Genomic DNA, 144,179 nt, shown 5'->3' with positions numbered 1-144,179 from the left:
TTATTTGGTCAGTTCTGAGCGATTTGAGCTGTTGTGGGTGAATCAGACTGGTGTTGATCTGAAGACAGACTCCAGATATCAGATATCATCATCATATCCCTGTATCCTCACTCTGACTACAACACTCCTGAATGAAGATGACAACAGAGAGTGGAGATGTCAGGTTACTTACAGAAAGAAACTGGAGACCTCAGTCAGATACACTGTCAAGTATTCAGGTGAGAAAACACTCTTTTCTGACAGATTTGTCACAGAATATCTATGTATTGACGGCATCTAAAACATACAACGTTTCATGTATGAATACATTCAAATGCACCAATATTGATGAATTAATATTTCAATATTATAAAAAAAAAAAAAAAAAAAAACTGGTACTGCGTTAGATTAAACTGGAAAGGCTCATCATCGTACTTGCATATTGTTGTCCTATTGTTAGTTTAACTGCTTCTGTTGTTCTCATGTGTAAGTTGCGTTGGATAAAAGCGTCTGTAATGAATGTAAATGTAATGTAATAAATGAATCCTTTGAGGTTTCAATCCTGAATTGATGGAATTATCCGGCTGATTTTATTGTGGCGGGATCAAACCACTGAAGCGAGAGACTGATGATGTGTGACAGTGATCATGTGATCATGAACCGTGTGTCAGTGTTTCTGCAAACGTATAAATGCAAGTGTGCTAGAACCTCACTTAACCTGAATATCTATGAATGAATAAAGCATCAAATAGATTTATCTTTGGTCAAGGGTGATAGTCATTCTCCTCCTGACAGCTTGAGAGTGAAGTAAGAAGATAATAGATGACAGACTCGTGCACATATTCATCATTTCTGTGATGTGAAGCTCAAGTATTATGTGATGATGATGTTGTGTATATGTGGCATTATGTGTTGAACTGAACTAACAGACGTGATCCACAGATCCAGCTGATACAGCATCAGAAACTGGAGTCAGTGTGACTGCTGGATCATTATACAGAGGTACGACACGTTCATTTATACTGACAGCTTTATAACATTAAACTATCAGTCAGTCTGTAAATGCTTCATCAATAACTGTTGATAGTTGAATACCCTTGACTTCAGTCATGTACAGTTTCTCTTCTTCCTCTCATGTTTCCTGCAGCTCCTACCATGGAATATCTATGTATTGACGGCATCTAAAACATACAACGTTTCATGTATGAAAACATTCCAATGTACAAATATTGATTAATCAATATTTCAATATATAAAAAAAACTGGTACTGCGTTAGATTAAACTGGAAAGGGTCAGCACTTGCATATTGTTGTGCTATTGTAAGTTTAACTGCTTCTGTTGTTCTCATTTGTAAGTCACTTTAGGTACCCTTCCATTGGGGTTCCTAGCACAGTGGTACGGTACTAAAAGGTGGAGCTAGACTCACTGCAGGACGTTGATTGGTTGACAGAGAATCGTCACTTGCGCGTGCTACAAGAGGAATGACAACGTAAGAAGCGCCATTTTTTAATATACAGTTTAATATAATACTACTGTTACTGTATCACGAAATGTAATTTTAAGAGTTTTTCAGGCGAGAATGTAGTTGTTTAAAGCTCAAATCTGTGGTTTATTTATAAAGATGATTTTTTTTTTTCCCCGGTTGTGAGATCCATGTGTTCAGCGGGCGCTCGGCGCTCACGTTTCCCGGCTGGATGAGCCTTGCCTCGGCGTTCGTCGCTGACTCCGACGGTAGTGGTTAAACATAAGATATAATTCGTTTTGTGTAGACCTAACGGGCGATCTTTGGTCTCGTGAATATATAATGAGTTCCCTGTCAATCCTTTTGGCTGAGGGCTAAGTTTAGTTTCATATTAACGTTATTTGTGTTTAACTTTACTTGTAATGTTAGACTAGAGCGCTGCATTTGGATATTTGACTGAATTGTTTGCTTTATTTCTTATTGTATAGCTTCTTGTACTTTACCTAAACTTTTATATAGGCTATTATTGATAAAACTGAAATTATACAAAAAGAAATATGGTTTCTTGTCATTTTTATATTACAAGATTATCACTGATGTTTATTGCAACATTTGTACAAATGCATATATTGCCTGGAATATGTTTATTTTATTTATTTTTTTAAACGAAAAGAGGTAACGTTAGGGTTGTGTTTTAAATTTCGTTTCGTTATAACGTATAACGTGCTGTGAATAATCAATATGCGTTGCGCATGAACCACATTTGTGTCCCTATAATGTTTAATTTATTTAAACGAAAACGAAAAGAGGCAGAGTGGTGTTTTATAACATATTTCGTTTTATTGTTGCTTAAAATGTACATACAGAGTAACAGAGATAACCGGAGTAGCAGAGCGAGCTGAGTGACGCTTTTAAGAACGCGCTGTAGGCTACCATGTAGGAGTCGCATGGCAAGTAGGCCTACAAACTTTGCGTACTTGATATTGAGAAAAGCCTAATGTCGGCGCTTGTCTTCTTGTGACAAACATGTCGAGGAGCAAGAACAAGATCTGCTGTATGTCATCCATTGTAGTTTACTATGTTCTTCACGCGAAAATGACGTTGATCGAAACTCCACGCCTATCAAGTAAGGGTACTGTTGGCAGTGGAAACGCTAGCCAGATCATGGTTAACAGACCCGAACCGTACCGTACTGTCCCGTACCGTATTGTACTGCTCAGTGGAAACGAGGCATTAGGATAAAAGCGTCTGTAATGTATGTAGATGTAATCCATGTCTATTTTGTATATCTATCTTTTATATTAATCCTCTTACTTATGCATATTAATGTTGGTGTCTTGTAAGTCCATGCGGGCAGGGCGTAATCATACGCATGACACTCATTCATTCATTCATTCATTCATTCATTCCATAAAGTTTAGAAAGTGTTTTGTGTGCAAATAACAGCCAAGATTTATTTTCATTTATATGGATTTTATGGATATATTTGCCTACAGTGTTGAAAGTCATTCTCTTGCGCTTCATATGTAAACTGCTTTAAATATAATATTACTACAGTAATGGACAGACTCAGACTGTATAATCTCTCTCTGTTCTGTGTGATGGAGCTGATTTGAGGATTCTTGGATCTTGTCTGTTCATTCCTGTTTTTAGCATCTTTTTTCATTTTGAATGATTGCTATAATTTTCTTAATAAACCTCTGCAGTTGTGTTTAATAAGTCTCCTTTCCTGAGATGTTTGTTAGGAATATGTTAATTCCCCTTCATGAGCTGGTAATGTATCTGTAAGTCCACTGAAGCGAGTTGTAGTTGAGAAGCCGCTTCAATAACCGAGAGCTAGATATTGGGTCTTAAACACCTCACGACACCCTGAAGGACCCACTGAGAGGTCAGACTTGAAGCACTGTTCCTGAGATGCTCTTCTTGGTGGTTAACTGTAAGCAGCAGACAGATCCAGCAAGAGGAGAACTGAGGATTCGGAGGCTCCTCTTGCCAGTCTCAGAGCTTCAATAACCGAGAGCAGGGCCGTCTCAGTTTAGTGGCGCTTCTGAAGCCAGACTGGTTGTTGTCCAGGAGGATGTTCTGTGTGAGAAATGGAGATAGTTGGTGGAAAACGACTCGTTCAAGTGTTTTAGCAAAGTGGTCCAGAAGTTCAGGGAGGCGGAAGTTAAATCAGTGGTGCTTGAGAAATACATCCCAGATCTTCCAGAGCATTTGTAGTGTTGATAAAGGAGTCTGGATCTGATATATTTCTCAAGGCTGGAGAGAGTAAAGCAGAACGTTATAATCCATGTGTAGAAACTCCCTGAAGACAGTTAATATCTGCTTTACAGACGCTCATGTGCAAATGCTAATAATTACTTTACAATACTTTTAAAATCAGTTTTTTAATTCAGGAAACTGCTAAAATGAGGAAGGGAGACTAACAGTAATGCTCTCGTGTGCAAAAGAATATCTTATAAACTGTGTTCAGAGCAGATGTGTGTTGAGATAGTGCGGTTCACGATACGCGTGTAAAGCAACACTTCTCTGTGGCATCGTGTCTCTATACAGCAACTCTAGCAGGATTTAATCACTCGCTTGATCAGAACAGAGGAAGTTAATAACCACAGGAGGAGCTGATGATGTTTAAAGGAAGAGCTGTAAGTAGTGATGTGACGTTCAGCACCGAGGCTTCGAAGCTTGTATCAAAAAAACAAAACATCTCACACTGAAGCAGTGTATCGGAGCTTGATTCGTTTTGCCGTAACCACGTGATATGTCACGTCCGAAGCTTCATTTCCACACACAGTCACGTGACTGCTTCATATTCAGATTCAGAAATAGCGCGAAACCCTTGAGCCGGTTTCCAGTGTCATGCCCTTCGGCAGTAGAAAATAAAAAAAGAAATAGACTTAGCCCTCACACTGTTGAACAAGTCCTGTTCCTTAATAAAAAACTTTAATTTATGAAATTACCCACAAAATAAAATGTCAGCTCTCCAGTTCACAAGCACTTCACAATTTTCTTTTATTTTGATTATATATGCCTACATGAGCCTTGCCTGAACTCATAGGATTGGGACTGAGGCTGAAGTTTATGTGAATAAGGCTGCATTTGTAGATCAAAGCAGATTCATAAGAATTGTTTCTGTACAAGTGAATTAGTCCCTTTTATTATTTTTTTTTTTCATAAATTAATTCATATTGAGAGAACAAAGTGAATTATTAAATGAAACAAAAAAAAGAAAAACGGTCTACTGGGACAGAAAGGCTGCTTTTCCACCTTTTGACCACAAGAGTCCTGGTTTGTCTGAGTGTGCTCTCCTGTTCCTCATGTGCTCTGCTCTCTTTATAATGTGCTTCTTGTGCTACGCTACTGTTGTTGCTAATAGTCTGTTGTTCTTGTTAAAGGAACACGCCGACTTTTTGGGACTTTATCTGATTCACCGTATCCCCCAGAGTTAGATGAGTCCATACACACCCTTCTCATCTCCGTGCGTGCCGTAACTCTGTCTGACGCACCCACCGCTAGCCTAGCTTAGCACAAAGACTGGAGGTAAACGGCTCCAGCTAGCATACTGCTCCCAATAAGTGACAAAATAACGCCAACATGTTTATATTTACATGTTGTGTTTTGTATAGACAATATAAAAAGTGAAGCTGTACAAACAGAAACACAAAAGGTCACTCGCAAGATATACTGGAGATTAACAGATGAGTCACGAGATGACAGTCAGGTTGAGATCATTAATCTAATATGCAAATATGCTCCTGTCCACCTGAAGAGTAAATTCGCTACAAACCCTGGATTAATTCCTATATAAGAAGCAAAGTATATAATAATCAGGGTCATGCAGAAACTTGTGAAAGAGAGAATGTGTGTAATGCAGTGAGAAAAGTAATTCATGATCAAGTTCACTGCAACATTTGTCTTAAAAAAATGTCCTCTTGCAAGAAGAATTGTTTGAAATTCTATATCGTATCCCTGTTAAAAGAGTTGGATTAGTTTTATTGGCATACATTCTTTCAGAAAACTGCGCATAACACACAAGTGAGTTAGCCTGACTTCGTCATACTCATATTCTAGGCAGAATGTGAGTCTGATACTGCTCCATAGGGCTTTGATTATGAGGTGAAAAAATAGATTATGAAAACAGAAAAAAAAAACTCTGCACTCAATTGGATAGACCTACAACCAATCAGAGCAATGCAGTAAGTGACAAATGCTTTGATTGCGGTTCTCTGTTCGTCTTTTAAAATGACTGCGCTGTCGCTGTCGATAACAGATGCGATAGCGGAATCTAAACATCTCAATTCTCCAGCTGCAGTCGTCTTTGTTGAAAACCAATTCAACCTAAGCGCTCTTTGATGACGTGGGTGATTACGTAACCGCAGATCATCTGTCCATCATCGATTAAAGCCCGCCCTGGCAGTTTGATTGGCTCGGCCTTCTGGGAGCCGACCATAATTACTCCTCAACGGATCGAGTCCAGACCGAACTTCCCGACCAAAAAATGTTGTGGGCGAGGTTCAGGCTGGCACCCAGGCTACAAGTGAGTCAGACTAGTGCAAATATTACAGATAGGTCATTGTCTTTCCTCCACGCCACACTGGCGGACTTTTTCTCCCCGTAAAGAAATGCTCATTTTCAGACCACAATTAAAAAAATTGAGCTGTCTGCTCCTTGCTCCCTGAAACAATTATTAAACTAATATTAGCACAAGTTTTGCCTCAAACCACCTGAGAAATTTTATAAGAAAGAAAAACTTGTGGTCTTTTCTTTTCAGACTTTCTTTTTCAAACTTTTCCAAACTGGAGCAGCGCTTACTCGCTGTAGGAAGAAAATGCATGATTTGATAAACATGAAAAGGACTTATCCGTCTGGCATGGTCGCTCGCTCTAACGTTAATTTAGATAAATGTGTGCTATTATTAGGTGCATATCCAAGTGTTTGAGCTGAGTGTGGAGCGCGCACTGCATGACATGGAGGTGCCGACGCGATTACTTGCATTTTCCTATCAACAGTGGAAACAGCTCAAAATACTCCATCATTTCTGGCCAAACAGAAAAGAATAATACATCATTCGACTACATTTATTTGTGTAAACTCACAATAACAAGAAAACGTCTCGGGTTACAACTGTAACCCTTGTTCCCTGAGAGGGGAACGAGACGCTGCGTCGAGAATCAACACATTGGGGAACGCCTTCAGCGTGACGCGTCTGAAGTCTGTATAGAACTAGTCCAATCTTGATTGGTGTTGCGTCATGATGTCACTCGTGACGTCGCATGTGAAGGAGATGCGGAAGCTATAAAAGGACGCCGGCACATAACAGCGTTAGCTTCTGATTGGTCGAAGCAAGTCGTCCTCAGGAGCGCGTGAAGTGTGGCCGAGGGATGCAGCGTCTCGTTCCCTTCTCAGGGAACAAGGGTTAAAGTCGTAACACGAGACGTTCCCTTTCGAGGGAACTCGCGCTGCGTCGAGAATGGACACATTGGGGAACGAAATGCCCACTGCGCCACACTGAGAGATAAACGCCCTGGTGTGAAGCAATCTGGCACACTCAAGACGAGAGCACTTGTGAGCCCGGTGTAGAGGGCAGATCTAGACTGTAATGTCTTATGAAGGTGTGTGGGGAGGCCCAGCCTGCGGCATCACAGACCTCTTGAAGGGAAGCACCTACTAACAAAGCTTAAGAGGAAACCACTCCTCTGGTTGAGTGGGCTCTTATTAGAAGAGGCGAAGGCAAGTTGCGCGCCTCGTAAGCCGAAGAAATAGCTTCTACTATCCATCTGCTGATAGTTTGCTTAGAGGCAGGGGAACACTTCTTAAGTGACCCAAAACACACAAATAACTGATCCGACTTCTTCCAGCCTGAGGTTCTCAGAACATAGGCCTCAAGGGCTTAGACCGGACATGCGGTGGAGGATGAAATGCCTGAAGAATTACAGACCGTGCCACATTTGTAGGCATCTTAGGCACATAGCAAGGTCTAGGGTGGAGAATGACTCTTACTCTGCCGGGAGCGAACTCGAGGCAAGAGGGAGTAATGGACAGCGCCTGCAAATCGCCAACTCTTTTCAGGGAAGTAATAGCGAGCAGGAAGGCTATTTTCAAAGATAGAAATTTCTCAGACACCGTGTCCAGTGGTTAGAAGGGTGCCAGGGATAACCCCTCAAGAGCCACAGCCAGGTGGAAGACTGGTAGGTTGGAAGACTGGAAGGTTCAGAATGAAGGATGAAAATAATCATTATTGCTAATGTACCGTATAACTGTTGAGCTAGGTAGTGATGAAGGTAGTGATGGTGAGATGACGGTGGGTGAATGACGGATAAGGATTTTAAAAAACGGGCAAAAATAAAAAAATTAGGACTTTCTATATTCATTAGAGCAGTGGTTCCCAACCTTTTTCCTTGGGGCCCCCCCCCATGTACATATTTAACAATCCGTGGACCCCCCCCCCCCATATATATATATATATATATATATATATATATATATATATATATATATGTAAGGGATAATGTATAGAGAGGCGGTTGTTATAGCGAATAACAAGCCCGACAGGCTGAACGAGACCCCGACGCGAAGCGTTATTCGCTATAACGACCGCCTCTCTATACATTATCCCGCTTATTACATGGCTACCTACAAAATAAATAAATAATTTGACACGAATTATTGATTTAAAAAGGAGTTTATTGATTTAAAAACGATTGTATTGCTTCCGCCAAAGAAAATAGTCCGTTCCGCGTCCATAGCAACGCGCTGTTTTTCATGGCAACGGTCTGTTATACTCCGCAGCGGTCTGTTATAAAGAAATAACAGACTGCATTCTACATTGGAATTCAGCCAAGCCATGTAATAAATATATATATTAGGGGTGTAACGGTTCGGTTCGATATGATACACTTGTGTCACAGTTCGGTTCGGTACGTTTTTGATACAGCAAAAAGAAAGAAATGCCAGAGAAATTTCCTTGATTTAATTTTTTTTATTCTTTTTTTTTTATTAAAACTAACATCATAAAGTATGATTTATTTATTTTTTTTTACTTTGAGCAATTCTAGAGCTATAATTCACTCTTCTTATGAGCATATAAAACAAAACAGCTCCTTGGAAAAAATTAAAAGTAATATTGTAGTAGCCTAGTTATAAACAAAGGTTTATTTTATTTCAGATTAACATTTGAGGGCAGCAATTGTATTCATAATGTAAAAATAAAACCGATGTAATGTTACTTGAAGGCATTATAGCCTATTCCTGTCAAACTTCCATGGGTGCAGTTAGTGTTACTACAGTAAATCCATGGTGAATGTTGCTGATCTGTGGACACTGTTTCTTCCAGGTTTCCACGTCAGCGCTGTTTGATCCGTTAATAACAGAGAAATGTGAATGTTTCTCACTAGATCTCGCAGCGATGTTATTACTTCAGTGGCGATTTGAAATGCTTTATTTACCTGGATCTCTTATTAGCGCTGTGTAGTAACAGTGTCGCATGATCACGATCGGCTCGCGCTGCACTGGTCCAAACTGATAAACGGTCCTTCAACCACACAATAACTAGCAGTTTCGTTCCGCTTGCATTACGTTTGCCATTTGATGTTGGGCAATGTTGTGGTCTCGCCGTCGTCTCTTACATTATGAGCGCGCTTGCCACTTGAAATAACGAAATTGTAATTGAAATTCACCTCAAAACATATCCGCTCCCGCGCCCCCCCCTGTGAACTCTGGGGGCGCGGACCCCAGGTTGGGAACCAATGCATTAGAGAGTTGTGTATGTAACGCAATGATATTTACACATTTCAAGAATGTAATTAACCACTTTTTTGGTGAATCAGATCTTTTCCCCCATGAAAATGTCATTCCTGGGTAACGTAATGAATTTTTAAACTAATTACATTTCTACCATTGTTGGCATATACAAATGTACTGATCTCCATAACTGGAGCTCAACAAACAATAAGTGCTCGGAAAACTACATTTTAATCACAATTAATATAATCAGTTTGGGATTTCATATAGACATGAGCTTATTTTTGGCTGCTGATAACTCAAAGTTCAGAACCAAATAAAAAAAGAAAAGCTGTAAAATGTTTAAAAATGATTTCCAATTAAGTAAATAAGACTTCTTGTATCATTAACTTAACAAAAAAACTTGTGTAATCTAACACACAAATATGCGTTAAATTAATTGCCTGTGTCACTGTTAGACGGAAGAACATTCTGCAATATTTTTCAGGATTACCATAAAAACCATCCGCAGTATAATTTTTCTTTCCAACACTCAAACTTGAAACAAAGTAAGAGACACTGACAAGTTTTTAATAATTTAAAAATCTGTAAAAAATTACAGTAAATCTGTAAAATTATAATGCTTCATAAACAATGGCCAAGGGAATAGTCCAACACATTATACAGCTAAAACACTTAGTTTTATTGCAAATGAGCCAAGTCAAGTCACCTTCATTTATACAGTGCTTTTAACAATATAGATTGTTTCAAAGCAGCTTTACAGTGATAATAGGAGATTACAGTAACAGAGATTGTTTAGGCTTTACAGCAGCTCTAGAATAAAGTTATTGTCCAGCTAAAGTTAGTTTGATTGATTCACTTCCGTTGCAGAGATCATTAGTTATTAACTTAGGGCCCGCTAACACACACCGTTCTCACAGAAAACTCTTAAGTTCTTTCTGCGCAAACTTCAAAAAAGCTTCCAGAGCATTTGTAGTGTTGATAAAGGAGTCTGGATCTGATATATTTCTCAAGGCTGGAGAGAGTAAAGCAGAACGTTATAATCCATGTGTAGAAACTCCCTGAAGACAGTTAATATCTGCTTTACAGACGCTCATGTGCAAATGCAGGTTTATTTTACCAAGCTGACGCTAATAATTACTTTACAATACTTTTAAAATCTGTTTTATAATTCAGGAAACTGCTAAAATAAGGAAGGGAGACTAACAGTAATGCTCTTGTGTGCAAAAGAATATCTTATAAACTGTGTTCAGAGCAGATGTGTGTTGAGATAGTGCGGTTCACCATACGCATGTAAAGCAACACTTCACTGTGGCATCGTGTCTCTATACAGCAACTCTAGCAGGATTTAATCACTCGCTTGATCAGAACAGAGGAAGTTAATAACCACAGGAGGAGCTGATGATGTTTAAAGGAGGAGCTGTAACTATATATAATGAAGAGGAAGACTGACAGAAACAGAAAATGGCTGATAAGTGTGATCTGTGTCTGCTGGGACTGATCATTCTCTCTTCACTTCTCTCTGTCAAGGTTCTGTCAGTTGTGTCAGTCTAATCTGTCTATTTTAGTGGTGTTTTGTTCTTCCCGCTGTTCCAGAGGATCCTTGCTATTGTTTAGTATATTTCCCCCCTTAGTAGTCTCTGCTTATTATGGAGCAATGTAGCTGTTATCTGATTGGCTTGAGTAAACGGTGGGTGGAGTCCACTTATCTGTGGCTTTTTCTGCATGTTGACGCTAGAAGTGTTTCAAAATCCACAGATGCGTGCAGCGATTTACAAATGCACAGATAGCGGTTCACAAATATTGGAAATTTCAGTGAAACTCAAGGTGTGTGAAAACCCCGTACACGTCCATACACTTGAGATGCACAGAGATGATCAGATACAGGACATTTCTGATTACACACACTAGATGTGTTCAGAGATTTCAAGTATACCAGCAATTGCTGATGTTGTAATGTTTATTAAATCTTAAAGCAATCCAACAGTGCCAGATGTTACATAATGGTCAGCATGTACAACACACTTCAACTCTTACTCTACACCTTTTATAGGTGACAACATGTGGACTACAGAGCTGTTATCTGATTGGCTTGAGTAAACGGTGGGTGGAGTCCACTTATCTGTGGCTTTTTCTGCATGTTGACGCTAGAAGTGTTTCATAATCCACAGATGCGTGCAGCGATTTACAGATGCACAGATAGTATGGAGCTATTCTTGTGCCAATAAAAATGAACGTAGCTTTTCAAGAAACTAATGAAAATATAAATTGAAACTAAATAAATTATCTCTAAAACTGAAAAAGAATAAATCGCAGGCAAATTTTTTGACTTCGTTTTTAATACACTGCATGTTTTGCTAACTATTTCTCATATTTCAATCGCTGATCTGAACTTAAAAATGCGCTTCCAGAGTTTTCATTTAGGCTTCTGAAGTTTTCGTTTTCACTCCCAGAGTTTTCGTTCGCCGTTCTGACACATTTCTCTCGTGGGGGCGGGGCTAGTAGCAGTGTGTTCTCATTGGTTACTGAGCTTTTGATTGATAGCTTCGTGACCTGGAAGTGAAGACGTCAGTGGTGTGTTTATGTGTGGATGTGAGCGTCTGTAATCGCAGCTTTCTATTTCATTTTAGTGATAAGTTATGTTTGTTTTTTAATTTTATCTGTATTTACCTGCTGCTACTACTTAGTTACTACTACTTACTACTACTCACAAGAGATCTATTCAGTCTATTCAGGTGTAATTGCACATTAAAGTACTGTCTGTATATAATACTTAAAATATTGTAGTGTCCAATGTTTTCGGAGAATATTTGTTTATTCCTGATGATTATTTTGCATGTTAGGCTCTGATTAGGTTCAGCTGTTACAATTTAAAGAGAATATTAGCAAACGTGTGTGATATATTCAGCCGTCAAGAAAGTCAAACTTCAACCAGGTAATCAAGGTTGGCATTTGGCAACCATGGCCATCACACTACTCATTGTTAGCATGATATACGTTTACACCATCAAAATTAATGATCACTTAAATAAGAGGAATTTAAACAAAATGAAAATTACAGTCATGGCCTGCTGTCAGATACAGACCTCAAAGGGCATTTCATTACATATGCCACACAAAGAATGTTCTTATTGCCATTTTTTTAAATTGATAATTATATTTAGTTATTTCATTTAATTAACATTTTCATTTAATTTAAATATATTTTAACAATCATCAACCGTTTCAATCGTGACTTATACAACCAGTTAAATGAATGTAATTGAAAATATGAATTCAATTAAATGTACACTCTTTATTGTCACTAAAGCATATACACAAGTATCAGAGTGAAGGTCTTGGATGCAATTATGCTGTGACTGGAAAGACCAGAATCCACAAAACATTAACTGCATAATATACATGTAATGCACAGTATTCTCATGATATACATTACTATACAAAATGCACAATTACAAATACACATTTTAAAAATTAATATACATTTTAAATGTTGCAATGATTCTTTAAACAGTTCCTGTTGCAGTACAAGTAACAAAGCAGTGACTGGACACAAGCAGAACAAGGATTGTCCACCCAAAACATGAGCATTCTCTCATCATTTAGGCTACTCTCCTTCATGCCATCCCAGATGTATATGACTTTCTTCTTCATATAAACATAGACAAAGATATTTAAGGAAATAATCCATCTCTGTGAGTCCATAATACAAGTGGATTGTAACCCATGCACGTAAGATTTTTAATAGTTAAAAAAGTTTACATTATTATTATTTTATCTAGCGTATTGTTTGACTTCAGAAGGCATTGATTCATCCACTGAGGTCGCATCGCATGGATTACCGTCACGCTCACTGTGTGTGTTTTTAAAGCGTCTTTAGGACTCGCAGAGATGGATTACTTTCCTTACAATCTTAATTCGTGTTTATCTGTAGAAAGAAAGTAAAATGTATCTGGGACAGCATGAGGGTGAGTAAAATAAGAGAGAATTGTATTTTTGGGTGAACTATCCCCTCAACATTCATATGCTATTGGTATGCTAATCCAAGATTAGCATAGTTTAATAAGAATAAAGTGAAACCTCTTGTGTACTTGCGAACTATGTTTGTTTTAATCTAGAGGAAATTGAAATATTTGCTATATTAAAATAAATCAGGTGACTGAAGATCAAGATCCCAGTTATTCAAAGGTGATGTGTCTGAACAAAGTGAGATTATTGTCTGACAGGGACAGTGGATCTCTGGTACTATCACTCCATCAGCATCACTCTGTGTCAGCATCAGTTTTATGGAAAAGTTGCTCCACTCCCTGGAAAATGAGAGAAGAAATGTATTATAATCTAACAATACAAACTGCTTTGAACTCCCCATACAGTAACAATTTGCAGACTTAAAATATTTATTATATATACAGTATATTTAAGGGATTTTACAGTACTAAATATTTACCTCGGAGTTAAGCAGCATTTATCATCTGTAATACTGTTGTGTAACCAGTAGATGGCTGTATAGCCCTATATATAAACATATGGATGTGTATTCCCTATAGCTGGATGTTTTCAGTCATAATTACTTGCATGTATTAAGTTTTTAATGTGGACATATATTTATTATTAAAGACTATTAAAGATTTAACATTTCTCAAATAAATGTTCATTTGAAGTGCACTTTTTTTCATTATTATTAGTCAGATATGGACACAGAAAAAGCATTTTGTTACTCATACTAGCTACATATAATAGCTTTATTAGTCATCTTTATCACACAAAAGTAATCAGAATAAATACTGCAACCAGGGCGATACTTCAAAATAATTGAGTATTTACATATTACGAACAGAGACTTGGTCAAGTCGTGTCTCTCCTCTTTCAAAAACTCTGCATCGCAAATTAATCAGAAATTGAGGAATTCAGGTTTAAATAGCTTTATTGGCATGGTAAAAAAGGCTTTACATTGCCGAAGTTGAATCAGGCAGTGATTGACAGCACTCTGGTCCTATGGCATCGGTCATTGACTGATACAGTACAGATAGGCTACTGTACAGTACTCTAGCTCAATGTTGTTTGGGGTGGCTGGGGGAAAATATGATCTAATCGAAGCAAATATGATCTAATCGAAGACTGTAACCGAATGTAGATAAACAAGTCATGTAATGATTGGGCTAACAGTTAAATCAAGACAACACAGCTCAGCTGTATAATGTTATGGGCTCTCACTGAGCTCTAAAATGCCTCTCCACCTGAAAAAAGCCAGTACTGTATTATAAATAGTATTAGTATAGTATAAAAAAAAAAAAAAATCAGACTTACCACGAGTAGGCTTATCCAGTATCGTTATCCTCCTGATATAGCGACGATGACTAATGATAAATATCATTCGTCTGTACTATTCCTTCTATAAGAGATCATCTCAACAATATAGTGTAGCAGCAAATAAATACAGATATAAACTTAATATCGCTAAAATGAAATAGAAAGCTGCGATTACAGAGCTCACATCCACACATAAACACACCACTGACGTCTTCACTTCCAGGTCACGAAGCTATCAATCAAAAGCTCAGTAACCAATGAGAACACACTGCTACTAGCCCCGCCCCCACGAGAGAAATGTGTCAGAACGGCGAACGAAAACTCTGGGAGTGAAAACGAAAACTTCAGAAGCCTAAATGAAAACTCTGGAAGCGCATTTTTAAGTTCAGATCAGCGATTGAAATATGAGAAATAGTTAGCAAAACATGCAGTGTATTAAAAACGAAGTCAAAAAATTTGCCTGCGATTTATTCTTTTTCAGTTTTAGAGATAATTTATTTAGTTTCAATTTATATTTTCATTAGTTTCTTGAAAAGCTACGTTCATTTTTATTGGCACAAGAATAGCTCCATAAGATAGCGGTTCACAAATAAATGCCAGGCAGAGTTGTGTTTGTGATAAAACACATTTGTTTAATTTTTTATTCATTTGTAAATCTCATTTTATTTACTTGTGAGTTTTATACATTTTTGTGAAACTCTTACATTTATTTGTGGATCTTAATCTATTTATTTGTGAATTTGATCTTTTTTTTTGAATCTCAATCTATTTATTTGGAATAATGCATCAATCCTAACTAGGGTTGTGCCGATAGACGATATCGTATATCGACGGTAGACAGAGATATCGCCGATGGCAGATGCCTTTGACGATATCAATACGATAATTGGCTCGTTTTCCCATTAATGTATTAAATCATTATTATTATGAAGCTAGTATAGTTATTAAATATTAAATTAATTAGGAACTACAATTATATTTGCCTATAAATTCATAAGGACATCACCACACTTGCGACATCACCGGTGCGCGTATCAGGACTCCTCAAAGAAAATGTTTTTAAAACAGACTAAAAAAACTACATCCCACAACGAAATTTAATTGCAAGGTGATCCATTCACAAATTGTCAAGAGTGCTTGTTTTAACAGAGGCATCATTCTTATACAGAGCCAAGATGAAGACGCGGCATCGTTGTTCGTCAGTATTTTGTTTCCATAGCACATTAACAAAATATTTAATGACACTAATAACACTAAAAACAATACAATTACAAAATATTAATTATAATAATATCAATAAAATTATAGGCCGCCTAGGCCTAATAAAGTCTTTAGTTCACGAGGCATATCTGTGAAACTCTGCCATCTGTGAAAATCACAAGCAACTTCAAACTTGTTTAACACGAAATATTCTTCACATTTTTTCACTGTCAATAATGTAAGTCCACAAGAGAAATATTAAGCCAGTAAATTGATAGTTGCTGTACCGTTATATCCACCGTCGTCTCTGAGAGAACGCGCCGTTAATGCAGTGAAAGCTCAGTCCGTTTCTGCTTTCATTTTCAGGGAGTGAGTGCATCCAGACAGAGAGAGCACATATATCGCAGACTCCAACACTTTTTTCTGACCCAAGAAATTAAAACGTGTTCTCATCTCGTGCAGAAGTAGCCTACAGGCAAAATGCTGCATCTGTAATGGCATGAGAGGATAATGTGTGTCCGTAAAATTCCCGCTGACATGTTGAAATACTCTGAGTCAGATACAAGAATGATTAGGATCTTTTTTTACCTCACGGAAAATAACCTGATTTATCCTATTAATAAAACACTCCACCTTTGCTAGCAAAATAGAAAAAAAATCTCATATTTAAAACGAAGTAATAAAACAAGCAAATTGATGAGTAAATAAGTTAATAATCAAATAAGTAAGCCCCGCCCCCCTCACCATAATATCGTGTATCGCCGATCTCACAGGCTGACGATAAGACGATATGAAAATGGAGCATATCGCCCAAGCCTAATCCTAACCCCATACTTTTGCTTTGGGACTTTAAGGATATTGGAAATTCCTGTGAAACTTAAGGTGTGTGAAAACCCCGTACACGTCCACACACTTGAGATGCACAGAGATGATCAGATACAGGACATTTCTGATTACACACACTAGATGTGTTCAGAGATTTCCAGTATACCAGCAATTGCTGATGTTGTAATGTTTAAATCCTGGTAAGCATGAGGCCAAGAAAATGATCAGTTCATAAAGATTTATTAAAATCTTAAAGCAATCCAACAGTGCCAGATGTTACATAATGGTCAGCATGTACAACACACTTCAACTCTTACTCTACACCTTTTATAGGTGACAACATGTGGACTACAGCGCCATCTCCTGACTAATACACAAACACTACATTCCCCCATTACTTAAAGCTGTCAATCACACCCAGAGCCGGGTGGACTTTACAGTTTTTTTAAGTCTTTACAAATGGGACTTTACAAATGCTCACATAATATAATAATCATTTTAGAGCTTATAATATTAATAATGCTCAACGTTAAGTATGAAGTAAATGAATGATGATCATAAACAACTGCTAACAAATCTGGATAAACAGAATCACACAAGAATTAGACAAAATACAAATCGAGAAATAAAAGAGCAATGAACTAGACTCTTACCTGTCATCCCTCTTTATGAGCAAACACTGGAAGATTACAAAAGCTTGAATGATTGCAGCTCATGAATGCTTTAGACTACAGTCCTAGCCATGGTTTCTTTTAAAAGACACTTAGGAGGTTTTGGTCAAGTCAAAGCAAGTAGCAATATAACTGGAAAAAAGACTAACTAAAACGGCCCACAGTGTTAGTGTTTGCAGTAAAGAGCTATATTAGAATAACACACACACACCGGCCCACTTTTTCCATGGTCGAATTCCAAATTAGCACTTTTTCCAAATTGGATATATGAAGCAACAGTTCAGCTCTTACTATTGTGTGGTTTTTATTAATACCATGGTTCAACTAATAATGGTTAAATAATAATTCACTAAAGCTGAGAAGTTAACAAAAATATTCCTCATATTTTTTACTCTGGTATCCTCTCTAGCTGTCCCTGTAGTCATCAAGGCCTCCTCATTTTCAGCGGGGGACTGGCTTATCTGCTGCTCAGAAGCCACACAAAATTAATTAAGAGGTCATTTCACTGCATACACAAATCAAGCTTGAGTTTTGTTATCAATATTAAATTGCATTATATTTGCAAAGCCTATGAATCGCCATGAATTGGGTGATACAAAAAGGATAATATTTTAATTAAATTTTATATTTTGCTTGTGAATAGGTTGACAACTCTACAACGGTATTAGCCAAATAATTACGTTGCAGCGTTGATAATGCTAATCATTACTAGACCTATCTCTCTACCTGATGCCACTTGTGTTTGTCCTCTTGAAAATAAATCTGTAAGCACATTTGGCAGCATCCTCCTCCAATGCCTTTCTTTTTTTCAACCTGGCTTTTTCAGCCCCTCCTGGCCTCTTCCTCCCATCCATCCTCCCTGACGCGTACCGTTACAGTAGGGCCGGCCCAGCTATCGGTAGGCGCCGGCGGTGCCGCAGACGTGGTAGTCTACCTGAGAAAATGTTTTGGAAAAGATGGGCTATGGACCCAACCAACTCTATGGGAGGGGAGGGGAGAACTCACTCACATGGTACAACCCATGCAGAGGCTGCGCGCTGCGGTGTCAGAGTGCGGAACGTGTGTAGCCTAATGTAACTAACGTGAATAATGTGAAAATAAATTTATTAATTAATAATATTAATTTCTTCGACCGGCCCAAAAGTGAAACGGCCCACCGGGAATTCTTCCGATTCTCCCGATTACCCACCCAGGGCCTGCTGGCATTCATATAGAACATTACGTTTCTATTATTCAAATCAGTTAAATGGTTATTAGGCTGCATAGATTAGATCAGCCGGAACCGGGAACTCTTCCTATAACACCTGATGTACTCGCTACATCATAAGAAGAATGGCGTCTACACTAATGTTAGTCTTTCTGTTTATCCCATTATTCCATTTCTGTTTATTGTACATTTCATTTGCTCCACACTCTGGGGTCTGGTGTGGGTATGCCTTACTGCAGGCACCTTGATTACATACAGAAATCAGTTATTAAAACGCTTCAAACATTAATCTTGTTTTCAGAATAGACCATGCTCTGAATGCTATGTGCTAAGAGCTAACAACTTTTACATTTACAAAGAACAAACTTATTAACATTCCAAATAGTGAGATCTTGGGGACTGACACAGATGTACATTATTAGTCATTAGTGGCAAGTTTTGAAGCTGACGTATGATGACGTCATTAATTAGGAGCTGCTGAAATGTAAGCTTGCCCTTTCTCCCTCTGTAGCTGTAATGTTTCCATCAGGAGTTATCTCCAGTTATTTTAACATCCTCCTTATTCCATCTCCCGAGGTGAAGACACAGAGAACGAATCTACAAACAGCAACGATCAGCACTTAATCACAAGAGTGGATTGTGTTTAAAGTATTTCAGGTTAGTGATGTTCGCTACCAGTCAGAAATGTGTCAATTCAATCCTGAGGTCATAGTTAAATGTGGTATAACGTGTAAATGAATGTATAACAAATCTTGAACATTATAGAAAAGCTGAATTTATGGATGAGCTTTGTATATGCGGTATCATAATGCAATAAAAATAGAATTTGCTTAATTTGTTGGATGAGCTTCTTCAGGCCATCCGTAAAAATATTTTGATTTGCCGTAACAGCCAAAAAAAGGTCGTTCGGTCTATATATTTTTTCCGAGATTCAATAAAAAAATAAAAAATAAAAAAAGTACAATTTTGGTCATTTTGGTGATTACGTAGGTAAGAATTTAAACAAATTGGCATATCGGGACTTCACTGACAGTTTTACAGAACTTTGTGCCAAGTTATATATATATATTAAATAATTAGAATACCTGAATAAACTGAACACCAAAGAATAATATTATAGCGGTGGTGACGTGTTCATGTAACATGTAAGGGTGTGCTGCCAATAACGTGCCTAAAAGCTGTCAGAACTGGGAAAAGTAATGATTATTAGTATGTCAAATATATCAAGGAGACATTTCAATTGTTTATTAATAAACAAGTGTTTTCTGTGTCAGAGATGAAGTTGAGGATGCTGACTCGCGATCTTCGCAGTAGTGAACGCGCCAGAGAGAAATGCACATTTCATACGGATTACATAAGCAGAGAACAGTCTGTTATCTTTCATTTGAATTGTTTTGTTTAAAAGTAGACATTTCATGCTTTATATATATATATATATGTCTCAGGTCTGTGAGGCAAGTAGCTTATACGCTGAGTTTCGGTTCATTTAAGAGACCAGCTCCAGTTCACGCGCCGGCGACTCCGTGTCCTGATTATATAATTGCCTGCTATATTTAGCCTACCTCTTATTTATTAAATCCAGGCAATTGGTTGATGAAACATTGATTAAAATTAAAATACAATTAATACAAAACGAAATTCACTTTAAAGGCAGGCTTTCTACAAAAACAAACTTAATGAAGTGGTCAAAATCATGTCTGCCCACTCCATTTGTCTCCCGATATTTTCGGGATCATCTTATCTTATTCATGCTTATTCAATCATATAATATCATTATATCAATCATATTATTTTGCTTGATATGCCAATTCTTAATATTTGGTGTTTTAAATGCCTGTTTGGGATCTCTGTGAAAGTTTTAATTGTAGTGCCGCTTTCAGAGCGGTCACGTCCGTAACATTGTTTCATCCTCATAAATGCGAACACGAAAAATAAAATAAAATGAATATATTATGTTCTGTGGAGAGCCGACCCCTCTTCATCCGGTGGGTACACTGTAAAACTTTTCACTGTAAATTTACAGTAAAATACTGGCAGCTGGGTTGCCAGCCACATACTGTATTTTTACAGCACTAGTACAGTAAACAGCATTTACAGTACTCCACTGTAATTGCCAAATACATTATATACCACATACTTTTACAATATTAAACTTGTCAACAGCAATAAATTGTATTTTTTACAGGGAATACTGCTTTTATTATCACAAAATTAGAATATTATACTTTAATGTTTCAAAAGAGTAGTCACGCTAGGAAAAAGAAAACATTTTCTGGGTTTTAAAACATTTATTTTGGTTAAAAGCAAAGATCAGAAAATTGCCTTCTGTGAACATGTTGGCTGAATTATTTTTTAAACATAAAATGCAATTTTAACACGCTTTCTTGACATCAATCCTGAACGTGGATCAAAAACAAAGAAAGGACAAGTAACTTCAAAGAAAACTGGCCAAGTTGTGCAAAACAAGAACACCACTGTAAGCCTACAGGTTTCCTCACTTCTGCGAAAACTTGCACTTTTTTTTATGTCTAAAAGGCAGAAAAGAAAGAAGAAAAAAACAATGAAATAATAACAATGGAATAATTGCAGGCCTTGCAATGTTTATTGCATACACGACTACATGATAATGTTAAACATGACATTTACCAGACTAAAATGCATGTTTGCACCCAAAAATGAAAATTCTGTCATTATTACTCACCCTCAAGACTTTCGTTCATCTTCGGGACACAAATGAAGATATTTTTGATGAAATCTGAGAGGTTTCTGTCCCTCCATTGACATCAATGTCATTGCAACTGTCAAAGCCCAGAAAGGTGGTAAAAAAATCAGTAAATAGTACATAACTACAGTGGTTCAACCTAAATATTAAGTCAAGTCAAGTCATCTTCATTTATATAGCGCTTTTAACAATGTAGATTGTTTCAAAGCAGCTTTACAGAGATAAATGTATAATTTATGGTAACAGAGATTGTTTTGGCTTTATAGCGGTTCTTTAGTAAAGTTATTTTCCGGCTAAGGTTAGTTTTGATTGATTTGCTTCCGTCGCAACAATCATTTGTTATTAAATTAGGGGCCGCTAAGACGACACCATTCCCTCTACACAGACTTTAAACGCGAACCTGTGAGAAACGCTGATGGCGTTCACATGCGCATTAAGAATTGGTTCTATAGTTATGTGTATTTGAATATATGTATGCATGTTTGTTATTCCCTACAAACCAAGCCTAAACAAAGTACTGGTGTTTCCTTATAATTTTTTATACAGAATTTTATTTTATTTTATCAATTCGGGGTAGATACGCGAATTGAGTTTCCCGACAACACTTTATCTGTAGAGTGGTAAAGGGATCCTCCATAGGGACAGACTAGTTGGCACTTCAGCACTGCGTTGTCATCGGGTCCATTATGAAGTGACGAGAATACTTTTTGTGCGCAAAATAACCCCAAAATCTATGTTACTGTAATTTCCTATTATCACTGTAAAGCTGCTTTGAAACAATCTATATTGTTAAAAGCGCTATATAAATGAAGGTGACTTGACACTGTTAACACATCAACAGCGTAGGAGAATGACGTGAAAGAGAAGAGATTGTTGAATAATGTCATTATTTTGGGTTTTTTTTGTGCACAAAAAGGATTCTCGTCGCTTCATAATATTAAAGGGGACATATCATGCTAAATGCACTTTTTTAGCCCTTAAATGCATTTTGTTGTATATTTGGAGTGTTTAGAAGTACAGAAAAGATGAAATTATTCTCTTCAGGTGCTTCGTTGATATCTTTATATTCTGTTTTGGTCATATTTTTCAACCTGTTCCGATTTTTCTGTTATCTATGACGTTTTTTGAACTATAACGTCACAGTATTTGCAGCGGAACTGCCAAATAAGGACATTGACATTGGTTGTTGTCTTTGGAGCTCCATCGATTGATTTATAATTCTTGATTTCTCTTTAAACTCACTTACAACGAACATTTTCTACTTTCCCTCACCTCATAGTTATAACGCGGATTGTTGAGCAGACGCGTCTCAAGCCTAGTGATCCAACGCTGGATACTCTTATAGGTTACGTCCGTGGATCACGGCTGAACGCGTCTTCTCCGCACTCATTTAAGTTACAAACAAACATTTTTTCGCCTATCGTGCGTCTACTCTACACCCGTACCACTGAAAAGACGGATTATATCCAAGACTTAAGCCATAAATTAGTATTAATATTGATAGCACCACTGGTAGCGTCGTTGCTAACTTAACTTACTGTCCATCTGTTAAACTGGCGAATATATCAAATGTAAGTAGTCTACCTTTTGGTGCAGGTGAGGACACATTTGAGCTGCACGCGGTGCGGTCTGAGCTGGAAGCTGTTGAGAAACAGATCCACGACCTTTTAGTGAGAAAAGCCGAGCTGATAGACCGGCGGTTAGCTGAAACATCACGCGCCGAGGCACACAAATCAGAGATTAACGTTACTAACCCGCTGACTCCGACCTCGTCTACTCCGTGCGTTCCTCAACATCGGTCCCGAACGTCGAGGCCGCGATCAGCCATGGTCTCGTTCACTCCGGCTCCAACATGCCATCACGAAGCCTGGATTTTTCCGCAGCGGAAGTCGCGAGTCAGGTCTAGACCAAGAAAACTCTCTCCGACCCTCCCGGTTTTCGAGATATCCACACAAAACCGCTTCTCCCCTCTTCGCGAAACAGAACGCGATGCTGTGATCATCGGCGATTCCATCGTTCGACACGTACACGTTACGTTAAATAAAAGTAAGGTGCATAGTCACTGCTTTCCTGGTGCTCGTGTTTCTGAAATCGCTGCTCACGTTCCCGAGATTCTGAACGAGCGCGTCGGAACTGTTGTCCTGCACGCGGGAGGGGCCGACATCAGACTGCGCAAGACGGAGGTTCTGAAGAAAGACTTCAGGAATCTGATCGATACGGTACGCAGCACATCGCCTGATATAACGATTATTGTGTCAGGACTAGTGTTGTTTTTGGCAGCCTGTTTTAATTTTAGTTTTAGTCTAGTCTTTGTGTCAGGCTGTCATTTTAGTTTTTATTAGTTTTAGTCACATTCATACTCTTTTTAGTCTAGTCTAGTTTTAGTCAACGAAAACTGATGACATTTTAGTCTAGTTTTAGTCAACGAAAACTGATGACATTTTAGTCTAGTTTTAGTCAATGAAAATTGTATTTTAGTCTCTTTTTAGTAATGTGATTCTATTTAACCCAGTCAATATAGAATATCAAACAAGGCTATCTTTTTATAGGCTATTTAGTAGGCCTATATTTAGGGCTGTGACGGTGGCAGGTTTTTTTTTACCACCGCGGTAATGGACCAACTACCGGTGGTGGTTGGGGGGTTATTAAAAAAAAAACTCGTTTTATATTTCCACACAAAGACGCGTGATATACACTCTGCGCTTTGAGAGGGATGTGGGACACAGGCAGGAAAACACGAAGATATCGATCTCTTTATGATATCTTTGTGTTTTCTACTTGATGTAAATTGGTTTGAAGAGCTAATTTTATCCTCCACAAGGGCGAAATATTTAGGCTATGTTTGAGATTGCGCTGACAGAGAAAGTGAAACTAAAAATCACCCGCGCATGTGAAACGCGCTTTACAACTAAACTTGACGCGCCCTATGTCTAATATAACAAGCACAAACTGTGTTAAAAAGAATTTGACATGCAAGTACAAATGTAGGCCATCTGTCCTACAGCGTTTTTCTACTTTACCACAGTAAAGAATACGAATATAATAGGCCTAATTAAAAGCGAACCAAGAAACGTTTATAATACCTTTAGAAAATGGGTGAGACGTGACGTGAGTGAAGATTTGGGAAAAGAAACAAGAGATTCCATGCAGGGATGAGTCACGATTTTTGGATATTCGATTAGTTTATTTAATTATAGGATATCGAATAGATTGTGCGATTATTCTCTAAAATTATAGGCTTGTTCGACTTCATGCAGCTCTGCGCAGACCGATCGGCGGCTGACTTGAAGCAGTGCATGCCGGTTAGAAATTTTGTCCGACTTGATACAGCGCCGACGCCACGTGACTGTGACGTATGCCATCAAAGTACCGCGAGAGCAATACGAGAGTAGCCGGAGAACTCAGCCAGCGCAGCTTCTCAAGAGCGGCTGCACGAGGGCTGATGACGACACAGCTGTTCCACGATTGGCCGGATTCACCGCATGACAACGATCACGTGTGTTTCGTGTTTATTTCGAACACCTTTAGTTCCTCTAAAGCTCTCAAATCAGTTTATTATAACAGTGAACACTCTTTTCATGTCGTTGTCATGCTATATTGTGTCATGTTTATCAAATTAAAACTGCTTAAAAAACGTAGACTCCACTTCATTGATAGTTGCTTATGTTGAACTTTATTCTTGTTCAAACAGACGCTGTATGAAGCAGTACATAAAGTATTGAATGAAAATGTCTCTGAAACATCTGTGCATTATTAGGCAAATATTGCATTTATTTCACTGCAGCTGTGGTAAAGTATGCAAACACCACGTGAGCGGTCACTACGGGAACCAGAAAGTGTCCGACTTCACGTCTCCGTTTGCAGCCCCTCGACCGCCTGCACTCGGCTACTCTCGCAGATCGGGTGCATCCAGCCGCAGCCGATGTCGAACACACCTAAAATCTCCATGTTCTGGCGCTGATGCGGTGACGTGTTCATGTAACCAAAGACGCTGCCAATAACATGCAGCTGTCACAAAGAACCGGCAAAAGTAATGATTATGAATGTGTCAAATACATCAATGAGACATTTTTATAGAATCTAATGGAGTAATATATTGTTAAATTCGCTGATAATCGGGTGACCAGATCGCAATCCAGAATTTAAAGCCGACAAAGCTATGGGTTGGGTTCACGCACAACTCTCTCATTCGTCGTGACGTTATAACATTTCGTCTCGTCTCGTTTTGGTCAACGAAAATGAAGAGACATTTTAGCATAGTTTTTATTTTTTTAAACCACATTTAGTCTCGTTTTTATTCGTCAACGATATTGCATTATACATGTATTTTAGTCATCGTCACATGACCATGCATTTACGTCTAGTCTCGTCTCGTTTTCGTCAGGTGATAACGGTTCGTTGACGACAATATTTCGTCATAATTTTCGTTGACGAAAGCAACACTAGTCAGGACCGCTTCCCACGTACCGACTAGGTCATGAAAAGTTTAGTAGATTATTTGCGCTTAATGAATGGTTAATGTCATGGTGCAATGAGCAGAAACTACTCTTTGTAAATAATTGGAATCTGTTTTGGGAGCGTCCTAGGCTTTACCATGCTGATGGCTTACACCCAAGCAGATTCGGATCGGATCTTCTGTCAGATAACATCTCCAAAATGTTAAATACCTTTTGACTAGTAAACAAAAGTCCAAATCATAGTCTCTGCTGCACCAATTTAACTGATATAAATAGTGTAGAACATTGCATAGAAACTGTGTCTATTCCTCGTTTAGTGAGATCAAATCATAAATCTACTGCAGGATCTAGAAAAAATCTAATTGTTATTAAACCAGAAAATGTTGCTATTGGTAATCAAAAACAATTTTTAAAGCTAGGTCTTCTAAACATTAGATCACTCACACCTAAGGCAGTTATTGTAAATGAAATAGTCACAGATAATAGCTTCGATGTACTTTGCCTTACTGAAACCTGGCTTAAACCAAATGATTATTTCGGTTTAAATGAGTCTACTCCAGCAGGATACTCCTATAAGCACGAGCCCCGTCTGAATGGTCGTGGCGGCGGTGTTGCAACAATCTATAGAGATTTTCTCAATGTTACTCAGAAAACGGGTTATAAGTTTATTTCATTTTAAGTACTTGTACTAAATGTTACGCTCTTAGATGTTCGAAAAACATCCCTATTATCTCTAGCCTTGGCTACCGTATATAGACCGCCTGGGCCTTACGCTGATTTCCTAAAAGAGTTTGCAGATTTTCTCTCAGACCTATTAGTTAACTTCGATAAAGCATTAATTGTTGGAGACTTTAATATCCATGTAGATAATCAAAATGATGCGTTAGGGGCTGCGTTTACAGATTTATTAAACTCCTTTGGGGTCAAGCAAAACGTTACCGGACCGACTCATCGATTTAATCATACACTCGATTTAATTATATCACATGGAACCGATCCAACCGATATAGATATCATTCCACAAAGTGACGATGTCACTGACCATTACATGGTAACTTGCATATTACGTACTCCTGTAATATATCATGCTGTGCCGCGTTATCGATTTGGCAGAACAATCCTTCCATCCACCATAGATAATTTTTCAAACAGCTTATCGGATCTGTCTCAGCTGCTCAGTGAACCCAAACAAACAGATGAACTTGAGGAATTAACTAGCACTATGAGCACCATTCTCTCTGGATCATTGGATATTGTTGCGCCCATTAGATTAAAAAAGGTCAGAGAGAAAAGTAAAGCACCATGGTACAACAATACTACGCGTGTTCTAAAGAGAGAAACCCGTAATTTAGAGCGTAAATGGAAACAAACCAACTTAGAGGTCTTTAGAATCGCATGGAAAGACAGTATGTCACGTTATAAAAAGGCCCTAAAAGCGGCCAGGGCTGAGCATCTATGCAAACTAATAGAAAACAACCATAACAATCCTAAGTTCTTATTTAACACCGTGGCGAGACTAACAAATAAACAGATGTCTCCTGAACAAAGTATTCCATTACAGTTTAGTAGTAATGATTTCATGAAGTTCTTCACTGAGAAAATAGAAAACATCAGAACCACAATTGTAAACGTTCAATCCTCAATCGCGCCTTATAATTCAGCCTCAATTATCACCCCGCAAGAACAATTACAGTGCTTCACAACTATAGAACAAAAAGAGTTAAATAAACTTTTTACTTCATCTAAAACAACAACATGTTTACTAGATCCTATACCAACTAAGCTATTGAAAGAAGTGTTACCTGTAGTGGAAGAGCCTCTCCTCAATATTATTAACTCGTCTTTATCTTTAGGTTATGTTCCAAAAACATTTAAACTGGCAGTTATAAAACCTCTCATTAAGAAACCACAATTAGATCCGAATAATCTAGTAAATTATAGACCCATTTCAAATCTACCTTTTATGTCTAAAATACTAGAAAAAGTTGTGTCCGCTCAACTGGGCTCTTTCTTACAAGAAAATGACACCTATGAAAAGTTTCAGTCTGGGTTCAGGCCGCATCATAGCACTGAAACTGCACTCGTTAAAATCACAAATGATTTACTTTTAGCTTCTGACCAAGGCTGTATCTCAATATTAGTTTTACTTGATCTTAGTGCTGCGTTCGATACTATAGATCATACAATACTCTTAGATCGACTACAAAATTATACTGGTGTTCAAGGACAAGCATTAAGCTGGTTTAGATCGTATTTATCTGACCGCTACCATTTTGTTTATTTAAATGGAGAAAAATCTATCATAACTCCAGTAAACTATGGAGTGCCGCAGGGATCTGTGTTAGGCCCTCTATTATTCTCAATATATATGCTGCCACTTGGAAATATTATAAGGAAACATGGAATTAGTTTCCATTGTTATGCTGATGACACTCAAATTTATATTTCATCACGGCCAGATGAAAACGCTAAATTATCCAAATTGACCGAGTGTGTTAAAGATATAAAAGATTGGATGACGCATAATTTTCTTTTATTAAATCCAGACAAGACAGAGGTACTACTTATCGGCAGAGGTGGAAAGTAACGAATTACATTTACTCGCGTTACTGTAATTGAGTAGTTTTTTTGTGTATTTCTACTTTTTTAAGTAGTTTTTAAAATCTGTAATTTTACTTTTACTTAAGTATGTTTTGTTTAAAGTATTGTAATTCGCTACATTTTAAAACATATCCGTTACTGAGTAAAAAAAAAAAAAAAAAAAACCACATTATTAAAAAAATGAACTAGCCTACTATGGGTAAAACAGCGCGCGCGCTCGTGCTCAGCATTGATTGATTGAAGGGCGGGAGAACAGACACGCAAAAACCACAAAAAATATGGAGACGGACAACACAGATTCTTTACACACACACGTGAGGCAAACCCCTGGTAAGTATGGGGATACTTTGGATATAGAAAAACGAACGCGTGGTTGTCCTCGAGGCTCGAGCATAGCCTATTCATTTTGCAAAAATTGTGGACGCAAATTGGCTGCAAAAGAAGGAAACACATAGAACGTGTTCGGGAACACCATCCCTCCGTGCAGATTAAGATATGTCCCGTAACCGTTTATAAGTTAAGGCCGAATGATTTCTGTGATGCAGAGGGAATCCCGGAGTTTCATTATCATGAAAATGGAATTTAGCCTACAGTAACGCAGACGTCACGTAAAACACATGAAAGCAGGGTTGCCAACTCTCACGCATCTGGCGTGACAGTCACGCATTCAGCCTCAATCTCACGCTCTCACGCTTAACAAAGAAATCTCACGCTAAATTAGACATTCTTCTGTGCTGTATTTTTTTTTTTTTTTTTTTTTTTCACTCGTGTGCACTAAATTTCAGAATTACTATAAACAATTCAGGCTCTTAACTACTGGATGGACCACTATTTATGGCGCAAATTAGTTAAAATCTCCCGGAATCTAGAGCGAGCACGCATGCGAGACAGAGAATAACCGTAGCGCACGCACGGCGTACGGCAGCGTTGAGCATTGTAGCCAATCACTGACATGTCTGTTGAACGCATTGGCCAATCAGAGGCGTTTAAATGAGTCGCTGTCCTGAAGATGTGTTTTGCGCGAGCTCACCGAGTTCTACACTTTCGCAAACCTGTCATTATTATTGCCTATAAACTTAAGATGCAAATAAAAAATTCACTGCAATGTATTTGATACTCTTGATGCTGTTCTGATGCGCTCCATTACGCACCGCTCTGTTTGGTGTTAGGATGACTAAAAGTTCAGCGGTCTAGCTCTTCAATGTCAGAATGATTAAAGAAGTGAACGAATGCCTGGCAAAATGTAAGTGGAAAACATTTAATATTTGACTGTTTTACAATAGAAATGTTCAACTACCGACAGTATCCGGTGACGCGAATTACTCAACTTTTTTTTATTTATTTACTAAATTTATCCTTTTTGAATTGAAAATATGCTATAATTTCTTTGATTAATTTAGAGAGAATGCATGCATAATTAAAAATAAAATATTATTTGCAAATAGTTACAATTATTTCACTAATACAATAAGCTTTTTTTTCTTTATTCCCTTAAATCGCTTTTATAATTAATTCCTTTAAATAAAAATACCCCCCCCCCCCCCATGGCGTCATTTTTAAGTCAAATGTCATGAGCGTGTAAGACATGCTCACGAGCACATTATGTTATTTCACGCGCGCAAAAATGAACCTTCAGCTGGCATGATAAAAGTACTCGCGCACAAATTCAACAACCGAGAGGTGTACAGGTAGCTGCGAGCGAGCGCCTGGCATACTCTCATGCTTGTACAGTGGAATCCTGCTCGCGCGCAGTGGATTTCTGCTCGCGGAGTGCTGTTTTGCTCGCGCAGTGGATTTCTGCTCGCTCAGCTGATTTCTGCTCGCTCAAGTCTACACGACTTTTGACAATTTGGGGGCGGAAACCAAGGAGGGCACTGACCCTCTTATGATTGGTCACTTTCATCATGGAAAATCTTGGGAAATCCTAACCCCGCCCACCTTCTGACGCAGCGCGCGTAACTCAGCTCGCTCTGCTACTCCGGCTATCTCTGTATATTTTAGACAACGAAATATGTGATAAAACACCATATTAACTATTTTCGTTTTCATTTAAAGAAATCTTAAACATGATAGCCACACACATGTGGTTCAGGCAACGCGTATTGATTATATTCACTGCACATAACGTTTGCCTATTAAAAACAAAACTAAATATAAAACACAAACCTGCCTCTTTTCGTTTTAAATATAATATAAAAACATTAAACATTTTAATATGGTCCAGGCAATATGTGCATTTGTACTAAACAACAGATTTTGCAGTAAACAACATTACAGTTTTTAAATTTTTAAATACAATTATTACAATTTAAAATGACAAAACTCAACCCAGTCTCTTTTTGTTAAATTTCAGTTTTATCAATATTAGCCATGATAAAAGTATAAGTAAAAGGTATAAGAAGCTATAAGCTACAAATAAAGCAAACAATTCAGTCAAACATACAAAGTCAGCGCTCTTGTCTAACCATACAACGATGACCGGGCGCTCGGCACTCATGTACCCCGCCTGGAACAGCCTTTCCTCGGTTATAGTCTTTCTGACGTTCGCCGCTTTCGCTGGCGTCTCTGTAGTGGTTAAACATGAGATATAATTCGTCTTGTGTATATCTAACGGGCGATTTTTGGTCTCGTGAATCTATAATTTATTCCCTGGCCATTGTGGCCAATCGTTTTGGCTGAGGGGAAGTTTCATAACTTTATAAGCTATTTAACTTTACCGTTGTATGGTTTTACTAGAGCGCTGACTTTGTGTGTTTGACTGAATTGTTTGCTTTATTTGTATAGCTTCTTATACCTTTTACTTATACTTTTATAATGGCTAATATTGATAAAACTGAAATTTAACAAAAAGAGACTGGGTTGAGTTTTGTCATTTTAAATTGTAATAATTGTATTTAAAAATTTAAAAACTGTAATGTTGTTTACTGCAAAATCTGTTGTTTAGTACAAATGCACATATTGCCTGGACCATATTAAAATGTTTAATGTTTTTATATTATATTTAAAACGAAAAGAGGCAGGTTTGTGTTTTATATTTAGTTTTGTTTTTAATAGGCAAACGTTATGTGCAGTGAATATAATCAATACGCGTTGCATGAACCACATGTGTGTGGCTATCATGTTTAAGATTTCTTTAAATGAAAACGAAAATAGTTAGTAAGGTGTTTTATCACATATTTCGTTGTCTAAAATATACAGAGATAGCCGGAGTACCAGAGCGAGCTGAGTTACGCGCGCTGCGTCAGAAGGTGGGCGGGGTTAGGATTTCCCAAGATTTTCCATGATGAAAGTGACCAATCATAAGAGGGTCAGTGCCCTCCTTGGTTTCCGCCCCCAAATTGTCAAAAGTCGTGTAGACTCGAGCGAGCAGAAATCAGCTGAGCGAGCAGAAATCCACTGCGCGAGCAAAACAGCACTCCGCGAGCAGAAATCCACTGCGCGCGAGCAGGATTCCACTGTACAAGCATGAGAGTATGCCAGGCGCTCGCTCGCAGCTACCTGTACACCTCTCGGTTGTTGAATTTGTGCGCGAGTACTTTTATCATGCCAGCTGAAGGTTCATTTTTGCGCGCGTGAAATAACATAATGTGCTCGTGAGCATGTCTTACACGCTCATGACATTTGACTTAAAAATGATGCCATACCCCCCCCCCGTTGAAATATCTCTTCCTCTAACCCCCCCCCCCCCCGTTGGAGAAGTCTCACTCCGAGCTAAACTCAAAAGTTGGCAACCCTGTGAAAGTAAAGCTGTACAATAAATAAATCAAATTGCGACATGGTCTGTAGTCTATATATTAAAGCACAAGAGACTGCTATATAAATGTATAATCTGCGTGTCTGTGTGAATCAGTGCGAATGAGACGAGCCGTTTCGTCTACTACATACTCAAGTACGCGACGTGCTAAGTGTTTTCAGCATCTCACAAACAATATGAGAACATGAAAACATTAACATCTCCAGAGCTGCTCTGAGAGAATGACCTTTGAGAAAAACCTTGTCAAATAGCCTACACTCTGAAACAGGACTTCATTACAACCCATCAAAATTTTGGTTTAACTACGAAGAAATGATGACATAGCCTAACTGTTGTGGGCCTACAATAGAATGTACTTCTCATAATAATATTAACAACAACAATAATAATACAGATTATTTAAACATTATTTAAGGATTTTTGTCCATGGTTTAATTGAGTAAATCTGTTTTGCAGCACTTTGCCAAAAAATAAAAGGATAAAAAAATGTGTTAAACTTTTATTTGATTACCACCGTTTTGGATAATATATTTGTTTTAAATCATAAAAACAAAAAGGATTTTTCTGAATTAAATACATTTCATAGAAGTCTATTGTTTTTAAACATTTTAATAAATTATTAATGATAAAAAATAAGTTGTTAAATGAGTAGTTAAAATGAAAATGAAAATTACCCCATGATTTATCAGCCCTGAAATCATCCTAGGTGTAGGCTATATTTCTTTCAGACGAATACAATCGGAGTTATATTATTAATAAACACTCTGATGCTTCTGAGCTTTATAATGGCAGTGGATTGCAACCATCAGTTTAAAGCTCAAAAAAGTACACCATACGCAGTCTACTTACACCTTAAACGCAACTTATGCAACTCATGACGTCAGAAGTAGTGTAGTGCGTCCTGGCGTAGCGTAAATATCAGCAGTACGTCGCATTACTCGCATAAGTTGCGCTTTAGATTTAAGTCGAATACATATGTTCGTTTGGCCGGAAGCTAGTTATTTTACTTTAGAAAGTTTTAAATATGAATATCTTTCTTCACAAACTCAACGTTTTGTTTCAGAAGGCCTTTATTAACCCCCCGTTGCCGTGTGGAGCACTTTTATGATGGATGGATGCACTTTTATGATGGATAGATGCACTTTTATGAGCTTCAAACTGATGGTTGCAATCCACACCCCCGCTGTTAAAAAAGTAACTCAGTTACTTTTACTCTGAGTACATTTTAAATGAGCTACTTTTTACTTTTACTTGAGTAGATTTTTCGACCGGTACTTTTACTTGTACTTAAGTAAAAACAAATTGTAGTAATAGTACTTTTACTTGAGTAGAATATTTTATTACTCTTTCCACCTCTGCTTATCGGTTCAAAAAACCACCCACAAAACCTCTCACAATACAACTTTAACATAGTAGGATGTCCTGTTACTTCATCCTCTACAGTAAAAGACCTGGGTGTTATATTAGACTGCAACCTGTCTTTTGAAAATCATATTTCATATGTTACAAGAACAGCCTTTTTCCACCTTAGAAACATTGCTAAGCTACGTAATATGCTATCTGTTTCTGATGCAGAAAAGTTAGTTCATGCATTCATGACCTCGAGACTAGATTACTGTAATGCGTTATTAGCCGGTTGTCCTGCATCCTCAATAAACAAGCTACAGTTAGTCCAAAATGCCGCCGCTAGAGTTCTAACTAGATCAAGAAAATATGATCATATAACACCGATTTTATCATCCCTACATTGGTTACCTATAAAGTCCCGTATTAACTACAAGGTATTGCTACTGACTTATAAAGCCCTAAACGGCTTAGCTCCAGTCTATTTAACGGATCTTCTATCGCCCTATAATCCATCGCGCTCTTTAAGGTCACTAAATTCGAGGCTTTTGGTCATACCTAGGATATCTAGGTCCACCAAAGGAGGGAAAGCATTTTCACATTTAGCACCAAAACTCTGGAATAGTCTTCCGGATACTGTTCGTTGCTCAGACTCGCTCTCCCAGTTTAAAACTAGATTAAAGACGCATCTCTTCAGCCAGGCATTCACATAATACTTTTAATCCTACAGTTAAATCCAACCTCTAGTTCATAAACGCCAGAGGAGAACTGGCCCCCGACTGAGCCCGGGTTCTCCCAAGGTTTTTTTTTTCTCCATTAGGTCACCTGATGGAGTTTTTCGGTTCCTTGCCACTGTTGCCTTTGGCTTGCTCAGTTGGGGATATTTGGGGATATTTGGGGATATTTAATTTAATTAATCAATCAACGATACTATTGATCAGCATTACCAAACGTAGACGTTCCACTAGAAACAAACATTGATGTATTGTTCTAATTTATTACTGTGAAGCTGCTTTGATACAACCTGTGTTGTGAAAAGCGCTATATAAATAAACTTGACTTGACTTGACTGACTTCCGGCCCAACACTTCGAGCAATCCGCCATTATTATTTCTCGCTGCAATTTTGTAGTCCAAGCTAAAGGATGCAGAAGTTACGAGAGGGTAAGTTAAAACGTTCGGTTGTTGGATGTAGTAACCCACACGCTTTATTACACCGTCTAATGTAGATGAACTGCCGCGCTTGTGGCGCATGTTTGACTGAAAGAACGAGCAGAGAGAGAGACCCGGTCGCGCGCGCGCGCGCTCACTCTCTCTCTTCAGAGAGGCAAAAGTGTAAACAAGACATCACCGTCTCCAAACTAGATGCTGTCTTGCTCTCTCTCCCTCGCAAATACTAATCAAAATAAATCGACACGGTGGTAAAAGGTCGGAAGACCAAAGTTTCATGTGTAACAGTTAAATACAGTAACACACCATTGCGATACATCCATATGAAGACGTTGTTCTGCAGGTTCGTCGTCTTCATTTTTATCTCGCTCCGGCTCGAACATGTAAGGCTGGCTGGACAAGTCTTCCGTTGTTGACATTTTGTGAATAACGTGTGAAAAAAAGTTTATGTGCCGCTAGATAATCCTATCTCTGCTATCAGACTACAAAAATGGCCGAACGGGGTGGAGTTGAACCTCTGCAACCTGGAGAGGGGGCGGGGTATGAAGTGTCTCAATTGTATTTAAAGAGGCCGCACCAAAACGAGTTGATCTCAGACGCACGTCAGAAAAGGGGTAGAAAGGGGGCTTGTGGAGCTATAATAATGAGGAATTCAGACCCAAGCATTGCAGTTCCGCTTTATATAGACTACAAATGTATGATTTATATGAAAAAAGGAACAATTTAAAAGCATGATATGTCTCCTTTAAGGTTGCACCACTGTAGTTACATGGATTATTTAATGTTTTTACTACCTTTCTGGGCCTTGAAAGTTGCAAAGACGTTGCTGTCTATGGGTGGTTCAGAAACCTCTCAGATTTCATCAAAAATATCTTAATTTGTGTTCTGAAGATGAACGAAGGTCTTACAGGTTTGGAACGACATGAGGGTGAGTAAATACTGATAGAATTCTCATTAATCCTTTAACTGAAAACAACTTGCACTTATATAATTTACAATATGTGACTGCCACTGTTTTGTCTCAAGATGCACACCAGTAATGTTTTTTTTTTTTTATGATACATTTTTATAAAAGCTGCTTAAATACGCTAATTTTATTAAGGCCTCGATCTGGCTTAAGCTAAGACCTGTATGGAAACCAGGGCCGTATTGTTCATACCAGTAGTCAGCTTAATAAATACTGTCAAGACAAGGCTAGTGACACAATTCAGTCTAATATATTTATGAATGGCAAATATGCTAATGACTAACCTCTGAACAAACTCAAGGTGCTGCCTCTTCCTGTACTGCAAGCTGAACTCATAGGAGGCAAACAGCGCTGCCAGGCCAGTGATGAAGAGGCTGTGATCCTCTCACACACACCTTGACCCTCCAAACGTAATGTCCAGCACTGGTTGCTTAGACATTGACCTGTAATGGGATAATAAAAAAAAGAATAAATAAATAATATTAATAATTAAAATAACTACTGTGGGTTCCACTGTGGTTCGATGTAGTTGTCTATTCATAGTTCTATGAATTTAAATTTTCAACTAAAAATTTAAATTATTTAGGGTTAGAATGCTAAAATGCACTGGCATATAATTTTGCTTGTTTTAAGCATAAACTCACTTAATTTTGACTTATTCTTTCAGAAAACAAGACAATTTTTACTTGTCTATTAAATGCTTCTTCATGTAAGAATTTTAGATATCTGGACTGGAAACAAGATAAAAACACTAATTAAGAAAAACATATTTTGCAGTGGGTTGAGTAAATGATGGCTTTTCATTTTTGGTTAAAACTACCCCTTTAATGTTTACATACCAGGAAATAAGGCGTGGACTCTCTGGCAAATGTAGATTGCTGGACATCAGCGTTGCAAATTCCTGAAACAATTTTTAAAAAGGACAGCACAACCATGATCAACAGAACCAAAACATAAAACATATTACAAATTAATGAGATTTGCTGAATAATCTCTACCTATCTGCTTGAAGGATAACACCGTCTAACTTCTTTGAATTGTGGGAGTAGTTGTAGGACCATGGGATGGCAATCAGGAATACTACATTTGAAAACAGCATTAGGAACATGGATTTTCATGTGCTAGCAAAATTCTGACAACGATTCAAAAGCACGATCACAGAACTGACAGCATTTGATAGCATTTTTTTGTTACCACATACACTATAACTGTAACACTACTTAAAAGCACTTTCATTAACACTGGCCATGAGATTACAAAGCCTGAAACGAAAAAAATATATATCAAAAGCAGGTCAAGCAAATAACATGGTAAATTTTGCCTATTATGTGAAACGTCGAAGTTACTTGCTGGTAAACAGGTGAGCAGAGTCAGTGAATTGCTTGCGTGGCCACGTATAGTAAACCGTGTTTGCAAAATCAAACCAAATACGTGGAAACAATGTAGAGAAAAAAAAAAAAAAAAACTTATATATTGGCTTACCGTATCACTCAGTTGAACAATTCTCCATCTTCTCAAACTCTAAATCCCACTTATCGTCACGCGCAGGTTAGATTATTCAGATGACAAATTCTTCCAACCGTCTTCACGTTAACGTTGTCCATTTTCACAGGCAACTAATGTTTGAAACACGAACCGAAGAAGATCACAAAAGCTTAAAAATTGCTCACAGATTCGCAGACACTGTTTATCTTCATAACAGGAATGATGATTCTGTTCAGTTGAATCCCGCTGACAAAACAAGTTTGCCTGTAGTAGCTGTCTGCTCGCGTGACGCGTCACATTTGAACTGAATTGAGCGCAAAATAAAGAAATCAATCCCACAATGCAATGCCTTGTATACAGTCAGTATGATACTGTATTACGAATTTATCAGGATGAAAACAGAAATGTGCTGTTTATTTACAGCTGTTCTATAAAAGATACAGCTTAATACTGTGTTATGGAAATACAGTACAATTTTGTAAGAAATTCGCTGTAAATTTACAGTAAATGAATGAATCACGTTTAGATGAAGTATTACGAAAACTGACCTTATAATAAGAATAAAATAATAAAGAATTTTATCAGCAATCTAATTTGAAACACCTCAACTTGTGTCTGATTTGCAATACAATTTGCTAATTGGAACATGGTTAGAACACCCTCCCGTGGACCCACCACCTGCAGGAGGGACCGTAAGGGGCCGGTGCAAAGTGGATCGGGCGGCAGTCGAAGGCGGGGGCCTAGACAACCCGATCCCTGGATGCGGAATCTAGCTCTAGGGACATGGAACGTCACCTCTCTGGCGGGGAAGGAGCCTGAGATTGTGCGTGAGGTTGAGAGATTCCAACTAGAGATAGTTGGGATCACCTCTACGCACGGCTTGGGCTCTGGAACCACACTCCTCGAGAGAGGATGGACTCTTCACCACTCTGGAGTTGCCCATGGTGTGAGGCGGCGGGCTGGGGTGGGTTTGCTTATAGCCCCCCAGCTCAGCCGCCATGTGTTGGAGTTCACCCCGGTGAACGAGAGGGTCGCTTCCCTGCGCCTTCGGGTCGGGGATAGGTCTCTCACTGTCGTTTGTGCCTACGGGCCGAACGGCAGTGCAGAGTACCCGGCCTTCTTGGAGTCTCTGGGAGGGGTGCTGGAAAGTGCTCCGACTGGGGACTCCGTCGTTCTACTGGGGGACTTCAACGCCCACGTGGGCAGCGACAGTGACACCTGGAGGGGCGTGATTGGGAGGAACGGCCCCCCTGATCTGAACCCGAGTGGTGTTCTGTTATTGGACTTCTGTGCTAGTTACAGTTTGTCCATAACGAACACCATGTTCAAGCATAAGGGTGTCCATCAGTGCACATGGCACCAGGACACCCTAGGCCGGAGGTCGATGATCGACTTTGTGGTCGTCTCATCTGACCTCCGGCCGTAAGTCTTGGACACTCGGGTGAAGAGAGGGGTGGAGCTGTCAACTGATCACCACCTGGTGGTGAGTTGGATCCGATGGCGGGGGAGGAAGCTGGACAGACTCGGCAGACCCAAACGTACTGTGAGGGTCTGTTGGGAACGTTTGGCCGAATCTCCTGTCAGAGAGATCTTCAACTCCCACCTCCGGCAGAGCTTCGACCAGATCCCGAGGGAGTCTGGAGATATTGAGTCCGAGTGGGCCATGTTCTCCACCTCCATTGTCAACGCGGCCACTCGGAGCTGTGGCCGTAAGGTCTCCGGTGCCTGTCGAGGCGGCAATCCCCGAACCCAGTGGTGGACACCGGAAGTAAGGGATGCTGTCAAGCTGAAGAAGGAGTCCTATCGGGCCTGGCTGGCTTGTGGGACTCCTGAGGCAGCTGATGGGTACCGACGGGCCAAGCGGACTGCAGCCCGGGTGGTTGTGGAGGCAAAAACTCGGGCCTGGGAGGAGTTCGGTGAGGCCATGGAGAAGGACTATCGGCTGGCCTCGAAGAGATTCTGGCAAACCGTCCGGCGCCTCAGGAAAGGGAAGCAGTGCCCTACCAACGCTGTTTACAGTGGAGGAGGGCAGCTGTTGACCTCGACTGGGGATATCACCGGACGGTGGAAGGAATACTTCGAGGATCTCCTCAATCCCGCCGTCACGTCTTCCATTGAGGAAGCAGAGGCTGAGGGCTTGGAGGCGGACCCGTCCATCACCCAAGCTGAAGTCACCGAGGTAGTCAAGAAACTCCTCGGTGGCAAGGCACCGGGGGTGGATGAGATCCGCCCTGAGTACCTCAAGTCTCTGGATGTTGTGGGGCTGTCTTGGCTGACACGCCTCTGCAGCATCGCGTGGCGGTCGGGGACAGTGCCCTTGGATTGGCAGACCGGGGTGGTGGTCCCTCTTTTCAAGAAGGGGGATCGGAGGGTGTGTTCCAACTACAGGGGGATCACACTCCTCAGCCTCCCCGGGAAAGTCTATGCCAGGGTACTGGAGAGGAGAATCCGGCCGATAGTAGAACCTCGGATTCAGGAGGAACAGTGTGGTTTTCGTCCCGGTCGTGGAACACTGGACCAGCTCTATACCCTCTACAGGGTGCTGGAGGGCTCATGGGAGTTTGCCCAACCAATCCACATGTGTTTTGTGGATTTGGAGAAGGCATTCGACTGTGTCCCTCGTGGCATCTTGTGGAGGGTGCTCTGGGAGTATGGGGTCCGGGGCCCTTTGCTAAGGGCTATCCGGTCCCTGTACGACCGGAGTAGGAGGAGGTGGAGTTTGGTTCGTATTGCCAGCAGTAAGTCAGACTTGTTCCCGGTGCGTGTTGGACTCCGGCAGGGCTGCCCTTTGTCGCCGGTTCTGTTCATAATTTTTATGGACAGAATTTCTAGGCGCAGCCAGGGGCCGGAGGGGGTCAGGTTTGGGGACCACACGATTTCATCTCTGCTCTTTGCGGATGATGTGGTCGTGTTGGCCTCATCAAACCAGGACCTCCAGCATGCACTGGGACGGTTTGCAGCCGAGTGTGAAGCGGCTGGGATGAGAATCAGCACCTCCAAATCCGAGGCCATGGTCCTCAGTCGGAAAAGGGTGGCTTGCCCGCTTCAGGTTGGTGGAGAGTTCCTGCCTCAAGTGGAGGAGTTCAAGTATCTCGGGGTCTTGTTCACGAGTGAGGGAAGGATGGAACGGGAGATTGACAGACGGATCGGTGCAGCTTCTGCAGTAATGCGGTCGCTGTACCGGTCTGTCGTGGTGAAGAAGGAGCTGAGCCGCAAGGCGAAGCTCTCGATTTACCGGTCAATCTACGTTCCTACTCTCACCTATGGTCATGAGCTTTGGGTCATGACCGAAAGGACAAGATCCCGGATACAAGCGGCCGAAATGAGCTTTCTCCGCAGGGTGGCTGGGCGCTCCCTCAGAGATAGGGTGAGAAGCTCGGTCACTCGGGAGGAGCTCAGAGTAGAGCCGCTGCTCCTCCACATTGAGAGGGGTCAGTTGAGGTGGCTCGGGCATCTTTTCCGGATGCCTCCTGGACGCCTTCCTGGGAAGGTGTTCCGGGCATGTCCCACCGGGAGGAGACCCCGGGGAAGACCTAGGACACGCTGGAGAGACTACGTCTCCCGGCTGGCCTGGGAACGCCTCGGTGTCCCCCCGGAAGAGCTGGAGGAAGTGTCGAGGGAGAGGGAAGTCTGGGCATCCCTGCTTAGACTGCTGCCCCCGCGACCCGGCCCCGGATAAGCGGTAGAAGATGGATGGATGGATGGAACATGGTTAGAATTAAATGTCTAACAATGTTATTGAGGAAAAAAAAGAGAAAAAGCACTACAAAAGCCAAAATTCACATCAATCAACTGTGATTCAACAAAGTTACCAAGTAACAAATTTGAAGCATGAGCAGATCAAAAAGATCAAACAAAGCCACACAAGATCAATCTTGGACGAGCGCCAAATATGTTATGGCCCAAAACCAACTTTAGCTCGTTTAAACCATACAAAAAGGTAAGGACAGAACATATATATAAAAAATAAAAAAAATCACAGATGAAATTAGACTTTTCTGACGTGTAATCCCGTCATACGGTTTTAATAGGAATGTCCAACAAACAACCATTACTACAAATTCACACACAAAAGATAATAAACTATATAAAAGATTAACGGAAATAATAATAGTATACAGGTAGGAGGAGAGGTAACAAAGGAAAAGAAAGTATGATAACGTAGAGATGTAAAAATATGTGCAGAACACACTTCAGCCTCAGTCTCAGAGTGAAAACAACACAACTTTAAAGTAAAATTATTTATTTCCTTCATATATCAAAAAGGCTTAACAAAAGATTGGAATAAATCTTCAGGAGAGAGTAAGGCCTAAAATAATAACAGAAAAGAAGCAACAACACATTTCCCAGATAACCATAATCAAATGAACAGAGCTAATAAGAAGTTATACAATACATTTTAATTACCAACAGAAAATGAAGTAAATGCCTGCTTTCACAATATCTTTTAGTTATCCACAGGTAAAGAGTCAACACTAAAATTATATAATATGTTCCAGGTCCCTCACAAGGATGAACTGGCAAGCCAACTAACCGTTGTTGGCACACAGCAAATGAGCGTAGGTCACACACTCAACACACACTTTTTTTTGCAACATTGACAAAAACAGAATTAAAGACAATTATGACAAAAATCTGTCAAGGCAAATCAAACAAAGATCTTCTTTATCAGATCTACTGTGTCCATCTCCTCTCCTGTAAATCTTCCCAAACTCAGCACAATGATGAACACATGAGGTCCAGGTGACAACATGGAAATACATTTCATTATTTATTTTAATGCTTGATCATTTGTCAGTGTCGTGTCAAAGAGACCTAGAGTATCAACAACAGTTACTGGTCGACCTTCAACTTCACCAACTCTCTTTTCACAAGCTGTGGTGACTGAATCTAGTCTTAATTCACCGACAAACTCATCTCTTCCCAGAATACTGTTTCCTGTTGCACTCTTCCCATTTCCTGTCTTCCCGATCAGAGCAATCCTCAGACACTCCTGATCATCTTGTTCATCTTCAGCACCTGAAAATCACAGCGGTAGAAAGAAAACTTAGTGAAATGAAGCTCAGAACTTTAATATTGTTATGTTGGATTGTAGAAGTTGCAGCTGAATGCTAATTATGAACTGAAAAAAAAAAAATAAAAAATCAAGTCACTTGCACTAAAACAGCTTGTAAACAATGTCATGTAACGTCACATTTACCTCAGAAAAACCATATCCAGTGGCCATAAACACGTAGGTCATCTACAAAAATTAACTCTAGAGGGGAACATTTTGCTAAATAAATGCACCATATTACATACTCATTATAATTTTTTACTGTTCTTCCATAAGCTATTTAATGGATGTTTGAATAAAGCTGGCAAGTTTTTACAACAGCCACCATTTAAATGTTTATATTTCATGTTACTTTATTATTATAAAAATAAATAAGTGTAATTTAAGTGTTTGTATACAAATAAGTTCAATTTTACCTTCAATATTATAGTAGGCTAATGAAGCCTAGTAGGCTACATCTGACTCCATAGTTTACAGCATTAGTTAAGCATCTCAGCATCCCAGATAGCTTAGAACTAAATATTGCGACAGAAACTTTTAACTCTCTCTTTTCCAGCACTTTAGACAGTTGCTAAAAAAAATAAAAATAGTCCAACGCCATGGTACAATGAGCACACTCAGGCCCTTAAGACAGACATACTCAGGCCCTTAGATCTGCTTATTTTTCAAACCTATTAGAAGAAAATAAACATAACCCTAGGTATTTATTTGAAATAGTGGCTAAACTAACGAGAAATAAATCTTCAACCCCAGAAGTTTCCAAGCAGCACAGCAGTAATGACTTTATGAACTTCTTCACTTATAAGATTGATAATATCAGGGAGAAAATTATAACTATGCAACCGCCCACTACAGTATCGCATCAGGCAGTGCATTGTAGTCTCCCTGAGGAAAAATTTGATTCATTTGTTGCTATAGAAGAGGAAGAATTGTCTAAACTCATTAAATCATCTAAATCGACAACATGTATGTTAGACCCTATACCGACTAAGCTACTGAAAGCTCCCAGAGGTCACAGATCCTCTTCTTAATATCATTAACTCATCTTTGTCACTTGTCACTTGTACCGAAAAATTAAGCTGACTATGAATAAACCATTTGTTAAAAAAAACACAACTTGATCCTACAGAATAAAAAAAGCCACTCTTTCGGGGAACACGACAGGGGTGCCTGCTATCCCCTTTATTATTTGCGCTAGCGATTGAACCATTTTCAGCTGCTCTAAAAATTGAGGAGGGAATTGGGGGGATTGAAAGATGGGGCATAAAAAAAATCAATTTACGTTATATGCAGATGATCTCCTTCTCTATGTAAGTGACCCTTTGGCAAGCATCCCACGTATCCTGACTTTGTTGAATTCTTTTGGTCGTCTGTCGGGATAGAAGCTAAATATCTCTAAAAGCGAATACTTCCCAATCAACCAATTAGCTGTAGCCATATCGCCATCAGCTATGCCCTTTAAAATAGCCAACACAGGATTTAAATACCTTGGCATTACAGTTACACGATCCTTGCGAACAATGCAAGAACAAAATCTTACTTCATTAACATTTGATGATAATTGTAGTAGATGCTCACAGGCTCCATGCAATCTCACCCACATGTTTTGGGCATGCCCCAAGTTGTCTGAATTCTGGCGACTATTCTTTAAAACAATATTAGACATATTAGGCATAACTTTAACTCCAACCCCACATATCGCTATTTTTGGCAAGTCCCCAGACGGCCTCCGTACCACAACCATTCAAAATAACGTAATTGTCTTTGCCTCTTTTATTGCTCGCAAGAAAATTTTGTTATTGTTGAAGTCTCCTCAACCACCATTAATCAAAGTCTGGCTACACAACATTTTAGGTCTTCTGAAACTGGAGAAGATCAAATTCTCACTTAGGGGGTCATCTGGCAAGTTCTATACCCAGTGGAGACCACTACTTAACTATCTAGATAAGCTGCCAGCTCGGGAAGTCTCTTTGTTGAGTTCCACTGTATGGTTATATATGTAGTATTCCTTCTGATCCGGTCAGCCAGCGGCAGATAGATCTTAAGGCATTATAGTCCTTCATGTCTATTGCGATCTCAAAATTCCGGTCAGTTGATAATACCTAGATTATCAAAATCAACTGCTGGCGGTAGATCCTTCTTCTATTTAGCACCAAAACTTTGTAACAGTCTGTAGAGAACATAATCCAAAGGATAACATTTTAAAGTGTAAACACTTATTTCCAACATGGTCCTTGGTGTTAAAACATTTAGACCTATTACAAGCCGAAGACAAAAACATTTAAAACAAATCATTCAAAGTTCAAAAAACATTATAAAATCAGAGAATCTTAAAATCACATAAAATAATAAATTCTACTCTAATTAAAAGGTCGGCTACTCTATTCCACAAGAAAGCCTTAACCTGTTATCTAAAAGCCCATCTGGAATTTACAATTTTAATGGAAAAGCGGCAAACTATTCCACAATTTTATACCTGTATAAAAAAAAAGAACTTCTAGCTGCATTGTTGACTCTGGGCACTTTACAAGAACGGACACTAGCCCTAGTGTTATTATGATTATGTTGAGTATGAACCATTTTTATAAGGGTGTGTAAATATTTGGGAGCAGAGCCATTTATAACATTATACATGTGATTCAATTTTAACTGCTCCACTCTAACATGTACTAGCAGCAGTCCTACACTTGTGTAACACAAATGTAACACTTGACAACTTCCTTTTTGTTCCAAATAAAATGGACTCAGTTTTTCCCAGATGTATTGAAAGCCTGTTGTCTATAAGCCACTTGCTAACACTATTTAATTCATTACCTAGAGTCTTTTCAATTTCGCTGATATCATCCCCAGATACCAACAATGCAGAGTCATCAGCATATAAAAGCAGCTTACATTTCACTGCACCTGGCATGTCATTGATATAAACTAAAAATAAAAGGGGGCCAAGGACTGAACCTTGGGGCACCCCACAAGTAATATCTCGAGGATCTGATATGGTCCCCTCAACATCACAAACTTGAGTTCTTCCAGTGAGGTAAGAGGTGAACCATTTCACAGCAGTGTTTCTGAAGCCTATACTTTGTAGCTTTGATAGTAGTATTGCATGGTTTACAGTATCAAAGGCTTTTTGCAAATCAAGAAGAATCATGCCCACATACTTTCCTTCAAAGTTTTGTCAAACATAATCACATAAGTGAATAAGACAGGTTTCAGTAGAATATGCTGCTCTAAATCCAGACTGAAGTTCATACAGTAGATTTTGTTTGACAAGATACTCTTCCATCTGCTCATACACAAGATGCTCAAACACCTTTGATATGGCTGTCAGAATTGATACAGGCCTAGAATTACCAACATCTGATCTACTATTTTTCTTAAAAAGGGGGACTACCCTGGCCCTTTTCATATCGCTTGTAAATATACCCTGACATAAAGACAAATTTATTATATGGGTGAGTACCCCAGAAATAACATTGGCACTATCGCTCAAACATCTGGATGGAATAAGGTCCTGTCCAGTTGCTTTGTTAATTGGCAAAGTGGATAGACAGTTTGCTCTGAGACAGGGCCAATCTCACCCTATCCTCTGAGACAGGGCCAATCTCAAAAGCATCAGGAGTAACATGTTTGTTTTTATAAAAGGAGTTTACAAATGATGGGCCATATCTACCTGACACACTAGGCAACTTATCAACCAGACTGGCAGCAACTGTTGTAAAAAAGGTATTAAAAACGCAAGCAACCTGCTGTTTGTCAGAAATTATTTTGATTGGATATCTCTGGCGAGCAGTAGATGGATAATATTGTACCGAAAGCGTCAGCCTGTTGCCTTCCACGAGCTCTGTTCCTGACAGCGAAATGGGTCTGCGTGGTGATTAAAGCAACACTGCCATATCCAAAAAGTTTGTTATCTGCGTTCACAAAGGATCCGCAGAGTTTATAAGAGGTCTCCTGTACATATGCGTTATTTCCATTATACTCGCAACGATATTCAAATCTAAAACCTGAAATATTCAAAAACAACATATAAACAAAAATTGCTGCCAGAGCTCCACAAGCACCTGACGCCATCTTGATAATGTTGGGGCATAACCCTCTCTATGTATGCAATCTTGCAATTACAGAGAGTTATGAAGGAAGAGAACAGCATCGAGAGTTGATGGTTTCAGCGCTGCCCTCTGATTGCGGTGTTGTGTCTGAAATAGTGTGCGCAGGTGCGCAAAACAGTTTTGTAACAGGATATAGGCTATGATCAAATAAAAATGATTCATATATCATTTTACAAAACTTTTTTACACATGTGCTCCCTTACGCACTATTTCGGTCACAACACCGCAATCAGAGGAGTGTCAGGCAGTTTTGTCAGAATGACATTTCCTATGCAATGACTGTTTCTGGGCCAACGCAACAGAACAGGAAATCCCCTACCTTCGGTGAGCTGTCAGAGGCAGAACTGTTAGAGCTTGTGAAGCGGGTTAGCATCAGAGACTGTTGAGAAAGTCTGCTTAGAGCTATGCTGCAAAATATATGTGTGTGTAACAATCTTACTGCAGGACCTGAATTCGGTTGAATTCAAGACTATATAAGACGACAAAGGAAGATTTATTGCTCTTCCTTGCACTCCAATATAGTACGCCAGCTTTTACTAGATGCAAGAAGCAAGCCAGCTTTAGCTATTTTTTGCATCTGTTAGTTAGTACTCATTTATGATCTGTAACAAGTATTCGATTATTTGATTATTTTAATAAAGTTTGTTATAACTTTTACTATAATCATCTGACTGGACCTTGGATCAATTGAGTACGGTTTCTTCTGTCTGGATCAGGAAATCCTTTGTGGAGGAAACGCACGCGTGGTGAGAATTCTTTTTGATAAAAGAATAATTACCATGTATTTTGATTTGATCATATAGCCTAGCCAAAGAGGCAGCATGTAACAGTGTTGTTGTATTGCAATGAAGGTTTAAGAAGTACCACAAAAGACAGACTTAAAATACAACTAATACATCTATTATTTTATAATAGAATATTAACTTGTATAGACTGATCGTCTAACTTCTTGAGGGCACGACTAGAGGATAGGCTCTCTAGTTACCGCGTGATTATCTCTATAAACTTTAAGCAGGGTTTTAGGATAATTGGGAACGGTATTAATCGTGATCCATCACAGGAGGATGGCTGAAACTGTGCACGCAACCTACTTTCTCTCTTGGGTGCTCATATAATTACGATAACAACACAGCAAGCAGCCAAGCACACGGCACGCAAGCTGTATACAGTGGGGAGAACAAGTATTTGATACATTGCCAATTTTGCAGGTTTTCCCACTTACAAAGCATGTAGAAGTCTGTAATCTTTATCATAGATACTCTTCAACTGTGAGTGACGGTATCTAAAACAAAAATTCAGAAAATCACATTGTATGATTAAGTAATTCATTTGCATTTTATTGCATGACATAAGTATTTGATACATCAGAAAAGCAGAACTTAATATTTGGTAAAGAAACCTTTGTTTGCAATTACAGAGATCACATGTTTCCTGTAGTTTCTTGACCAGGTTTGCACACACTGCAGGGATTCTGGCCCACTCCTCCATACAGATCTTCTCCAAATCCTTCAGGTTTCGGGGCTGTCGCTGGGCAATACGTACTTTCAGCTCCTCTAAAGATTTTCTATTGGGTTCAGGTCTGGAGACTGGCTAGGCCACTCCAGGACCTTGAGATGCTTCTTACGGAGCCACTCCTTAGTTGCCCTGGCTGTGTGTTTCGGTTCGTTGTCATGCTGGAAGACCCAGCAACGACCCATCTTCAATGCTCTTACTGAGGGAAGGTGGTTGTTGGCCAAGATCTGGCGATACATGGCCCCATCCATCCTCCCCTCAGTACGGTGCAGTCGTCCTGTCCCCTTTGCAGAAAAGCATCCCCAAAGAATGATGTTTCCACCTCCATGCTTCACGGTTGGGATGGTGTTCTTGGGGTTGTACTCATCCTTCTTCCTCCAAACACGGCGAGTGGAGTTTAGACTAAAAAGCTCTTTTTTTGTCTCATCAGACCACATGACCTTCTCCCATTCCTCCTCTGGATCATCCAGATGGTCATTGGCAAACTTCAGACGGGCTTGGACATGCGCTGACATGAGCAGGGGGACCTTGCGTGCACTGGAGCATTTTAATCCATGACGGTTTAGTGTGTTACTAATGGTTTTCTTTGAGACTGTGGTCCCAGCTCTCTTCAGGTCATTGACCAGGTCCTGCCGTGTAGTTCTGGGCTGATCCCTCACCTTCCTCATGATCATTGATGCCCCATGAGGTGAGATCTTGCATGGTGCCCCAGACCGAGGGAGATTGACCGTCATCTTGAACTTCTTCCGTTTTCTAATAATTGTGCCAACAGTTGTTGCCTTCTCACCAAGCTGCTTGCCTATTGTCCTGTAGCCCATCCCTGCCTTGTGCAGGTCTACAATTTTATCCCTGATGTCCTTACACAACTCTCTGGTCTGTTTGTTTGAGTGTGTGGACAGGTGTATTTTATACAGGTAACAAGTTCAAACAGGTGCGGTTAATACAGGTAATGAGTGGAGAACAGGAGGGCTTCTTAAAAAAAAAAAAATAACAGGTCTGTGATAGCCGGAATTCTCACTGGTTGGTAGGTGATCAAATACTTATGTCATGCAATACAATGCAAATTAATTATTTAAAAATCATACAATGTGATTTTCTGGATTTTTGTTTTAGACTCACAGTTGAAGAGTACCTATGATAAAAATTACAGACTTCTACATGCTTTGTAAGTGGGAAAACCTGCAAAATCGGCAGTGTATCAAATACTTGTTCTCCCCACTGTATATGTATAAGCCTATACAGTTTTTCTAAGTTAAAAACCCGAACTCGACCCAAACCCGAGGCTAGTCATTAAACATTGACCCGAACCCGACCCGAAACACGCAAGTTTTTCGGGACCCCTCGGGCTCGGGTTGGGTAGCAGACCTCTACTCTGGACACTTCTGCTGCACCAATGCTTGCACACCCTTGTGTATACACCTCATATTTGAGCCATTGTCATAGCTCTGCCCCTACAGTTAGCCAACTCCAACCCCGGTTATCCAGCACCCCAGTCAGTGTTTCTGTGAGGCCTTTACCAGTTGTGTCCTTCACGACTGTGAAGCCAACAAAAGACTTATAATGGTGGCATTCTTGTTGTCGTTTGTATGAACATACAGGATTATTACGGAGGCCAGCTCCTGCTTTGAAATATCAGGTATGCAATCCAACTCCACTGCAAAGTACTTGGAGGCTTTGACCTGGGCACAAATTTGACCTAGTACACATACAGAAATTGAATCTAAAAATTAATTTTGAGTGCACCAGGAAAGATATCCTGTGGTTTCTTTATAGGCTACCTTTCTAAGATGCTCTGCTAGTGTATTGTGCTATGACATCAAGGACACCCAGGAAATTTCCATTTTTAGGATCTCTTAACTTCGCATTATTCCCCTTCAGTGGCAAGTTCCTTTCTGCAAGGAAGAGTATGCAGTCGATCACTCTCGTTAACACTTCTCCAGTGTGCCTTTTCAGCATCTATGGCTCTTTGCAATGTTCTGTCAATAGTTTTACCAAGGCGTAAGCGTGATGCTAATTCTTTCCACAACAGATAAGCATTTATGTGATCAACACTGGTTTCATGATGCTGCAGCATTTTTTAAAAGACACTTAAAGTTATTGTACCCCACCACAAAGCGTGTCAACAACTCTAGCTCCACCAAAAAGCTTACATGCAAAACAATACACTTTATTTGTCCTTTTGGAGTACAGTAACTAATAGGGGTGGGAATTGGCAAAAATGTGACGATTCGATAGTATTGCGATATTTGGGTCACGATTCAATATTATTGCGATTCTTAACATATTGCGATACAGCAAGTATTGCGATTCGATTCTGCGATATATTGTGATTCATGTCCTCCATATTATTCAAAGGCATTACAAAAAATGAGGAAAATAAGACTGCTCAACTCACTTCAAATGTCACATTAATTCTGTGAACATTACCTTCTACACATGTAGGCCTACTTAAGTGCAGCTTAGGAGGGTAGTGCAAAAACTTTGTCCTTGAACATTCAGGACATAGGACCTTAGGCTATTACAGAACGTAATTATATGAACGCGTCACCACTGCATTAGCACCAAAAACATGGAGATTTTATTTTAGTGAATAATTGCACAACCTATTTGATATTCTATAGTAATTCTATAATTAAATAAACTAATCAAATATTCCAAAATCGTGACTCATCCCCGCATGTAATCTCTTGTTTTTTTCCCCAAAATCTTCACTCACGTCTCGATTTTCGAAGGGGATTTTATAAACGTTCTTCCTCGGTTCGCTTTTAGGCCTATTCATATTCTTTACTGTGGTAAAGTAGAAAAATGTCATAGGACAGATAGCCTACATTTTTACTTGCACGTCAGATTCATTCATTTTAACACAGTTTGTGCTTGTTATTAGACATGTAAGGTGCGTCAAGTTTATTTGTAAAGCGTGTTTCACACGCGCTGGTGATTTTTAGTTTTGCTCTCTCTGCATGGCAACGCAATATCAAACATAGCTTAAATGTCTTGCCCTTGTGGAAGATTAAATTCGCTCTTCATACATTTTACAAGTAGAAAACATGAAGATATCAGAAAATAGATCGATGGTCTCTTTCCTCCGTGTCCCACTCCCCTCTCAAAGCACAGTGCGGTAGGCTTCATGTGGAATCACACGTCTTTGTGTAGAAGTATTAAACGAACGATTTTTTTGTTTGTTTTTTTAAATAGATTTAACTTTATTATATTATTTAAGTTTCCAATATTTACTGATATTTATTTCAATGCTTTACAGGCTTTAGTGTGTTGCTTATTTGACGGAATTGCTTAAATAAACACTTTTTTGCTCAAATAAACACTTTTTTGCTCAAATAAACTATTTTTTTTTTATTTTTTCAAAACATTCCCCCAACAACCACAGGTAGTTGGTCCATTACCACTGCGGTGGTAAAAAACTGCCACCGTCACAGCCCTATAACCCGAAAGTAAAACAGGTAATTTTATAATTAAATACTGCAATACGTTGCGCTACTGTATCGATATAATCGCAAAATATCGCGATACTGAACGGAATCGATTTTTCCCCCCACCATTAGTAACTAATCCCACTGCACTTTTTCTCCATTGGACATTGAACGAAAACAGTATGCTTTGGAAAAACACTGTCTACTCTTGTCTGATCTCGGATACGGCCTATCAGGACATTTCTGTGGGCCATTCTCAGCCATACACTGCCTAAATGAGTCCCCAATCTGGTGTGGTGGTGGCCAGTCAGATGGATCTTCTGACTAAGGCCTTGTCTCAGCCCTCTCCTCTTCACCTCTCTGTTCCACATTCTCTTCCACCTCATCCACATTCTCTTCCACCTCATCCACATTATCTTCTACCTACTCTGAGCAATGCCTGAACTTTGTATTTTGGAGCACTTCTTGCAGTGTTTAGTGTTTTGCTTCTTCACGATGACTCGCTTGCTTTAGTCCTCAGTTGTAAGTCACTTTGGATAAAAGTGTATGCTAAATGACTAAATGTAAATGTAAACCTCATCTTCACCTCTCTTTTCCATCTCTGTCTGCACTATTTTTTACCCAAAAAGGACACAGTGAATAGGTTGGTCAACAGAACTTCAGACCATACTGGACATTTAGTTTTGTGTGGTCTAACTAATAAAACTCCTACCTGATGTCTTCACTGGTCTCATCTGTACTTGATGCCATCGCCGACCTCCCCTACACTTCCATCTAATGTTAGACCTACCTGTTGCGTTCCCCTGTCTTTCCTGATCCACCATCCTCACACCTGAATGAAATGAACTCACTGTCAAATAAAGCAGCCTAAATTCAATTCTTAAATCAGCCTAGTGATGGCATCAGATCTGTCGAAAAAGTCCTGGCAGAAAGCGATGCATAAGGAAGGATGTAGTGTAACGACGCCCAGTTCCAGGAATGCACTAATATTTTGTTGGTTGTACCAGTTTGCAACAATTATTAGTTAACACTAAGTTGTCAACAATTCAGAAAAAATAATAATTCGTTGTTACACTACATCCTTACTGCCAGAACTTTTACATGCTTTTCCCACAAGTGGCGTGGTTTCATTCTGCTTTTGTTTGCCGTGTGCCAGGAAAAAAAAGGTCGCAAAATGTGACCATTTACTCGCAGTCTAGAGCCCCGTATAGTGTTGTGTTTCTGCGTTACATGAGCGTCACCTACTGTCAGAGTGAATTTGTGTTTTTTTTGCATTGATCTGACAAAATAGACATTCCTGTTGGTTGAACACAAGTTAATAGATATCAATCAACAATGTGTCCTTTGCTCACCACACACCGGCTATAGGTGTAGAGGAGAGATTTGGCTATAGGGTGATGTGTGGCTAACTTACACAGAGGAGACTTTGTTGCTCAGCACATGAAAATAAACTACTTACTGTGATCTCAGACTGTGTTTAAGTGGTTTCTCCACTGCATGGATCTTCATGTGTAGATTCAGACGACTTTTAATAGAGAAACTCGACTCGCACTGATCACACGCGTACAGCTTCTCTCCAGTGTGGATCCTCTCATGTGTTTTCAGATTTGCTGACAGACTGAATCTCTTGTCACAGTGTGAACACTTGTAAGGTTGTTCTCCAGTGTGGATCATCTCATGTGTTTTCAGATTTGCTGAATGACTAAATCTCTTGTCACAGTGTGAACACTTGTAAGGTTGTTCTCCAGTGTGGATCATCTCATGTGTTTTCAGAGTTGCTGACAGACTGAATCTCTTGTCACAGTGTGAACACTTGTAAGGTTGTTCTCCAGTGTGGATCATCTCGTGTGTTTTCAGATGTCCTGGCTGACTGAATCTCTTGTCACAGTGTGAACACTTGTAAGGTTGTTCTCCAGTGTGGATCATCTCATGTGTTTTCAGATGTCCTGGCTGACTGAATCTCTTGTCACAGTGTGAACACTTGTAAGGTTTCTCTCCAGTGTGGATCATCTCATGTGTTTTCAGAGTTGCTGACAGACTGAATCTCTTGTCACAGTGTGAACACTTGTAAGGTTTCTCTCCAGTGTGGATCATCTCATGTGTTTTCAGATTTGCTGACAGACTGAATCTCTTGTCACAGTGTGAACACTTGTAAGGTTTCTCTCCAGTGTGGATCATCTCATGTGTTTTCAGAGTTGCTGACAGACTGAATCTCTTGTCACAGTGTGAACACTTGTAAGGTTGTTCTCCAGTGTGGATCCTCTCATGTGTTTTCAGATTTGCTGACAGACTGAATCTCTTGTCACAGTGTGAACACTTGTAAGGTTTCTCTCCAGTGTGGATCCTCTCATGTGTTTTCAGATTTGCTGACAGACTGAATCTCTTGTCACAGTGTGAACACTTGTAAGGTTTCTCTCCAGTGTGGATCATCTCATGTGTTTTCAGAGTTGCTGACAGACTGAATCTCTTGTCACAGTGTGAACACTTGTAAGGTTTCTCTCCAGTGTGGATCATCTCATGTGTTTTCAGAGAGAATGACTGACTGAATCTCTTGTCACAGTGTGAACACTTGAAAGGTTGTTCTCCAGTGTGGATTCTCTGGTGCAGTTTTAAACTGTTTGCTGTAGTAAAAGTCTTCTCACACTCAAAGCACATGTACTCTCTCACACCAGTGTGAATTTTCTGATGTGCATGTAAATACAGCAGAAGTGAAAAACTCTTTCCACACACAGAACATGAATGTGGCTTCTCCTTCATATGAACTGTCAGGTGTGTCTTCAGGACTGATGAACTAGCAAATGTTTTGCCGCAATGATCACATGAGAACGGCTTCTCTCCGGTGTGGATCCTCATGTGACGTGCAAGATTAGGTTTGCATGTGAAACTCTTTCCACACTGAGTGCAGGTGTGGCAAGATTTCTTGGCTATTCTTTCCTTTAAAAATGTCAGTTCTTCACTCTCCTCCTTCACTTCACTCAGTTCTTCACTCTCCTCCTTCACTTCATTCAGTTCTTCACTCTCCTCCTTCACTTCCATCAGGTCTGACATAAAAGAAAAAAATCCTAAATTTAATTTTCAGTACATCAAAATAATTAATAACCGAGAGAAATATAAAGTGAAAGGACTTGAAAGTCAGCCCTGATGTAATGGTAGAAAGTAGACAACTGCTATAAAATATTATGATAATTTGATGCCTTTTTATAAATTGATTATATGTCCTTGAAACTTTCCATGATTGTCAAGAGGTGGAAAAGGTGGCGTCAAAAGGCAAGTGAATGGTGGTGAATTGATAATTTATATCTCCAGATGATAATAGGCAGATGCACAGTCCCCTCCAAAAGTATTGGAACAGTGGCAATTTCATTTTTCTGTAGACTGAAAATATTTGGTTTTGACATCAAAAGATGAATATGAGGGAAAAGATCAACATTTCAGCTTTTATTTCCAGGTATTTACATCTGGATCTGATACACAACTTAGAAGATATAACCTTTTGTTTGAACCCACCCATTGCTCATGTGACCAAAAGTATTAGGACATGTGACTGGCAGGTGTGTTATGTTGCCCTGGTGTGTCCTATTACATTGATTATTCAAACAATAAATAGCACTGAATGTCTGCGCTCAGTTTCAGATTTTGGTTTTGCCTGTGCAGACTGCATTTATAAATAGACGTGTAACCAACATTGGCGATAGCCAGTACAACCATTTGGAATGTCCTGAGGAAGAAAGAAACCTCTGGTATACTAAGTAACAGACCTCGAAAGCGTAGACCAAGGAAAACATCAGCGGTTGACAACAGAAACATTGTGAGAGCTGTAAAGAAAGACCCTAAAACAACTGTTAGTGACATCAGCAACAACCTCCAGAGGACAGGAGTGAAGGTATCACAATCTACTGTTCGCAGAAGACTTCATGAACAAAAGTACAGAGGCTACACCAGAAGATGCAAACCTCTCATTAGCAAGAAGAATATGAAGGCCAGGCTGGAATTTGCCCAAAAGAACAGAGACAAGCCTCAAACATTCTGAGGTAAAGTTGTATGGACTGATGAGACAAAGATTAACCTTTACCAAAGTGATGGAAAGGCTAAAATTTGGAGAAAAAAAAAAGATCTGCTCATGACCCCAAACACACAAGCTCATCTGTGAAACACGGTGGAGGTAATGTTATGGCTTGGGCTTGCATGGCTTCTTCTGGGACAGGCTCATAAATCTTCATTGATAATCAGAAACACTCAAGTGTACAGACACATTTTGTCTGCCAATTTACAGAAAGATGCAACCAAACTGATTGGGAGATCCTTCATCATGCAGCAAGATAATGACCCAAAACACAGTGCCAAAACAAAGGAGTTCATCAGGGGCAAGAAGTGGAAAGTTTTAGACTGGCCAAGTCAATCTCCAGACTTAACGCTCGAGCACCTGCCCCTTTGCCCCTTGGTGTGCCCAAAGTGCCCTTTTGTCAAGGCAAAATTTCCTCTCCTTTTTTTGTAATTAAAGGCCCTTTTGTGGATGCCTGCCCAATCTAACTATTAGTAAAATCAATTAATAATAATTTAGCTGTAAATGAAATGACCCACATGATGACCTTTCACCTGACGAACTCATCTGGGACGATTCCTCACGCTGCACACACATTTTTTAATTTCGCGCGGCTATGCGCACTACCAGAGGATATCATCAAATCTGCGGCTGCTGGTAAGTGGCGTTTCATTCTCAGCGAGGTGATTTTGATGTTTGTTTACTTATTATTATTATTTTACAAGGACGACGTGAAGAGAGCATGCAGAGATGTTGTTTATATTTCTGTGTGTAGGCTGTAGAAGTAACTGTTTTCCTGAATGCCATCAAGATTTAAACCGAGACTGATTTCATAACAGGTCAATAAACAAATAGTTAAAATTAAGTCACTTACATTTTAGACGCAATGACTGTTTTTGTCCTGTTTCAGCAGCGAAAATAGTTCCAAAACAAAGATCACCGCAGAACCATAGCACATCTCACAGCAACACTTGTTGCATTACTGAATGATTCAGCATTTTGAACGAATCGGTTGAGTCAAAGATTCAATTACCCATTCATAAACTGCCTCATTCTGAATAAATCAGCCGTTTTTTCGAATCGTTTGAATGAATAACTCAATGACTCACTCATTAAGACGGTCGCCTGCCGCCTCCTACTGGCGGTTTAGTTTCATAAAGTATCATTCTTTTCAACATTCCTTATTTTTGTATATTCAAAAATATTTAAAATAATCTAATTTAATACAGTTATAATTTTTCAATGTAAATTATTAAATTTGATTGGTAACAGCCTAGTGTCTTATTTTAATTGAATAAATTGATCAAATTTAAGAATTTGAAATGAAAGATGGAGCATACATTTAAAAAAATTAGGGGAAAAATGCCGTTTATAAAAGGTACAAAAAATTAGTGTACTGTTGCATTGACCACAGAGCTATCGTCTGAATACTGTTAAACTAATGTCTTATGGTCTTGCAAAGCCTCATTGATGTGGCCTAATATTTTTCTATTGCAATGTTTTATGTTGAATTTTTTTTCATACAATTTATTCAATTTAATTTCAGTAATTTCAGTATTGTGATTATGAATTCGTTCAATGTTTCATTTGAATTGATTTGCTACAAGCTTTCAATCGCTCTTAATGAGCCGCGGTGCGGCGGCAGATTACGCAATAGAGAATAAACTGACACTTTGCAAAGTCTGTGATTGTAGCGCCTCTTAGCGGTAAGAGGCTGCAAATACACACCCGCAATTTAATTTTAAAAAAGTATTATTCTGGTTGAGTACCATCTGTACGGCTCTGTGCAGTAAATGCCGCTCCATCTGAAAGCAGTTGATGGCGATTTACTACTAATCAAGGAACCGGCTTTACTGACGAGATGCGCATAATGTCACAGCCACATATACAACAATATATCGCCCAGCCCTAGTTGCTTATAAACATATTAATGGCAAAGGTGTAATTACACTATTTAGCACAAACAGGGCTACCATAATATGTGAGCAACATGTATGTACATGTTTGTATTTTTGAGAGAATAATGTTTATGCATGGTTATTGAAAAAAATAAAAATGAAAGTTTCTGAAATAAGGCCACAAAACACATACTAAACATGTGTCCACAAGACTTCTGAATAATGCATTTTGTCGCCTAGAGTTTTTACTTCAAAAAGATTTGGAAAGGCAATATGCGAGTGGGCGTGATTCACACCTGAGGAGACAACGACCCGCATAATGAGGTTGCATACATAATGAGCCTTTCAGGTGTGTGACTGAGCCACAAGAAAGAATGCAAGGACAAAATAAAAAAATTATACGATAATGCGTATTCGTATGGAACCGTTCGGTACGAGGCTTTCGGTTCGGTTTTCGGTACGCACTACGTACCATTTTTGGACCATTTTTTCTGCCGACCAAAATTTCGTTATTTCAAATGAAGGCGTGTCGCGGGTGGCAAGCGCACTCATAGAGGCTGGCGCGACCACAACATCAACTGGCAAATGCAATGTAAGGAACGAAACTGAGCTACTCATATTGTGTTTGTGTGGACCGTTTATCAGTTTTGACCTGTGAAGCGGGACTCGGGAGCCCTATGCGCGAGCCTGATCAAGCAACACCACACAGCGCTTAGAGATCCAGACCAGTAAAGAAAGCATTTGAATTTCAAATGCTTTTTGAATTCGCCACTGAAGTAATAACATCGCTGCGAGATCTAGTGAGAAACATGCACATTTCTCTGTAATTAACGGATCAAACAACGCTGACGTGGAAATCAGGAAGAAACATTGTGCCATGAATGAACTGGCCGGTGTCCACAGATCAGCAACATTCACCGTGGAATGGATTTGCTGAAGTAACATGCAAGGTATGGACGTTTGTCAGGAATAGTAGGCTATAATGCTTTCAAGTAACATTACGTCGGTTTTATTTTGACACTATGAATACAATTGCTGCCCTCAAATGTTAATCTGAACTAAAATAAACCTGTTTATAACTAGCCTACTACTACAATATTACATTTCCTTTTGTCCAAGGAGCTGTTTTGTTTTATATGCTCATAAGAAGAGTCAAGTATAGCTCCATTATTGCTCAGTAAAAAAAGCAAAAAAATAAAAAAATCATACTTTATGATGTTAGTTTCATTAAATAAAATAATAATAAAAAAAAATGAATTCAAGGAAATTTCTCTGGCATGTATTTATTTTTGCTGTATGGAAAACGTACCGAACCGAACCGTACCGTACTGAACCGTCACACAAGTGTATCGTATCGAACCGAACCGTGAATTTTGTGAACCGTTACACCCTTAATATATATATATATATATATACAAAATTGGTTCACAGTTGGAAACACAGTTGCTGTTTTTTTTTCACAAATTGTGCTTGAAAATTGTATTATGTCCAAGGTAAACATTTCTAGTAATTGTGCAGTTAATTCTCATACTGTTTTTTCAGAACGTTTTGGAATATATTCTCAAATGTGTCACTAATAAAACAATTAAAATTATTTAAATAGAGGGCTTATATTGACCTTTTAAGATTTTGTTTACATCTATCCTTGTATTTATATTTTTTTGCTATTTTATTAAAAAGGTTATACAATTACACAACAATTAAAAATTTTAACAATATTTCCAGTGTAATCTTTCTTTGTAAAAACTAAAGTATACATTATATAATAACATCTTAGTTGATCACTTTATTTTTGACAAAACATAGTATATACAGTGAGGAAAATAAGTATTTGAACACCCTGCTATTTTGCAAGTTCTCCCACTTAGAAATCATGGAGGGGTCTGAAATTGTCATTGTAGGTGCATGTCCACTGTGAGAGACATAATCTAAAAAAAAAAAAAAAAACAGAAATCACAATGTATGATTTTTTAACTATTTATTTGTATGATACAGCTGCAAATAAGTATTTGAACACCTGAGAAAATCAATGTTAATATTTGGTACAGTAGCCTTTGTTTGCAATTACAGAGGTCAAACGTTTCCTGTAGCTTTTCACCAGGTTTGCACACACCGCAGGAGGGATTTTGGCCCACTCCTCCACACAGATCTTCTCTAGATCAGTCAGGTTTCTGGGCTGTCGCTGAGAAACACGGAGTTTGAGCTCCCTCCAAAGATCCTCTATTGGGTTTAGGTCTGGAGACTGGCTAGGCCACGCCAGAACCTTGATATGCTTCTTACAGAGCCACTCCTTGGTTATCCTGGCTGTGTGCTTCGGGTCATTGTCATGTTGGAAGACCCAGCCTCGACCCATCTTCAATGCTCTAACTGAGGGAAGGAGGTTGTTCCCCAAAATCTCGCAATACATGGCCCCGGTCATCCTCTCCTTAATACAGTGCAGTCGCCCTGTCCCATGTGCAGAAAAACACCCCCAAAGCATGATGCTACCACCCCCATGCTTCACAGTAGGGATGGTGTTCTTGGGATGGTACTCGTCATTCTTCTTCCTCCGAACACGTTTAGTGGAATTATGACCAAAAAGTTCTATTTTGGTCTCATCTGACCACATGACTTTCTCCCATGACTCCTCTGGATCATCCAAATGGTCATTGGCAAACTTAAGACGGGCCTTGACATGTGCTGGTTTAAGCAGGGGAACCTTCCGTGCCATGCACGTCTTAGTGTATTACCAACAGTGACCTTGGAAACGGTGGTTCCAGCTCTTTTCAGGTCATTGACCAGCTCCTCCCATGTAGTTCTGGGCTGATTTCTCACCTTTCTTAGGATCATTGAGACCCCACGAGGTGAGATCTTACATGGAGCCCCAGTCCGAGGGAGATTGACAGTCATGTTTAGCTTCTTCCATTTTCTAATGATTGCTCCAACAGTGGACCTTTTTTCACCAAGCTGCTTGGCAATTTCCCCGTAGCCCTTTTCAGCCTTGTGGAGGTGTACAATTTTGTCTCTAGTGTCTTTGGACAGCTCTTTGGTCTTGGCCATGTTAGTAGTTGGATTCTTACTGATTGTATGGGGTGGACAGGTGTCTTTATGCAGCTAACGACCTCAAACAGGTGCATCTAATTTAGCATAATAAATGGAGTGGAGGTGGACATTTTAAAGGCAGACTAACAGGTCTTTGAGGGTCAGAATTCTAGCTGATAGACAGGTGATCAAATACTTATTTACAGCTGTATCATACAAATAAATAGTTAAAAAAATTATATATTGTGATTTCTGGATTTTTTTTTTTAGATTATGTCTCTCACAGTGGACATGCACCTACGATGACAATTTCAGACCCCTCCATGATTTCCAAGTGGGAGAACTTGCAAAATAGCAGGGTGTTCAAATACTAATTTTCCTCACTGTATATATTTAACATATAAGCAGAAATTGGCAACATTATAAGCTTATTTGATGTGGCAGTATTTTACAGTAAAAACTTTATAATTATCCGATTTTTGTAGTCGATTTTATTCATCTCAGTATAGCAATAGAGTTTGGTAAAAGCTGTTCATTCATTCACACACAGAAACGCGATTTATATTTAAACGGTCTTTTTGCGTGTACAGACACTATTGCAATTAGAACAAAGCAAATATAGAACTGACCTATTCCTCAGCCGGATCCGTTGCTCCTCGAAATGAAACTTCCAACACTTCTGAGGTAAATTTTCCAGGATTATCATCAAGATAGTATTATTCCTCACAGCGTCGTAAAGTACATGAGACTGAAAGTGAACTCGCGGTGTGTGTTATCCAGCTGATTGTGGGTGTTCACAGGTTTGCATGGATTTGCGTTTGAATAGCGCGCGCTCTCCGTGGGCGGGGTCACATTAAAACATAATGAGCTGAGATCGACTGACATCTCTCTCTTTTCATACATATTACATAAACTGAGAATATTTGTTTTTCATAAAAATTACTTCATTTAAAAGAAGAGAATTCAAGCTTCATGCCTGTGTGTCTGTATGCCTGATTGACTGATTATTCACTGAGTTATGGTTCATTTTCGGACTCGTTTCAGAATGGAATTCACTGACAGAGAGAAAGCAGAACTCGCATCATGTTTATTTTTCTTTATTTGGCAAAAAGCACAACACATTGTTTTTATAAAGGCCTTCTGAAGCGAAGCAATGAGTGTGTGTAAAGTAAACAAAGTAAAATTCTAGCTTCCGATAAACTGTTTGCGCTGCGCAGCTCAAACGAGTAGCATAGTTTCATTCTGCTTTCGTTTGTCGTGTGATGTTTCTCGTATGCAGCAGAAATGGCAGCTCTCTTTAAAAAAACATTGCAAAATGTGACCATTTACCCGCAGTAGAGCCCTCTATAGTGCTGTATTTCTGCTTTACATGAGCGCCACCAACTGTCAGAGAGCGAATATGTGTTTTTTTGCATTGATCTGAACTGACAAAATATACATTCCTGTTGGTTGAACACAAGTTAATAGATATCAATCAACAAAGTGTCCTGTGCTCACCACACACCGGCTATAGGTGGAAAGGAGAGATTTTGGCTATAGAGTGATGTGTGGCTAACTTACACAGAAGAGACTTTGTTGCTCAGCACATGAAAATAAACTACTTACCGTGATCTCAGACTGCGTTTAAGTGGTTTCTCCACTGCATGGATCTTCATGTGTAGATTCAGGCGACTTTTAATAGAGAAACTCTTCCCACACTGATCACACGTGTGTGGCTTCTCTCCAGTGTGGATCCTCTCATGTGTTTTCAGATGTGCTGATCGAATGAATCTCTTGTCACAGTGTGAACACTTGTAAGGTTGTTCTCCAGTGTGGATCCTCTCATGTGTTTTCAGATTTGCTGACTGACTGAATCTCTTGTCACAGTGTGAACACTTGTAAGGTTGTTCTCCAGTGTGGATCATCTCATGTGTTTTCAGAGTTGATGACTGACTGAATCTCTTGTCACAGTGTGAACACTTGTAAGGTTTCTCTCCAGTGTGGATAATCTCATGTCTTTTCAGATTTGCTGACAGACTGAATCTCTTGTCACAGTGTGAACACTTGAAAGGTTTCTCTCCAGTGTGGATAATCTCATGTCTTTTCAGATTTTCTGAATGACTGAATCTCTTGTCACAGTCTGAACACTTGTAAGGTTGTTCTCCAGTGTGGATCCTCTCATGTGTTTTCAGATTTCCTGACAGACTGAATCTCTTGTCACAGTGTGAACACTTGTAAGGTTGTTCTCCAGTGTGGATCCTCTCATGTGATCTCAGATGTACTGGCTGACTGAATCTCTTGTCACAGTGTGAACACTTGAAAGGTTTTTCTCCAGTGTGAATTCTCTGGTGCAGTTTTAAACTGCCTGCTGTAGTAAAAGTCTTCTCACACTCAAAGCACATGTACTCTCTTACACCAGTGTGAATTTTCTGATGTGCGTGTAAATACAGCAGAAGTGAAAAACTCTTTCCACACACAGAACATGAATGTGGCTTCTCCTTCATATGAACTGTCAGATGCGTCTTCAGGACTGATGCCCTAAGAAATGTTTTGCTGCAGTGATCACATGAGAACGGCTTCTCTCCGGTGTGGATCCTCATGTGAATCTCAAGATTTTGTTTGCTTGTGAAACTCTTCCCACACTGATTACATGAGAACGGCTTCTCTCCGGTGTGGATCCTCTCATGTGTTTTCAGATTTGCAGACAGACTGAATCTCTTGTCACAGTGTGAACACTTGTAAGGTTGTTCACCTGTGTGGATCCTCTCATGTGTTTTCAGATTTCCTGACAGACTGAATCTCTTGTCACAGTGTGAACACTTGTAAGGTTGTTCTCCAGTGTGGATTCTCTGGTGCAGTTTTAAACTGTTTGCTGTAGTAAAAGTCTTCTCACACTCAAAGCACATGTACTCTCTCACACCAGTGTGAATTTTCTGATGTGCGTGTAAATACAGCAGAAGTGAAAAACTCTTTCCACACACAGAACATGAATGTGGCTTCTCCTTCATATGAACTGTCAGGTGTGTCTTCAGGACTGATGTACTAGGAAATGTTTTGCCGCAGTGATCACATGAGAACGGCTTCTCTCCGGTGTGAATCCTCATGTGTTGATTCCGATTTGCTATGTGTGTGAAACTCTTCCCGCATTGATCACATGAGAACGGCTTCTCTCCACTGTGGATCCTCGTGTGACACTCAAGACTTTGATTGGTTGTGAAACTCTTTCCGCACTGAGTGCAGGTGAAAGATTTCTTGGCTCTTCTTTCCTTTAAAAATGTCAGTTCTTCACTCTCCTCCTTTACTTCACTCAGTTCTTCACTCTCCACCTTCACTTCACTCAGTTCTTCGCTCTCCTCCGTCACTTCATTCAGTTCTTCACTCTCCTCCTTCACTTCACTCAGTTCTTCACTCTCCTCCTTTACTTCACTCAGTTCTTTACTCTCCTCCTTCACTTCCATCAGTTCTTCACTCTCCTCCTCCACTTCACTCAGTTCTTCACTCTCCTCCGTCACTTCATTCAGTTCTTCACTCTCCTCCTTCACTTCACTCAGTTCTTCACTCTCCTCCTTCACTTCACTCAGTTCTTCACTCTCCTCCTTCACTTCCATCAGTTCTTCACTCTCCTCCTTCACTTCACTCAGTTCTTCACTCTCCTCCGTCACTTCATTCAGTTCTTCACTCTCCTCCTTCACTTCACTCAGTTCTTCACTCTCCTCCTTCACTTCCATCAGTTCTTCACTCTCCTCCTTCATTTCCATCAGTTCTTCACTCTCCTCCTTCACTTCCATCAGTTCTTCACTCTCCTCCTTTACTTCACTCAGTTCTTCACTCTCCTCCTTCACTTCACTCAGTTCTTCACTCTCCTCCTTCACTTCACTCAGTTCTTCACTCTCCTCCTTCATTTCCATCAGTTCTTCACTCTCCACCTTCACTTCCATCAGTTCTTCACTCTCCACCTTCACTTCCATCAGGTCTGACATGAAAGAAAAAATATAAAATTAAATTTTCAGTACATCAAAATAATTAACCGAGAGAAATATAAAGTGAAAGGACATGAAAGTGAGTCCTGATGTAATGGTAGAAAGTAGACAACTGCTATAAAATAATATGATAATTTGATGCTTTTTTTATAAATTGATTATATGTCCTTGAAACTTTCCATGATTGTGAAGAGGTGGAAAAGTTGGCGTCAAAAGGCAAGTGAATGGTGACAAATTGATATAATTTGCATCTGCCTATTATTATCTGGAGATATACAGTCCCCTCCAAACGTATTGGAACAGTGGCAATTCCTTTCATTTTTCTGTAGACTGAAAACATTTGGGTTTGACATCAAAAGATGAATATGAGGGAATAGATCAACATTTCAGCTTTTATTTCCAGGTATTTACATCTGGATCTGATACACAACTTAGAAGATATAACCTTTTGTTTGAACCCACCCATTGTTCATGTGACCAAAAGTATTGGAACATGTGACTGGCAGGTGTGTTTTGTTGCCCTGGTGTGTCCTATTACATTGATTATTCAAACAAATAGCACTGAATGTCTGTGCTCAGTTTCAGATTTTGGTTTTGCCTGTGCAGACTGCATTTATAGTTAGACATGTAACCAACATGAAAACCAGAGAGCTGTCCATGGGTGAAAAACAAGCAATTGTGAAGCTGAGAGAAAATGGAAAATCAATCAGAGCCATTGCACAAACATTGGCCATAGCCAGTACAACCATTTGGAATGTCCTGAGGAAGAAAGAAACCTCTGGTCTACTAAGTAACAGACCTCGGAAGGGTAGACCAAGGAAACATCAGCAGTTGACAACAGAAACAATGCGAGAGCTGTAAAGAAAGACCCTAAAAAACTGTTAGTGACATCAGCAACAACCTCCAGAGGGCAGGAGTGAAGGTATCACAATCTACTGTTCGCAGAAGACTTCATGAACAAAAGTACAGAGGCTACACCAGAAGATGCAAAACTTTCATTAGCAAGAAGAATATGAAGGCCAGGCTGGAATTCGCCAAAAAGTACAGACAAGCCTCAAACATTCTGGGGCAAAGTTTTATGGACTGATGAGACAAAGATTAACCTTTACCAAAGTGATGGAAAGGCTAAAGTTTGGAGAAAAAAAAAAAAGAGATCTGCTCATGACCCCAAACACACAAGGTCATCTGTGAAACACGGTGGAGGTAATGTCATGGCTTGGGCTTGCATGCCTTCTGGGATGGGCTCATTAATCTTCACTGATGATGTAACACATGATGGCAGCAGCAAAATGAACTCAGAAGTTTACAGACACATTTTGTCTGCCAATATACAGAAAGATGCAACAAAACTGATTGGGAGATCCTTCATCATGCAGCAAGATAATGACCCAAAACACAGTGCCAAAACAACAAAGGAGTTCATCAGGGAGTTCATCACCTACTCACCGTCGTAATCATACTCTAGATCTAATATTATCACACGGAATAGATGTTGATGCCGTTGAAATTCTGCAGCAGAGCAATGTCATCTCAGATCATTATCTAGTCTCGTGTAATTTGCATTTAGCCAAGGCTGCAAAGCTGACTCCGTGTTTCAAATATGTTAGAATTATCACTTCTGCCACTAAAGATTGCTTTATCAATAATCTTCCTGATCAATTTCATCATCTCAGCATCCCAGATAGCTTAGAAGAACTAGATATTGCAACAGAAACTTTTAACTCTCTCTTTTCCAGAAATTTAGACACAGTTGCTCCGTTGCGCTTAAAGAAGATTAAAGAAAATAGTCCAACGCCGTGGTACAACGAGCACACTCGGCCCTTAAGAGAGCAGCCAGAAAAATGGAACTGGAAGAAAACAAAACTATTTCGCATTTCATGGAAGGAGAATTGCTTACAGAGAGGCCTTAAAAGCTGCTAGATCTGCTTATTCTTCAACCCTTTTAGAAGAAAATAAACATAATCTTAGGTATTTATTTGAAACAGTGGCTAAACTAAAAAAAAATAAAGCTTCAAGCACCGAAGTTTCCAAGCAACACAGCAGTAATGATTTTATGAACTTCTTCACTTATAAGATTGATAATATCAGGGACAAAATTATAACTATGCAACCATCTACTACAGTATCACATCAGGCAGTGCATTGTAGTCTCCCTGAGGAAAAATTTGATTCATTCGTTGCTATAGAAGAGGAAGAATTTACTAAACTCATTAAATCATCTAAATCGACAACATGTATGATAGACCCTATACCGACTAAGCTACTGAAAGAGATGCTTCCAGAGGTCATAGATCCTCTTCTTAATATCATTAATTCATTTTTGTCTCTAGGATACGTACCAAAAAACTTTAACCCTCTGAGGTCGGAAAACGCGCCGGCGCGTTTTGCTGGATTTTCTCCACATTGTAGCACTATAAACTTAAATTACTCCGTCATTTATGGTCATACAGAAAAAAGAAATATAAAAAAAGAATCTGTGATATTTCTACTTTTGTATGTGTCCACTTACAATCAAATCAAAACATTGTGCTTTTGTAAAATAAAGAATATAAACAGGGTGTGCGTTCTGCCTCTCCGTCGCGGTGAACTTTTTTTTCTTGAGCACGTCTATAAACTGAAACAAAACTCAGCGAATACTTGTCACACATTTATGAGCCATACACCTTTATAAACATTTAAGTGTGTACTTTTAAATGATCGGGTTCAAAACGAAAACAAATATTCTCTGTTTAAGTAATTTGTATAAAACCAACAAGATGTCCAGCTTCTCAAACGCTTGCTCATTACAGTTAATTTGGCCACGCCCACTCGCGCAAAAGATATTCGCATGCAAATCTCCACATGGAACGCGAACGCGCTCGTTACCTCAACAACAAAACACCAAAACACTTCACTTCACTTTTCGTAGAGTTTGAAAGACGCGCCTGAGCTTACATTGGATTTAGGCTACCTCAGAAGAAGAAGAACGCAATTTGAAGACAAGAAAGATTTAAGGTAAGAAATTCTTACATGTTTGTTATTGTTGCATAAATGTCACGTTGCAGTTGAACTGTTGCTAGATATATGGGGAATATTATAATATTTAGACCCGTGTTTACTGTTAGGCCTACTGTGTTTGTGGATATCTGGTCAAACGTAGATATATGTATATGGTAACCATAATGTTTTATATTTGAGCGCGATCGCGTTTGAATGTATCAGATTTTGCAGCGCGATCGCGTTTGAATGTATCATTTGAAAATTTGAAAAGCAAAACACACCAAACGGCTTCATGTTTTTACTATTATCTCATTTCATATCATCATAACGAATGGAAACATTTGAAGTAACATGATAATCAATATATTTTTCTCTAGCTTGGTTGTTACTGAAATATTTTTATTATTATTTTACCCAGCACTGCGCATAGCCTATGCCTACAAGGCACAACAAACCTGGTGTTCATTTACTATATATTGTTGGAAACATTTGTGTGTATGTGTGTGTGTGTGTGTGTGTGTGTATTTTGTGAACTTTAAAAAGCTATTTTAACCAGAAAAATCGAATATTTATTTCCAAAATCGTGCAGACCTTTCTCTTGATATCAGTATGTTCACTTTTTTTTCAGGGCCCAGATGAGTCCTGCCGACTTCAACATTCACATGAGTCTCTGGAACATGAACACGGTAAAGTGAAAATCAAACACCTTGGAAATGAAAGGTATGTACAATGTTTTTAGGAATGGCACAAAGGTCTCTGTCTTTCAATAAGTGCTTTTTTGCCATTTGTTGTGTCTATTTGGATTATGTTGTGTAAATAAATCCAAACAATTTAAAAGCCATTCTTTTTTAAATCTCCTCATTTACAGTATTGTGCAAGGTTGCTCAGAATGATGGGCCCTGATAAGCTCCTAATAGGGCCATTAGGGAGGTTCTTTGTCTTTCTCAGGTGAGAAAAGCCTTACATATTAATGAGGTTATCCGCCCCTTCGCATAAGGCTTATTCACACAAAACACGTCGTAAAAATTTTAAATCAATATATTGTCTTATCTGAATGAGCAGTCAGGGTGATTTTCACATAGTTTTGCAGCAAATATTCTAGGCTACGTCATACAATTTTCAAAAGTCTTGTGAAGAAATAATCAGTAGGGGTTTCATGGCCTTATTTCAGTGAGAATTTTTTTTTGTATTTTCACAAACCACGCATAAATGTCATTATCTCAAAACTACAAACTTTTACGTATGCTGTTGATATATTATTGTAGCAGAGTTTGTGCTGAATACAGTGTAATTAGACTTTAGCCATGAAAATGTCACAAGTAACAGAAATAACCAGAAATGTCAGAGCATGTCAGAACACCTCCAGGGCCCAGAAAACAGCTCAGACCTCAGAGGGTTAAGCTGGCTATGATTAAACCGCTTGTTAAAAAACGCAACTTGATCCTACAGAATTAGTCAATTACAGGCCGATCTCAAATCTAGCTTTTCTGTCAAAGATATTAGAAAAAGCAGTATCCTCACAATTGTGTTACTTTCTTGAAAGAAATGATATCTGCGAGGATTTCCAGTCAGGATTTAGACCGTACCATAGTACTGTGACAGCTCTCGTTAAGAGTTACAAATGATTTGCTCTTATTATCCGATCGTGGTTGTATCTCTCTATTAGTGTTACTCGATCTTAGTGCTGCATTTGACACCATTGACCACGACGTTCTTTTAAAAAGACTCAAACATTATGTTGGCATTACGGGAAATGCACTAGAATGGTTTAAATCATACTTATCTGACCGTTATCAGTTTGTAGCAGTAAATGAAGAGATGTCTTATCGATTACAAGTTCAGTATGGCGTACCACAAGGCTCAGTACTAGGGCCGTTGCTGTTCACTCTGTACATGCTACCATTAGGAGATATCATTAGGAAACATGGAATTAGCTTTCACTGTTATGCTGACGATACTCAGCTCTATATTTCTTTAAAACCTAACGAAATTTATCAATTCACAAAATTAACGGAATGCATAGCTGATATAAAAAAATTGGATGACTCGTAATTTCCTACTTCTAAATTCTGAAAAAACAGAGTTTCTAATTATTGGACAAAAAACTTCCTCGCGTAATAACCTAGAATACTGTCTAACACTTGATGGCTGCTCTGTTAAGTCTTCATCATCGGTTAGGAACCTGGGTGTGCTCTTTGATACCAATCTTTCATTTGAAAGTCACGTGTCTAGTATCTGTAAAACTGCATTTTTCCATCTTAAAATATATCTAAATTACGCCATATGCTCTCATTGACAAGTGCGGAACAATTAGTTCATGCGTTCATGACCTCAAGGCTAGATTATTGTTATGATCTACTGGGTGGTTGCCCTGCACACTTAATAAACAAACTACAGCTGGTCCAAAACGCAGCAGCTCGAGTTCTTACCAGAACCAGGAAGTATGACCATATTAGCCCAGTTCTGTCAAAACTGATAAATTTAAAAATATTGCTGATTAGTTACAAAGCACTAAATGGTTTAGCTCCACAGTAATTGAGCGAGCTCTTATCGCATTATAGTCCTTCACGTCTATTGCGATCTCAAAATTCCGGCCAGTTAATGATACCTAGAATATCTAAATCGACTGCTGGCGGTAGATCCTTTTCCTATTTAGCACCAAAACTTTGGAACAGTCTTCCTAACATTGTCCAGGAAGCAGACACACTCTGTCAGTTCAAAGCCAGATTAAAGACACATCTCTTTGACCTAGCATTCACATATTACATAATAGACTTCTATAATTCAATGTTAGGCTGCATAGATTAGGTCAGCCGGAACCGGGAACACTTACCATAAATCCTGATGTACTCGTTACATCATGAGAAGAATGGCATCTACGCTAATTTTAGTGTCTTTGTTTATCCCAAGGTTTTCCCGCAACCTGCCGGATCCAGGCCGTATCCAGATCTGACGAAGGACCTTCGCCTGGACCCGATGACAACGCAGTGCTGAAGTGCCAACTAGTCTCTCCCTATGGAGGATCCCACTACCACTCTACAGATAAGGCGTTGTCGGGAAATTTTGCAAGCCCTGCAGCCCCATGTGCCAATGCATTGATGAAGTCAACAGTTGGATGTGTCAAAACTTTCTTCAGTTAACCTGTTAACCGTTGCCCGCGCACTGAAGCGTTTTTTATTTATTTAATTCAAAGTTACTATCAGATTTAATGTTATACCTTGACAAACTATACATAATTAAAAAGATATAAGACTCAAGTTTCAGTATTTGACCACTATTGTATTCTGAGAAACTCATAGTGATAGTTATGTCTTAATTTGTGTCGGGAGTTATGAAATGAAAAAATGAGTCGATACCTTTAATATGAATTATGCGCATCAGCCGCTTTCATTCATAAAAAACTCTGTGCTGTTGTCATGATAGCGATACACAAAACAACGTCCCTCAGGGCTTTAGCTCAAAAATGTGCAGATTTGGAGAAATATTGATAGATTCTCATAGATTTACATCATATTTCTATAGACAGGAATAATATTTATTGAATTTATACCCAAATGCGTCGATGTAATCTTTATGAGCGTTTGGTACTCTGATACTGTGTTTTCAATTCATACCACTAGCCTGAGGGCGCTATTATGCACAAATATAGTCCATATATGGAACATGAAGAAGAGCCATGATCATGTGACATTCCAGGACATCACTGATACACACAAAGCTAACAAGAGATCGCGCTGTAACATGCAGATAAAGACGTTTTGAAGACAATAAACATGATTGCAATGATATTTGAGTTACCTGTGTTTTTCAAGCCATGCCAGGTATTTTCATAATAATAGATTATATTTATAATGTAATGCTAATCTATATAGACTATCATTGTGCAGAACACCATACAATAGTATATTTTCTGTCTGATTTTTTTATCTGAAGCCAAATTAGATCACTTAAAACTGAAGATTATTTAAAACACTCGTCTTGCGTTATAAAGTAAGTTTGGAGCACAAACATGGTTTTAATCTCATAAATTGTCGTGTATTGATGGTGTGCTAGGCTAACATGCTAGCTAGCCCTAGGTGCACCTGCCACGTCTAGCAGTTATACTTTTATGATTTTTTGAATGCTTACTGAATTGTTTCTTTATTCAAGAAATGCATTTGATACATTGATTGTGAGGTGAACTTTGAGAAAAGAAATTAGGGACTGAAACCCTATGAATAGCCTGTGAATAGCCAGTCGTTAGTAGCTATAATGCAGACAAAAGAAATGCATATTTAGAGCCATAACCAGGCTGGAGAGGTGTGAATGTGTGCAGGGGGAGACTGAGACTGAATGGGGCTCGTTTGCACCACAAAACAATAGAGACAATATACTGGATAGATGGTTAGAAGATGACAATAAACATCAGTAGCATGTTAGCGTAAAATCAAAATAAAGTCACATGACATGGTCTTGAAAAACATTTAACTAAATACAGAGTTTTGGACTTATTATCTTCAGATTTTAAACATATAATGTTTAGACATGTGGCTTTAGCTGTAGTGCATTTCTAGATTGCTCCAGTGCCAACTTCAATTTTATTTTCATGAGGATGTTTCATAAAAAATAATTTCTAATAACTTTACAAAACTTTGAAGCTATTTATAACAATTTTGGTCATTACGACAATAATTAATTCTACATTTACAATAAACTGCCAGGTGTCAGCTTTCAAATGAGATCATACTTGTGCTTTTAGTACAAAGGGCTCAGGAACTGTATCTGTTTCAGTTTGGGTATGTCATTTCTTGGGATTTTTCAAAAGTGGGGTTGCAGCTTAACAGGTTAATAATTTGCATTTAGCCAAGGCTGCAAAGCCGACTCCGTGTTACAAATATGTGAGACCTATCACTTCTGCTACTAAAGATTGCTTTATTAATAATCTTCCTAATCAGTTTCATCATCTCAGCATCTCAGATAGCTTAGAAGAACTAGATATTACAACAGAAACGTTTAACTCTCTCTTTTCCAGCACTTTAGACACAGTTGCTCCGTTGCGCTTAAAGAAGATTAAAGAAAATAGTCCAACGCTGTGGTACAACGAGCACACTCGGGCCCTTAAGAGAGCAGCCAGAAAAATGGAGCGCAACTGGAAGAAAACAAAACTAGAGGTATTTCGCATTTCATGGAAAGAGAGCTCGATTACTTACAGAGAGGCTTTAAAAGCTGCTAGATCTGCTTATTTTTCAACCCTATTAGAAGAAAATAAACATAATCCTAGGTATTTATTTGAAACGGTGGCTAAACTAACGAAAAATAAAGCTTCAAGCCCAGAAGTTTCTAAGCAACACAGCAGTAATGACTGACTTATATAAAAAAAAAACGCTTCAGTGCGCCCGCGCTCTGGCAACGGTTAACAGGTTAATAAAGCAATCTTTAGTAGCAGAAGTGATAGGACTCACATATTTGTAACACGGAGTCGGCTTTGCAGCCTTGGCTAAATGCAAATTACACGAGACTAGGTAATGATCTGAGATGTCGTCGCTCTGCTGCAGAAATTCAACGGCATCAACATCTATTCAACATCTATTCCGTGTGATAATATTAGATCTAGAGTATGATTACGACGATGAGTAGGTCCTGACACGTGTCGTCTAACTCCAATTGAATTTACAATGTCTTTAAATGCCAATCCCAATGCATCTTTTTCATTATCGATGTAAATCACCAACAATTAGTACTTTATCTGCAGTCAATATTAATTCTGATTGAAAGTCCGCAAATTCTTTGATAAAGTCTGTATGGTGCCCTGGTGGCCTGTATACAGTAGCCAGCACAAATCTCAAACGTGATTTATCGTTTACACTATATATTTTCACATTAAGCACCAATTCTTCAAAAGAATTAAATTTAAAACTTGATTTCTTAGTGGTTTTGAAACTATTACTATAAATTACAGCAACACCACCCCCTTTGTGTTTCGGACGAGGCTCATGTTTATAACAGTAATCTTGCGGGGTTGATTCATTTAAAGTAATGTAATCGTTTGGTTTTAGCCAGGTTTCTGTCAAACACAGCACATCTAGGTTATTATCTGAAATCATATCATTCACAACGAGTGCTTTTGAAGTAAGCGATCGAATATTCAGCAACCCAAGCTTTAGCATTTGCTCATCTGTACTATAGCTGTTTTTTATTTGTTGAACATCAATTAAATTTTTAACCTTAGATGGGTTTAAACGTTTTTTGGATTTCCAAATTCGGGGAACAGACACAGTCTCTATATGATGATATCTAGGTGAAAGAGGCTCTATGTGATAGGATTTATCTGACCTTGGTGACGCGAGGCCGCTAGCAGACAGTCGGTTTAGCCAGTCTGTCTGCTTCCTGACCTGAGCCCCAGATTGTCATGTTTGAGCTCTAAGACTATGAGCCATATTACTAGAGAGAAGAGCAGCACCATCCCAGGAGGGATGAATACCATCTCTTTTCAACAGGTCAGGTTTGCCCCCAAAACTTTTCCAATTGTCTATGAATTCTATATTATTAAGCGGACACCACTTAGACGCTCAATCAGTGTTTCAACCGTGGAAAGACGTTAGTAAACAATGTCATGTACAATCACATTTACCTCAGAAAAAACATATCCAGTGACCATAAACTCGTTAGTCAGCTAGAAAAATTAACTCTAGAGAGAAGCATTTTGTTAAATATAGGCTATGCACTATATTACATATTCATTATAATTTTTAATGTTCTTCAATATTTAATGCATGTTTGAATAAATCTGGAAAGTTTTTTTATGACAGCCACCATTTAAATTTGTATATAATTTCATATAACTTTATTATTATAAAAATAAATAAAAGTGTATTTTAACTGTTTGTATACAAATCAGATAATTTTTACCTTCAATATTATAGTAGGCTAATGAAGCCTAGAGGCTACAACTGACTCCCATAGTTTACAATAATTGTTAAGAGATTTTCCTTGATAAAATTTGCAATGTATTGTACCTGATATCCAAAATAATCGATATTGAATCGAATTGAATCGTAATCGAAATCGAATCGAATTGCAAGCTTGTGAATCGAAATCGAATCAAATTGTGAAGTTTGTGTCAATACTCAGCCCTACTAGGTATTATTAACTGGCCGGAATTTTGAGATCGCAATAGACCTTAAGGACTATAATGCGTTAAGAGCTCTCTCAAGTACTGCGGAGCTAAACCATTTAGTGCTTTGTAAGTAATCAGCAATATTTTAAAATTTATATGATGTTTATTAGGGAGCCAATGCAGTGTTGACAGAACCGGGCTAATATGGTCATGTATGGGCTAATTTTGTAGTCGATCTAAGTCCCTGTTTACACAAGAACGGTCGCGGGTGAAAACATAAAAATATTTGATCAGATGTGCCTTTCGCTTAGACGGAGATGGCGTTTTTTGGGGCTTAAAAACACAAAAAAAGTGAAACCTATGGAATTAATTTTGATCCAATAATAATGAACGTAACTTTTCAAGAAACTAATGAAAATATAAATTGAAACTGAATAAAACATCTTTGAAACTGAAAAAGACTAAATCGCAGGCAAATTTTTTGACTTCGTTTTTAATACACTGCATGTTTTGCTAACTATTTCTCATATTTCGTTCGCTGATCTGAACTTACAAATGTGCTTCCAGAGTTTTCATTTAGGCTTCTGAAGTTTTCGTTTACGTTCCCAGATTTTTCGTTCGCCGTTCTGACACATTTCTCTCGTGGGGGCAGTTGTTCATTGACAGCTTCTTCACCTGGAAGTGAAGACGTCAGTGCTGTGTTTATGTAGATGTGAGCGTCTGTAAGCGCAGCTTTCTATTTTATTTTAATGATATTAAGTTTATATCTGTATTTTTTTTGCTGCTACACTATATTGTTGAGATGATTTCTTATAGAAGGAATAGTACAGACGAATGATATCATTATCATTAGCCATCGTCGCTATCAGGATACTGGATAGCCTACTCCTGGTAAGTCAGATTTATTTATTTTTAATTAATACTATACTAATACTATTTATAATACAGTAGACTGGCTTTTTTCAGGTGGAGAGCCATTTTAGAGCTCAGTGAGAGCCCATAACATTATACAGCTGTGTTGTCTTGATTTAACTTAGCCCAATCATTACATGACTTGTTAATCTACATCATCATTATTTTGAAATGATTTATTCTGATTACTTTTGTGTGATAAAGATGACTGATAGATAAAGCTATTATATGTAGCTAGTATGAGTAAATGCTTTTTCTGTCCATATTTGACTAATAATAATGCCAAAAATTGCACTTCAAATGAACATTTCTGAGAAAAAATGTTTAATCTTTAATAGTCTTTAACCTGTTAAGCTGCAACGCAGTTTAAATGGTCAAACAGTTTTGTTTTTTTGTGTGTGTGTGTGTGTGTGTTTGTATTTTTAATTTGTAAAGCATATTATATTCATTCATCAAGAAGTGTTTATTTGAAATCTTGAATCCAGGACGGGCCATTATTTAAAACTGGAATTTCTCTGAAATAAAAAATATTTGGAGACTTTTGGGATATTGTAAGTACACAACTGCAGGAAATATAGTGATTTGGGGGATTTTTTCTTATATTTTGTACCTTTAAATGAGAACACAAAAACAAAACACACACACACACACACACACATATACATATTATATATATACATATTATATATATATATATATATATATATAACTATTGTTATTCAAATTGTTCTTACACAACAACATTATGGAAGAAGCTGGATGATCATTTTGCTCATCCAACACATTATGCAAATTATATGTTTATTGCATTATGATACTGTATGCTCAGCCATACATTCAGCTTTTCTATAATGTTCAGGATTTTATACACATTTACAGGTTTTAGCATTGAGGTCTTATATTATTTGTGGGGGTGCTGCTGCTGTACTTATTTGCTTTATATATCCAGCTGTATTTCTAATATTCTGATCACCTCATGTATGTAAACATGGCTGACAGAAAAACTCTGAAGTGCAACATCACATTATTTAACTACGACCTCAGGGTTTAATTTACACATTTCTGACTGGTAGCGAACATTAGTGAAGTGTTGGTCACTAAGCTCTGCAGTTAACTATTCTCTTCCAATAAACACTAACTAAAGCTGGCTACATAAAATACAACTACTGCCTAGATTCACGAGAGGACGACTGAAGTGTTTAAAAGTGAAAAACACAGTAATTTCATCAACTTACCAGCGCGCGTGCTTCAGAAACACTGGAAATGAATGGAGTTCAGTGCTGGACCTATCGGTGTTTGCTTCGCGACACGCGTCACTTCCGCATTCCAAAGTTCCCGCGGCGTTACGTACATGACCGACCGACCAATGGTGGCGTGCGAGAAGGCGGGACCTAAAGCAATGCACAAACGCACACAATGAATGAACGGCGACTATATAAAGCAAAAGCTGAATCCCGGGCTTTTTGGGCGATCATTTTTTAAGGTCCAAAAAGAGAACATGTCCGGGAAAAGGGGACGTATGGTGGTAGGGATGGGGAAATGAAGCCTCGTGAATCACTGAGGCTTTCTCCTGACTGTTCCGGGAAAGATTTAAAGCTTCGAGAGTGTGGAGAACAGCGCCACCTGGTGCTTATTTAAAATAAAGCAGCCAGAAGCCTGTGTTAGGGCAGATGAAGCAACCACAACACACTCTCAATGTTATGTGAACAAATAAAAGCCTTACATGTTTTTGTTTGATTTGTCCATTAAATAAATTATTTTACCCATTAAAGTGTGACAGTAAAATATAAAATGAGCTTATATGATTCAATAAGATCTAACGTAGGCCTACTCACTCTCTCACTCTACACACACACACACGAACACACACACACACACACACACACACAGAGTGCGTGATTGAGCTTTGTTTGTGCTGGTCTACAGCACTGTCCAACAGAAGACAAAGGTTTCCACCCCAGAAGTGTGAGGAGAAAAATGAATGTACATGTACATTGCCTGAATATAAGACACATCAACGGTCAACAATTATAAAATAAAATAATAAATTAATTAATAAATAAATACATTTTTATTTTTTCTTCTTTTTTAGAAATGCATAAATACTTTGGAAGCTATATGCTCAAAATATTCCCAGATAGGGGAAGTTTTCCTTTTTTTTGGCTGTTGCCATTGCTCTAAATACAAACCCTTCACCAAACACTAACACCCTATCCCCTCTCCCCTAGGCCCACCCTAACCCCAAACACTAACACCCTATCTGACACCCAAAGCGAAACGCGCACGTGATTGGACAGAAATTGAGGCTTCATAGAGAGGAGAAGTTCCACTCTCAGTACACTTCCGGCTTCTGAACTGCTTGCAGTTCCACTCTGGCTCCACATGAAGGCGCTCACAGGATGAGTGCAGTTCCACTCTGGCTCCACATGAGGGCGCCCACAGGACGAGTGCAGTTCCACTCTGGCTCCACATGAGGGCGCTCACAGGACGAGTGCAGCTCCACTCTGGCTCCACATGAGGGCGCTCACAGGACGAGTGCAGTTCCACTCTGGCTCCACATGAGGGCGCTCACAGGACGAGTGCAGTTCCACTCTGGCTCCACATGAGGGCGCTCACAGGACGAGTGCAGTTCCGCTCTGGCTCCACATGAGGGCGCTCACAGAACGAGTGCAGTTCCGCTCTGGCTCCACATGAGGGCGCTCACAGGACGAGTGCAGTTCCGCTCTGGCTCCACATGAGGGCGCTCACAGGACGAGTGCAGTTCCGCTCTGGCTCCACATGAGGGCGCTCACAGGACGAGTGCAGTTCCGCTCTGGCTCCACATGAGGGCGCTCACAGGACGAGTGCAGTTCCGCTCTGGCTCCACATGAGGGCGCTCACAGGACGAGTGCAGTTCCGCTCTGACTCCACATGAGGGCGCTCACAGGACGAGTGCAGTTCCGCTCTGGCTCCACATGAAGGCGCTCACAGGATGAGTGCAGTTCCGCTCTGGCTCCACATGAGGGCGCTCACAGGACGAGTGCAGTTCCGCTCTGGCTCCACATGAGGGCGCTCACAGGACGAGTGCAGTTCCGCTCTGGCTCCACATGAGGGCGCTCACAGGACGAGTGCAGTTCCGCTCTGGCTCCACATGAGGGCGCTCACAGGACGAGTGCAGTTCCGCTCTGGCTCCACATGAGGGCGCTCACAGGACGAGTGCAGTTCCGCTCTGGCTCCACATGAGGGCGCTCACAGGACGAGTGCAGTTCCGCTCTGGCTCCACATGAGGGCGCTCACAGGACGAGTGCAGTTCCGCTCTGGCTCCACATGAGGGCGCTCACAGGACGAGTGCAGTTCCGCTCTGGCTCCACATGAGGGCGCTCACAGGACGAGTGCAGTTCCGCTCTGGCTCCACATGAGGGCGCTCACAGGACGAGTGCAGTTCCGCTCTGGCTCCACATGAGGGCGCTCACAGGACGAGTGCAGTTCCGCTCTGGCTCCACATGAGGGCGTTCACAGGACGAGTGCAGTTCCGCTCTGGCTCCACATGAGGGCGCTCACAGGACGAGTGCAGTTCCGCTCTGGCTCCACATGAGGGCGCTCACAGGACGAGTGCAGTTCCGCTCTGGCTCCACATGAGGGCGCTCACAGGACGAGTGCAGTTCCGCTCTGGCTCCACATGAGGGCGCTCACAGGACGAGTGCAGTTCCGCTCTGGCTCCACATGAGGGCGCTCACAGGACGAGTGCAGTTCCGCTCTGGCTCCACATGAGGGCGCTCACAGGACGAGTGCAGTTCCGCTCTGGCTCCACATGAGGGCGCTCACAGGACGAGTGCAGTTCCGCTCTGGCTCCACATGAGGGCGCTCACAGGACGAGTGCAGTTCCGCTCTGGCTCCACATGAGGGCGCTCACAGGACGAGTGCAGTTCCGCTCTGGCTCCACATGAGGGCGCTCACAGGACGAGTGCAGTTCCGCTCTGGCTCCACATGAGGGCGCTCACAGGACGAGTGCAGTTCCGCTCTGGCTCCACATGAGGGCGCTCACAGGACGAGTGCAGTTCCGCTCTGGCTCCACATGAGGGCGCTCACAGGACGAGTGCAGTTCCGCTCTGGCTCCACATGAGGGCGCTCACAGGACGAGTGCAGCTCCACTCTGGCTCCACATGAGGGCGTTCACAGGACGAGTGCAGTTCCAGTCTGGCTCCACATGAGGGCGCTCACAGGACGAGTGCAGTTCCACTCTGGCTCCACATGAGGGCGCTCACAGGACGAGTGCAGTTCCACTCTGGCTCCACATGAGGGCGCTCACAGGACGAGTGCAGTTCCACTCTGGCTCCACATGAGGGCGCTCACAGGACGAGTGCAGAATGAATGGAGGTCTATGGCGCTATACCTCTCAAAATCCACTTTTCTCAGGATATGATTTTTTGTCTAGTAATTCAGTTCAGTTCAGTTCATCTTTATTCATTTCCCGAAGGCAATTTAGTTGCAGCAAACAAGCATACACATAAAACAGGATCACACACACATACACAAAAATAGGAGAAGAGAGAAAGTACCCAATAAATACATTTACCTAGAATTTAAAAACTTCACAGCTGAGGGGACAAATGAATTTTTAAACCGATTAGTTTTACTAAGCGGAGTTCTATACCGGCTACCAGACGGGAGAAGATGGAACTCAGAGTACAAGGGGTGAGAATCATCTAACAAAATGTTCTCGGCTTTTCCCAAAGCCTGTCTATGGTATAACTGAGCCATAGTCATCTGCTTCCTCCCTGTTATTTTGTTTCCCTGCTTTACCATCCTCTCAATACGGTTTTTATTTTTCACATTCAGAGAGTTGAACCAGCACAACAATGAAAAGGATACAACCGACTCAATATAGGATCTATAAAACATGCACATCAATGTTTTATCCACATTAAATGACCTCAGTTTCCGTAAGCAATACAATCTTTGCTGCCCCTTCTTACACAAAGAATCAGTATTTGCGGAAAACGTCAATTTACAATCTAATACAGTACCCAAATACTTGTACTGTTCAACACTCTGGATACCCGCTCCATTAATACTTATCTGCTTATCATCAGTTGATTTCCCTCTCAATCTAAAATCGAGTCATCTCTTTAGTTTTCAGAACATTAAGTTTTAAAAAAGCATTCTGACACCAAACAATAAAATCCTCAACAACAGGACCATGCGTAGAATCCACCTCACTTAATAAGCTAACGATTACAGAGTCGTCAGCAAATTTTAAGATGTGCCTATTTCCAAAACTACTCTTACACGTATTAGTGTACAAAATAAATAATAAGGGAGAGAGGACGCACCCTTGAGGTGACCCAGTCGATGACACCAACCATTCAGAATAACAGTCGTTTACTTTGACTCTCTGTGTTCTCTCCACAAGGAAATCTAAAATCCAGCCTACCAAATACAAATCCAACCCAAATTCTTCAATGAGTTTGTCAATTAAAATATGTGGCTGAATAGTATTGAAGGCAGATGAAAAATCAATAAAAAGTAATTTAACAAAAGTTTTCGGCTTCTCTAAATGCTGAAATACTAAATGTAAGAGAGTTGCGACAGCATCCTCTACGCCTCGCTTATTTCTGTACGCAAATTGAAGAGGATCTAGAGAACTCTCAGTCTTGTGCATAATTTCTCTCTTAACTAATTTTTCTAAACATTTCATCACTAAGGATGTGAGCGCCACAGGTCTAAAATCATCTAATAACTGTGCGTTCTGCTTTTTTGGCAATGGAATCAGAGTAGACTGCTTCCACCGTGCAGGTACTTTTTGTATTTTTAGGGACCAGGCAAAAATGTCATAAAATATTGGTCCTAACTGCTCAGCACATTCCTTGAGTAAACGACCCCCTATATTATCAGGCCCCGGTGCCTTACTGATTTTACATTGTTTAAAAACTGTTATCACATCTCCTACATCAAAGGGGACACCAACATTATCTCTGTTTATCCTACACTTATTTTTCAAAACCTCAATTTCTGATTTAAAATCATGCGTATCAAATCTCATATAAAAATGATTAAAATCCTGTGATAAAGCTGCATCTGAACTGAATCCGTTCAAAGTAATTCTATTATTTATTTTCCTACTATCCTGACCTGTAATTAAATGCATCCCCTCCCAAACAGAACCTAAATTTCAATTTTTCAATTTAAACTCGAGATCTTCCTTATAAACTGCTTTAGCCCTCTTTATTTCACACTTAATTTCTCTTTTTAGCATATAATGCTCTACAGTATTACCCTCTTTGAAAGCCCTATTTCTTTTTGACAGAAGAATCTTGAGTGATTTTGTAACCCACGGTTTACTGTTTGGAAATTTCTTAAACGATTTCACAGGTATTAACATGTCCTCACAAAATGTCACATAACTACAAATTTCATCTGTTACTTGATCAATGTCTGAACCAGAGTCCATAAAAATAGTCCAATCTGTACAATCCAGACACCCTTTTAAACATAACGTAGCATCTTCAGACCAGACTTTCGTCTTAATTACCTGTGCCTTTTCACGTTTCAGAACAGTTTTATATATAGGGACAAGTAAAACCATATTATGATCTGAGGTTCCCAAAGGTGGTTTCCCGAATGACTTGTAAGCTCCTTTAATCGACCCATAACACAAATCCAGAATTGAATCCTTACGTGTTGGGCAGGTTACATACTGATTAAAGTGGCCCAGTGATTTCTTCAAACAACACTTATTAAAATCTCCCAGAATAAAACAGGGTGCGTCAGGAGATGCAGATTGCAGTTCATGGACCACACGTTCAATCTCCCTTACTGCATTATCCTCATTTGCTCGGGGGTGGATGTAAACTACCGTAACGAACAGCTGAGGAAACTCCCGGGGCAAGTACTGAGGTCTTAGTGCCACAGTCAATAACTCGATATCTTTCGTGCACACTCTCCCCTTAATGTGCACAGATTTGCACCAGCTTTCTCTAATATACAGACATACCCCACCTCCTTGCGCTTTACCGGTTGCCGTCTCATCCCGATCCATGCGAACAGGCACTCCGAAGTCATCCAGTCGTAGGCTCGAATCCGAATCCCCCTCGGAGAGCCAAGTCTCCGTGAACGCCATCACGCAAACATTCCTGAAGTCATGCTGGAATTTCACCATAGCTTGAAGCTCATCCGTCTTTTTACGTAGAGACTGCACATTCGTTAACAAAATTGTAGGGAGAGGAATTTTAGAAAGAATTTGTTTTTTCATTTTCTGACGAACACCTCCTTTCCGTCCTCTCTTCCGAATTTTAAATGTAGAATCCTTTTGTCGCGAGCGATTTTGTTTTTGTCCAACAGCAGCAGGTGAAAAACTTCCCAAATCAGGATAACCAATTCCCGCCGGTTGTTTCACGTTGTTAGGCTTATACCATTGTAAAAGAAACTCCCGGGAATATTTGATTCTTACCGACTCCTGAGGTGCTTCAAACACACACAAACTCAGGTGGATTAAAGTCAGTAAAACAATAATCCCCATTTTCTCCATCAAGCCTCTCTTTTTACAGTTTTTCAGTAGGGTATAAAACAAATCTCCGTGTCCGACAGTGTTGAGAGAAAAAAGTTATTTTGAGACGCAGAAAAACAAAGAAAACAACTGACAAAGCACAAACAAGCACACCGACACCTGTAGCTGCGAGTCGCCGCGTGCGCATGCGCCTCCAATTTGAATGTGCATGGATGTATTGTTTTGTGCGAGTGCAAGTGTTGAGTGTAAAACTAAAAGACAAACTTAAATAAACTTAAATGTGCATCCGTGTAAAATCCTGGCGTCCCGAGCGAGGCGTGAACACGGACGAGCAGCGTTCGAGCCTTGAAACACCAGACCCGAGCAGGAAGAGAGAGAGATCAATGCAGCAGAGAAGCTCCTATTTAAACGCCAACTTCCCAGGTGACAGCAATCAGGCCTGAAAGAGAGGAGGGGCAGGAGAACGACCAGAAAGGCCAACGGCCGTAACAGTCACGCAAAGTAAAAATCTAAATCTGTAGCCTTATATTTTATTATAGAATTAATTTATTTTTTATTTGATTTAGTTATGTACAATTTATTTATATCATTTGTGTTTTATGTATATATATATTTAGTTTAATTTTTCAAGCTCACTTGCACTCTTGTTTGTTTAAATTCATGAAAATGTTTTTTCTTATGTATGTTGAATGCTACACTCAATACACATTTATAAACTTAAATATTGAAATGTGCTTTCTCTTCCTTCATAACAGTGTAATGACAGTGTTTTACTCCGGTGGGGCCAATCTTCATGATCTTGCCTAGGGCCCCACAACCCCACGGGCCGGCACCGGCATTGACAGTCACAGACTCAACATCAGATTGATTCTGTAGGATTAGGTTATTTTAGTTTGCACTCTGATATAAAACACTGGTTGTATTAATTTATATTGTACAACACAACATTGTGCCTACTTTATTGAAATCAGCCTTTACACTGTCCATTCATTCCTGTTAATGTATATTTAATATTTAAGGGTCATCTGCTGATCCTCCTGAGGCAAAACCTCAGTCTTCAGAATCCCATCAAGCAAAAGAGACTCCTCCAACTGAGGCCCCTTCTGTTCCAGCTAAAGTCCAGCACGCTCCACCTCTTGACCCAGCAAACTGGCCTTTTGTCTTCTCGGGTGCAATGAGATCTGATTTAGTAAACAGAGGTCCAATGGCAGGGAACTACACTGCGACCAAAATGGTCGCATATGCGACCTTTTGAAATGCCATTGCGACCCTAATTTTTAATGTTTAACCATTGGCCATCTAGCCTTTATTATATGATATCTATGTCCAATGCAACCAAAATCTTTCCCAGAAGAGAAGATGGTAGATCATGTCACCAACACTACTTTTACAGGACTTTGGTAAATGGTGAGCCAATTAGGAGATTGGTTAATTCACTTAAAAGTAATGCACTCTTCCGCTTTTGCTGTAAATTGTTTTTCAGTAAAAGAGTACAACTTAATCAGAAGTGGATTAAATGCACCATCCCCTTTAAACACCCACGAGAACTCACCTGAACACATCAAACATCTGGCAGCATGGAAGGAGTTAGAGATGCGTCTGGAAAAGGGGGAAACAATAGACATGCAGGAAATGTCACTTCTGGAGTTTGAGAAGAGGCGCTAGAGGGAGATTCTTACCCGCTTAGTGGCCATAATCCAGCAGCCATTGAGAGGGTCAAGTGACACACCAATGTGAAATGTTGAAATAAAATGTAGGCTATTTGTATAAGCAACGTATTAAACTGCAAATGAACATTTATATGCCCTAATATTTCATAAAAACAACGTTACAGTCAGGCGTTTCTGTGTGTGAATGAATGTTTCGCTTTTAGCAAACTGTATTGCTATACTAAGTAAAAATCGACTGAAATATGTTGAAATAAAATGTATTTGTATAAGCAACGTATTAAACTGCAAATTAACATTTATATTTCTTATAATAAAAACGAAAGACCTATGTTACAGACATATGAAAGACAACATTTTGTTGATTAGTTTTGGATCTGCCACCTCAAATAATCAAGTAATCAAATCCTTAACTTTGAAATATGTATGATAAAATGTATACTTTAGTTTTTACAATGAAAGATTACACTTGAATTGTTGTTGTAATTGTAACCTTTTTAATAAAAAAATATATTTACAAGGTAGATGTAAACAAACTATTAAAAGGTAAATATAAGCCTTTTCTTTCAATCATTTTTATTGTGTTTTATTAGTGACAAATTTGGGGAGAGGATAAATATTCCAAAACTGAAAATACAGTATGAGAATTAACTGCACAATTACTAGACATGTTTTCCTTGGATATTATAGGCCAATTTGCAAGCACAATTTGTGGGAAAATAAAAAAGAATTGAGATGCTTCCAACTGTTGCTCTTGCATTCTTGTGGCTCATAATGAATGGCTCATCAAGTATGCGGGCCCCATTGTCTCCACAGGTTCGAACCACTAAATATGCATGATGGTGTCATTGGATCATTGACGCCCACTCGAATATTGCCTTTCCAAACAGGAAGTGCTTTGCAAAATTTAAATCAATGTATTGTGTTAAGTGAATGATAAGGCAGGGTGATTTTCACATCATTTTGAAGAAAAAACACTAGGCGATGACATCCATTAGACAAAAGTCTTATTGGCACATATTTAGTATGTGTTTTGTGGCCTTATTTCAGAAACTTTAGTTTTTAGTTTTTTCAATAACCATGCATAAACATTATTCTCTCAAAAATGCAAACATGTACATTCTTGTTGCTCATATATTATGGTAGCCCTGTTTGTGCTAAATAGAGTGAATTTACACCTTTGCCATTAATATGTTTATAAGCAACTGAAAAAAGCACAAATGTCAGGGCATGTCAGAACATCTCAAGGACCCCAAAAACACCTCAGACCCCAGAGGGTTAACAGAAGTCAAAGTCACCTAATCAAAATACGTTTCTCACCTCATTAGAAAAAGCACATGGAGAATGACGCAGATAGAAAGATCGTATAATGTATACAAACAGACATGAAACGATCAAAATACTCAAAAATATAAACAGAAAACATGCTCTATAAATCAATCGAGCAATCCTTGCATACAGTGTCAAACATCTTATATGAAATTACATATTTTTTACTTTTAGTCTGGAGCAAACACAGCACCGACTCACCCACCGCAAGTAGAGGTAACTGCAGGCAGTGTTGCCAGATAGAGCTGATAGTTTCCAGCCCAAAACCTGTCCAAAACCCGCCCAAATGCACACAAAACCGCCCAAAATATTTGATCAATATTTAGTTATTTTAAGTGCCACGATTAATGTACCATAGCTACAAACGACAAACACCAGCAGCAACAGTTAACCACAATAACAAAATGACAACACAACCTGCAATATATATGTGGGTGGGTATCATAGTTTTTATGTTAAAGCCTGCCCCCTGGTGGTGACAATAATAATGGTTTGGAACGAGCTCAGTTCTAGTTCAGACGCAAGTTAACAGCTGCACGGTTCGAGTCGTGTGATTTGTCTGTCAGCATCGTGCTATTTGATACACAACACAACCTAATGACAAAACCAGTTCACATCTATGCTCTTCGACCACACACACAATGCACTTTCACGGTGTAGATTTAAAATGTTTTGCGATAATTTAAATACCCAGTTTATTTTGTTATATTTAATAAATGTATTTAAATTATATTATATATTTGAATTATTATTATTAGTACTACTACATTTTACTCCTGATAAACGGGTGAATGTGTGTGTGTGAAAGAGAGAGCGAGATATCTTACCTTTAAATGCAGAACAGTATCAGGCTGTCGGTTGTAACTTGACAGGATGCTGAAGAACACAGCTGAACATCTGAATGCAACGTTTTAGAACTATTTACAGTCTGTCTAGTACATGGATGCGTCAAACTTCCCCAACAACTGTTGGGGAGGAGGACGGAAGGTAGCCGATGTCCATCCATTCCGTGCCAGCCCTGAGCGCACATCCATTAAACCAGAAAGAAGCGGCAATCCCATTCTATTTCTAGTGTCATCTATGAGCAGCGTGACTTGCGAAAATGCTCTTTCAACCGGAGCGTTGGATATGGGGAGAGTGAGGATTTTAATTGCACCTAGTGCTAAATCATGAAAGCAGTGGTTTCCTGCAGCATCTTGAAAAGAGTCTACCTCTAACCAAAACAATGGTTAAATTAGGTTGCAATAATCAATGGGAGAACCCTGCTGAGGCAACATTTGATACTGGGCCAGGAGTTCTTTTAAAAGACCACCTGCTTTTTCTCAGGTGACAGAGCGCTCGCCTCCAACTTCTGACTGAATGTGGTCCCCAGGTCAGCATCTTTAGGTGAGAGGTATATACTGGAAGATTTTAGGTCTAAGTTCATGAGTTGTTGTTCGTTATTCATACGTAAAACGCTCGGCTTGATTATACGTCTCAGTGTTGACATGTACAGCTGGTTGAGGTCCCGGAAAACTAAAAGGCTATCAGCGGTCTCTAACTGAAAACACTTGTTGACAGCTTTGATTTCCAGCAGTAAAGGACGGAGAAAATGCAGGTAAATGCTGTTGGTCTTGTCTTTGTACATTTCACTCAGAAGCCGCGCTGCATAGCAGTGTTCAGAGCTTGCTGCTACACTGAAATGTAAAGTAAGTGCATCTTCTTGATCAAGGATTCTGTCAATGCAATCTGCTGTCACTAACCAGCGGGTAGAATTTGGAGAAAGCATTTTCTAAGGACATCCTCCACTGTTAACCATCTCATAAAGAGTTCGGTAGTCATTCTGACGCTTAGATGAATGTGCAAACCAGTTGTAAGTCTCCCTGATCATGAAGTCAATATTGCTAGGGAGCTGCTGCATTGCCTTGTGAGCTACAATATCCAGGGAATGGCATACACATTTAATTAGTTGTAAGTTAGGCTGTTTCTGTTTGAGCAGCATATACACGGAATGACGTCTCCCCACCATTACGCTTGCTCCATCTGTTGCTATGCCAACCATGTTCGCTACATCCAGCACGTTAGGTTGCAGAAAGCTGATGATAGCATCCACAATCCCATTAGCATCAGCGTCCAAAAGTTCGACAAGTCCCAGGTAAGTGCTCATAAACCGATTGAGTGTCTTAGAACGATATTTTACACATATGCAAAGTAACTTGTTTACGGTAATGTCGGTTGTTTCGTCCAAGTAAAGAGAGTAAGGCGAGTCACCAATGTCCTGTCAAAGTTGTTCTCTAAAATATGGCGCAAGAACTGACTTAATGACAGCCGTACATTTGGTGCAGTGCATCTGGAATGCTCCGATCTCATCCTTCAGTATGTCTGATAAGTCGTCCACGGTATTAACGGATGTTTGGCAAGCAACGTATGTTGCTATCCGCAGTTCACGGCGCTTCTGGTCATCACAAATGGACGGCGAGTTACTTAATGCCATCAGCGTTTCTCACAGGTTCGCGTTTAAAGTCTGTGTAGAGAGAATGGTGTCGTCTTAGCGGCCCCTAATTTAATAACAATTGATCGTTGTGATGGAAGCGAATCAATCAAAACTAACTTTAGCTGGAAAATAACTTTATTAAAGAACCACTATAAAGCCAAAACAATCTTACCTTAAATTATACGTTTATCTCTGTAAAGCTGCTTTGAAAAACAATCTACATTGTTAAAAGCGCTATACTGTATAAATGAAGACGACTTGACTTGACTTGACAAAAGAGTCCATCAACCAAAGGCTAGATTTAAGGCTTTACAGCAGCTTTACAGGGACTAATCAGCAGGTAGGTCAGTAGAACAGTAATGTGAAGCAGTAGTAGTTATTTGGGAGTCTGATCACAGGAGATTACAGCAATTTCTTCTCTAGTTCATCTTGAAGGATTTCACAGTTCTTGCAGTAACTCATATCCATCATGTTCTTCCTCCAGCTTATCCCTGAGAGCCCAAATCTGCTCCTTATACATTTCCTCTGCTTTAGTTCTGGCATCATATTTCTCCCGAATCCTGTATAATTACATTTCATACCATGTTGTTTTCTCTTTGAAGATCTGCCATCATCTTCTTCATTTGTTCTCTCTCACTCTTTTGTTGCTGAACTGAGCAGCTCTTGGACTAAAGATCTTCTTTATCAGATCTACTGTGTCCATCTCCTCTCCTGTAAATCTTCCCAAACTCAACACAATGATGAACACATGAGGTCCAGGAGACAACATGGACATTGTAAAAGTTGATACGATTAATATCGTTCCAAATTATCTTACATCCTATCCAGGACATAGAAATAATCCCGCGGTAACTAAAGAGCCTATCCTTTAGTCGTACTTTTAAGAGTTAGGCGATCAGTCTCTACAAATTCGTATTTTATTATAAAGATAATAAGGATTATAAATATAATAAATCTCCCCTTAGTAGAATACGTCTGCCTGTTTAGGTACTCTTCAACCGTGTTTGCTATACAACAATAACCCTGTCGTAAGCTGCCTCTTTGGCTAGGCTTTATTAATCAATCAAATCTCACAGTTATAATTCTTATAGCAGAAAGAATGCTCACCCTCTTGTAGTTTTCTTCCAATTAGGATCTTCCTGATCCGAGTGGAAGAAAGTGACACGTACTCAAAAATCCAAGTTCCAGTCAAATGATTGTAATAAATGTTTAACAATATTTATTAAAAGAATCAAAATGAAAGATATACTTGTTACAGATTATAATAGAGTACTAAACTAACAGAGTAAAATTAGCTAGGCTTAAAGCTTCTTGCATCCGAAAACTGCTGGCGTTCCAGAGATAGAATAGAAATATTTGTTGTGGATGCGGTGTTTTTGAACACTTTTACTGTGGCGTGCTGTGTTTAAATGTTTTAACCACAGAGATAATTGCTTATCATAATAATACCAGATTGTCTGAGAAAATAGTTTCGTGCAAATAATGCCCAAGACCTATCTGTTTCCATTAAAAATATAAATCAATTAAAAATACAATTCGGCCAGTGGAAAAGATTGAGAACAACTTTCTCTTAAATGTATTTTACACTATTTGATTTATGTATTCAAAAACAAGGCAAGATATAGGCAACTACTTGATTTTTATTAATGTTGCCTAATGTGTCTTGTACCGTTAAACGTTATCACGTGAATGAATAATCATATGCAAATGATATGCAGATGAGGATCTGCATAGTAAAACTAGGCGTTGTAAGCTCCATATATGGTTATTTCGGGGAGGAGACGCATGTGCGCACAATCTTCCGCTGACTGGGATTTATAAAGGGAATTCTGCACAGGTTCTGGCGTACGAACGGTTTTATAAGTCTCAATATTTTTTTGCGTACGCCATTTTTGCCTTTCGGGCGCACGTACACTTTTAGTAAGGTTCCTACGCACAGTTTTATAAATGAGACCCCTGGTCTTTTCTTTTATAGTACGATGAAAGAAAGAATCATATTTACTGTAAGGCACATGACTGCTTATTTCAATATCACATATACACATGCTGATCCCAGCTAGTGTAGTCCTGCTGTTTCGGTAGCCTGACTGTCCAGTCAGTGGCTTTTTCCTCTGAAGATACAACAGTTCCTTTGTATGTGTGGACAAAGACCCTTGTTACTGCTCTCTCATGTGACTTGAGAGAAACAGAGATGGACAGAAAACTCTTTATTCACAACAATATTTTTAGATGGTTATATGTTTCAGTAAACCAGAAAGCTCGTCAGTGACATGCTTAGTTACAGGCTTCTTATTGTCACCCTTTCTGCGTTGACGTCGAGTTTGAGGTGTAGGTGAAGCGAAGGAAATGCCGCTCTCAGGTCGAGCCTCGTGACTCCGCAACACAACATACATGTCAATATATTTATTATCCTTAGACACTCCTGATCATCTTGTTCATCTTCAGCACCTGAAAATCACAGCGGTAGAAAGAAAACTTAGTGAAATGAAGCTCAGAACTTTAATATTGTTATGTTGGATTGTAGAAGTTGCAGCTGAATGCTAATTGATTATGAACTGAAAAAAAAACCATCTTAAGTCACTTGCAATCATAATACTGGCTTAACCGACCGTCTGATAGCTGTCTCACGTCACCAAGGTCAGATAACTCCCATCACATAGAACCTCTTTCACCTAGATATCATCATATAGAGACATATCCCAGAATTAGGACATTCAAAAAGCTCCTAAACCAGGGATGGGCAACTTCGGTCCTGGAGGGCCACTGTCCTACAGAGTTTAGCTCCAACCCTGAAAAAAATCACCTGCCTGTAATTTTCTAGTAATCCTGAGGACCTTGATTAGCTTGTTCAGGTGTGTTTGATTAGGGTTGAAGCTAAACGCTGTAGGACAGTGGCCCTCCAGGACCGAAGTTGCCCATCCCTGTCCTAAACCCATCTAAGGTTAAAAAATTAAAAATGTAATTGATGTTCAACAAATAAAAAACAGATATAGTACAAATGAACAAATGCTAAAGCTTGGATTGCTGAATATTCGATCGCTTACTTCAAAAGCACTCATTGTTAATGATATGATTTCATATAATAACCTAGATGTGCTGTGTTTGACAGAAACCTGGCTAAAACCAAACGATTACATTACTTTAAATGAGTCCACCCCGCAAGATTACTGTTATAAACATGAGCCTCGTCTGAAACGCAAAGGGGGATGAGTTGCTGTAATTTATAGTAATATTTTCAAAACCACTAAGAAATCAAGTTTTGAATATAATTCTTTTAAAGTGTTGTTGCTAAATGTAACATTATCTAGTGTAAACGATTAATCACGTTTAACATTTGTGCTGGCTACTGGCTACTTTATGCAGGCTGTGTAGTTGACTGTGGATTGAATGTTTTTAAACTCATATGGTAGTTTCACAGCCCCTAGAACTCTGTTATATAATATAACAAAGAGACTTTGTTGCTCAGCACATGAAAATAAACTACTTACCGTGATCTAAGACTGTGTTTAAGTGGTTTTTCCACTGCATGGATCTTCATGTGTAGCTTTAGGTGACATTTAATAGAGAAACTCTTTACACACTGATCACACATGTGCGGTTTCTCTCCAGTGTGAATCCTCTCATGTCTGTTCAGATTTGCTGACAGACTGAATCTCGTCACAGTGTGAACACTTGTAAGGTTGTTCTCCAGTGTGGAATATATACAGTGAGGAAAATAAGTATTTGAACACCCTGCAATTTTGCAAGTTCTCCCACTTAGAAATCATGGAGGGGTCTGAAATTGTCATCGTAGGTGCATGTCCACTGTGAGAGACATGATCTAAAAAAAAAATCCAGAAATCACAATGTATGATTTTTGAACTATTTATTTGTATGATACAGCTGCAAATAAGTATTTGAACACCTGAGAAAATCAATGTTAATATTTGGTACAGTAGCCTTTGTTTGCAATTACAGAGGTCAAACGTTTCCTGTAGTTTTTCACCAGGTTTACACACACTGCAGGAGGGATTTTGGCCCACTCCTCCACACAGGTCTTTTCTAGATCAGTCAGGTTTCTGAGCTGTCGCTGAGAAACACGGAGTTTGAGCTCCCTCCAAAGATTCTCTATTGGGTTTAGGTCTGGAGACTGGCTAGGCCACGCCAGAACCTTGACATGCTTCTTACAGAGCCACTCCTTGGTTATCCTGGCTGTGTGCTTCGGGTCATTGTCATGTTGGAAGACCCAGCCTCGACCCATCTTCAATGCTCTAACTGAGGGAAGGAGGTTGTTCCCCAAAATCTCGTACATGGCCCCGGTCATCCTCTCCTTAATACAGTGCAGTCGCCCTGTCCCATGTGCAGAAAAACACCCCCAAAGCATGATGCTACCACCCCCATGCTTCACAGTAGGGATGGTGTTCTTGGGATGGTACTCGTCATTCTTCTTCCTCCAAACACGTTTAGTGGAATTATGCCCAAAAAGTTCTATTTTGGTCTCATCTGACCACATGACTTTCTCCCATGACTCCTCTGGATCATCCAAATGGTCATTGGCAAACTTAAGACGGGCCTTGACATGTGCTGGTTTAAGCAGGGGAACCTTCCGTGCCATGCATGATTTCAAACCATGACGTCTTAGTGTATTACCAACAGTAACCCTGGAAACGGTGGTCCCAGCTCTTTTCAGGTCATTGACCAGCTCCTCCCGTGTAGTTCTGGGCTGATTTCTCACCTTTCTTAGGATCATTGAGACCCCACGAGGTGAGATCTTGCATGGAGCCCCAGTCCGAGGGAGATTGACAGTCATGTTTAGCTTCTTCCATTTTCTAATGATTGCTCCAACAGTTGACCTTTTTTCACCAAGCTGCTTGGCAATTTCCCCGTAGCCCTTTCCAGCCTTGTGGAGGTGTAAAAATTTGTCTGTAGTGTCTTTGGACGGCTCTTTGGTCTTGGCCATGTTAATAGTTGGATTCTTACTGACTGTATGGGGTGGACAGGTGTCTTTATGCAGTTAATGACCTCAAACAGGTGCATCTAATTTAGGCTAATAAATGGAGTGGAGGTGGACATTTTAAAGGCAGACTAACAGGTCTTTGAGGGTCAGAATTCTAGCTGATAGACAGGTGTTCAAATACTTACTTGCAGCTGTATCTTACAAATAAATAGTTAAAAAATCATATACTGTGATTTCTGGATTTTTTTTTTAGATTATGTCTCTCACAGTGGACATGCACCTACGATGACAATTTCAGACTCCTCCATGATTTCCAAGTGGGAGAACTTGGAAAATAGCAGGGTGTTCAAATACTTATTTTCCTCACTGTAGTGTAAACGATAAAACACGTTTGAGATTTGTGCTGGCTACTGTATACAGGCCACCAGGGCACCATACAGACTTTATCAAAGAATTTGCGGACTTTCTATCAGAGTTAGTATTGGCTGCAGATAAAGTACTAATTGTTGGTGATTTTAATATACACATCGATAATGAAAAAGATGCATTGGGATTGGCATTTAAAGACATTGTAAACTCAATTGGAGTTAGACAACACGTGTCAGGACCTACTCATCGTCGTAATCATACTCTAGATCTAATATTATCACATGGAATAGATGTTGATGCCGTTGAAAATATGCAGCAGAGCGATGACATCTCAGATCATTATCTAGTCTTGTGTAAATTACATTTAGCCAAGGCTGCAAAGCCGACTCCGTGTTATAAATACGTGAGACCTATCACTTCTGCCACTAAAGATTGCTTTATCAATACTCTTAAACCTCTGCAACTGATCCAGAATGCCGCAGCTAGAGTGGTCTTTAATGAGCCGAAAAGGGCACACGTCACTCCTCTCCTCACAAAATTGCACTGGTTACCAGTTGCCGCTCGCATCAAATTCAAGTCACTGACGTTTGCCTACAGACAGGGCCGTTTGAAGGAATTTGGGGGCCCCAAGCAAAATGGACATGGAGGCCCCCCCATGAAGCCTATATCCCGACACTAGCACATTAAGATAAGCTATGAAAAAAAATCATGTTCCTCTGCCACTTTCTGGTTAAATAATGTTTATAGATGGATTAACTTACAAAGTATTTATTAAGTAAAAAGACTTGTTTGCTAACAGTTAAATGACAATTAACTAAAGATTAAATTAAAGACTAACAATTAACCATCTATTAATGATGGTTATTACCCCCGACTGAGCCTGGGTTCTCCCAAGGTTTTTTTTTTCTCCATTAGGTCACCTGATGGAGTTTTAGGACACCATTAGGTCACTTGATGGAGATTTTTTCGGTTCCTTGCCACTGTTGCCTTTGGCTTGCTCAGTTGGGGATATTTTGGGGATATTTAATTTTATTCTATCAATCAATAAATTCCACTAGAAACAAACCTTGTTGTATTATTTTATTTTAATGTAATACTGTGAAGCTGCTTTGATACAATCTGTATTGTGAAAAGCGCTATACAAATATACTTGATTTGATTTGATTATAATAAAGTGTTACCGAAAAGATATGTTAGCAATTCCATATTTTGATATTAGAAGGGAAGGGATGCAGCGGTTTTCACAACTACCAATGCTTAAAAACATCCCGAGCTAATGTTTGATACACGGAATTTATTGTGTGGTTTTCCTAACCCCAGTGGTGTGCCGTCAGAGCCAGCAGGGCCTTCTCTGCTGGCCCTGTCAAAATAGAAAAATATTTTTTTTTTCTAAAATTAAATTAATGTGTGTCTGAACATGTCTAAATTCAATTACTGTCTATCAGTACGTTACGATTATATTTCCAGAAAGAATATGGTTATTTTTTGTGAGTCTGAGCTAAACGCAGCTCCGTGGACCAGCACTAATAGTATAGCTAGCCTTCCGTTGAAGCTGCCGTTTTCCAATTGATCATAACTTTGACTGACGTGTTTTATCAGCCAATCAAATTGTGATGCGTATGACAGAACGCCCCAGAGGCCCAGCGATGTGTCGACGGCTAGCCCGCGCTGATGTCATCGACATGGGTGGGCAGATACAATACATGTTTGTGTACAATAACAATTTTCAGGAAAAATAACATTACGATGTCCAGAAATAAGTTTCATTAGTACATTGGGTCATTTTGGGCACATCTGTCATTCTAGATTTACTAATTTTGTTAGTACCGAGAATTTCCACGTGAGTAAATGCATTGATAACTATGTACATTTTGTATTCTACGATGGTCTAGTGGTAGAACTTTTGCCAAGCGTGTCAGTGGTTCTGGGTTCGAATCCACGCTCGTATATTTTTTTATTTTTTATTTTACCGAATATGTTCATCAGTGGTTGTATATCAAGCAGGGCGTTTGTGTGCATTTTGTTTTGTAAGATTTCAACGAATAGAAAGTCTCCGCAACGGCGATAGATTGAAGCGCGCATCTAAGTGAAAACTGTGCGCGAGCCACAAGAGAACACTCTATCCGCGCCACTGATAACAGCGGCAACGAGCACTCAGCTTGAACACATTTCAGCGCTAGAATGCATCTAATTCAACAAACGAAAATGAATGTCCTGCTAGTTAACCGGAGATGTTTTATTTATTTGTATTAGGTAACTTACATCCGTGCGCGAGATGTTTCAGCTCAGCTTTTATAATGTACAGTGGTGTGAGTGTGCGCTGAGGTTGAAGATCAGCTGTCTCGTCGTTGATGTTACGCAGTGCATACAGTGCATGATTGTATTTTGCATTGGGGGGGGGGGGGGGAATTAGATCGTTACTGAAGGCCCTGACTGAAACCCCACGGTACGCTACTGCCTAACCCCCATTTGGGAAATAGATTATAATGGTGGAATAGTTAGTATAGCATGCTATGCCACTTTCATCAAAACCTATTACAAAGCTATAGCAATGTAATGTCATTAAATACGATAAACAGTGATTCTGGAACAGATCTGCGTCTTCCTTATCCTGTTAAAAAAAACCATCTTACAGTATGTAACCATATTCCGTCCTTTCGAAAAAAAGTTGCACTAACTGTTCATTACAAGCAGCATTTGCCGTCAGGCAGATAGCTAACATAAACATATTTTTGCTAGCCTAACGTTAACGTTACCTGCTGCAAAAGTACACCATTTGTACAAGACAAGTAGAGCTATTTTATCCAGTGTAATTTATCACTTATCACCAGGGTGGGAATTATGTAATTTTAGGGGCAAGGCCATTTGGCCTCCACCTTTTCTTTTTTTTTAGGGGCACCAAGGCCATATGACAGGGCACAAAGGCCATTGAGTACAATTCGATGGTTTTCCCATTCAGATTATACCATAACATCCTAATTTGGAATAAGACATGGATTATGACTTTTTTACTAAAAAAAAAAAAAAAAAAACATTTTTTAATGAGAGAGAGAGAGAGAGAGAGAGAGAGAGAGAGAGAGAGAGAGAGAGAGCGACATTACATCCAGAAGGTATACACCCTCACACAACAATAGAAACAACATAAATGCCAATAAAAGCATTCAGAAACAACACAAATGCCAATAAAAGCATTCAAAATATTCATTCAGTCCTCTATATCATGTGAGTGTGTGAGAGAGAACCATTCCATCCAGAAGGTATACACCCTCACAATCATTATCGCTCAGCGCTCAACGCAGTTTGCTTCGCGCTCCACTCAAATCGCCCCCCGCTCGCTCCAAAAAAGGAAAAAAATCTACATGTATATCACTTGTAGCGGTCCCCAAGCTTTTTTGCGCCACAGATCGGTTTAATATCAGACAATATTTTCACGGACCGGCCTTCAAGGTGTGGCGGATAAATACAACAAAATAAAATTATACGAACGGCATAAAAACTGGGGTATTTTTTTAGCCTATAATAATAAACGTGAATCCAATGTGTGGGCCTACTAGCAACTTTATTAGCACAGGGTTTCTGCACATTTTTTAAAGTCAAATTTAAGACTTTTTAAGACCTTTTTAAGACCCGAAGAAATCAAAATTAATACCATGCATTAGGGGTGTGCAATATTGACAAAATATGTCTCGATCGATATTTTCAAAGTTTTGAGGGTAATAATTAGATAATAGTAACAAAAATTAACATTTTTTATTAAGGGGTAATATTTGCCATCTTAAATTGATTTCCAGTGGCATTTTCATCTCTATATTGACATTTGTAGATGTATGCATCACCTTTTATGTCAAATTCTAACATTTAAATTAAATTATATTAGAATAATTACACAATACCACTGTTACCAGTCAAATTAAATCATTAAATCAAAATCCACCTTTGCAGTGCAGAGGTGACACAGTGGCGGCATCAGATCTGGCATTAATATATTTACACTGCATTTACAATTGCATAAATAAAGCTATGAGATTGTTAAATATGAACTGTGATTTCTAATTTTAACATTCTAATTAAAAAGTACTCTAAATGTGAAACTAAAGCTGCCAGTAGGTGGCGGCAAGTCACTGTTTTAATAAGTGAGTTGAGGGAGTCATTCATTCAACCAATTCGTTCAAACGGCTGATTCATTCGGGAAGCAAGTGACTGTTCATTGAATCATTAAATTGATTCGTTCAAAACGCGGATTCCAGTCAAAAACTCATCGCTGTCTGTTGCATTGAGGCTGTGCTATGGCTTCAATTTGAAATTCTCGTCAGCGAAATAAAGGGGAAACAAACAATATTGACAATAGGCTACTGTTTATAAAATTTAAATCACAATGTTAATTTATTGTTAATTACTGTTATATAAATAAATAATCACATTTGCAATTGTGCACGGGAAAACGGAAGTCTTGCTGATGTGATATTGTAGGTCTATGATAACAACATAATATGATATGAGACAAAAACTCATGGGAACATAGCCTACCTAACGTTATAACTGCACTCATCACGCAGTGAGTACGAGACCAAAGCGATGTCAGCTCGCAGTACATCGTTAAAACAATGATTACAATATCATAATAATAGACAATACACATCGCACACCACTACGAACATAAAGACTGAACTTAGAACTGAACTGACGTTTACCAACTCACTTCTCATTCTCTCCTCCTGTTTCGCGCGTGCAGGTCTGCAGGAGATGGACGTAACGCTGCCGCGAATGACGCGAAATGTCACGTGAACCACAAAGAAAGAATAATAAATAAAAAAAGTACGCTAATTAGATGGTTCTAATTTAGAAAACATTTAGATATGTTTAAGTCAAATTGCCATCTAAAATTTAAGACCTTTCATAAGTAAAAATAAGACTTTTTAAGACTTTTAAAGGCCTTAAATTTTAAAAATCTAATTTAAGACTTTTTAAGACTTTTTAAGGATCCGCGGACACCCTGTAGCAGCGTCCTCTAACATCGCGCCTAAAAACAACTGAGAAACACAAACAAAATGCCCCCAAAAGAAAAGAATCTCTATGTTTTCGGTGCTGATGCGATGTAAGGATGGCGCTGCTGCCAATAAAGCACCTAAAAGCTGTCACAACGAACCGGCAAAATTAATGATTATGAATATGTAAAATATAGCAGGAGACATTTTAATTGTTTACTAATAAACCATTTTTTTTTTTTTTTCTGTGTCGGCTGGAAAGATGCTGACTCGCGATCTTCGCAGTAGTGAACGTGCCAGAGAGAAATGCACATTTCATACGAATTACATAAGAGAGAAGTCTGTTTTCTTTCATTTTGAATTGTTCTGTTTAAAAGTATACATTTCAAGCTTTATATATATGTCTCAGGTCTGTGAGGCAAGTAGGCTATACGCTGAGTTTCGGTTCATTTATGAGACAAGCTCCAGTTCGCCGGCGCCTTCGTGTCGTGATTATCTATTTTCTAATATATTCACTTGTAATTTATTAAATCCAGACAACTGGTTGATGAAACATTGATTAAAATTAAGATACAATTAATACAAAACGAAATTAAATTTAAAAAAACAGGCTTTGTGCTTTCTGCTTGAGGTCTCTGTGAAAGTTTTATAAAGCAGTCTTTTAGTGCCGCTTTAAGCGCTCACGTCCGTAATGGAGAACTGTCCAGTCTGTAACATTGTTTTTTATTTTGGGTGTGTGTATGAAATAAATTTCTAAATAAATGCGACTTATAGTCCAGTGCGACTTAGGCTAGGCTATCCTATGTGTTTTTCTTCTTCATGGCGCATTTTTTGACTGTTGCGATTTATACTCCGGAGCGACTTATTAATAGTAGACTACACCTGTATGACTTCTCATTTTCCTTTTTGAAGTACTTTTTGAACTCCATTATTGAGCTGAGTTTTGACTGAAAATAGTCTACTGTTGATGACTGTGCAAGACAGATGGATTCAGGGTCAGTCTTGACTGAGCATGCTTCAGACTCGTGGTGTGAGCGGAGCGAAACTGGAGCGGGAAATAGGGCGACGCCCCGTCCTTTTGAAATTGCCGCTCTGCGCTCTGTCCAAGATCCGCCCGCTCGCTCCCGCTCCACTCCGCTCACATGCTCTGCTTTATACATGGAACTTGGACAGGGCCAGGGCACACAGGCCACTGTGGCCGTACGATAATTTTTTTTTCACGGGGCATGAAGGCCAAAGTGTAGGGCAACGGCGGCCATATATCACTATATTTTTTTACCTTTATCTTCTTTCTTTTCTGGCTTCCTGAAGAATAATTCGCTTAATGATAACTGCCGAGGAGGTTTTGTATTTTGCCGGCAGCAGAGACGTGGTTGGCTGCTGTCAGCGACGACTACTGAAAGGGCCCCCTTGAGGGGGATCCCGATAACAGTGTCATTGCACTTTACTGCATTGACTATCAAAGGGGCGCTCACACAGTTTGTCGTTGCATTTTATTCTTAACCAGTCGTTGTCTTGGGGCCCCAGGCCAGCTCGGGGCCCCAAGCAATTGCTTGGTTTGCCTGCCTACAGAACATCCACTGGTTCTGCTCCCTTTTACTTTAACTCTTTACTTCAGACTTACGTGCCATCGAGGAACTTGCGCTCTGCAAGTGAACGACGTCTTGTGGTGCCATCTCAAAGAGGCACAAAATCTCTACTGTTAGTTTAACTGCTTCTATTGTTCTCATTTGTAAGTCGCTTTGGATAAAAGCGTCTGCTAAATGAATAAATGTAAATAATCTTCCTGATCAGTTTCATCATCTCAGCATCCCAGATATCTTAGAAGAACTAGATATTGCGACAAACTTTTAACTCTCTTTTCCAGCGCTTTAGACACAGTTGCTCTGTTGCGCTTAAAGAAGATTAAAGAAAATAGTCCAACGCCGTGGTACAACGAGAAAACAAAACTAGAGGTATTTCGCATTTCATGGAAAGAGAGTTTGATTGCATACAGAGAGGCTTTAAAAGCTGCTAGATCTGCTTATTTTTCAACCCTATTAGAAGAAAATAAACATAATCCTAGGTATTTATTTGAAACAGTTGCTAAACTAACGAAAAAAAGCAGCACAGCAGTAATGACTTTATGAACTTCTTCACTTATAAGACTGATAATATCAGGGACAAAATTATAACAATGCAATCGTCTACTACAGTATCGCATCAAGCAGTGCATTGTAGTCTCCCTGAGGAAAAAAATTATTCATTCATTGCTAATTTACAATTATACATTTCTAAATTACGTCATATGCTCTCAATGAAAAATGCAAAACAATTAGCAGTCCCTCCAGTTTTTTGCGATTCCGTGATCGCTGAATACAACGCAAAATCATCAAAATGTCACTTTTTTTGCGATCCTGCATAATTCCTAATTTAACTGCAAAATAATCACAAAAATGAAAAAGACCTTACAAAACATTAAATTATAATCACCCAATTGAAATATCTCTAGTTTAATTAAAGTTTCAATGCATTTTTTCGTGGATACAGATGTTGCGGGAAAAGGGAAAACTCCTTTTCCTCGATTTACTGAAGCCTATAATGTAAAACACATTTTGCAGCTGCACAGCTAGCACAGCGAGTGTCTGGCTCACTCATTGGCTGTGCTGCGGCAACTGCATATCCAATGGCGCGGGCGCAAATGAGCCAGCATCACGCCATTACACGTCAGAGCCCGCCAAGGGGGGGCGCGGCCTTAGCCTTTATTAGTCCCCGAAAAACACCATGATTTTAGCAGGTTTAACGTCTGAAGCGACAACTTGCCAGGTTACTTTAGTGCGGCCGGCTACGCAATACTCGTTCCCTACTCTCAGGGAACTGAGGTTACGATAGTAACCGAGTAGTTCCCTTTCGAACGGTCACTTCGTATTGCGTAGCTTAACGCAGTGGGGACGCCTTGCAAAACGTCGCACTGTAAGTAACAGGTTGCCTACTGCAGCTCAGGACCCCTCAACTCAGCATTTACACACAGTTCTACAGTATAAATTACTACACCTGCTGTTAATATTTACTTAGGTAAGATAGAAAAATTGCCCATAGGTTTTTTAAAAGTTAATTTGATGAGAATTTGATTAGACCAAAATAAACAAGCTTTATGCATTTTGTTTGTGATTTTTGTCATGTATGACTATTGTGCATCTGACATAATACTGTTATGGTAAATGTGATGTCCTAATTATAAAATATAAAAATAGCACATTTTTTCACAAATTTCTGTCATTTTGATCGCAAAAATCACACAAAAATTTTGAAATCCTGGAGGAATTAGTTCATGCGTTCATGACCTCAAGGCTAGATTATTGTAATGCTCTACTGGGTGGTTGCCCTGCACGCTTAATAAACAAACTACAGCTGGTCCAAAACGCAGCAGCTCGAGTTCTTACCAGAACCAGGAAGTATGACCATATTAGCCCAGTTCTGTCAACACTGCATTGGCTCCCTATTGAATATTGTATACATTTTTAAATATTGCTGATTACTTACAAAGCGCTAAATGGTTTAGCTCCGCAGTACTTGAGCGAGCTCTTAATGCATTATAGTCCTTCACGTCTATTGGGATCTCAAAATTCCGTCCAGTTATTAATACCTAGAATATCAAAATCGACTGCTGGCGGTAGATCCTTTTCCTATTTAACATCAAAACTCTGGAACAGTCTTCCTAACATTAGCCGCTTTCCGACCAAGTAGTTCTAGGAACTTAGTTCTAGGAACTGTCCACTTCTAAACCGTTCCTAGAACTACTCTCCCCCAGACTCGGTTTTGCTGTTTGCGTTCGCACTGGCCAAGTGGCCATAGGAACTGGTAGGAGGGGTAAGGGAGTGACGCAAGCACGCTGACTTTTATTTTGACGGAGCAACGGACCTTTATTTTGGCGGTGCTGAGAACGCCAGAGCAAACAATGCTCGCATTCTCTGTTTATTAGTTAGCAATCTGTCTAACAGTACTGTTTAATATCTTATTAGATAGAACTGTTATAGAAAGTAGACAGTATATGAAAAAAGGTTATTATGGACATCAACGTGTGGTTGATGTCCAGTGTTGCTAGCTGGGCAGATAAACATATCATGTTTGGCTTGGCCCTCTTAGTTATGTGTTGGATTTTCTCTTCAGCATAAAGGTTTAGAGACCCATCTATCACTGTTTTCCATGTTTGTATAGTTAGTTTATGGAGTAAATATATAGGCTATAACCTGTGTGTTTACATTCAAGCTGTTTTAAAAATGGCGGGTGCTGGTGTTCCGCGTGCGTTTGGTCAATCAGCGTACACTAAACGTCACGGATAGTTCCTATAGTGCTGGTTTAGACCCTACTCTGAAGTAGGACCTAAATTAGTTCCTACAAATGGAGTTCCTAGAACTAAAATCGTTCCTAGTTCCTGTGGTGCGAACACGCCGACATCCGGGTACTTTAGCCAATAGTTCTAGGAACTGTGAAAAGGTTCCTCCGGTCGGAAAGCGGCTATTGTCTGGGAAGCAGACTCACTCTGTCAGTTCAAAGCTAGATTAAAGACACCTCTTTGGACTAGCGTAAACAATACATTATAGACTTCTATAATCCAATGTTAGGCTGGATAAATTAGGTAAGATGGAACCGGGAACACTTCCCATAAATCCTGATGTACTTGGTACATCATAAGAAGGATGGCTTCTGCGCTTTTGCAGGTTTGCATTTTAGGTTTGCGCAGAGAAAATGGATAATCATTTGCACCTTCTAACCTATTTCAGGCAGTGCGTTCTCGAGACATATTGAAGGAGTGAGGGACGATGGGCAGTGCTCGGGGTGGGGTTAAAATTAAAAGGGCATCTATCATCATATAAGTGCTCCATGGCTCTGGAGGGTTAATAAAGGCCTTCTGAAGCGAAGCGATGAGTGTGTGTAAAGTAAACAAAGTAAAATTCTAGCTTCCGATAAACTGTTTGCGCTGCGCAGCTCAAACGAGTAGCGTGGTTTCATTCTGCTTTCGTTTGTCGTGTGATGTTTCTCGTATGCGGCAGAAATGGCAGATCTCTCTTTTAAAAAACTTTGCAAAATGTGACCATTTAGTCGCAGTCTAGAACAATGTATAGTGCTGTATTTCTGCTTTACATGAGCGCCACCTGCTGTCAGAGTGAATTTGTGTTTTTTTGCATTGATCTGAACTGACAAAATAGACATTCCTGTTGGTTGAACACAAGTTAATAGATATCAATCAACAAAGTGTCCTGTGCTCACCATACACCGGCTATAGGTGTAGAGGAGAGATTTGGCTATAGGGTGATGTGTGGCTAACTTACACAGAGGAGACTTTGTTGCTCAGCAGATGAAAATAAACTACTTACCGTGATCTCAGACTGTGTTTAAGTGGTTTCTCCACTGCATGGATCTTCATGTGTAGCTTTAGGTGACGTTTAGTAGAGAAACTCTTTCCACACTGATCACACGTGTGCGGCTTCTCTCCAGTGTGGATCCTCTCATGTGTTTTCAGATTTGCTGACAGACTGAATCTCTTGTCACAGTGTGAACACTTGTAAGGTTGTTCTCCAGTGTGGATCCTCTCATGTGTTTTCAGATTTGCTGACAGACTGAATCTCTTGTCGCAGTGTGAACACTTGTAAGGTTTCTCTCCAGTGTGGATCCTCTCATGTGTTTTCAGATTTCCTAACAGACTGAATCTCTTGTCACAGTGTGAACACTTGTAAGGTTGTTCTCCAGTGTGGATCCTCTCATGTGTTTTCAGATTTGCTGAATGACTGAATCTCTTGTCACAGTGTGAACACTTGTAAGGTTGTTCTCCAGTGTGGATCATCTCATGTGTTTTCAGATTTGCTGAATGACTGAATCTCTTGTCACAGTGTGAACACTTGTAAGGTTGTTCTCCAGTGTGGATCCTCTCATGTCTTTTCAGATTTGCTGACAGACTGAATCTCTTGTCGCAGTGTGAACACTTGTAAGGTTGTTCTCCAGTGTGGATCCTCTCATGTGTTTTCAGATGTACTGGCTGACTGAATCTCTTGTCACAGTGTGAACACTTGTAAGGTTGTTCTCCAGTGTGGATCCTCTCATGTGTTTTCAGATTTCCTAACAGACTGAATCTCTTGTCACAGTGTGAACACTTGTAAGGTTTTTCTCCAGTGTGGATCTTCTCATGTGTTTTCAGATTTGATGGCTGAATGAACCTCTTGTCACAGTGTGAACACTTGTAAGGTTGTTCTCCAGTGTGGATCCTCTCATGTGTTTTCAGAGATGATGGCTGACTGAATCTCCTGTCGCAGTGTGAACACTTGTAAGGTTTCTCTCCAGTGTGTATTCTCTGGTGCAGTTTTAAACTGTTTGCTGTAGTAAAAGTCTTCTCGCACTCAAAGCACATGTACTCTCTCACACCAGTGTGAATTTTCTGATGTGCGTGTAAATATGGCAGAAGTGAAAAACTCTTTCCACACACAGAACATAAATGTGGCTTCTCCTTAGTATGAACTCTCAGGTGTGTCTTCAGCTCTGATGTACTAGGAAATGTTTTGCCGCAATGATCACATGAGAACGGCTTCACTCCGGTGTGGATCCTCATGTGACGCACAAGATTTAGTTTGCTTGTGAAACTCTTCCCACATTGATCACATGTGAACGGCTTCTCTCCGGTGTGGATCCTCATGTGAATCTCAAGATTTAGTTTGGTTGTGAAATTCTTCCCACACTGATCACATGAGAACGGCTTCTCTCCGGTGTGGATCCTCATGTGAATCTTAAGATTATATTTGGTTGTGAAACTGTTTCCACACTGAGTGCAGGTGAAAGATTTCTTGACTCTTCTTTCCTTTAAAAATGTCAGTTCTTCACTCTCCTCCTTCACTTCACTCAGTTCTTCAGTCTCCTCCTCCACTTCACTCAGTTCTTCACTCTCCTCCTTCACTTCCATCAGGTCTGAAATGAAAGAAAAAAATATGAAATAAAATTTTCAGTACACCAAAATAATTAACTGAGAGAAATATAAAGTGTAAAGACATAAAAAATGGAGCCCTGATGTAATGGTAGTGTAACGACACTGACAGTCTATCCGGCCAGATGCTCTGAATTAGCGAATCCTGATTGTTTCTCTCATGCTAAAACACCTATGAGCATATACCCAGAAAGGCCTAGTTGACTAGCTTTCTGACACAAGTGTCTACAAGCAGGCCCTGGTTAATGTTTTACACGACTTAATGAAATAAACGAACAGGCCCCTGTTTGTTTCTCATACTATCACGTGCTGCGACCACAATTCCCTTACTGTGTCTAACGTTTGTCCTTTGTGTACTGAAGGCAAAATTACAAGACTTACCCCATTCAGTTGTTTTGGGACAACTAGGACTATCTTGCTTCTCTCAGCAAAATTATATGACGCCTCAGGCTGTCAAGTTAGTCTGCCCACAGAACTACCTTTGTTTTTGCCGAGTAACACATTCTCAAATAGCCCCCAACCCCTCACGTGGTATGCACCACGAGATGCAACCGATGCTGACCTCACATATACACGCAGACACGCACACTACCATATATGGACTTCCACTAGTAAAATCTCATTTTACCAACTATTACAACTGTGTAAAGAGTGTTCTGGGTGATTTGCATGTTCCCCAGAATGATATTAGAGTAGTTGTGTTTTTGAATTACAGTAATGTAATCTTAAACTGCCTTTGTGTCCACAAATAATGTATCTCTATGTTGCTATCCTTGTCAATAGTCGTTCTTAGTGTTATTTTGATCCCCTGGGCATGAAGAAGAAGATTTTTGATAAGAGACTGTGATAAACGTTATGGTTCCATGCGTTTTAATTCCCCGAGCATAATATCACATTTTGCCCCTCGTGATTCCACACGAGGGTCGGGCGGCATTAACACACCAGGACAATCTTCCTGCTCTAAACTGATTCATCATCCAGGAAAAAGGAGGCGTACACAGGACACTGATAAAAGCCAAAACCCTCAATTCTCGTTCTCTTCTCCCTCCTCCAAAAACTCTGGAAACCCAAGTCCGGACCAGCTTCGGCCTGCTTCTCTTTTCTTTTATTTTATTTCTTTTTATGTTTTTCTATAGTCTAGTTTCGTTTTCCTATTCGCCTCGGTTCATTCACGAGCTGAATGAATTTAGCCTGAATCATTCCCGGCAACTTCACCTCAAAAAAAGGAGACTCTTTGAACCTCCCGCGCTCGCATGGAAGACACAGCACGCGCACGCCTCCCCTCAGACAACTCGCGCTGCTTTTAAAGACACGCAGAACCCTGCCTTCCTACCTCATACAAAGAGAACCATATGCCATGCAAGTATCGATTATTGAATTGAACTTACGATGTGATTTCTTTGTTGTGTCTTAAGGGGTACTGTCTGTGTTTTTGCCATAACCTACTTTTGCTTTCACTTCCGATCTCATCTCCCATTCTATTCTCTCTCTCTCTCTCGTCCGCTCTCTCATCCTTTTATGTCATTCTATCTTTCTCTAAGTCTGATCATTCTATTCTCTCTCTCACTGTTATTCGTTATCTTGTATTGTTTAACTGTATTTTATGTACATAGACATATAATCCGTGTGTATTGTGTAGTTTGATATATTCCTTAGTTCGATGTATTATTAAATTCCATATGCCCTTGACTGACTCTGATTTAATTACCCATATTACTTAGTCCCTGAAATGTTCGATCTTAGCTATATGCTTTATCTTGGTACGATTTAAGTAACCTAATTTTACAAACACAGAAAGGTGTCTTTTCAAGGCCTGGAAAAGATACTCTTTCTCGTGGTTGTAAGGATAATTTTCCTTGAGAGTTAAGTTAATCTTACGTTCAATGTTTGCTGGACAAACAGATTGTTTGATAACTAAATTAATTCCATTAAAGTTATCCTATAACTTCGAGCTGAAATAAGAACAATTGATGTATTAATGACGAACCATAACCCGTTATGGTAATCATTCATATATCAATCTAGTTCAGCTGCGATAAATTAATGTAACTGTATATGCAAAATATTAATCATATTCATGATTAATTATTAAAATTCCCTATAAATCATTTGAGCTAATATTAATATTAATGTACAACCCATTGTTGCTACAGTAGAAAGTAGACAACGGCTATAAAATATTATGATAATTTGATGCCTTTCTATAAATTGATTATACAGTGGGGTAAAAAAGTATTTAGTCAGCCACCAATTGTGCAAGTTCTTCTACTTAAAAAGATGAGAGAGGCCTGTAATTTTCATCATAGGTATACCTCAACTATGAGAGACAAAATGAGAAAAAAAATCCAGAAAATCACATTGTCTGATCATTAAAGAATTTATTTGCAAATTATGATGGAAAATAAGTATTTGGTCAATAACAAAAGTTCATCTCAATACTTTGTTATATACCATTTGTTGGCAATGACAGAGGTAAAACGTTTTCTGTAAGTCACAAGGTTTTCACACACTGTTGCTGGTATTTTGGCCCATTCCTCCATGCAGATCTCCTCTAGAGCAGTGATGTTTTGGGGCTGTCGCTGGGCAACACGGACTTAACTCCCTCCAAAGATTTTCTATGGGGTTGAGATCTGGAGTCTCCAGGACCATGAAATGCTTCTTACGAAGCCACTCCTTCATTGCCCGGGCGGTGTGTTTGGGATCATTGTCATGCTGAAAGACCTAGCCACGTTTCATCTTCAAATGCCCTTGCTGATTGAAGGAGGTTTTCACTCAAAATCTCACAATACATGGCCCCATTTATTCTTTCCTTTACACGGATCAGTCGTCCTGGTCCCTTTGCAGAAAAACAGCCCCAAAGCATGATGTTTCCACACCCATGCTTTACAGTAGGTATGGTGTTCTTTGGATGCAACTCAGCATTCTTTCTTCTCCAAACACGACGAGTTGAGTTTTTACCAAAAAGTTTATCTGACCATATGACATTCTCCCAATCCTCTTCTGGATCATCCAAATACGCTCTAGCAAACTTTAGACGGGCCTGAACATTTACTGGCTTAAGCAGGGGGACACGTCTGGCACTGCAGGATTTGAGTCCCTGGTGGCGTAGTGTGTTACTGATGGTAGCCTTTGTTACTTTGGTCCCAGCTCTCTGCAGGTCATTCACTAGGTCCCCCACCGTTTTGTTTCTGGTGTCCTTTGACAGCTCTTTGGTCTTGGTCATAGTGGAGTTTGGACTGTGACTGTTTGAGGTTGTTTGAGATGTTGATGACAACCCAAGGAATCAATACATACAAAGAAACCAAAACAAAAAAGCTCAGAAATTAAGTTGTGTGTAATAATGTGAAAAGTATTGAACACATGAAGAAAGGGAGGTGCAAAAAGGCATGGAAAGCCAAGACAACAGCTTAAAACTATTAGTAATTAAAAAACAATCCAGCCCCGTCCGTGCAAATTAATAACAGCTGGTTCAGTCCCAACGGATGGCCTACAAAAAGGTCTCATTGCCAAGGTGTCACACAAGACATCTCATGATGGGTAAAAGCAAAGAGCTGTCTCAAGACCTTCGCAACCTAATTGTTCCAACACAAAATGATGGCATTGGTTATAGGCGCCATTCTAAGCTTCTGAATGTTCCAGTGAGCACTGTCGGGGCCATAATACGGAAGTGGAAAGACAATCATTTCACCATAAATTTGCCTCGACCAGGTGCTCCTCGCAAGATTTCTGACAGAGGAGTGAAAAGAATAATCAGAAGAGTTGTCCAAGAGCCAAGGACCACTTGTGGAGAGCTTCAAAAAGACCTGCAGATAGCAGGTACTGTGTTCTCAAAGAAAACAGTAAGTAATGCCCTCCACCTCCATGGCCTGTGTGCACGCTCACCACGCAAGACTCCATTACTGAAGAAAAAAAGCATGTTGAAGCTCGTTTAAAGGAACACTCCACCGTTTTTTGAAACGGGGCTTATTCATCTTCTTTCCTACATTTAGATAGGTGGGCAAATGCATTTTTGTCTCAGTGCATGCATTGTTTTAGTTTGACAGGGTCGGCGCTAGCTTAGCTTAGCATAATGAATGGAATCCTTTGTTGCCAGCTAGCATGTCCTGAGTAAAAGTGATATAAAAAATAAAAAAAACCACCTAATTACTTCTTGTGGCCTGCGTATACACAACAAGTACAAATAGCGATGCAGATTAACACTAGGTGATTTCCTAGGCAGATATTGACTTATATATTAAGGACTATATTAGAGGGAAGCACAGGCGAAGCACTTCTACTTGGGCGTGATATCTCTGCGCCCAAGTAGCAGTGCTTCGCCTGTGCTTCCCCCTAATATAGTCCCAAGTCAATATCTGCATAGGAAATCACCTAGTGTTAATCTTCATCGCTATTTGTACTTGTTGTGTATACGCAGGCCACAAGAAGTAATTAGGTGGGTTTTTTAATTTTTTATATCACTTTTACTCAGTACATGCTAGCTGGCAACAAAGGATTCCATTCATTATGCTAAGCTAGCGCCGACCCTGTCAAACTAAAACAATGCATGCACTGAGACAAAAATGCATTTGCCCACCTATCTAAATGTAGGAAAGAAGGTGAATAAGCCCTATTTCAAAAAATGGTGGAGTGTTCCTTTAAAGTTTGCTGCACAACATTTGAAAAAGCCAGGGAAATACTGGAAGAATTTAGAGTGGTCACATGAGAGCAAAATAGAATTGTTTGGATGCCATAATACACACCATGTTTGGAGGAGAAATGGCACTGCACATTACCCTAAAAACGCCATACACCTTGGTGTTGGCTCTTGGACAACTCTTCTGATTATTCTTTTCACTCCTCTATCAGAAATCTTGCGAGGAGCACCTGGTCGGGGCAAATTTATGGTGAAATGATTGTCTTTCCACTTCCGTATCATGTCCCCAAAAGTGATCATTGGAACATTCAGAAGCTTAGAATGGCGCCTATAACCAATGCCATCATTATGTGTTGGAACAATTAGGTTGCGAAGGTCTTGAGACAGCTCTTTGCTTTTACCCATCATGAGATGTGTCTTGTGTGACACCTTGGCAATGAGACCTTTTTGTAGGCCATCCGTTTGGACTGAACCAGCTGTTATTAATTTCCACTGACAGGGGGCTGGAATGCTTTTTAATTACTAATAGTTTTAAGCTGTTGTCTTGGCTTTCCATGCCTTTTTGCACCTCCCTTTCTTCATGTGTTCAATACTTTTCCCCTGTGTCATTTCACATTATTACACATAACTTAATTTCTGAGTTTATTTGTTTTGGTTTCTTTGTATGTGCTGATTCCTTGGGTTGTTAACATCTGGTGAACATTTTATGTCAATAGTACCTTTGGAAATATATTTACTGAGAAAAATGGTGACGTGTTCAATACTTATTTCCCCCGCTGTATGTCCTTGAAACTTTCCATGATTGTGAAGAGGTGGAAAAGGTGGCGTCAAAAGTGAATGGCGACGAATTGATAATTAGCATCTGCCTATTATTACCTGAAGATATACAGTCCCCTCCAAAAGTATTGGAACAGTGGCAATTCCTTTCATTCTTCTGTAGACTGAAAATATTTGGGTTTGACATCAAAAGATGAATATGAGGGAAGAGATCAACATTTCAGCTTTTATTTCCAGGTATTTACATCTGGATCTGAAACACTACTTAGAAGATATAACCTTTTGTTTGAACCCAACCATTGCTCATGTGACCAAAAGTATTGGAACATATGACTGGCAGGTATGTTTTGTTGCCCTGGTTTGTCCCATTACATTGATTATTCAAACAATTAATAGCACTGAATGTCTGCGCTCAGTTTCAGATTTTGGTTTTGCCTGTGCAGACTGCATTTATAGTTAGACGTGTAACCAACATGAAAACCAGAGAGCTGTCTATGGGTGAAAAACAAGCAATTGTGAATCTGAGAGAAAATGGAAAATCAATCAGAGCCATTGCACAAACATTGGCCATAGCCAGTACAACCATTTGGAATGTCCTGAGGAAGAAAGAAACCTCTGTTATACTAAGTAACAGACCTCGAAAGCGTAGACCAAGGAAAACATCAGCAGTTGATAACAGAAACATTGTGAGAGCTGTAAAGAAAGACCCTAGACCCTTCGGCACTAAAAGCTGATATCAAAAATGAAATCTTGTCCGAGATGATCTCTCTTGGTATGGTGATCGAAGAATCAGTTGTACCTCCCACACGTGAGTTTGATCATGTTGTAGCACTGAAATTAAAAGAGCTAGAATTACAAATTAAGCATCAAGAATACGAAACGCGTATACTAGCTTTGCACAAACTAGAATTAGTTCGTTTAACCCCCTGAGGTCGGTGGTATGGCCGGCGATACCAGCTCGCTTTTTTTTTATTAGTGTAAAAGAAACTCATAAATACTCTGTTGACTTTGATTTTCCATAGGAGTTTCATACATCAATCGATTCTGTTAAATGTGTATTATTTTTGTGTATACTCACAATAAAAACAAAGTGTTGTGCTTTTTGCCAAATAAAGAAAGTTCTGCCTTCTCTCTGTCAGTGTAGTCCATTCTGAAATGAACAATAACTCAGCGAATACTCAGTCAAACAGACATACAGAAACACAGGCATGAAGCTTGAATTCTCTTCTTTTAAATGAAGTAATTTATATAAAAAACAAATATTCTCATCTTGTGAAATCTGTATTAAAAGAGAGCGAATCCAGTCGAGCTCATTACAGCTAGGGTTGGGTATCGGTTGGGTTTTATCCGATACCAGTACCTACTCGGTATTTTTCAAACGGTTCCGGTGCTTAAACGGTTCTTGAAACGATACTTAAGAAAACGAAACCGCACACACTTTATCAAAAAAATAATACCTCTGTGTGTGTGTGTGTGTGTGTGTGTGTGTGTGTGTGTGATTTTCTGAAAAAGATTTTCTGATTTCTGATTAAATGAAAAAATGTGCCGTTTAAAAGGCTACTGATGTAGGCGAAAACACTTGAGTTAACCTGTTAACCGTTGCCAGAGCGCGGGCGCACTGAAGCGGTTTTTTTTATAAATAGTTCAAAGTTACTATCAGATTTAATGTTATATCTTGACAAACTATACATCATTACAAAGATATAAGACTCAAGTTTCAGAATTTGACCACTATTGTATTCTGAGAAACTTATAGCGACAGTTATTTCTTAATTTGTGTCAGGAGTTATGAAATGAAAAAAATGAGTCGATACCTTTGATATGAATTATGCGCGTCAGCCGCTTTCATTCATAAAAAAACTCCCGTGCCGTCGTCATGACAGCTATACACAAAAAAACGTCCTTCCGGGCTTTTAGCTAAAAAATGTGCAGATTTGAAGAAATATTGATATATTCTCATAGGTTTACATCAGATTTCTATAGACAGGAATAATATGTATTGAATTTATACCCAAATGCGTCGATGTAATCATTATGAGCGTTTGTATACTCTGTTAATGTGTTTTCAATTCATACCAATAGCATGAGGGCGCCCTCGCCGCCCTGTGCACAGTATTATATTAGAACATGAAGAAGTGCCATAATCATGTGACAATCCAGGAAGCCTCGAACACACACACACAGCTAACAAGAGATCGCGCTGTAACTATGGCTGTAACATGCAGATACAGTCGTTTTGAAGACAATAAACATGTTTGCTATGATATTTGAGTTACCTGTGTTTTTCAATCCATGCCAGGTATTTCCATAATAATAGATTATATTTATAATGTAATGCTAATCTATATAGACTATCATTGTGCAGAACAGTATACAATAGTATATTTTCTGTCTGATTTTTTTATCTGAAGCCAAATTAGATCACAGAAAATTATTTAAAATACTTGATTTGCTTTATAAAGTACGTTTATAAGCACAAACATGGTTTTAATCTCATAAATTGTCGTGTATTGATGGTGTGCTAAGCTAACATGCTAGCTAGCCCTAGGTGCACCTGCCACCTAGAAGTTATATTTTTATTATTTTTTGAATGCTTACTGAAATGTTTCTTTATTCAAGAAATGCATTTAAACAGTTTAGAATGTAAGGGTGAACTTTGAGAAAAGAAATTAGTGACTGAAACCATATGAATAGCATGTGAATAGCCAGTCGTTAGTAACTATAATGCAGACAAAAGAAATGCATATTTAGAGCCATAACCTGGCTGGAGAGGTGTGAATGTGTGCAGGGGGAGACTGAGACTGAATGGGGCTCGTTTGCACCACAAAACAATAAAGACAATATACTGCATAGATGGTAAGAAGATGACAATAAACATCAGTAGCATTTTAGCATCAAATCAAAATAAAGTCACATGACATGGTCTTGAAAAACATTTCACTAAAAACAGAGTTTTGGACTTATTATCTTAAGATTTTAAACATAAAATGTTTAGACATGTGGCATTAGCTGTAGTGCATTTCTAGATTGCTCCAGGGCCAACTTCAATTTTATTTTCATGAGGATGTTTCATAAAAAAATAATTTCTAATAACTTTACAAAACTTTGAAGCTATTTATAACAATTTTTGTCATTATGACAATAATTAATTCTACATTACAATAAACTGCCAGGTGTCAGCTTTCAAATGAGATCATACTTGTGCTTTTAGTACAAAGGGTTCATGAACTGTATCTGTTTCAGTTTGGGTATGTCATTTCTGGGGATTTTTCAAAAGTGGGGTTGCCGCTTAACAGGTTAAGATCAAAATTTTGTCTTCTCATATTATGACTTTTACAAAACAGAGAAATATCTGACACTGGGCAGAAATGTTTAACACACACAGTATAGCCTCATATAAATATACTTGATACTGATATACTTCATACTTAATATGCAAGATTTGAAGTTGGCAGCTGAACTTGAACTTTAGTCAAGCGTGTCAGAGGTTCACTTCATTCACGCACATATGAAACCCTTGCATACACATATACTAAGTAGTCACACATACATGTATAGTGCTGAATGCTCAAACTAATACATATGAAATGCACAACGTCACATCTAAAGTCGCTCACGCACACACAAGCAAACTCTACACACACGAGACACGCGGAACTCTCCGCGCACATACTCATCTGAGACGCGAGCACACACACACACACACACACACACACACACACACACACACACACACACACACACACACACACACACAAACTCTCCGTTCACATACTCATCTGAGACACGAGCGCACACACACACACACACACACACACACACAAACTCTCCACACACGTAGCACTGCACTGTCTTCACTCGGACGCGCGCTTCAATACGTTGCGGAGATCTATCTATTTATGAGGCGCCGTCTATGATTATGTGCGCGGAGAGTTTGTGTGTGCGTGCTCGCGTCTCATATGAGTGTGTGCGCGAGTTTGTGTGTGTGGGTGCTCGCGTCTCACATGAGAATGCGCAAGAGAAAACACTGTATCCGCGCCACTGATCGCAGCGGCAACGAGCACTTTGATCACTTGATTTAAAAAACACATTTCAGCATTAGATCGTCTCTTATTTTGCGGTGCAATGAGCAGAAACTTCTCTTTGTAAATAATTGGAATCTGTTTTGGGAGCGTCCTAGGCTTTACCGTGCTGATGGCTTACACCCAAACAGATTCGGATCGGATCTTCTGTCAGATAACATCTCCAAAATGTTAAATACCTTTTGACTAGTAAACAAAAGTCCAAATCATAGTCTCTGCTGCACCAATTTAACTGATATAAATAGTGTAGAACATTGCATAGAAACTGTGTCTATTCCTCGTTTAGTGAGATCAAATCATAAATCTACTGCAGGATCTAGAAAAAATCTAATTGTTATTAAACCAGAAAATGTTGCTATTGGTAATCAAAAACAATTTTTAAAGCTAGGTCTTTTAAACATTAGATCACTCACACCTAAGGCAGTTATTGTAAATGAAATAGTCACAGATAATAGCTTCGATGTACTTTGCCTTACTGAAACCTGGCTTAAACCAAATTATTATTTCGGTTTAAATGAGTCTACTCCATCAGGATACTCCTATAAGCACGAGCCCCGTCTGAATGGTCGTGGCGGCGGTGTTGCAACAATCTATAGAGATTTTCTCAATGTTACTCAGAAAACGGGTTATAAGTTTATTTCATTTGAAGTACTTGTACTAAATGTTACGCTCTTAGATGATAGAAAAACATCCCTATTATCTCTAGCCTTGGCTACCGTATATAGACCGCCTGGGCCTTACGCTGATTTCCTAAAAGAGTTTGCAGATTTTCTCTCAGACCTATTAGTTAACTTCGATAAAGCATTAATTGTTGGAGACTTTAATATCCATGTAGATAATCAAAATGATGCGTTAGGGGCTGCGTTTACTGATTTATTAAACTCCTTTGGGGTCAAGCAAAACATTACCGGACCGACTCATCGATTTAATCATACACTCGATTTAATTATATCACATGGAACCGATCCAACCGATATAGATATCATTCCACAAAGTGACGATGTCACTGACCATTACATGGTAACTTGCATATTACGTACTCCTGTAATATATCATGCTGCGCCGCGTTATCGATTAGGCAGAACAATCCTTCCATCCACCATAGATAATTTTTCAAACAGCTTATCGGATCTGTCTCAGCTGCTCAGTGAACCCAAACAAACAGATGAACTTGAGGAATTAACTAGCACTATGAGCACCATTCTCTCTGGATCATTGGATATTGTTGCGCCCATTAGATTAAAAAAGGTCAGAGAGAAAAGTAAAGCACCATGGTACAACAGTACTACGCGTGTTCTAAAGAGAGAAACCCGTAATTTAGAGCGTAAATGGAAACAAACCAACTTAGAGGTCTTTAGAATCGCATGGAAAGACAGTATGTCACGTTATAAAAAGGCCCTAAAAGCGGCCAGGGCTGAGCATCTACGCAAACTAATAGAAAACAACCATAACAATCCTAAGTTCTTATTTAACACCGTGGCGAGACTAACAAATAAACAGATGTCTCCTGAACAAAGTATTCCATTACAGTTTAGTAGTAATGATTTCATGAAGTTCTTCACTGAGAAAATAGAAAACATCAGAACCACAATTGTAAACGTTCAATCCTCAATCGCGCCTTATAATTCAGCCTCAATTATCACGCCGCAAGAACAATTACAGTGCTTTTCAACTATAGAACAAAAAGAGTTAAATAAATTTATCATTTCCTCTAAAACAACAACATGTTTATTAGATCCCATACCAACTAAACTATTGAAAGAAGTGTTACCTGTAGTGGAAGAGCCTCTCCTCAATATTATTAACTCGTCTTTATCTTTAGGTCATGTTCCAAGAACATTTAAATTGGCAGTTATAAAACCTCTCATTAAGAAACCACAATTAGATCCGAATAATCTAGTAAATTATAGACCCATTTCAAATCTACCTTTTATGTCTAAAATACTAGAAAAAGTTGTGTCCGCTCAACTGGGCTCTTTCTTACAAGAAAATGACACCTATGAAAAGTTTCAGTCTGGATTCAGGCCGCATCATAGCACTGAAACTGCGCTCGTTAAAATCACAAATGATTTACTTTTAGCTTCTGACCAAGGCTGTATCTCAATATTAGTTTTACTTGATCTTAGTGCTGCGTTCGATACTATAGATCATACAATACTCTTAGATCGACTACAAAATTATACTGGTGTTCAAGGACAAGCATTAAGCTGGTTTAGATCGTATTTATCTGACCGCTACCATTTTGTTTACTTAAATGGAGAAAAATCTATCATAACTCCAGTAAACTATGGAGTGCCGCAGGGATCTGTGTTAGGCCCTCTATTATTCTCAATATATATGCTGCCACTTGGAAATATTATAAGGAAACATGGAATTAGTTTCCATTGTTATGCTGATGACACTCAAATCTATATTTCATCACGGCCAGATGAAAACGCTAAATTATCCAAATTGACAGAGTGTGTTAAAGATATAAAAGATTGGATGACGCATAATTTTCTTTTATTAAATCCAGACAAGACAGAGGTAATACTTATCGGTTCAAAAAACCACCCACAAAACCTCTCACAATACAACTTTAACATAGTAGGATGTCCTGTTACTTCATCCTCTACAGTAAAAGACCTGGGTGTTATATTAGACTGCAACCTGTCTTTTGAAAATCATATTTCATATGTTACAAGAACAGCCTTTTTCCACCTTAGAAACATTGCTAAGCTACGTAATATGCTATCAGTTTCTGACGCAGAAAAGTTAGTTCATGCATTCATGACCTCGAGACTAGATTACTGTAATGCGTTATTAGCCGGTTGTCCTGCATCCTTAATAAACAAGCTACAGTTAGTCCAAAATGCCGCCGCTAGAGTTCTAACTAGATCAAGAAAATATGATCATATAACACCGATTTTATCATCCCTACATTGGTTACCTATAAAGTCCCGTATTAATTACAAGGTATTGCTACTGACTTATAAAGCCCTAAACGGCTTAGCTCCAGTCTATTTAACCGATCTTCTATCGCCCTATAATCCATCGCGCTCTTTAAGATCACTAAATTCGAGGCTTTTGGTCATACCTAGGATATCCAGATCCACCAAAGGAGGGAGAGCATTTTCACATTTAGCACCAAAACTCTGGAATAGTCTTCCGGATACTGTTCGTTGCTCAGACTCACTCTCCCAGTTTAAAACTAGATTAAAGACGCATCTCTTCAGCCAGGCATTCATATAATACTTTTAATCCTACAGTTAAATCCGACCTCTAGTTCATAAACGCCAGAGGAGAACTGGCCCCCGACTGAGCCCGGGTTCTCCCAAGGTTTTTTTTTTCTCCATTAGGTCACCTGATGGAGTTTTTCGGTTCCTTGCCACTGTTGCCTTTGGCTTGCTCAGTTGGGGATATTTGGGGATATTTAATTGAATTAATCAATCAACGATACTATTGATCAGCATTACCGAACGTAGACGTTCCACTAGAAACAAACATTGATGTATTGTTCTAATTTATTACTGTGAAGCTGCTTTGATACAACCTGTGTTGTGAAAAGCGCTATATAAATAAACTTGACTTGACTTGACTTGACTTATTTAACAAACGAACTAAATGCTCTGCTGGTTTACTGGAGATGTTTTATTATTGGATCATTCGTGCCGCGAGATGTTTTATAGGGGGCGGTAAAAAACGTCAGGCACCGAAATCAGGCACCGAAAGTTTCGTTCTTATTCGGTCTGGTTACTACCGTTTACGTCGGAACCGGTTCTCTATTGGAACCGGGTTTCGGTACCCAACCCTAATTACAGCTGATTCAAATGTAATGTGACACGCCCACGGAGAGCGCGCGCTATTCAAACGCAAATGACTGAGGCAATCCACGGCGCAAACCTGTGAACGCCCCCATATCAGCTAGAGAAAACACAAGTTTATTCAGATCATTACTTGTTTACACCGTCTCGCAGCGCTGTGAGGAATAATAATAATGGAAAATGTCCCTCAGAAGTGCGGGTATTTCGAGGAGCAAGGATCAGACTGAGCTGAGGAATACAGTAGTATGTTTTTTTTCCTTCTCACGTGAATCGGGTTTCTGTTTATGAATGAATGAACGGCAGAGATGCGCGCTGTTTACCACAGCTCGTAAAAAGACAGTTTAAATTTAAATCGCGTTTGTGAATGAATGATGATGTTTTAGCAAACTGCATTGCTATACTGAGATGAGTAAAAATCGACTGAAATATGTTGAAATAAAATGTAGGCTATTTGTATAAGCAACGTATTAAAATGCAAATTAACATTTATATGCCCTAATATTTCATAAAAACAACGTTACAGTCAGGCGAAATATGAAAGACAACATTTTGTTGACTAGATTTGGGTACAGTTTTAACCGTAGAATATACTGTAAGATTACACTTGAATTGTTGTTGTAATTGTAACCTTTGTAATAAAAAAATATATTTACAAGGTAGATGTAAACAAACTATTAAAAGGTAAATATAATTTTTTTCTTTAAGGGGGGGTGAAATGCTATTTCATGCATACTGAGTTTTTTACACTGGTAAAGAGTTGGATTCCCATGCTAAACATGGACAAAGTTTCAAAAACTAAGTTGTAGGTTTGAAGGAGTATTTTTGTTCCAAAAATACTCCTTCCGGTTTGTCACAAGTTTCGGAAAGTTTTTTTCGAGTATGGGTATGCGTGACGTCAGATGTAACGGAATTTCCTTATATGGGTCCTAAGGGTACTTCTCCGGTAAGATCGCGGCCGCGCGCGCACTCTTAGACCAGAGCAAGAGAGCGAAAGCAGTTCGCCATCAAAGCGCCCTGCCCGGCTTTTGGGAAGTCAATGTCACCAAAGAAGTGTGTTTTTGGTTGCCAGGGCAAGACAACCCTGCACAGATTCCCAAAGAACCCAGCATTAAGGAACCCGTGAATGGAGTTTGTTTTCCTGAGCATAAACGGTGCAAGACTGTTTGTTCCCTGCATTTCGACGATGATTGTTTAATAAATAAAGCCCAGATCGTCTAATGCTTAGGATCGAGCAGTCGCAATGATAAAGATTCGCGGTCGTGCGTTGGAACCGGACGGTGAGTAAAACTGTTGAACTGAACAAATGCTTGCTGTCATCCTCTGCTGTGCTGGAATTTCTGCCGTCCTCTGTTGTGCTGGGATTGCTGCTGTCCGCTTCGCTGTCCGAGCCCCGTCTCGTTCGTTCTGGTCCTGTGGTTTGAGGAGCGCTGTTCAACGAGACTGGGAGTTAGATTCGTCTGCTCCCAGTTTATGGGTGAGTGACGTTTTATCCCAAGTTATGCTGTCTTGCCTCGTCCGAAGTTAAGATCCATGCTACGGTCTCATTTAAATTAGAGAGTGTCAGTCTGTCCACTGTAGTCATACCATTATAACTTATATTCACGGATTGTAGTGCTGTAATGGATTAGTGCACGATTGATAGCTTTCTAGTGTGGTGCTGTGCTTATGCTGTGTTTGTTATCTATTGTGGAGATACTGGCGGTTTTCTTCCTGTTGTGTGAGTGTTGTGCTGGTGCGTGCGGTGATTGACAGGTGGCCTGCTGCATATACGTCACTGCCTGGCGTGAGACGGACTTGTGCGAGAGGGACCGCTTATGGACTGTGCACCTATGGACTTCCAGTGGATTTGAACGTGTTTGTCTGATGTCCAGCTTTTACCTTGATGAATAGTTTTAAAAGCCCAAGTGAGAGAGTGTGTGTGTGTGTGTGCATGGGCACCTACTTTTTCTATTGAATTAGAGATTATAATAATTTTTTTTTTTTTTACTAAATTTGTTGTATTGGTGAATCTGTTGTGTTGCTCCCACCAAACTAAAAGAACTTGCAGTTATTTAATTAATCGAGTCCCAGCTCTTCAATTAGGTGGCGTAGTCGAGCTACATTGCCTACATCACAAGGGCAATGTTAGAGAAGTGGTGTATTGCGTCTGATGCTACAACGTTTGAATGTCTCCAGGAGTTAATATTACTGGAGGATTTCAAGGGTTGTCTCCCTGAAAACTTAGTGTTACATTTAAATGAACAAAAGGTTTCTTCGTTGTCCGAAGCTGCTGTATTTGCTGATGAGTACGTGCTGACTCACCGAACCAGTTCGAAATAAAAACGTTAGAGCGTTTGCTGAGAGGAGTTCTGTGGTTGTGCGTTCAAAGACCGACACTCGTACGAGCGCGCCCGGGGGAAGTATGTTTAAGCCCACAGAATCGAAACGCGCGTGTTTCTTCTGTCTTGATCCCAGTCATTTAATTGCGGACTGCAAGGCATGGAAACAAAAGAATGCGTCTGCTAAAGCAAAAAGCGTTGCACATTTGGTACTTGAACCGCAGGTAGGAACGGCTGAGACGTTTTCACCTGGAACTGAGTTATTTAAAGCCTTCCTGATGAGCGGCTCAGTTTCTATTTCTCCAGACGGTACGTTAAAACCTTTGTCCATTTTGCGCGACACTGGCGCCGCCCACTCGTTTATTCGCGAGAATGTACTTCTATTATCCGCGGAGACGTATACAGGGACTGATATATTAGTTCGCGGAATTGCGCTAGGGTGCATTAAAGATCCTGTTCACTCAGTGTTCCTGAAATCCGAGCTAGTCTCAGGCCTAGTAAACGTGGGAGTCTGTGTTAAAGGACAACTCCGGTATTTAACAACTTGAGTTTATTTTGTAGTTAGTTTTGGATGAACAAGAGTGGTGGACAAAGAAATTTTGACAATGGTTCCTGTCTCGACTTTTTGACTACTTTAGAATTGCCCATGACCGCTTTAGAATGGGAGTCAATTGCCATGGTCTTTTCGCTCAGAGTAAGTTAGCGAAATAAACAAACAAAAAAATCATTACATCTACAATGGATTATGAAAGGTGGATTCTGGACCCGCTCGATTTTGAATTTGACGGTCGAGGATACCGTTTCGAACCTGAATATACAGAAGAGGAGCTACGTGTAAGGGAGATATGGCTATGGAGTTACTCCAAACCAAAAGTTATATAAATTAAATGATTAATAAAATAAGCTTATTGACAATTATTTTCTCTTAAATGTATTTGAAAACGAAATAAAGCAATGCCAACTAACCCTGATTATAGAGTACTCTGTCTATACACACGCCGCGGTTCAGCCGCGCGTGACAAACGCTGCTAGTGTGAAAGCAAAACGCTCGTGTCCTGCTCCCGCTCACCATTTGCACTGGCTAATGCGTGCAGTGTGAATCCGGCGCGAGGGCGCTTAGAGCGCGCAGAAGACCCATTTTTAAGAAGTCTTAAGACATAACATTTAAAGTTCGGGAATTTTAGACTTTTTAAAACCCCAAGGGAACCCTATCAGATGTTCAAGCTAAACTAGTTATACAAATAACATATCATTTTATGTTGTTTAGCTTACGCCAAGGTCTTCTTCGTCTAGCGTTGGTCCACTGAGCGTCGGTACAGCTGTCCTTTTCAGATAGCGTTTCTTCTGAGACTTTTTTCGAGAACCTGTAGATTTAACATAGTCCTCGTCCCGAAAGTGAAATGCACAAACGATGGTCAGCTTTTCGAAGAACATCTAAAGGGGTGTTTATGTCAAACCCGAGGAATAAAAGCCAAAACTTTACTCGTTCAGGGTTGTGGAAAGGAATCCGATGACAACTCCTATTTTTAGGGATTTTACCGCAGTTTCTGACCGAACAAAGTTTTACCATATTGGATGGCTCAGTGACCAGTGCAATGTTGGCCTTGGCTATGAAGTTGAACTCGACTGTGAGTGACTTTCCCGCGAAACCTTTTTTTACTCTATGCGCTAGACACGTTATCGCCATCAAGTGGTCGGGAGTGTGCCAACGCTTCAGACTCAAATATCGAGCGGAAGTTTATACGCGGTTGTGAGGTATCTGAAAAAATAGTTCCGCTATAGAAAAATAAACGGATCGAAATCATACATTGCGCCGATATATTTGTTTTTAATCATCAACGAACACCACTAACCACTCGGTGAGTTGCACAGTTTTGAAAACGAACGTTAAAGGTTGTTTTAAAGGCATGTTTGTGCATGGCCATTGACTCCCATTCTAAAGCGGTCATGGGCAATTCTAAAGTAGTCAAAAAGTCGAGACAGGAACCATTGTCAAAAATTCTTTGTCCAACACTCTTGTTCATCCAAAACAAACTACAAAATAGACTCAAGGTGTTAAATACCGGAGTTGTCCTTTAAACTACCAGTTGAAGGTGCAAATTTCATCCTAGGGAACGACTTGGCAGGAGGAGATGTTTTCCCTTTTCCCGTAGTGTCCGAGTATCCTGCGAGAGACTCAGCTTTGCAGGCTGTCTCTCCTCCTTTGTTTCCAGCGTGTGCGGTGAGTCACAGAAATTTGCAGACACTGTTGATCTATTTGACTCTTTCCTGTTGCGTTCAAAACCTACGGAGTTGTCACTGTCAGTAAATGACAATGTGTTAGAGATAAGTTCTGATGCGCATACTCAGGGGCAAACAGTTAACATCGGACGAAAGCAGCTTAGTATGGCACAAAAGTCGGATTCGTCTTTGTCGCGCTGTATTGAGACCCCAGTAAAAACAAAGGACGAACTTGCTCGTGTAAGGATAGGTTATTATTGGGACGGGGATGTCTTAATGCGCAAGTAGCTTCCAATATCTGGGGACAAGACTGACTTAGACCATGCCTATCAAATTGTAGTGCCCATGTGCTATCGTTCTATTGTGCTTGAACTGGCCCACGGTCACTTAATGGCAGGGCACTTTGGAGTCAATAAAACTTTTCAGCGTTACGAAATATTTTTATTGGCCTGGAGTGAAAGCAAGTGTTGCGAAATATTGCCATTCTTGTCGTGCGTGTCAGATCGCGGGGAAACCTAATCAGGTCGTGCGACCCGCGCCTTTACACCCAATCCCCGCGGTGGGGGAGCCGTTCGAAAGGCTAATATTAGACTGTGTAGGACCGCTCCCAAAATCGAAAAGTGGACACCAATATGTTCTCACACTGATGTGCGCTGCCACTCGGTTTCACGAGGCGGTCCCTCTCCGTAACTTAAAAGCCAAGACAGTTGTAAAGGAACTAATCAAATTTTGCTCTCTTTTTGGCCTGCCGCGTGTTATCCAAACAGACCGCGGAACTAATTTCACATCGAAGCTTTTCAAGCAAGCGTTGACTAGAATTTCGGTGTCACATCAGATGTCCAGTGCCTATCATCCGGAGTCTCAGGGAGCGTTAGAGCGGTTCCACCAAACGCTCAAAACCATGCTGCGTGTCTACTGCGTAGAAGCGGGAAGAGACTGGGCTGACAGTTTGCCCTTATTACTTTTCGCCGTTTGAGAAACTGTGCAAGACTCTGTAGGCTTCAGCCAAGCGCAATTGGTGTTCGGACATTCAATTCGTGGCCCCCTTAGGCTTCTGAGTGAACAATTACTTGAGAACGAGGTTGCGCTTGTGCCTGTAACTGAGTATGTAGAAACACTCCGTAAGCGGTTGAAACGCGCTTGTGAACTCGCGAAGTTGAACCTAGCAGCCTCTCAAGCTACTATGAAGGATTATTACGATCGCAAAAGCATTGTTCGTTCATTTAATCCGGGTGAGTCCCTGCTGGCTTTATTACCAGTTCCTGGGTCGTCTTTGCATTCCCGATTTACTGGTCCTTACATTGTAGAAAAAAAAGTGAGTGAAACTAATTATATACTGAGAACGCCAGATCGTAGGAAGAAGATGCGAATGTGTCATATTAACATGCTGAAGCCTTACTATGTGAGAGATCAAGCTGAAGCGTCAGTTAAGAGTGTGACATTGGTTGTCCCTTCTGTTTTCCAGAGCAACGTCGAGGATGAAGCTGGAGGAAATATTCCAGCGCTGGGTGAAAGCCTGCAAAACTCTAACATACTCAACAATTTACATACCTTCCTTGGTCACTTATCAGACTGTCAAAGAGAAAGTATTGTAAAATTGATTGACAGCTTTCACACTATTTTCTCTGATGTCCCATCTCGCACTAATGTGTTGTTCCATGACATCGACGTTGGAGACGCGGCTCCAATTAAACAACACCCCTATAGGGTAAATCCTCAAACGTAGTTTTATGAAAGCAGAGGTTGAATATATGTTACAAAACGGTCTAGCAGAGCCAAGTCAGAGCGCGTGGAGTTCCCCCTGCCTGTTGGTACCAAAAGTCAATTCAACTTTTCGATTCTGTACTGACTTCTGGAAAGTTAATTCCGTTACTAAACCTGATTGTTTTCCTTTACCGAGGATAGATGATTGTATCGACAGAGTCGGACCTGCAAAGTTTGTTTCGAAACTTGACCTGTTAAAAGGCTATTGGCAGGTGCCGCTTACTCCGCGCGCTACTGAAATTTCAGCGTTTGTCACACCTGACAACTTCTGTCAATACTACGTTCAGGATGCGGAACGCCCCGCCCCATCCACGTTCCAACGCCTAATGCAGTTGGTACTATGAGATATACAAAACTGTACTGCATATCTTGACGATATCGTTTTATATTCTTCCACGTGGAAAGAACCTGATTTCGAACGCCCTTTTCAACTTGAGGTTGACGCGAGTATGGTTGGCGCAGGAGCTGTCCTTCTGCAGACGTCTGAAATGAACATCAAGAGTCCGGTGTGTTACTTCTCGAAAAAGTTTGATAGCTGTCAGTACAAATATAGCCCCATTGAAAAAGAGGCTCTCGCGTTGTTGATGGCATTGAAACATTTCAAGGTTTATCTGGGTGGTTCAACGTTCCCTATCAAAGTTTACACGGACCACAATCCGTTGTTTTTTCTCAGTCGTATGTACAATGCGTACCAACGCTTAATGCGTTGGTCTCTCGCACTTCAAGAGTTCAACCAAGAGATTTCCCATAAGCGCGGCGCTGAAAACCTAATCGCCGATGCACTGTCCAAAGCGCACAGTGCTGAAAACGGCAAGTAGGTGCGCATCAATGTGAGATCAATGTGATATAACCATTAATCTTTTGGGGAGGGGAGGAGTGTTATGTGTCAGAACGTAAAAGTGTTTATACTGTCTAGAACAAGTAAGTTTGCGCATGCGTTTTCTTTTTTGTTTTTCTTTTTCTCTCTCTCTCCGTCGCTTTACGCTCATTTGAGTGTAACAGGTGCAGCTGCTTAGAAGGGCGGGGCTGATGGACTCAGAGCGTGGATATAAGCTGTGTGAAAGGCTTGTTCATCGAGTTCCCCCCTCCTGCTTCATGCTGTTGTAGAGTGTGTGTGTGAACGAGTTTTTGTCCAACACAGTGGTGTTAAGAGCCGGTTGGCTGTCGTGTGCTTCTTCCCTTTTGTAGAGTAAGCTGCCTGTGAGCGGCGTTCTGACTGTTAACGGTATAGGCCGGTAATTGTGATATCCCACACCGTTCATTAAGACTAAGTGAGAGGTCTGAGGCCCTTTTTTTTTCCTTTTAACATTTTCTCCTGTTTACTGGTTAGCAGGGAGCTAAGAATTGTATATTTGTTTTTTTCTAAATCCAGGTAAGACGAACTAAAACTTAGTTAGAAGACCTGTTTTGTTTGTTGTTTTTGTGGCCAACTGAACCCTCTCATTTTGCTTTATATTTTCCTTTTGAAAACGAATGAAATCTTACCCCTAAAATAAACATTGATTCTCTTCAACTAATTTGTTTCGTTGTATGTTTATGGGAGCAGGAGATGGAACTCCAGGCGTCGCCTTTTAATAGGTGCCGCTCTGTATGTTAGTGCTTCAGCAAACAGCACAGTGCTAAAACGACAAAGTTTGGATTACTACAAAAACTGAGAATTCTTTTACCCGACCAGCTTACATTCCGGGGAAAGGAAAACACAACTGCCTACACTCATAAGGATAAGAGAGAAAATGCTGGTTCAAGAATCTACTTGCTGCACTAACTGCCACAGACTTTTACAAAGGATTGCAGTTCTTGAAACAAAGTTACTTACGGGACCACCAAACCAGACGGAACACACAACAGAGCTTCGTCATGGACACCCTCAGCATATAGCCGGTGAATCCCATGAAACTAGTGCTCCTCGACAGGTAGAGAAACAATCCGATCGACTTACAAATCAATGGCAAAAACAGGGAGCAAGACCCAAAGGCACTCAAAACATCAGATTGTCACGAGCATCACATATTGTCACAGTAGCATCCTCTACACCAGATACAGCTCTGACAAGGATTGCAAACACTGGTCTCCTGCCACCACCTATACATCTTGAGAACAGATTTGAAGTACTAATGAATGTAAATGAGGAATCTCCAAATGTGATGAATGTGATCGAACAGACTGAATGTGCCAGTAGCTAACACTGATGCTAACTGGCGCTCAAGGTCGAGCAGACAGGCAGCCGAGCCCAGGACTCTGATAGTGGAGGACTCCATAATCAGAAACATTAGCAGCAGGGATACAACTACATGCTGCCTTCTAGGGGTGTGCGATATGACAATTTTTGATCGTTGACGATTAACACGTCTCAGTCAGCTTTTGAAGAAATATCGTAGTATAGCGCATTCTATCAGTTGCTGTTACATCCTGAACAACGCGACGTATATTCACATAAAATGTTAACGCAGCGGAACAGGACACTGCAGTTCACAAAAATACATTATTTGCATGTGGTTTAATGCCTTGTCGGTTAAACATTTAATTTGCGTGCTGATGCGCTGTTCTAACGTGTGCGTTTCTCAGCGCGTACATGTGAAGCTCACATGCACTAAAAGCCTGTCTACTAGTGCCTGTTATCTTTCGAGTCTTATTGTGCTAATACTGTCAAATACACACAAGGTTTACATAAACAAGTCGGTTATGTCTAAAGTGAAAGCAAACTTGAGAAAATTGAGAGAAAATCTGCTTGTCAAATGCGTGTATATTTGACGCGTCGCGCACAGCTCTTAAAGAGACAGTAGTAATACTGGTGATAGTTCACCCAAAAATAAAAATTCTCATTATTTACGCACTCTAATGTTGTTCCAAACCTGTATTAGTTTCCTTCTAATATTTTCTTATATGAATATTTTGAAGAATGTGGCTATCCAAACAGTAGCTGTTTCCCCATTGACTTCCATAGGAGAAAAATATACTATGGAAGTCACTGCGGTAAATCGACTGTTTGGTTACCCACATTCTTCCAAATAACTATTATTTTCAACAGAAGAAAGAAACTTATTCGAGTTTAAAACAACTCGATACAGTAAATTATGACAATTTGAATTTTTAGGTGAACTATCCCTTAGTAGGAATGTTAATATACAAATGAAATAAACAGTGCTTTATGTTTTCAGCTACAGTAGGTGTATTTAACAGTAGCATTGAAGAAAGTAATTAAATTAACAAATATGAAAATAAAACAAAACATAGACTTCACTGTATAAATTATACATTGATGCTTCAGTGTTTCCCCTAGAAATTTTTCCAGCAGCGGTGCTGTTACGTATTACCAAGTTGCGCGGGGGGGGGCATGCACCTCTGAAAGACTCTTTTTTTTAAATAACCCCTTAAACCATGACTTCTGGCAAGTTTTGTGGTTAGAAATGGACATTTTAAGACATACAAATAAGAGATGCACCGATTGATCGGCTGGTGACCGGAATTGGCCGATTTTCACGTGATCGGCCATGACTGGCGACCTGCCGGTCAGTCTGACATATGCCGATTTTATGCCGGTCAAATGGCTGGCGCTGAGCCAGAGTCGGACGCGTTCAGCGCTGTCATATGTCACAACTAAGCAGTGTTTTCAACCTCATAATGTTTATTTTAGGATTCAGATATTTAAATACACATAAGCACGAGTAAAACAATACATTTGGAGTTTGTAAAATACACACTGATGTCTGTGGAAGCAGCAATAACAATCTATTCAAATATAATTTGCCGACATGTGTTACTCATATCAGACAAACATAGTGAAAGCAACTATAAAGTTTACTCTATTCTTCTCAGCTCTCTGGCCACTTTCTTGCATTTATTTCGGGTGAAACTGATGAATTCACGTGCTGTAAATCCGACTGACAGGACAAAATCTCATGTTATAGATCAAGATTATTTATAAAGGTTTTTAAACAACCAAACACACTCACTTACACGTATTTGAGAATCAGAATATCAGATAGGCTAGTTGATGACATGGTTAGCAAGTTTGTGAATATTTTTAATAAAAAAGGAAAAGCGAAATAAAAGCGACACATCTGTCATACAGTATTATTGTGGCTGCGGTGTATCGCGTGACGCGTCGCCATGGAAACATTAAAGGGAACGTTCGCCTTGAAAAAACTCACTCTGGGGGTGGGGGTGTCAGTTAGAATATTTTAAACTTACTCGTGAAAGGGTTAAAAAAATATCGAAAATAATTATTTGTGTGTGCTGTAAAGTTGTTAGAAAAAAAATTAAAATCAGTATCGGCAGGTCAAACTCAATGAAAAATCGGAAATCGGAACTGGCCTAGAAAATTGTAATCGGTGCATCTCTTTTTAGCATCTAACTTATCAGCTTGCCATCTACTAGATGAATACATTTGTATGTGATATTTGCAATTTAAACATTTATTAAATATATTTCCCCATAATAGCATCAAAATTTACTTCACTTTGTTTAGTCCACAGGCTCAAATGTGTGCTTTCAATAGTCTTGTGCTTTGGGCTTCTGTACATATGATGGAGGCATGCACAGTACCAGTAGGGGGTGTGGTCTCTAGGGCTGTACTCAACCAAAGAAAATCTTGGTGACTGAAGTCCTGAAATTTGACTAAAAATCGACTAAAAATGACGTTAGAAAAAAACCCGTTAAATTAATTAGATGCGCACTGTGCGAAGGACTTGGTAGCCTTGTTGTCCGCCTAAATGAATTATAAATAAACAAACAACTAGTAGGCTATTTGCAGTATATTAAATCTTTTTTGACCTAATTATTTTGCACTGAAATTAGTCTGACACTCGAATTTGTCAGCTCTGACAGCGCTGCATCATGTGCACCTGCGCAATATCATAGATAGCTTATGATTTCCGAAAATAGAACTATGTTGTCAACTAGTGATATCATCACAAGAACTGTTGAGGAATACGCAACATAATTTAGACAATTATTTTTGTCATATGTTATAATAATAAGTTATAACTGTCAGACACTATCATTTCACCGTGCATGTCCTCGCACCGAGCGAGGCTGAACATGAGCTCAGCTTCGCAGCTGAGACACGAATAGACTATTTACTTAAAGCTTTTACTCTTAATAAACACAAAAGGCACGTCCACTTTAATAAAAAAAGAATATTTATTAAACAAACCAGACCAAGAGCAGAAACTAAATAAAGTGCATAACTGAAAAATAAAGCATCCTAGGCTCAAAACTAACACAACCAACAGCACAGAGCGCGCATTAGGCTCCAAATAAAAAATAAAAAAAGTTAGGTTATCACACTAAAACATTGAAATATGCAAATTCTGTTCATATAGCCTAAGTACTCAAAACAGACAGGGCAAGCTAACGCAGACAAGTGAGCTTACCACTTTTAGATGATATGTCATGTTTGTCTTCGAGCTGTGGAAAACTGTTGCTTGCAAACTTTGCATTCGACCTTTTTCCTGTTATCAATTTTAACTAAATGCTGCCACACTGTCGATTTCTTAGTTGTTGACATGTTAGAAGAGGACTGACTATTAAACGCTCTCACAATTAAATAAATAATATTCAGCATTAAACCTTCTAGTTATCGCTCGACGCTCTCTCTTGGGTTGGGCTAATCCAAAAAAGGTGAAAACAAGGGGGGTGTTTTGAAGACAGACTGTTACAGTGAAACAAGGCTACTCTGAAAACACCCCCATTAGCAGTTAGTGCTTTATTCCACCTGATGAACTGAGCGCGACTCAGCGCGGCAAAACTGATGAAATAAACGCGGCAGAAAATCGACCAATCAGAATTTTGGTCGAACCAGAACGTATCGACCAAATAATCGACTAATCGACTAGGACAGTACAAGCCCTAGTGGTCTCAATAGCCATGCAGTAAGCAGTGTGCTATGTGCATGTGATTGAGGAATGGCATGGATATTCAAGTGTATTTGAATGGCATCTGTTTGTTTTAGTCAAGATTATGCTAAAATATACTTTCCTATATTTCCTATATAATATTTATATATTCCTATATTTAAGTTCCCTATGAAGAGCCAACCTTCAACTTTGAAAATTCCCAGTTTATTCCCGTTTATTCCCATAAATTCCCGTTAATTCCCTTAAATTCCCATTAATTCCCATTAATTCCCATGGAAAGTTTCCATCTTTGAAAATTCCCAGAATTTTGCAACCCTAGAGACAACTCTTTTATCGGGATGGCCACCACCCAAACAAACTTGGTTCAAGAGTGCTAAAGGACAATATCTACTTCTCCCTCAATCATCCTTCTGCAGTGTCTGCCAATCTGAACGGCACACACACACCTGGACACAGTATGAATGACCACAGGACTTCACTTCAGCAGCACAATGGACATGCAGTTGAAATATCACACAAGGACAATGATAACACCACTCCGCCACAACAACCTCTGCTCACGGACACAATCTCAGCTGAGCCCTGCCCACAGAGCTCACCACAGACAGACATATCAGAACTGCTCCAAGATTCAGCACCCAAGGACGATTTCCTGGAACACAGCCAGGGAAGCCAGAACAGCATATTACAGCCCCTTTCACCAGACACTTTATCCCTCTCTCCAGCATCTCCACTTCTGTGCTTCTCACAGAAAATGGAAGAACTGGTGTATGCTGCTGGAACCAAACTATCCCACTATTTTGCTGCAAGCCCCCAGATATCAACCAAAAAACAACAGGCAACGCAACCACCAAAGCCCGCCAAAAACAACTGATACCAGCTCTCAGTGATATGTGTCGGGTCCCCGCTATGATAGCAGTAACTTTCTCAAATGTTTACAGAACAAGCGGGAACCCAGTGTGCCTGTATCTTTCTCTATTGCTGTTCTATTACAAGATAGAACGTCTAAGGCCTTCAATAGCCGTACAGCAAACCCAACTAATCTGGTGCCTATTACACGTCAGACTAAGATACCTAAGGGGTTAACTCGTCAACGTCAGTGCTCAAACAAATACATGAAATGCACAACGACACACCTAAAGTCGCTCACATACACGCAAACTCTACACACACGAGACGCGCGGAAATCTCCGCGCACATACTCATATGAGAGGCGCGCGCTCACACAAACTCGCGCACATAGCCTACTCAATGAGACGCGGACACACACACACAAACTGTCCACGCACATACTCCTATTGAGACACGTGTGCGCGCACACACACACACACACACACACACACACACACACAATACCCTAAAGATGTGGATAAGTCGATCAAAGTGTGGCTACATTTCTCCAGGCTCGATGCCAACAGCACGCGACGCAGTATTTGCGGTAAATTAATTGCTGCAAAGACCGGTACCACGACAGATAGGATAAAAACAGTGCACGTAGTAAACATAAGAGCAGAAAGTTGCTTCGTCTTCGACTGGTAAATGAAGAGATACCTTGTTGATCACTCTTGACAGTGTTTATATTGCAATAATGACCTACTGAATGTACAAAAATTGTTGGTTAGTCCGAATTGTTTTTCAGTAAGGATGCATTAAAGTTATCAAAAATGACCGTTGTTCTTTTGAATTTTTTATTCATAAAATATTAAGCAGCAAACTGTTTTCATATTTCTGAAGGATCATGTGACACTGAAGTAATGATTTAGAAAATTTAGCTTTGACATCACATGAATAAATTACATTTTGAAATATATTCAAATAAGATTTTAGATTGTTCAGGAACCGGTATCGAAATCAAGGTATCGGAATTTTGGAACGAAACCCACCCCTACACATAAGAACAGCACGCATTCAATAACGTGCGCCATAGAAGAAGTCATCTTAAAGGCACATCAACATTCATGTGATGAACACTACTTAACACTAGGTGGCCGTTACTTTGTGTGTGTGTGTGTCAGAGCCTGCAGTTGCTGTGGATGGGCGTATCGTGATAAACTGGACGCACTCTGAGAGAAGGCCGTTAAAATCGATTCCCCATTTTCATTTTTGAAACTTGTGTTAGTTGGTCCGATTGATTGTACATTTCCTTCTACCGAACTACCCGCAAGTGCTGAATTACTGCTCACACAGGTCAGTTCATCAGACGAATCACACATGAGGAAACGCAGCGCTGTGTCACTGGGTCTAACGTTACACTATCACACTAAACTGCATTTGAGTGTGGTAAAAGTTATAATGTTATTCTATGTGTTCGTTTGCTATATGAGACTAGCAGTAAGCTAGATCAACATTAGAATAACATGACATAACATTTCATCATGTTGAGCTTTATAACATTGATTTGTTTATGTACATTTGCTCACCTGTCTAATACAGAATGCTCAAGAGCGGTGTCGCTGTCAAGTCGTGACTCGTGAAGCTCTGTCGAGTCCAGGTTAGTTGCGGACGCTAACTCTCGGCATCTGGAAAACGCCACGCTGATATTGAGCCTCATTTTAGTTTTAGTCTTTTTGTGTTCCACAGTCTGCTTGCCATGGTCCATAATGTTTGAACGAAACAAGAAAAGCGTGCCGCTAAATGTTACGCACTACGCGGTTGTCCACGTCTGTCGCCATGGTTACATCATGTCTATGGCAGTACGAGCGGAGACCGAGGATAGAGCGGATATTGCGTCATTGACAGGCGATATTTTTTTCCGGGACGGGCCAATATTTAAAATTGGAATTTCTATAAATAAAAAATATTTGGAGACTTTTGGGATATTGTAAGTACACAACTGCAGGAAATATATCACACTGTCAGGGTTCGTAGACTTTTTCCAAGGTCAAATTCAAGCACTTTTCAGGTCCATTTTAAAGCTTTTTCCAGCACCTTACACTACCCTAAATTACATACCAATACATAGGCCTAGCCTAGTTAAAATTATTATTTAGTGTTTTTATCACATCAAAAGAGATAAACAGTCAAATGTTTCATAATAGCAGAGGGCTGCACAATATTGAAGAAAAATTAGATATGCGATAACTCATTAAATAAAGCGATATTCAACATGCAATACGATAATGCTTAAAGTGTATCAAATTAACTTAAATTATCTTTAAAATGATATAACCTACACACACGTGTTTCACATTCTTTTTGTGATAAGGAAATATCCCGACAACTTCTGACAGTGAACATCAGTGTTTTACTGTAGCATAAGAAGTGTTATTCTAACATCACTGGGGTTCAGGTTATGCTACATTAGGTTTATTTAACAACAGAAACTGATTAATCAAATGTAAAAATAAACACTGCTTAGTTTTCACTGCATGAATTAAATATACTGATTCTTATTAAAGCTACAAAAGTTAGCCTATTCAACAGTGAGTGATTTTATTTGTCTTTTGTTCATGACCCCAGTTATTGCAAGCCGTTGCGATATGCAATTATGCATATTGTAATATATACATTTGCAATATTTCAATGTATTGTGCAGCCCTAATATTTAAGCCAATCACAAGTTTTATTTTTCAAAATGTATCATTAAGTATATAGCCTAAAGCATATTATGAATAATATACTTTTCATTATATTAATGTCCAAATATTGCTTACCAGATAATGTGATTTATAGGCTGTAAAACTGAATTAATTTCAAATATGAAGACTTAGGATTTGAACAGAAATATTTGACAGGCCTTCCCGTTTTGGGACACATTCTTGATATAGAAAAGGTTTGAACAATATCTGAGTGCACCTGCCTGATAACTGTATTTCATTGCCAAGATGTCTTGGGCCAAGACATAACGTTAGCTAATACATTTACTGTTATAGAGCAGTGTAAATATTGCATAGGGCCATCCTAAACCTTACAGTAACAGTATACTACTTATGACACTGACTGATTTCAGTTCAGCAATCAACGACTGTTGTTATGCACTGGGCTAACGTTTTCAGGTTAATTTGCACGTTACAGTTCTGTAATTTTGGCAATGTTCACTGCATATTCCATAGGGCTGGGTATCGATTCAGATGTTACAATTCGATTCGATTTCGATTCGCAAGCTCTCAAATCGATTCGATTTCGATTCTCGATTCGATTTTCGATTTCGATTCTCGATTCGATTTTTCGATTCTGAATTAGATTTCGATTCGACTCAATGAATATTTAATACAATCCTATATTTATTAAATAAAGAAAAAGAAAAGTGAACTGAAGTTTTCAAGTGTTTAATTAATAAAAAGAAATTAAGAGCTACAAACCTGTATATTAAACTTTTTATTTTAGGTACACTTGGGTACATTAAAACAGAACCCAACTCAATATTTCAAATGCATACAATGAATAGACAGGATTTTGATGCAAGATGAAAAAATGATGCTGAAAATTGCACAGTCGCATGTCTTGATCAAACAGGTTAACAATCCTCACATAAACCCATATAAAAACATTGCATATAATTTTTATCTGTGCCCTTCCTGTCTAACAGCTAGGCCACATAAATTGAATAAAGTTATCAAACAGTCTGTGCTGCATTAATTATAAATTATAGATAGACTAATCAAATTTAAAAAGTTCTTTATAAGAGCAGTGAGTGTTTTTCTCTGTTCCCTTTGTTCTTTGATTAACTTTAACGACAGAGATAATTAGTGGCTACTGTGTACTGTCCCTTTAAGACCAGCCGCTGTTGACAGAGACGCGGATCTCACACGCGCCTCATACTCTCACGAGGCATAACTCTTCACGTTCATCATAAGACTGCTCTTATGTTATGAAAATACTTAACAAAAAGACATTTTGGCATAATTGTGTGTTTTATTGTTCATTCAAGCGCGAAAGATAACTCTATTCTGGGCTGTCTTGTGCGCACGCACGATATCATTGCAAGTTTTTCTGTGTCACAGTCAGGACATTCACAGGCAGCGAGATCTATTTTGTCTTGTCGCGTATGAATGGTTTAAAAGCATTTGCATGAATAAGAGCGGGATCATGTAACACTAGCCAAAGGATGACAAAAAATTAACAGATGCTGCATTGCGTTAAAAGCCCAAATTTGTTTATTTCATACAAAATCGCAGCATTTTGCGTCATATAGCCTAATTGCGTATGCTTGACATCGCGATTGCGATATGATTAAACGTGCAGCACTAATTGAGGTTATTTTATGATTTAGATAAAACTAACATAAAATCTCACAGCATTAGCTATAAAATTTAGTTTGCAAGCCTATATGAACAGTGGAGGAAAACTAATTCTTGGGTAATAGATAAATAAAGATGGAAAAAAATCGATTCTTGGCGTTTGAGAATCGATTTTGAATCGACCACATTTTAAAAAACGATTAATCGAAAAATCGATTTTTTTGCCCAGCCCTAATATTCCACAAATGAACATAACGGACATGCAATACTTACATTACATTATCACACCAAGTACTCTCAGTCACTAATGGCCCTTTCAGAAATGAAACCGATATATTTCAATGGCTTGCGTCGCGCGACTCGGACCAAAGTGGAGCTCAGCGAGCTCGACCGCACGCCGCGGTCAAAGTTTAAAATAGTTCAACTGTTGCCGCTGCGTGGCCAATAAAAACAGTGCATCCAAACAACCGCGGAAATCAAAATGAAAACTCTACTTTTGCTCTGGCCAGCATAACGCAAATCAATCTGTATCTGATTCTGAAGGGATACATTTTTTTTTCTCCATTTAATAAAGAACTATTTCGTCAGAAAGATATTTCTTGTGAAAGAAATACAGTAACAAATTCAAGCATTTTTTATCCATTTTATCCAAAATTCAAGCACTTTTCAAACCTTGAAAACACCAAAATCCAAGCACTTTCAAGGATTTCAAGCACCCGTACGAACCCTGCAAAAATCTTACATATTGTACCTTAAAATGAGAACAAAAATAAAAACACACACACACACACACACACATATATATATACACATACACAAAGCACTATTGTTATTCTTACACAATAACATTATGGAAGAAGCTGGATGATAATTTTGCTCATCCAACACATTATGCAAATTATATGTTTATTGCATTATGATACTGTATGCTCAACCATAAATTCTGTTTTTCTATAATGTTCAGGATTTTATACACATTTTTAGCATTGAGGTCTTATTATTTGTGGGGGTGCTGCTGCTGTACTTATTTGCTTTATGTATTTCTTCTGACCACCTCATGTATGTAAACAGGGCTGACAGAAAAACTCTGAAGTGCAACATCACATTATTTAACTACGACCTCAGAGTTTAATTTACACATTTCTGACTGGTAGCGAACATTAGAGAAGTGTTGGTCACTAAGCTAGCTGCAGTTAACTATTCTCTTCCAATAAACACTAACTAAAGCTGGCTATATAAACACAACTACTGCCTAGATTCACGAGAGGACGACAAAAGTGTTTAAAAGTGAAAAATACAGTAATTTCATCAACTTACCAGCGAGCGAGCTTCGGGAACACTGGAAATGAATGAATGGGGTTCAGTGCTGGAGCTGTCGGTGTTTGCTGGAACTACTATCGGCTGCTCCCGCTCATAACTCCGCGACACGCGTCACTTCCGCATTCCTCAGGTCTTCTTCTTCTTCTTTGGGTTTATTGGCGGTTCGCGTTCTTAAAAGAGCATTACCGCCATCTACTGTGGGCAATAGATCAGAGATACATCACAACTCCCAGAACAATCCGGGCTCGAGCTTTCAGTGTCGCTGCGTGTTCAGCTCCTCCATCTCCAGCCAAAGCCCATCACATTCCAGAGATCAGGGATAATGATACTACTACTACTAATAATAATAATACTACTAATAGCCTATCTATATTCTATAGATTAAATTTGTATTATTCATCTCCCGAACTGAGTTTAAAATCATTTTAATGTTAATTGTTGATTAGCCTACCTTTCATCTGAAATTCTTCAATTATCTCACTTTTTTCCTCTAAATATTTATTATTTATATATTTATTAATATTACTAGTATTTATTAATCCCAGAGCTCCATCATCCGCGAACAGCGATTTATTTATATTCTTATCTATTGTTGCAAATACATCATTATATATCTAGAAATCTCCCTGCCGCCTTCACTATTATTGTAACTTTTCTGTTCTCCTTTCTGTTTGTGCTGTACAATTAATGACCTCCACCATGAAGAGCACAACATTTCTCTTACTTCATCTTTGCATCTTCTGGTACTCTACCTTCGTCAATTCTTCATGTACCTTCATTTCTTTTTCCATACTCCATTCTTTCAGTCCCACTTTGCCTATTTCTATCAGTTACTACTTTCACAGCTTCAGCATAAGTTTGATTATTTTTTTACTTTTACTTTTCCGATACGGGGCTTCAATAGAAACTGCGTCGCATATGCGATACGCACATCGAAGCTTCAGTGTCATACGTAACATCACTAACGTATGGTCACCCTATAGCTTCCCTCATTGAGTTTCAGCGTCGAGTCTTCTGAGGTGAGGAGAGCAGTTCACGGGGTTTCTCATTTTCACACACACTTTATACAGTTTAATTAAGCGACAGGCTCATTTCTGTATTGTTTTCATCGATCACAGCGATACTTGTGCGTCTTTTCTGGCGTCTTCCTTCTGAAATAAACATGTAGTGCAGCAGCAGCGAGCATGAGGAGGATATGTGGAGTTCAGGCCATCCTTAAAAATATTTTGGTTTGCAGTAACAGCAAAAAAATATATAAAAAAGGGTCGGTAGGTAGGTCTTTTTTTCTTTTCTTTTCAAGATTCAATGTAAAAAAAAAAAGTAAAATTTTGGTCATGGTGATTACGTAGGTATGAATTTATACAAATTTGCATATCGTGACGTCACTGACTGGGTCTTCAACCCGTGCCTTCGGGCGCACCATTGCAAACCTCATTCTGATGCAGGTTATTTGGACCACAAACAATTTTAAATCTTTGTCAAAAAACATGTTTATTGCATTAATTCCAGCTGCATTCATTTGAAAAAAAAAAAAGACCACATCATTAAAAAGCTGACCTGAGCGATTTTGTGTTCGTTTGTGTGATTGTTTCGTCAAGTCAAAAGTCAAAGTTTAAGATCTGTGAAGGGATTTAATGCGAATCGATCTCAAGCTTCATACTGGAACAGATTCTGCTAAATGCTTTACATTGAGCCTATGATGAGCCTAATCAATACTAATAAATATGAATCGCGTTTTACTCTTGGAACAATAGTGATTGTGGTGCTCTCTATCGAGTCACTCTACGCAACGGTGCCATTTACACTTTTTCACATTTTCCACATTTTCATTAAAAACTACAACTTTAAAGATATGTTAATCCTCCAAAATATTTTCCGACCTCAGGCACAAAATCCTTGATAATAACATTATCCTTTTATTCAGGCAAGGGAGTCTTTCTTGTACCACCCATAGACAGTAAAAGAAATGGACACAGCGACCCCATAGACTTCAACGGAGAAAAGTGAAGGAAATTAGAAGCACTCATTTCCTGATGGTCGAGTGTACTGCGAAGACTCAAACTGAGCTTGACGACGTAGATGTGACGTGAGCAACCCGCCTGTCCTTTAGCAGCTGTGCCAAGAGATAATTCCCTTCCGAAACTTGCAGAGACGGAGAGCGTGAGTAGGAGGTGTCCATGAGCTGGAGCAGGAGCAACTTTGTGACTCTCTATGGGCTTCTCCCTTGACTGGATCGGACTTTATGCCTCCACATACCCCCGATTGCCCGCAAGCTTCTCCTTCTGTCTATACGGTAATTACTCTACTGTGCGACAGAGAGTCGCGTGGTTATGACGCAATCGTTAGCCTTTTTTTAAAAAAAAATGGTTCTACAAGGCCATAACGTAAGATACAAGGTAATGGAGCCTTTTATACATTGTCGTGTTTCTTTAGAAATAAATAATGGACAAATGGAGTCTTTAAATGCCTCAGATGTAAAGTTACTCAAAGTGACGCCAAAATGAATGGGAGTCAATGGAATGCTAACAGCAGGTGATGTCTCATCGATCACAAGTTCAGTATGGCGTACCACAAGGCTCAGTACTAGGACCGCTGCGGTTCACTCTGTTCATGCTACCTTTAGGAGATATCATTAGAAATCATGGCATTAGCTTTCACTGTTATGATGATGATACTCAGCTCTATATTTCTTCATGCCCCGACGAAACTTACCAATTCACAAAATTAACGGAATGCATAGCTGATATAAAAAACTGGATGACTAGTAATTTCCTACTACTAACTCTGAAAAAACAGAGATTCTAATTATTGGACAAAAAACTTCCTCACGTAATAACCTAGAATACTGTCTAACTCTTGATGGCTGCTCTGTTAAGTCTTCGTCGTCGGTTAGGAACCTGGGTGTGCGCTTTGATACCAATCTTTCATTTGAAAGTCGCGTGTCTAGTATCTGTAAAACCGCATTTTTCCATCTTAAAAATATATCTAAATTACATCATATGATCTCAATGACAAATGCGGAACAATTAGTCCATGCGTTCATGACCTCAAGGCTAGATTATTGTAATGCTCGATTGGGTGGTTGCCCTGCACGCTTAATAAACAAACTACAGCTAGTTCAAAACGCAGCAGCTCGAGTTCTTACCAGAACCAGGAAGTATGACCATATTAGCCCGGTTCTGTCAAAACTGCACTGGCTCCCTATTAAACATCGCATCAATTTTAAAATATTGCTGATCACTTACAAAGCACTAAATGGTGTCGCTCCGCAGTGCTTGAGAGAGCTCTTAATGCATTATAGTCCTTCACGTCTATTGCAATCTCAAAATTACAGCCAGTTGATAACACCTAGAATATCAAAATCGACTGCTGACGGTTGATCCTTTTCCTATTTAGCACCAAAACTTTGTTTTGGACCCAGCTGACTGGCCTTTTGTCTTGTCAGGTGCAATGAGATCTGATTTAGTAAACAGAGGTCCAATGCAACCAAAATCTGACTTTAAATTTCCCAGAAGAGAAGATGGTAGATCATGTCACCAACACTACTTTTACAGGACTTTGGTAAAAGGTGAGCAAATTAGGAGAAGCTGGTTAAGCTAATCACCTAAAAGCAATGCACTCTTCTGCTTTTGCTGTAAATTGTTTTCAGTAAAAGAGTACAACTTAATCAGAAGTGGATTAAATGACTGGAAAAATGCACCATCCCTTTTAAACACCCACGATAACTCACCTGAACACATCAAACATCTGGCTGCATGGAAGGAGTTAGACATGCGTCTGGAAAAGGGGGAAACAATAGACATGCAGGAAATGTCACTTCTAGAGTTTGAGAAGAGGTGCTGGAGGGAGGCTCTTACCCGCTTAGTGGCCATAATCCAGTCCCTTTCTCGCAGAAACCTGGCATTAAGAGGATCAAGTGACACACTGTATCAGCCAAACAATGGTCACTTTTTAAAAGAGCTAGAACTCTTAGCTAAGTTTGATTCTGTAATGCAGCAACATACTGCAAGAGTCAAGTCAAGTCAAGTAAGTTTATTTATATAGCGCTTTTCACAATACAGATTGTATCAAAGCAGCTTCACAGTATTAAATTAAAATAATACATCAATGTTTGTTTCTAGTGGAAAACGTCCACGTTTGGTAATGCTGATCAATAGTATTGTTGATTGATTAATTAAATTAAATATCCCCAAATATCCCCAACTGAGCACGCCAAAGGCAACAGTGGCAAGGAACCGAAAAAAAAACCATCAGGTCTACCTAATGGAGAAAAAAAACCTTGGGAGAACCCAGGCTCAGTCGGGGGCCAGTTCTCCTCAGGCGTTTATGAACTAGAGGTCGGATTTAACTGTAAGATTAAAAGTATTATATGAATGCCTGGCTGAAGAGATGCGTCTTTATCTATCTATCTAGTTTTAAACTGCGAGAGTGAGTCTGAGCAACGAACAGTATCAGGAAGACTATTCCAGAGTTTTGGAGCTAAATGTGAAAATGCTCTCCCTCCTTTGGTTGATCTGGATATCCTAGGTATGACCAAAAGCCTCGAATTTAGTGATCTTAAAGAGCGTGATGGATTATAGGGCGATAGAAGATCCGTTAAGTAGACTGGAGCTAAGCCGTTTAGGGCTTTATAAGTCAGTAGCAATACCTTGTAATTAATACGGAACTTTATAGGTAACCAATGTAGTGATGATAAAATTGGTGTTATATGATCATATTTTCTTGATCTAGTTAGAACTCTAGCGCCGGCATTTTGGACTAACTGTAGCTTGTTTATTAAGGATGCAGGACAACCGGCTAATAAAGCATTACAGTAATCTAGTCTCAAGGTCATGAATGCATGAACTAACTTTTCTGCATCAGAAACTGATAGCATGTTACGTAGCTTAGCAATATTTCTAAGGTGGAAAAAGGCTGTTCTTGTAACTTATGAAATATGATTTTCAAAAGACAGGTTGCAGTCTAATATAACACCCAGGTCTTTTACTGTAGAGGATAAAGTAACAGGACATCCTACTATGTTAAAGTTGTATTGTAAGAGGTTTTGTGGGCGTTTTTTTTAACCGATAAGTATTACCTCTGTCTTGTCTGGATTTAATAAAAGAAAATTGTGTGTCATCCAATCTTTTATGTCTTTAATACACTCTGTCAATTTGGATAATTTAGCGTTTTCATCTGGCCGTGATGAAACATAGATTTGAGTGTCATGAGCATAACATTGGAAACTAATTCCATGTTTCCTTATATCAATATATATGATGCCACTTGGAAATATTATAAGATTTTTAAATAGGTCTATAATTTGCTAGATTATGTGGGTCTAATTGTGGTTTCTTAATGAGAGGTTTTATAACTGCCAGTTTAAATGTTCTTGGAACATGACCTAAAGATAAAGATGAGTTAATAATATTGAGGAGAGGCTCTTCCACTATATGTAACACTTCTTTCAGTAGTTTAGTGGGTATAGGATCTAATAAACATGTTGTTGATTTAGATGAAGTGATAAGTTTTTGTAACTCTTATTGTTCTATAGTTGTAAAGCACTGTAATTGTTCTTGCGGGGTGATAATTGAGGCTGAATAATAAGGCGTGATTGAGGATTGAACGTTTACAATTGTGGTTCTGATGCTTTCTATTTTCTCAGTGGAGAACTTCATGAAATCATTACTACTAAACTGTAACGGGATATTTTGTTCAGGTGACACCTGTTTATTTGTTAGTCTAGCCACGTGTTAAATACATTTACATTACATTACATTTATTCATTTAGCAGATGCTTTTATCCAAAGCGACTTACAAATGAGAACAATAGAAGCAGTTAAACTAGCAGTAGGACAACAAAATGCAAGTGGCTATGACCCTTCTCAGTTTAATTCAACGCAATTGTTGTGTTGTGTTAGTATTACTGGATCAAGTGCTGTCGAAAAAGAAGTGTCTTCAGCCGTTTCTTAAAAGTGGCTATGGACTCAGCCGCTCTGGTTGAGTTCGGCAGATCATTCCACCAGCAGGGAACAGTCATGGTAAAGGTCCGAGAAAGAGATTTTGTGCCTCTTTGAGATGGCACCACAAGACGCCGTTCACTTGCAGAGCGCAAGTTCCTAGAAGGCACGCAAGTCTGAAGTAAAGAGTTAAAGTAAAAGGGAGCAGAACCAGTGGTTGTTCTGTAGGCAAACGTCAGTGACTTGAATTTGATGCGAGCGGCAACAGGCAACCAGTGCAATTTTGTGAGGAGAGGAGTGACGTGTGCCCTTTTCGGCTCGTTAAAGACCAGTCTAGCTGCGGCGTTCTGGATCAGTTGCAGAGGTTTGACTGTGCAAGCTGGAAGACCAGCCAGGAGAGCGTTACAATAGTCAAGTCTGGATAAAACAAGCGCTTGGACAAGGAGTTGAGTAGCATGTTCTGATAGGAAGGGTCTGATCCTCCTAATGTTGTACAAGGCAAATCTACATGACCGGGCAGTTCTTGCAATGTGGTCTGTGAAGTTCAATTGATCATCAATTACAACACCAAGGTTCCTGGCTGACCTAGATGGAGTTATGGATGATGAGTCTAGCTGAATGGTAAAGTTGTGGTGAAGTGTTGGGTTGGCCGGGACCACGAGTAGCTCTGTCTTCGCAAGGTTTAGTTGAAGGTGGTGTATGGAGCGAAATATGTGCCATAATTTAACAAACAAATCCAGCATTTTGCAAACAAACTCAATCTACTTCGCAAAGGAAAACTCGACTCGCAAACAAACTCGATCCGCTTTGCAAAGGAAATCTCGACTCGCAAACAAAAAGAAACCAATGTGCAAGCACAAAGGTCACAAATGCGTCCAGGCAGATTTTCTCACAAATGCGTGCAGGCAGATTTTCTCACAAATGTGTGCAGGCAGATTTTCTCACAAGTGCGTCCAGGCAGATTTTCTCACAAATGCAGTTGAGCAACTTCCTCTTCTAAAACAGTAGATGGCGCTAAACTATAGGCTAATTTAGCGCTAGTCTCCCAGGAGAAGCACTGATTTGAAACTTGCCTTTGCCTACAGCTGAGGAAAATGACCGGTGAACGGGTGTGTTTCTGTCTTATTTGATCTATAATTAAACTTTTTGAGGTTTTCTCTTGCCAAACGTTTATTGCATATCTAG

The 144,179-nt window shown here is 39.5% G+C and overlaps 2 protein-coding genes across 3 annotated transcripts; both read right to left on the bottom strand.

Annotated features, from left to right (window-relative positions):
- Window positions 1-40,882: 40,882 nt before the first annotated feature.
- Window positions 40,883-88,633, bottom strand: LOC308687287 (uncharacterized protein; the record flags this gene model as incomplete). The annotated part of the gene is made up of 4 exons (XM_081359694.1): window positions 40,883-41,910; window positions 52,456-54,037; window positions 81,897-82,074; window positions 88,496-88,633. 4 exons carry the CDS (start codon window positions 88,631-88,633, stop codon window positions 41,904-41,906), a joined length of 1,905 nt encoding a protein of 634 aa, XP_081215820.1. The 3' UTR covers window positions 40,883-41,903.
- Window positions 88,634-89,052: 419 nt separating this feature from the next.
- LOC308682357 (uncharacterized protein) lies at window positions 89,053-137,165 on the bottom strand. 2 transcript variants are annotated; one of them, XR_014029133.1, is made up of 4 exons: window positions 137,053-137,156; window positions 103,506-105,084; window positions 90,444-90,530; window positions 89,057-90,306 (listed from the first exon to the last, which is right to left on the bottom strand). XR_014029133.1 is itself a non-coding variant. In XM_081352046.1 (3 exons), exons 2-3 carry the CDS (start codon window positions 105,077-105,079, stop codon window positions 90,300-90,302), a joined length of 1,581 nt encoding a protein of 526 aa, XP_081208172.1. In that variant the 5' UTR covers window positions 105,080-105,084; window positions 137,053-137,165; the 3' UTR covers window positions 89,053-90,299. The 2 variants fall into 2 exon arrangements, 1 of the variants encoding a protein (XP_081208172.1); XM_081352046.1 differs by lacking the exon at window positions 90,444-90,530 and having other exon boundaries at window positions 89,053-90,306; window positions 137,053-137,165.
- Between the last annotated feature and the right edge of the window lie 7,014 nt (window positions 137,166-144,179).

The sequence above is a fragment of the Scardinius erythrophthalmus genome, assembly GCF_964197995.2.
Source record: "Scardinius erythrophthalmus genome assembly, chromosome: 1".
Lineage (NCBI taxonomy): Eukaryota > Metazoa > Chordata > Actinopteri > Cypriniformes > Leuciscidae > Scardinius > Scardinius erythrophthalmus.
Note: the sequence above shows the minus strand (reverse complement) of the source record. Positions and strands in the feature narration are given on the sequence as shown.

What these genes read in the sequence shown, in the direction of transcription:
- LOC308682357 (XM_081352046.1), bottom strand. Translation starts at nt 105,079, where the DNA reads ATGGAAGTGAAGGAGGAGAGTGAAGAACTGAGTGAAGTGGAGGAGGAG.